The sequence below is a fragment of the Microtus oregoni genome, unplaced genomic scaffold (genome assembly GCF_018167655.1).
Source record: "Microtus oregoni isolate MIOR12 unplaced genomic scaffold, Mior012 000077F_ref0000221, whole genome shotgun sequence".
In the NCBI taxonomy this organism is placed as follows: Eukaryota; Metazoa; Chordata; class Mammalia; order Rodentia; family Cricetidae; genus Microtus; species Microtus oregoni.
Window position 1 is genome coordinate 3,755,333 of NW_024544029.1, and position 141,916 is coordinate 3,897,248.

Here is a 141,916-nt window from a genome sequence, read left to right on the forward strand (position 1 = left end):
GATCAACCAGTTTTTAGGTTTTACTCACCACTGCCCTCATGACCAGGGATCTGCCTGCTTTGGAGGAAGCCTCCGGGGGAGTTCCTCGGGTAATGAACCCATCCCAAATTCCAGTCTCAGTGTGAGTCTTCATCATTCCTTGTGCCAGGCTTTAGTGGCTGCCCTTCCACCTCATAGCTACAGCCTGACGCGGCCTGACTCTTCCTCCACCCGCTTCAGCGAGCGACTCACCCAAGTGAATCAGCACCATAGGCCTGAGGCTGCAGTCCTGCTGAGGTAAACACAGGATTTACCTGGCCTCTGTTTCCCACACGCCAACACTCCCCACTCCCGAGGAGAGGGGAAGCAGAGATTCAAATAGGTCCTATGACTGGGGCCTCACCCTGCTCTTCCTGGGCTGTTACAGTGGTAACATCATTCCCTTCCTTCTAATGCCCTTTTAGCTTTTGTCAGAATAACCATGGCTTCTGCCTGACATCTTCTCACTCATCGTCCTGGGCTCTGAAAGAAACTCTAGGCCAGTGGTTCTCAACCTGTGGGTTGTGACCCTTTTGGGGAGGGGGGTCGAATGACCCTTTCATAGGGGTCACCTAAAGAGCATCAGAAAACTGATATTTACATTAGGATTCACAACAGTAGCAAAATTGCAGTTTTGAAGAAACAATAAAAATAATTTTATGATGGGGTCACCACAACATGAGAACTGTATTAAAGGGTCATAGCATTAAGAAGGTTGAGACCCACTGCTCCAGGCTCTCAGGTAAGCAGAGAAATGGGGGCTAACTGTGAAGGGAGACTTCAAGTAATTCTATTCCAGCCCTAAGACCCTGTTCTAGGGGCAGAAGGTCACCCCAGACCTGGGGATCAGATTTCTAGGGCCGAGATACTCCTGTGATGTGGGATTTCCCTCTGTATGCTATGAATATGTTTTATTACCATTGGTTAATAAAGAGGCTGTTTCAACCTATAGCAGGGCAGAATATAGTCAGACTGGGAGAGAGAGAGAGAGAGAGAGAGAGAGAGAGAGACAGTAGGTAGAATTAGAGAGAGACACCATGTAGCTGCTGAAGGAGAAAGACGCAAGAATAGAAACACCCTGTATGCCACAGCCTCGTGACGATACACAGGTTAATAGAAATGGGTTAATTTAAGATGTAAGAGTTAGTTAATAAGAAGTCTGAGCTAATAAGTCAAACAGTGATGTAATTAATAGTTTCTGTGTGATTATTTGGGTCTGGGCGGTTGGGAAATGAAGGAACAGTCTCCTTCAACACCTTGAACATGGAGCCTCAAAACCTCAGTGGTTGGGGCCCTCCTTGCAGCCAGCTACCTGCAGCTCACCTTCTAGATCAGTTCTTTCTAAAGTTTTCTAGTCCATAGACCTGACCTCAGGATAAAAATGGGAATGCAGAATTTGGAAGGTAGAGACAGGAAGATCTCTGTGATTTTGAGACCAGCCTGGTCTACAGAGGGAGTTTCAGGACAGCCAGGGCTACACAGAGAAACTCTGCCTCAAACAAACAAACTAATAAAAACAGAAGAAGAGAGAGAAATTCAGGTCTTCTCCCCTGTGTCAGACACAGCCTTGGGCTGCCATTACCAAGGGCTTCAGTTTTGAACACCTTGGGGATGGGGAAGACAGGGTGATGAGGTAAGATCTGGGCAGAAGAATCTAAGAAAACTCACAGGCTAATTTTAGGTCTCCAGGTTTTAGTGGACCTGCATAGCTGAATACGAGGGTTCAAGGCTGGGGAAGGTTGCCCCCTAGAGCCAGGATGGAATAATTCTGTATGGACAGCTAGCTTTTCTTTCCCTTAATTATTGCCAAGTTCCTCCTTCCTGGGCCCCTGGGAAACAGGAGGACTAGTCATATGACCTGCTCTAGACCAGTGGTTCGTAACCTTCCTAATGGGACAACACCTTAATATAATACAGTTCCTCATGCTATGGTGACCTCCAACCATAAAACTATTTTTGTTGCTACTTCATAACTATAATTTTGCTACTGTTATGAATCGTAATATAAATATCTGTGTTTTCTGATGTTCTTGGGTGACCCCTGTGAAAAGGTTATTTGATGTCCCCCTACAAAGGGATCATGACCCATAGGTTGAGAACTGCCACTCTAGACTGAGGGGCTTCCTGGGTTGTAATGGCTTTTACTTGAAAAGCAGAAATAGTCAGCCATCATGATGGCTTACAGATTAAAGATATTTGCTGCCATGCCTCCTGATGGCCAAAGTTCAATTCCTGGAACCCACACAATGAAAAGAGAGAACTCAGTTTGTTCTCTGATTTCGGTGCACGTGTCTAATCTCCCCCACCCCCACACACACGCACGCGCACACACACACACACACACACACACACACACACGCACATGGTTAGTCTGGATAGAAAGAACTTAATAGACCAGCAAGTGTTATGGGAATGTCCTGTTTTCGAGAGGGGTCTGAAAGAGCCTTTCTGAAGAAGAAACATCTGAGCTGAGACTTGTACACATTAATCCCAAAGATGGGAAAAGAAAGACCACTAACAACATGATGGCCAATTAACTAAAGGAAGCTTTTTTATTATTCATGTACAAAGACTGCTTCCCCCTAAGGCAGGGTTGGAGAGGTCAGTATTGGATGTGAGGAAGACAAGGTTCTTATAGTTCAGGGATAAGGGGTTTCTGTTGTTGGGGGGAGCTGCTTGTTTGTCCCAGTCAGTTAACTCCAAAATAATCACATAGAAACTGTATTAATTAAATCACTGCTTGGCCCATTAGCTCTAGCTTCTTATTGGCTAACTCTTACATCTCAATTTAACCCATTTCTATTAATCTGTATATTACCACAAGGTCGTGGTTTACCAGTAAAGTTTCAGGACGTCTGTCTCCGGCAGCGGATCCATGGTGTCCCTGACTCCACCCCTCTTTCTCCCAGCATTCAGTTCAGTCCTCCCCACAGACCTAAGTTCTGCCCTATCAACAGGCCAAGGCAGTTTCTTTATTCATTAATGGTAATCACAGCACACAGAGAGGACTCCCACATCAGGTTTCAAATGGGTGGTTTGGCTGGCAAAATAGGAGGGGGTTACAAGAGCAGAACACAAGCATAGCAAGTGAGTCATAATGATCTCCTGAAACAAAGACATGGCCACAGGTGAGTATAACAAGGTAGTCATGATAACAGGAAGTCATAGCAAAGACATGGCTACAAGGTGAGTATAACAAGGTAGTCATGATAACAGGAAGTCATAGCAAGATAGTCATAGGTGGATACATAATGTAAGCAAAGACATATTTGCAAGATGGTTATAAACAATTTTTTGAAACAAAGACATGGTTGTTATTCCTGAAAAAGGCAGTATAGAGCCATTCGTAGTTAAGGTTACAGGTGGGGCATAGCCCAGGCCTTGAGAAACAGATTTAATGATAAACAGGAGTGAACATAATTTTCTTTTACTATAAAATGGCTTTTAAGCCTAAAATTGAGGCAGGCTGGCTCTTCAGAATGACGGCAGAACAACCTTAAAAGCAGTCAAAGAGCTTTCTGGATACACTGAGCAAAGGCTCAGGGCTGGGAACAAACGCAATGCTTTAAAGAAACCTCAGTGAGCAAATGAGGCTGGTAGGAGTTGACACAGTGTTAATCAGTTTATTTATGAGCTATGGGAAGCTATGCAAGGATTGAAGCTGGGAGGACTGTCCTGTGCTGTGGGGTAGAAGTGGAGTTAAAGGGAAATGACCAAATGGGGTCAGCTAAGAGGTTCTGGTGGGTGGTCATGAGAGTGGCTGGGATGCGGACGGAGAACAAGGTGGATTCAACTGGATTTGCTAAGGTGTTACACGAGAGGGGGAGGGGAAAGGGAGACTCAAGGTGCAGAACCTCAGTAAACAAAGATGAGCCCTCAGAGAGCATCTAAGGTTCTTCTGCGAGGAACTAAGGAGCCAAGAGGAAGAGGCCCTCAGAAGACCGTTAACTCGGTAGTCTGGAAGATAGCTCAGTGGGTGTAGCCTTAGCTCTGTGGAGAATGAAACATGTCTGGTATGTGCCTTGGGGGTGGGTAAGGAAGGAATTTCTTAGGAGGCAGGGATGTCTGAAAAAGGGAGTTGCCAACATTGGTGGGAAAGTTCAAAAGTGACTTTAGAGCCTCGGATCAAAACAAGTGTTCTTTAGTTGACTGAAGTGTAACGATGATAAAGCCGGAGGTAAAGGCAACCGCCCAATCTTAGAGGGTGTCACTCAGTAAAGATGCACCCCAGCCATTGTTAGGGTCCAGTGAAGACCTGGGGAGGCAAAGGAGCTGCATCTGCCCAATTCGTTTACTCCTGCCCGGCAGAGTGAGCCTTTCAACACCCCGCTTTCACACAGCCTCTGGGCTCATCACAACAGAAGGAGGGATTCGGGGCGTAAAGGAGACTTTTATGATTCTTGCCTAGAAAAGACATGTGCTGTTTCTGCCTGAAGTCCATTGCTCAAAAATCTGTGGCGTTCATTGATTCAACTCAGTTGCACATAGCAGGTCAGGGTAGAAGGGCCTTGGTGGACCTGGAAATATAAACATGCCTTTGCCAGAGATAGCTGCAATGATTACTTTTAAAATTTAAATGTATATTTAAATATATATTTAATTTAATTAATATATAATATTTAATAAATATATTAATGTATTTTAATATATTTCGTTTAATTTAATATATTTAGAAATATTTGAAATATATACATAGATAGATAGGTAGATAGATAGATAGATAGATAGATAGATAGATAGATATAGATAGACAGATATTTAAGACAGTATCCTAGTTATCTTGGAACCTGTTATACAGGCCAGGCTGGCCTGGAACTCATAGAGAGCTGCCTGCCTCTACCTCTGCCTGCTGAGTTCTGGTATTAAAAAGTAGGTGATGTGTCCTGAAGAGGCATATGGATATTGGTGGTCTCTGCTTTAGACAAGGATAATGACTGTCTTATAGGGGACCAGGGGACCGTCCTAGTTAGGATTGGCATCTGCTCTCTGAATGACACAGAAAGGAAGCTGATGTGGGAAACGTGTCTGCCTGTGTGTGTGTGCGTGAGAGAGAGAGAGAGAGAGAGAGAGAGAGAGAGACCGACCCACCAATGTGCTCTGAGGCTCCACTGGCCTCCTTGTTTTCCTACTTCATGGTCTCTCTCCAGAGCAGATCTCAATTATCCTACACTTTACTACTTGTCTTAGGGTTACTCTTGCTAGGACGAAACACCAGGACCCAAAGCAAGTTGTGGAGGAAAGGTTTATTTGGCTTACAATTACACATCACTGTTCATTACCGAAGAAAAATCAGGACAGGAACTAAAAACAGTACAGGAATCTGGAGGCAGGAGCTGATGTAGAGACCATGGAGGGGTGCTGCTTACTGGCTTGCTCATCAGGGCTTGCTCAGCTTGCTCTCTTACAGAACCCAGGACCATCAGCCCAGGGATGGCTGCGCGCACCATGGGCTGGACCCTCCCCATCAATCACTAATTGAGAAATTGCCTTGGATCCGGGTCTTATGGAGACATTTTCTCAGTTGTGTTTCCCTTCTTTCAGATGGCTCTAGTTTGTGTCAAGTTAGCATAAAACTAGACAACACACCACTAGAAATAGCCGTGCAAGTGCTTCTCCTCTACAAGAAGCCTTCTGTAATCTAGACACGATAGTCTAATTTAGCTCCTCACGGCACAGCTCACGTCATGTGACCCTTTTTAAGTAGTGACAACAGACAGTCTCTGTGGCAGCATTAGTGACTTGCTACATTACTGTGTTGAGCTCCTGACTGAATGCTTAGCAGGGGTCATCGTTCCCTCTAGAAGCATGGAGCCACAGGAGTCCTGAGCATTACAAGCTGCGCTATCTAAAGTTGTGACCCCTTAGCCATATGCAGCTATTTTAATTAGACATAAGTAAGAAAAACTCAGCCGCGTATCACCCACTCGAAGGCAACATGTGACCAGGGCCCCAGTGCACAGCGCAGATAGAGACTGGCTTTCTTTGTGGCCGAAAGTTATTTTGGGTAGCTTTGAGTTATCGGAAGGACCTGGCTTGGAGACTGTGAAACTAAACCTCTGACTCTACCTGAGTCTCCAGCCTTTTAACAGCCCCTTGCTTACTCCACATTTCTCTACACACGTACATTTCAGCCTAGCCTTGTCTCCTTTGAAGAGCCCGGGGCCCGGACTCTGTTACATAACCATCTCGTTATTTTCTTGCACAACCCCACACAAGCTCCTCTCCAGTCCGATACTCACGGTACATTTGCCATCCTCACTCCTGCCTACCATGCGAAAGAGTTAACACCTGATCATTTAGGTTAAAATGACTTTAAATATTTCTAGACTCGGTTCCTTTTTTCCCTTCTTCTCTGCCCAAACCAGCTCTTGCCAGGGCAGCTTTTGGCTGCTACTAATTACTCTTTCTGGCTTTTACTGAGAACCCATGGTGTGCCAGGAAGTTAGCCAAGCACCGACTGCTCCTCAGAACTCTTTGAAGTGGGTATGGAGGCTGTCTGTCTCCATTTCATAGCCACAGCAAGCATTGTACCGAAGTGGGAAGGACACGTCCCACTGATCTTTTTGCTTCTAGGCTTTCTTTCCCAGGCAGTCCCTTTTCACAGTACTACCGGGCTGTATCACTCCAGGCCATGGGAAAGGAGGTAGATGCTGCAAGGCCCTGCATACTCAGACTCGAAGCTCAAAATCCACCCTCAAATCCAAGAGTCCAGCTACAAAAAGCTGCTGTTGTTTTCAGAACATTCTCTTGTGCATTTTCCCTAGGGCTGTCTTCACACAGACTGCTTCTGATTCCTAGGATGTTGTCCATCCCAGCCAGCCCTGTGGATATCTATGGTGGTGCCCTGGACCTCTAGGCGCTGTTCCTCTGAGTGACTAGCACTTCATCTTCACCCGCCTTCTACAAGAGGACTGAAATGAACTCGTGCATCAAAATCACTCCTTGTTAAAAATATACACCGAGCCAGGAATGATGGATCACTCTAGCACTTTGGAGGCCAGGCTGGATGTTTTGACTTTGAAGACAGCCTAGGCTACAAAGCAGTGTCAAACCGACTTGGCTATATAGTGAGACCTTGCCCCAAAGTTCGAAAGGCACCTAAACCAATCAATCAAAACGAACAAACAATTCAGCATTCAGATCTGAGTAAGCAAGAGCGGCGCTGGAATTAGTTTGGATATTTTTTAAAGATGCACCCCCCCCCAGATTATTTAGAATTAAGGCAAATGCGGTTTACACCACTTGCTTGGCTTTACACCACAGTCCTACTTAGGCTGCTTGTGTGTAATGCTTCGGTCTTTACCGCTCACCTCCGTCCTTCAGCATCATCTGTTCGACAGATGTTCATTAAGGGAGTTTGGGGATGTCTGACACGCCGCTTGGTGTTGATGCCAAGGAAACTGGCACCGCCGCTGTTCATGGAGTTGAGATTCTAGACGGGCGAATCAGGCAGAAACAGCAGCCCTTGAGACATATCTGAGCCCCTGTGAGCGGCGAGTACCTTACAGGAGCTTTGCTGAAGTGAGGATGTTAAGGATCTTGAGATGGAGAGATTAGTTTGGATTACTGTAGTCCTTGCGGGAGAAAGGGAGATGGCAGTCTGGAGTCTTAGCATGCCTGCACCGCCCAGAAACTGGAATAGCAGACAAACAGCTGCTCCCTGCAGCCTCCCTGGGGAGGCTGCCCTGGAGTCCCCTTGCTTTCTGTCCAGTGACACTACTCTGTGGACCCTTGACCTCTGGCTTATAATACATTTGTGCTGCTTTAGAAATTTGTAGTAATGATTGCAGTAGGTGAACGGAAATAAGCGCGCGGAATTCTAGTTACTGACGTTGTGGAGTGTGGGGGTGTGGTTGGCCCCGCCAGAGAATTCTGGGTCCTGGGGTGCAGAACCTGGCTTCGGTTTTGACGTTCCCTGTGAGCCGTTCACACTTAGGAAGCTGGGCTAGTCGGAACAGTGAAATTCTGCCACGGATTCTCTGCAGAGACCGGGACAAGCATTCAAGGGATTTTGGGGTGGGGAGGCGGGTTGTGGATATGAAACGGAAGGAGACGAGTGTGTGGCGCATCTTGTGTGATGTGAATAACTATTGGGGGAAGGAATTCACTGGGTAGAAAGAAATTTTTGGTTTTGTTTTTCAAGACAGGGTTTCTTTGTATAGCCCTGGCTGTACTATAATTCATTCTATAGATCAGGCTGGCCTCCAACTCACAGAAATCCACCTGCCTCTGCCTCTTGAGTGCTGGGATTAAAGGCGTGCGCTAACCACCACCCAGTTCATGGAAAGAATTAATATTAGTTGTATATTGTATTATTTTAGGTTTTTCTATGTTTTATTTTACTTAATTAGTGTGGGGGGAGCCAGAGAAGCAAACCAACTCTGTTCAGGTTTTTTTTTTTCTATCTCCTTATCTTGGTCACTTCCCAAGTGCCAGGATTATATGTGTGGGCCATCATACCTAATTTATGCTTTTTTCTTGTTTTTTTTTGTTGTTGTTGTTTTTGTTTTTGTTTTGTGACAGTATCTCATTGTCTAGCTTTGGTTGCGCTCAAACTCACAGTGATCTGCCCGCCTCTGCCCTGCCTCTGCCCCTGCCAGTTTAGAGGCATTTGCCACTACACCTAGCTAGATTTTGTGGTTGTAACTAGAAATTTTAATCGTAAATTTTATATGCTGACGAGTTTCCCATTCAAAATTTAATCCCGGAACTCAGGAGGCAGAGGCAAGAGGGTCTCTATGAGATCCAAGCCAGCCTGCTGGTCTACATAGCAAACTCAAAGACAGCCAAGGCTACATAGAGAGATTATACGTCAGAAAATTCAAAGATATTTTAAAATTTAAAAAATAACCATTGCAGTTACCTGGGGGTAAAGACTGATTTCCAGGCATGCTGCCAAGGACCCGCTAGGTAGATGGAGTCTGGGGAATGAGCCCAGGACCCTGCCCTTCCACTAGGGGTCGCCCGCCTTTGCAAAGCCTCAGTGGCCGTCGCGAGCGGCCTCCGGCCGAGGAGGGCGCTGTGCCGACGGCACCGGGGAGGGGGGGTGGGGAGGAGGACGGGCTGGGGGCGGAGCGCGGGACGCCGGCTGCTGAAGCTCGGGCTCGGGCTGGGGCTGGGGCTTGGGCTCCAGCTCGGGCCCTGCACCTGTGACTCGGCGGCGGCGCTGGTCCTCCGCTGCCGCGCTTGCTGCCCCATGGCCCCGTCCCGGCTGAAGCTCGGCCTCCGCGCCGCCTACTCCGGCATCAGCTCGGTGGCCGGCTTCTCCATCTTCTTCGTCTGGACGGTGGTCTACCGACAGCCCGGGACTGCGGCAATGGGGGGTCTCGCAGGTATCCTGGGGGGCGCGGGGCGGGCGGGGATGGGGTGGGGTGGAGCTGTCAGCTGCTGCGCACGGCGGCTGGGGCGGCGCTGTCCCCGGGGCGGGAGCGTTGTTTACCCCGAAGAGGCCACTGGCAGCGCAGGCCCGGGTTCCTGGGCATTGCTCGGGCCTCTGGGACCTGATGCCTTCTGAACGTGGCGCGACCTAGGGTGCCGACTGCCGGACTCCGTCGTTTGCACAGTTGTCGCGTACCGGCACCCTGTCGATCTACCCTCTGCCCAGGGGACACACAGCGTCCTCAGCGCGCCCACTCCCTGGCCACCCTCGCTCCTGCAACAAACACACTGCTTCTGCGGGATTCCCGCGCCTCTTATAACAAGTGGGGGTTCGTGGGGAAGCCCATCAGCCAGCCTCAGAGGTCCTCAGCGGAGGCCAGGACTGTGCTGTGGGACCTAGTGTTACTGGACGTTTCCTTTGCATCCGCGTCCATCTGCCGAGGTTCCTCAATGGGAATTTACCAATCCCCCAAGGAGGGGACCGGAGGCATCAGTGAAGAAGGCCCAGTGTTAGCAGTGCTCTGTACCTGACGTGCAGTTTTGGTCATGTCTTTAAACTACTGTGCCATAGAACTGGTGTGAAGGCCAAGTATATTACCTGTGCTTATTAACATAATTTAATAAACTATGCTGCGCTAAGCAGTCTACTCCCCTATTTCACTTAATCCTTATATTAGTCCTCTGAAGTAGGCATCATTGTGCCCGTTTTACGGTTAGAGAAATAGAGGCTTAAGGTAAATAATTTATCCCGGGTTACAACAGTCACACGATGGGCTCCAAGATGGCCTAGCTTTGAAAGCCTGTCCATCTGAGTTCAGAACTTTGAACTCGGAGACTTGAATCCCTGAGAGTTGTAAAAATTCAGCCTCGCTTGCTAAAGACATTAAAATTCCTGCTAACAAAGTTAATCCACCAGGTGGTGGTGGAGCACACCTTTAATCCCAGCACTCACCCAGGAGGCAGAGGCAGGTGGATCTCTGTGTGTTCGAGGTCAGCCTGGTCTACAGAATGAATTTCAGGACTGACTCCATAGCTACTGAGAAACGCTGTCTTAAAAAAAAAAAAAAAGAAAAGAAAAAAAATTAAGCCAAAATTAAGCCAATTGTATAATAGCCACATGAAACAATAGTATGGGTAAGGATAACATTTTAATTTAATACACAATGATCTTATTCCATGGCTAAAATCCTTGGCAAAAAGATCCATAAATGTAATAACTAAAAATAACTAATTCACACCAGGTGTGCTGGTACTCCTCTTTAATCCCGGCATTTGGGAGGCAAAGGCAGGTGGATCTCTGAGTTCAAGGACAACCTGGTCTACAGAGTGAGTCCCAGGACAGCCAGTGCCACACAGAGAAACCCTGTCTCAGAAAAACAAAACCAAAAACCAAAAACCAAACAAACAAAACAACAACAACAAAAACCAAACCAAAAAAAAAAAAAAAAACCCACACATTTCCCCTGTATGCACTGAGTGCCATCCTGAGGTAAGGGAACCGTGGGTGTTTCTGCTTTATCAGAGTGTATGCATGGCTCCTAAGCTGAAGCCATGCCAAGCAAGGCACTGGGGTCACCAAGAAGGTTCAGTGTGATGCCCAGGCCTGCCACCTGTGACCTTCCGGGGACAGCCAACACTGCTGGCTGATTTGTGTACAGGGCCTTTCTCTGGGCTGCCCTCCTCCACACTTCCTATTGGCTCTCTTGCTCCTGGGTTTAGAAGGCACTGCCAGGACCCAGACCCGAGGCTGGATGCTGAGACTTGAGATAAGGTCTTTGGTTGCCGGGAGGAGGGAGGACATTCCTGGGATCAGCTGGCTAAGGAAGAGTCTGCCCTGTGGAAGTAGGGGTGGTCTCTCCCTAGCTGTGTGAGGCACAGCAATGCCTGCTGGACTTCGGCTTCCTCTTCTAGGCGTTGGAGGAGATGCCACTTCTCCCCTAGGTCTGCAGGGCCGCGTGCTGCTGTCCACTCTCGCAGGCTTTGTGTCTAGCTGTTTATTAAAGGGCAGGGGAAGGTTCCAGCCCCCACTCCAGGCCACCACCGGGGCCTCCCTCCCTCCCGTTTTCTCTCTTTAATGGCCTTTTCTCACCTTGATGGCCTTGCTTGACCTGAAGCAGGCTATCTGTGGAGCTGCCTTGAGAGACAGGCACTTGGCATCAGCTAGCTGGAGCAGAGGCTTATCTTCCTGCTAGTCTGGCCTCTGGCAACCACCATCATGGAAGAGCCAAAACTGCTTGGTGGTAGTGGCTGGTGGGCGAAGAGTTGTCAGGCCAAGGCCATACTCTTTCCCCACCCAGCGTGGGTTGTAACGAAGGGGTCCACGGCCGACCATACTTCTTCCTCTTTTGGGGTGAAGTGTCAGCCGGCTTCTGACTTGCAAGCACTCCACTACTGACTCAGCATTTTGCAGCCCAGAAATTGCTGAGTCACAGAGGTCCATCCCAGTGGGTTTTGTACAAATTGGTCAATTGTGGCTGTTGGGCATGCTGACTTCTGGGACAGGGTATGTATGAGCGTTTGGGGGGGGGGGGACACCCTTATCCTGGCAGGAATCTGAGAGGAAGTGACTTTGCAAAAGGCAATGACCTAAAAAAGGGTGGATTCACCAGAGAGACCTCATGAACCCCCTTACTCTGCACTGGGAGCCCTAGCTAACATGCCTGTTCAATGTCTGGAAAACAGGGTATTCGTACCCCACATCCAAACAGCGCCATGTTCTTTGCAATTGAATTTGACGGAGAGGAGCTCTGGTGTCCTGGGTCTTCTGTGTCCTCTGGGCTGGGCAACAGGACTAGAGTGTGTCCTCAGAGCCACATACCAGTGTCTGTTTTTATTCCACAGGCGTCCTTGTGTGCCGCCAAGCCTCTCATCCAGCCCAGCATCTGGAGGTGCTTTCCCTAACCAGGCCTATGAACCCAGAGGCTAGGCAGGCCTAGCCCTGGAGTGGCAGAGTGGAGCCAGGATGAGCCTGTGCTTGCTCCTGCAGCCGGGTGGGGCTGGGGACTGGTCCATGCTGCTCCAAGTTTTATAGTCCAGGCATCCTGGAGCCCTTGAGTATCCTAGGAAAGGGAACAGAGCAAGACAGGGTAGAGTTGCTTCCCTGGAGTATAGGAAGGGCGGGGGGGGGGGGGGGGCTCTTCATGGGTAATCACTTGCAGAGGAAGCATCTCTCCCAGGAGGTCAGGGTGGGAAGTGGCCTCCCTCCTGAGTGTGTTTCACTGGCATGAGTCCTGGAGCTACCACCTGGGACACTTCGAGCCACTCGCTTCCCTCTCTTCTCGTTCCCAAGCTTGTGAGCAGATGTGGGGGCGAGCGTTTGGGGGAACCCCTGGGTCACGCTGGTGGTCTGAGATGACGTCTATACACTTCCTAGTTTAGCGTTTTCTAACCAGACATTGCTGAGTCACAGGAATTGCTTTGACCTTCTTTTTCTACTTTAAGCTGACTTCTAGAATCTTCAAGTGGGAAAGGATTGTAGAACTCAGTTATTGCATCTCCTTTCGTGAGAAGAGGAGGGAGGACAAGCCACTGGAAGGATCTGGTCTGTCCCCTAAATACTCAGTGACAAAGGCTTCATCTCTTGGGGCCCTTTAAGGGTGGAGCTCACTGTGGTAGAGCAAACACTGTGCTCAGTGCCCTGGGCTTTAATCCTCAGTGCCCCTATAGAGAATCCAACCAACTCCCTGCAGGTGAAAACTTCAGAAGGAGTGGGAAGACTGGTGTGGAGGTTGCTGGGATAAAATCCGGACCACAAAAGGCAGAGCAGAGATTAGTATTCTGGCTTCCTCTGGCCCGCTGCAGCTTCCTGCCAAGCAGAGATAGGAGCATGTTTGTTTCTATCCACCCAGAGCCCAGGAGTTATGGGAACCCATCCCAAGGAGGAAGACTGAAGGCCAGATCGGGCTGAACTGAAAGAATGGGAGTGAAGGGGATGGGTGTCAGTTTGTTGGGGTTGGGGGAGGGGTAAGCAGGGTGAGATAGATTAGTGGGCTCATGCTCACACAGGGAGGAGTCCAGGTTTCCCTGCTTAGCCAGGCTGCAGGACCACAGGGCTCAACCATTTTTACATTTGGTAGCATAACAGTGCCTGGCCCGAAGTCTCCTGGTTTGTACTCTCCAGGTTTAGTTTTTGCCCTGATTGTGATAATTAAGATGGTCACCATAGCCCCATGATAGCCAGATTCCTCTGCTTGCTGCCCCAAGCCTATGTCTCATAACTTTAAAAAGTATAAAGCATTTTAGGCATGCCAAGAGGAGGAACAATTTAACAAACACTTGCTCTCATTACCCAGCCTAAGAAATGAATGTGTGGTGGCTCTCAAAGAGTCAGAGTCCCTTTGCCTCCCTCTGTCCCTGCGACCTCCTTCCCAGTCAGATGGCTGCCCCCAGAGGTCACAGCACTTGTGCTATAATGCAGCTGATGATTTGAAAGGGCTCCCACTTTCTGGATGCTGGCAGCCTGAGGGGCCTGCCTGCACCCCATGGCTATACTGAGAGCTTACAGCTGGCCATTTCTCTTCTCTTTCATCCCTTGCCTGGCTTCACGGCCCTGCTCTGCGTCCTTGCCAGCGGAATTGGTATTTGTTTCATTCTTTTTCCGTACCAGCAGGCACTGCCTGGTACTGAGGGTTGTATTGTGTTCTATTGTATTGACTGAGAGTATCATAGGAGAGTTGCCCACCAAACCCAGAAGGGTCTGGGATGATAGCCTGCCCTTTGCCTCAGCCTGGAGGGATGGCATCAGGCCTAGCCCAAAGCAAGTAGGGCACGTGGGTGCTGGGTGGCCTTGGGGGCCTCATGACAAGGCTTTCTTTTTCTGTAAGGCCAGTGTAGAGTTGCAAAGAACCCTGATGCCCAAGAGTTAAGCTGCAGGCTCCAGGACCCAGAGGATCAGACAGACGAGGAGTGCAGGATGGGGCATGCTTCTCCGTGTCTTTGCCTTTGGATAGGCATCAGGAAGTCTCATTTCAGGAGCCTTAAATGTAAAGTTCTCAGAGTGAACGCCAAGTAAACTCGTTTGGGTAGATTCTACCTATAGACATGCACCATATGAGAAACTAAAACTGAGAACCTTTTAAGCATTTTATTAATTTATTTTGGTTTATATGAATATGTAAATTACTCATGTGTTTAACCTTTTGTTTCTTTATTTGGGTTTTTTAAGACCCCTGTGTAGCCCTGGTTTCTGTGTAGCCCTCCCTGACTGTCCTGAAACTCATTCTGTAGACCAGGCTGGCCTGGAACTCAGATATTCGTATGCCTCTGCCTCCCAAGTGCTGGGATTAAAGGCGTGTACCACCACTACCCAGCTAATATAATATTTCCAAGTTGAATGTGGTGGCACTTGGGAGGCTGAGGCAGAAGGATCACAAATTCAAGGCTAGCCTGGGCTATATAGGACTTTGTCTCAGCCTTATGGTGGCGCATACCTTTGATCCCAGCACTCAGGAGACAGACGCAGGTGGATCTCTGAGTTCGAGGTCAACCTGGTCTACATAGTACCTGGACAGCCACGGCTATACAAAGAAACCCTGTCTCAAAAAACCAAAAGGAAAAGAAAAAAGGACCTTGTCCCCCTCAGAAGAAGTAGAAGAGGAGAAGGGGGAAATGAGGCAAAGAAGGGGTTGACAAAAGTGAAAATGACAAAGAGCAGCATGGTTTTGTTTTCCACGAACCTCTTTAATGCCTGGCTTTCTGGAAGGCAGCTTAAGTCCTGTGCTTCCTTGTTCAAGTGGTAACATCACATCCCATAGACATCACATCATTGCCATAAGGACCAGTCTTCTCTGCATCACGGTCCGATAGATCTGGCCTGATGGACATAAGGGTCCTAGTATCAGTGCCACCGGGCTAGAGGCCAAGCAGGAGGGAGCTGCAATCTGACAGGCAGGTGGCTGGGTCCCGCTGACCGAGTCTGTCCCCGCAGGTGTCCTGGCTCTGTGGGTCTTGGTGACTCATGTGATGTACCTGCAGGATTACTGGAGGACCTGGCTCAAAGGGCTGCGCGGCTTCTTCTTCGTGGGTGTCCTCTTCTCGGCCGTCTCCATCTCTGCCCTCTGTACCTTCCTGACATTGGCCATCACCCAGCACCAGAGTGAGGACGGTCCAGGGAAAGGAGGAAGGGAGAGGGCTTGGGGGTAGGGAGCAACCTGGGAATATACCCTGCCTGGGACTCCTGTCCAGTTTCTACAAGTGTGATTCCGAATGGCTACAGGGACTAAATGGGTCACCTGTCCAGCTTTCTTACTGTTAAAGTGGGGAGAATGAGAGCCCCCACCTCCTCAGGGGCAGGAGGATTCCAGACTGGTATGAAGTATTTGACAAGGCTGGCTCACATGAACACCTCCCACCCCAGAATTGCTGGGGTCCTTTAGTCTCTGCCTAGCTCCAGGAGGGCAGCACCCCCTGGTGGCTCTAGTAAGAAGTAGCCAGAGGCCATCCCTGTTTGATGCAGGTTGGCAGTGGCCTGTGTGTCACAAAAGGGGAGTGGATGTCACGGACCTGCTGGCCAACTCTGACCTGCTCTCATGCCTCAGCTTTCTGACTACACATGCAGGAATGCTCTAAGCATGCTCCACACACCAGTCTTCAATAGCACTGGTTCAAGGCCCAGAGGCTATAGGGATGTAGAGTGGAAAGGAAGGGGGGAGGGGGTCTAGTCTTGGCTGCTGGAGGTGCTTTGGGTTGATCTCTCAAGTTATCATTGGTTCCTCTCCCCTGCAGGTCTCAAAGACCCAACCAGCTACTACCTCTCCTGCGTCTGGAGCTTCATCTCCTTCAAGTGGGCCTTCCTGCTCAGCCTCTACGCCCACCGCTACCGGGCTGACTTCGCTGATATCAGCATTCTCAGTGATTTCTGACCCAGGGAATGAGGTCACTCCAGCCTGGGGGCCCTCAGGACCTGTACTCGGCTTCTGAGTCAGCATAGGAGCCTGCCCCTGACCCTGGGGACTCCAGAACTGTGGCAGGGCATATATGGCTGGGGCCAGTTCAGTTGCCCAGCAACTGTTGGAGGGGCACTGCCAACCTGCCTGTCAGCCTTTCCAAATGGATCTATTTTCTTAGTACTCTGAGGAATCTTTGTAAGTAGGGCCATGATAATGAACTCCAGGTGTCAAGGGGTAGGGTCTGAACACATGACTAGTGGCAGGGTTAGGCACAGGCGTCCTTCCTGCCCCAGACTTCATGAAAGCCATGGGGCTGGGGGAAAGCATTTGGAAAGGTTTGATCAAATAAGGACTCTCTAATAGAGATCTCCAAATCCCATCCCAACACCTCCATCCTGTTGTCCTCAAGGGTCAGGTATCTGAACTCACCAGTCCCTGGGGAAGTGACAATTGGCTTTTTCCCCCAAGCTGCAAAGCTGAACAGAGTCCAGTGTCTCTCCTCCTACCTTCCCATCCAGAGTTTGTTTCCCATGAGGGTGCTAGAGCCAGCCAACCATTCCCATGTGTCACACATGCGCACATGACCACAGATTACCAGAGCCGGACTCCTCGGATGCGGCTAGAGCTGAGGACCACAGGAAACATACCCCCTGCACCTAGAAGGGCTTCGGGAGAGGGGGCAAGCTGGTGGGAGCCAGAGGGCTCTCCTTCTGTACTCCTGAGTCTCCAACCTTGCTCTTCACCTGCCCCTCACTGCACAAGACACACCCAGCCATGAGGACCTTCTCCCCGTTGATCTTTATCTCTCTGCTGAATGGACACAGGCCAAGGCCTTACCTAAGCAGAGAGGCAGGGCCGGGGCTGCTACATATATCCTTTATGTTAGGTTGCCATTTTGCACGTCCACTCTTCCACCAGGGTCCTGCCCCTTGCTCTCTGACTGACCTGTGTCACTGTCACGGTAGCAGAAATACAGCAGCCGTATTGTCAGCCTCAGGGTGTTTCTTTGTGGGGGGCTCTTGAGAGGGGATTGTAAGAGTGGGCAAGGAGTGGGCTCTACCTATCTGATTATTTAAGATAGGCTCTGGGCTAGCGGGCCGCCTGCCCTCTTGGCATGAGACCACTAACTCAGACCTCCTTTCCTCTCCCAGCCCTGCCCTATGTGACTAGGATGCCCACAGTCCCAGCATCCCCCACAATCCCATCTCCACCCCTTAGCCCAGAGAAAGGGATTTTTTTTTTCTCCTAAGCCCAGACTGCTCCAGGCTCCAAGGTATATGGTGACCAGGCTGGGGAGACTTGCTGGCACCCCCTCTGCTTATGCTGGGCACACTTTTCCTGGCCTGTTGCATTGCCCATTCTTTTTACCTTACAGTAATGCCCACAATATCATGGTACTTTAAAGCAGGAAGGAGCCAGAAACTATGTCCCCATCTAGAACCTTTCACTGAAGGATACAGGAGGCAGCAGCGACTCAACTGAGTCCCAGCTAGGACTCAAGCCCAGGTGTGTTTGCATCAAGATCTTTTGGGGTGTCTTGGCAAATTGAGTCTGAGAACTTGTCCCTGTATCCCACAGGGCCCAGTGTGTAGGGCTCAGTCCAGGGTCATCGCCCTTTTCACCTGGGTTGGTAAGCTGTATCTGGAGTAGGCCCTTCCTGCATGCGGCAGCCATGGAAGGGCAAGGGACCGGAGGGCCTGAGTTCAGCCCACACTTGCCCCCTTTCTTAGCCCGTCGCAGGGTGCCGGGTGCACACCCCCTGCACTGATAATCTCTCACTAACATCCAAGAGGCGTACTCACAAGGACTTTAAAGCAAATAAAACATTTATTGTTCAGTTTTTTTTCCATTTTTTTCTTTTTTACAAAAACATGCATACATACACAAGGTATGGCAGGTCTTGGGGAAGACACACACGCACACACTCTTACACGCACGCACGCACGCATACACACAAACACTTTCTTGGCCCCAGGCCTGACCTCAAAAGTCTTGAAGACTTCTGGGGTGGCCTCCCCTCCCCCATGTCTGTCTATTCTCCCACCTTATCTCCCCTCAGCCAAGCTAGTCCTATGTGGGGCAGCAGTCATAGTCGAGGTGGGGGAACCCCAGAAACAGAAGGCAGGCTCATTCTGGGGGCAGTGACCAGGCATCCCTGGGCTTGTGTTGTGCTTCTAAGGGGAGATGAAGGTTTGGCACCATTGGGTCAGGAAGCACAGGACTCAGCACCTGTCTGCTGCACCAAGGCACTGAGATGGTCCACATAGGGTGGCCTCTGGCAGGGCAGTGACCAGATGGGAGGCTTGCTGGTGACTGCTCACAGAGAGAGCAGCTCAGAGTGGCTCTCAGAGCCCGGGGCTGCCGAAAGACAACTGAGGAAGCTCTCCTGTCCTCAGGAATAGGGGACCCCTTGGCTCCTACTACCCTAGCCCTTCAGAACCTGGGAAGGGCCACCCTGGCTGAGGCCAAGTTCACATTTCTGTATGGAGCCTGGGGTGGTGTGCAAAATCTGGGGCCTTCGAAGTTAAAAATAGTGGCAGTTACGGGTCCACCTGAACCAGTCCTCCGCTGTGCAGTCCTGAGGGCTGGAGGCCACAGCTAGGGGACTGGGCCCATTCTGGAAGAGCCCAGCTGGGCCCTAGTGCCCAGCCTGCCTCTTCCCAGGATCCTTCCTGGTCCCCATCCCAGACCCAGTGGCCTTCTCAGTTCCCTGGGGTAGCTGTCAGGGTAGCTATGCTCTGGACCTGACTACCTGCCCAGAGGATCTCTGCAGACCCAGGAACAGGGCTGACAACAGAGGTGAGGAGACGCCTGAAGGGCAGGTGATCTGCTCTGAAGCCCTAGAGATTCATAGGTTCTTCCTCTTCCACCAGCTGCTGCGAGGGCCTGGGAGGGGGACAAGGGCAGGGTGTTGGAAAGCCAGTTGGGAGGATCCAAGGGGATTTGAAGGCATGGGCCTAGGATTGGGGGGTCTGGGAGTACCTGTCTTCAGCCAGGATGCCCACAGAGAGGGATGCCAGTGCAGTCACGGCTTCCACTTCTGCATCAGCCCCTGGTACTCTGGGCAGCCAAGAGTCTGGACAGGAGGCCAAGCGTTGCATGCAGCCCCAGTATTTCCCTAGGACGAGAAGCTGGGTCAGAAGGGGAAAGACAAGCTGTTTGAGCTATATCCTAGACTGATCCCATGGCTAGGGACACAGGTCCAGAGCCCAAGAATAGTGGTCATGTCATCAGCTTGAGGTGAGTGCCCCTTCCTGCCCTTACCTCCCAACTTACCCCTTCCCTACCACCCTGGGTAACAGCAGATTCAACGTGGCTATAAGGACATCTTCACAGATAACCAAGCCCCTCTCCCATCCTTGGCTAATATTCCACCCTAGAGGGCTAGCGAGATAGATCAGCAGTTAAGAGCACTAGTTGCTCTTCCAGAGGACCTGGCCTTGATTCTCAGCATACAATAATCTGAAACTTGGGTTCCAGGGATTCTGATGCCTTCTTCTGACCTATAAGAGCATTGTATGCTCTCATACGCATTGCATAGCCATACATGCAGACAAAATACCCATACACATAAAAAATAATTAAGAACTAAACCAGACATCTTTAATCCTAGCACTCAGAACGCTGAGGCAGTTGGATCACTGAGTTCAAGGCCAGCCTAGTCTACATAATGAGTTCCGGGAGAGCCAGGGGTTCCATAGACCCTGTCTCAAAAAATCAAAAATAAAGACCACTCCATAGATGTGTGGATTCTAAAAGCACCAGGAGGGTCCACTCGACCCTACATCAGGTTTATGACAAGATTTGCTCACATATACCTGTGCCTAGTCTTCCTAGAGCAACAGGGTCCTCCTCATGTGACCTCCATAGTGCTCAGCCTACCCCTAGGAGGCCAGGCATGGTAGTAAATTATTGTAATTCCAGCAGACAGAGGCTGAGGTAGGAGGGTCACATACACGTTGGAAGGTAGCCTGGGCTACTTAGTGAGACCCTGTAAAACTTAATGACCCAAGAGCTGGGTTATTTAGCAGTAGAGTGAGAGCCTAGCACATGCAAGATCCTGGGTTCAATCACCAGTACTGCAGGGGGCTGGGATTAGCGGGAGGTAAGACAATCGCGGTACAGAGCCAGGGCAAGCATCTCCGCACCTGCTCTGCACAGCCAGCTCTGGTCCACGGAACACTTACCATCCTGCTGTTCTGAGACAGGGATGGACATGGGCCAGCTCAGTGCAGAACCTGGCCCATGAGAGGTTCCACAGGCAGCTTCCCCAACCAAGCCCCGGATATGGGGAAATCTACTTTATTCATCTTTGTATACCAATGGAGATCCGGGGCCTTCACAGAAAGTGCTCAACCTAGTTGAAGTTGAATCTTTAACATGTTTTCCAAATGTGAGCTCTTCAATATGGTTATATTCTGAGACCCAGGTCGGCCCTCCCCACAGCTCTCCAGTCACTGGGACTAGTACCGAGGAGCCTAAGCCAAGCCTTTATAGCAAACAAGGCCTGAGTGTTGTTGTCAGCCTGGCCTCTGGCCCAAGATTATAGCCAGAGATGGAAGGCCAGTCCCAACCATAAGGAAGCCACTGTTGTGTCCATGCTGGGTCCAAACTGGAGGGCTAAGAGGTCACCCCAGGCTAAGAGGTCACTCACTCATGGGGATATGGCCACCATTACTCCTGGCGTGGTTCCTGGGAATCCTATTTGAGATCGTCAGTATGTCTCTGGCCTGGCAGGAACTGGGTCTCTGAGACTTTGCCAGTGGGATGGTGTACCCTGGAGGCATTCCCAGGTTTGGACCCAGCAAGTATCCCAGGTCAAAACTCACTGTGCACCCTGATCACAGCTTCCAGAGAGCGGAGGGCATTGAGGTTGGGCTTCTGTTTCCAGCCTTCTTCTGAAAGGGGATCCACCTACAGAAACATTCCATCAGGGACCCCAAGCTCAGCCTGCGTGAACAGGCATGAGCTGCTGGCCCTAAACCTAATCCCACCCCTTCCCCTCTTATCTACCTACTCTTCGCTCTAAACTGTGAGAGCCAGGGGCACCTGTCCCAGGGAAGAATAGAGATAGCTGTGGGCCGAGCTTACCTTGTTGCCCAGAAGAGCAGCCACACAGGCCTCAGAGGCGTCACAGATGGCTGTGAGGTCATGACCACCCTCTAAGGCCAACACCACTGCACCTCCTGCCAAGTTCATCAGCTGCTGTGTCATGTACCCAAAACCTACATGGTTGAGGTGGGAGAAACTGTAGAGGGCGAGAAGAGAGGGAGCCCCATTCCCTACGCTGTCGTTTCCCTGCTTGCTTCCTCCTTCGTAGACAGTGTCTTAAAGATGCAAACCCCACCTGTATGCTTCACTCCAACCTCTGAAAAGTCAAGAGTCTTCTATACAAGGCCCCTCAACTAGCAGGTAGCAGGGCTGAGACTCGAATCCCAACATCACCTCCAGTCCGAGTCTCTCATTGGGCCACCAGCTCTTTGTTCCCAGGCCCCGTGGCATAGTGGACGGCACTGACATTCTGTTCTGAGAATGCTGCTCTTCAAACTTCCTCTGAAGCAGCTGATGGCCCAGCCTGGAAGCCTGGCTTCTACAACTGGCCTTCCATCTGGCAGACCTAAGTCTCCAGGGGCCTGGTCCTGGGAAATAGGCTGTGCTGTGCTAGGCTAGGAGAACCCAGGGAATTCCAGGGCCTGCAGCCCTGCTCCTGACCTTACACGTGGCCCTGGACTGTGGCCGCTGCTTCCTACCTTTTTATTCTGGCAGGTGCATTCCTGTCCCCACACAGCCTGCTCTTACTCCCCACACTCCCCCATAGCTAGGGCCCCCTTACATTTGGCAGAAACATGGTAGCCACCCAGCGGGGCTGGGTGACCCTCGGCAGCATCAAATCCAGCAGACACCAGGACCAGGTCTGGAGCAAACTCTCGGGCAATGGGCATCACCACGATCCTGAAGTTGCAAGGAGAGGCATTAACCACCTGGGGTCCAGCACAGCCCATCCTTGCTTCTCCCGCCAACTTCACTGAGGGCACCTATCCTAATGGGATGCCCTGATCTCCTTCACCCTGGCTGTGGCTCTGGTCGAGCAGCCTCAGAACTCAGCCATACAGAGACTTTAACGAGCAAGGGGCAGAATGGAGACAAAGATCCTATCATGGGATGAGAGAAGTGCGTGTGTGCACGCTTGGTGTGTGGTTTGCACAGCCAGCTGCATTTGTGCTTGCTCTGGTCACTAAGCCTCAGGGACTCTGGCTAAAGTTGAGCACACTATGTTTAGAGGTGACCTGGGCAATTTGCCCCCTAAGAGTGCACCAGGGTGATCAGACCTGAAGTCCTGGGCTGCCAAGGATCCTTCATCTTCTTCCCCCTGCTTGCCCCTAATGCCCCAACCCAAGGCTGGTGTCCATTTAGGCATTTAGCTTGGCACAGACACCAGGGAGTCCCACTCAGGGTGCCTGAAGAATTAATTCTCATGGGAGAACCTCCAGAAAAGGACTTCCAGGTTTAATGTAGAGTTCCATTTTCCCTAGAAACAGACATAGGGGCCTGGAATGAAGGAGACAAGGTCTTCTTACAAGAGTCCAAAGATCTTTTTTTTTAATATTTATTTATTTATTATGTATACAATATTCTGTCTGTGTGTATGCCCAAAGGTCAGAAGAGGGCACCAGACCCCATTACAGATGGTTGTGAGCCACCATGTGGTTGTTGGGAATTGAACTCAGGACCTCTGGAAGAGCAGGCAGTGCTCTTAACCTCTGAGCCATCTCTCCAGATGTGTGGCTCTGACTTTCTCATTCTTTTTTTTTTTTTTAAATATTTATTTATTTATTATGTATACAATATTCTGTCTGTGTGTATGTCTGCAGGCCAGAAGAGGGCACCAGACCTCATTACAGATGGTTGTGAGCCACCATGTGGTTGCTGGGAATTGAACTCAGGACTTTTGGAAGAGCAGGCAATGCTCTTAACCACTGAGCCATCTCTCCAGCCCCCTGACTTTCTCATTCTTGTGTGTGTCCTATTTCCTTATTGGAGCTGGCTTACACTGGCTCGTAACCAAATATGAACAGATTGACAACTGGTCGCTTCTAACCTAGGGCTGTGGGAAAGGGAGGGGAGACAGTCTTGCAGGACTGACTTCCTCTAGACCCCAGAGGGCTTACCTGAAGGCAGCGAGGTACTCAGGATCCCCCATGGGTGGATCCAAGCCCCCAGCCCAAGCCACGTTGACATTGAAGCCTTCACCATTGCCAGTCCCCACCTGGAAAACAAGCCGCAAGGAAGACGTGAGAAGAACAGAGTCCCAAGCTCATCCAGGTTCTTCAGTTCCACACAGGGGAGCTGAGGCTCAGAAAGGATAAGCCACTGCTCAGAACCACACAAGAGAGGGGCAGAAAGGGTCCAGGAGGAAAATCAGTACGTGCCGGAAGATGCTGAGCCAGCACAGTTACCTCATCCACAGCCCCACTGCCTGGGAAGAAGTTGCCGTCATCATGGCGGTGCAGGGAAATGTACAACACACTGGGGTCCTGGTAGAACGTTTGCTGTGTGCCGTTGCCATGGTGAACATCCTGCACAACACAGCAGATGGCCGGTTAGGGTAGTCCACAAGCAGAAGGACTTCAAGGTTGGTGACCATTCTGAGTCCTGGGACACTAGGCTGGTGGGGTCAGGAAACTACAGTTTCTAGGCTCATATGACTGAGTTGCCCCAAGTAATCTACTGTTTGGCAGTGATCTCCATCTCCACGTGGAAAGACTTCCCGTCTTGAGATAGGATCTCAATATACAGACCAGGCTGGCCTTGAGCTCACAGAGACCCACCTGCCTCAGCCTCCTGAATGCTGGGATTACTGTGCCATCATACCCGGCAAAAACTCTATATATAGCTTGTGTGTGTGTGTGTGTGTGTGTGTGTGTGTGTGTGTGAGAGAGAGAGAGAGAGAGAGAGAGAGAGAGAGAGAGGCAGAAATCATCTCTGTGGACATAAATGCTTCTCACTATGCCTTGTGAGTGTGTGTGTGTGTATGTGTGTGTGTGTGTGAAAGTGGGGGAGAAGAGGGAGAAATCATCTCTGTGAACATCAACTCTTCCCACTGTGCCTTGCACAAAGTCATGAGGCATAGCATGTGGCCAGCGATCAAGTTTAAAGGGACCCAGGCCTCTAGGAAGTGCTGGACTCTGCCTCGACTCACAAGACTACACACAGGTTCCCACTGTGCGAAATCCCCCCACTGTTCTCAATGTCTGCTTAGAAACTCTCCTTTCACACCTGTCCACACAGCTGAGACATGGTAGTTAGAGACACACGCCGAGAGCTAACTAGCCTGGGATCCAATCTTGGTCTCACATCTCCTGAGGTGAGTGACTATTAAAGGCAGTGATCTCTGTATGTACTTTCCTCATCTGTGAAATGGGCTACAGTCAGGACCAGCTAGAAAACAGTCAGCTTCTAGATATGACTGATGATATGTTGATGCCATCAGATATGGCTGCTATGGTTACAGTGTGGAGGGGAAATGGCTCACTCTGCCGAAAAGAAGCCAACAACAAATTCAGACATGCAGCCCCATCTCTAATGTAAGGTTCAGGGTTCTGCCGGCAGGCGTGGGTCCGGTGACACCAGGAACCAGGACCTACCCAGTCAACAATGAGGATCTTGCTGGCCTTGCCTTGTTGCTGAAGCTGTCTGCAGGCGATGGCCACGGAGTTGAAGAAGCAAAAGCCCCTGGAGGAAGGAGAGACGGTCCTGCCAGCCCATAACCACCCTTCTTGGCCTAAAGGGAGGCTCTGGAGGCTGCCCCCACCTCACACCACACAGGCCCGCCTCCCCAACGCCTTACATGGCTGTGGAATGATCAGCGTGGTGTCCTGGGGGCCGCACCACAGCAAAACCGTTCTGAAAGGGCAAAGACACTTATCACTCCAACAGCCATCCCTAGCCTACATCTGCCTGAGCCCATTCCCATCCTGGCCTCTTTCTCGAAGGAGGGAAAGGTGTGAGTGCCAGCATGTCGCACCAAAGTGTCCAGACACTTCATATACAAGGCAGGCCTCCCTCTCACAGCGACTCTAGATCATAAACGTCATCACCCCCAATTTACAGATGAGAAATCAAACGACAGTGAATTGATCCAAGTTACATGGCTGCGAACGGTAGTGACGGGAGCCCTTATGACGCCAAGGGCACACTGATCGCCTGGGGCTATGAGCGCTCAGACACTGGAGCTGTGTGCTTCAGGCAGATCACCCTGAGGCACTCTCTGAGAGCAGTGAGCATAACCCCAACCTAATATGCAGGATCCCATCACTAAAATGAGTCAACAGGGCTGTGGTACTCAAGAGTGGCCATGATGCACCCACAGCTATAACACAGGTCTTAAGTGACCTCGGATGGTTAGGACTGTCTGAGACACCAAGGTGCTAGTGCCCGGTGGCTTGATTACCTGTGACATGAACTTAGGGGTCAAGCCTTACCTTGGTTTCAGCCCCGATTTCCCTTTCAAAACCTTGTAATAGTATCCACAAGGAGTGAGAGGTCTGAGGCTGGGATCCAGAAGCCCCACCCCACCATCACCTGGGCATCTCCTCTGGAGTTTAGCAGCCTTTAATCTAAATGTCCTACCTTCAGCTCTCCGGAAGCCACTCTGAAGGCGAGGTCAGTGACGCTGCCTGCGGCCCAGCGGGCTGCATTGGAGGAGTGCAGCTCGTTCCAGATGGTGTCAGTATCTACCTGTGGGGGCCAGGGTCGGGGACTGCATCATCCTATGCTTTCCACAGGAGATAGGGCCCCGTGAGGCAGTGCCCACCCCATGGCCAGGACCCCAGGGGCAGGGAGCTGGGCAGACAAAGCTGCCTCCCCAGTGCCCCACCGCCCAAAGGCAAGGCCTCCTGTGTCCCCAGTCCCAGCAGGACTTCTTCCCAGCACCAACTCGTGTGTGGCCAGCACTCTGCCTCCCCAGTCAGGGGAGGGGGCATGGCGTTACCTGGGCGGGATTGGGGTATGGGCCGGGAGGGGTTTTAAGCCCCAGCTGACTCTGCTCAGGCCCTGCGGGATGGTCGGAGCTGGAAGGGCCGTCTGCACCACTGTCTTCCACTCAGGGCCCCTAGCCCAGGCTGGGAGGCCCCCCAAACCCAGTCCCTGGGCCTCAAGGCTAGGGAGGGGCCGGGGGCCATGATGGGGAGATGGGAAGGGCGAGGCGGACCGAGAGAGGCGAAGAAGGCAGAAAGAGTCGCAAGAGGCTGGAGAGAGAGAGAAAGAAAGGACAGAGAGGGAGAGGAGGGAAGGGAGAAGAGAAGCAACAACAGTTGGAAAAACCAGAAAGTGGCAAGAAATGGGGAGTTGTGAACAGGGCACTGACTGTCTCCCCAACAGCCCCCCTGGCAGTTCCCACTGCCCTCCTTGCTCAGCCTCCACCTCATTTCCACACACCTTGCCTGGCACCATGACAGGGACATTCTGAGGCAGGGAGGCCATGCCAGAGGAAGCAGAAAGACCTCCGACAGGTGAAGGAGAGACGAGCAAAGCTGGGGGCTGGAAGACTGTGTCTTGGGCAGGGATGTTCTAAACCTCTAAGTACATGGGAGGCACCCCACAGCCCCACACTAGGCAGTCCAAAATCTGGAGGTCAAGTAGGGGTACACCTGAGAGAGACCCACTCCTGGGCAGGCAGAGCTGCCAACTCCTGGGACATAATCTCAAGCCCCAATGTGAGCCTGTCTTGAGCCTCACTCAACACCTACCAAATACCTTCTAACTGTGAGGCGCTGGGCTCCACACTCGTGGGACACTAACGGGACTGGGATCTCTCTCTCTCTCTCTCTCTCTCTCTCTCTCTCTCAATCTCTCTATCACATGGAACTCCCAGCCAGCAGAACATACTGGGAAAGGCCCCGACCTACCCAGTCTGACAGAACCACAAGTCCCAGGTGGCAGAGGGGTGGGAGAGGGCCAAGAGAACTGAATGGAAGGCTGAAACCCCTTGGCAATGCCCACTTGAGATCTCTGGGCATACTTACCCCAACCCCGCCACAGGGTAGCATCACGAACATCCGCTGTGCCAGGAGGCCTGTGGGGAGAGGGTCCGGGTCACGTGAGTGAGGAGCACAGAGGCCTTAAAAGTAAATATGGAGGGAAAAGCAATACAGGGAGATACGGAGATGGGCAGCGGGTGGGGTGCGGTGGGCAGATGACACACGGACAACAGCAGGGCAGCACACTGGCCCGGGGGTAGCTAGGCAGCTGGGCACAGCTGCGGCACGAGTGCAGAGGTGGGTGATGTGGGTAAGCGCGGGATGATTCAGGGCTGACATCACCTGCCTCCCTCTCCTACCTGTCAGCTTCCCATTATCCAGTTTGAGGCGGCTGAGGGGGTTGGTGCCATAGAGGAGGACGTGCCTTTCAGAATGGACTGATTGCAGCTCCTCTAGGGAGGCCTTTCGACCCCGGAGACACTGAGGGAGGGTCCACAGAGCTCGTGTGGTTTGCTCACCCCACCCTTCCACCATCCCCAGACCGCCCACTCCCTCATCCCTTGCTGACCTTTCGCCCCTTCCCGTGCACAACCCCACCGCCTCACCTCACACTGGCTGCGGAGACCCCGCTCCTGCAGCCGGGACCAGATGCTCTGGATGCGGCCTGCATGCTCAGGGTGCTTGCTGTTGTCTCCACAGGAGCATTGGTGTTTCAGCATCACTGAGTCATAGACCAGCCCTGCAAGAAACAGCGGTCAGGGCCGGCAGTCGGGGAGGGGCGGTCCACCACGGCTACAGATGGAGATGAGCCCATACCCACAGAGCCAGGCATGTACACATCCCTTGCTGCCACACGTGTGCATTCCCTGCCCAGCCCTCATGTGGAGAGCCAGCCCTGTTTCCCTATGCACACATCTAAATGCCTCAGGCAGCCTGATGTACACACCAGGGCACTACTAGCCCGACCTTGTTCTGTATGATCCCTGCCTGCCTTCTTGGTACTCTTACTCCTTCCTCACAAGGCTCAACATATCTCCTGTGCACTTGAGAGTTCATGCCCTAAACCAGAGACTTAACACAGGACATCTCCCTCTCGGTGTCCCAACACAGAGAGGAAAAGCAATTCCAAGGAAACCTCAAGACTGGGAGAGGGGTACCCACAATGCTACTGGCCACGTGGCCAGTCTCCCAACTGCATATGGAAAACACTCAGAGAACTGGTTTACCTTGTAAGCAATATGCAAACAGCATGAAAACTATTTACATAGCATCTACCTTGTACGAGGTATTAAAAGCAAAACGGAAGTGATTTAAATATGTGGAAAGATATGCACAGGTTAAACGCAAATGCCATTTTACATGGCGAGCTTGAGCATCTATGGTTCTGGTACCTTTACAAGGTGGGCTGGGGTCCTAGAATCGCCTCTCTGAGGGACTAAGAAACTGTATTTCAGCCTACACCAAGGGAAGTCTCCAGAAACAGACCCTGTCCATGCACACTGCTGTGGGACGGTCAGAGTCTGCACATCTCAGGATACCAGAGACTTTCAAAATGCTCACACCATTTGACCCAGGAATGCTACTCCTTAAGAATGACCCTCAAGAGATAATCCCAGACAGAAGACATAAGAAAATTAAAGGTCAGGTGTGGTAGCACACACGTTTAATCCCAGCACTCAGGAGGCAGAGGCAGGTGTATCTGGTGAGTTCTGGGCCACACAGAACTTCATAGTAAGAGTCTATCTCAAAAACTAACAAGCAAAGCAAATTAAAACTACAGCCAGGTGGTGGTGGCACACGCCTTTGATCACAGCACTCAGGAGGCAGAGAAAGGTGGATCTCTATGAGATCAAGACTAGCCTGGTCTGGACAGCCAGGGCAACACAGAGAAACCCTGCCTCAAAAAGAAAACAGAAAACAAACAACAACAAAAAATCAACCAAAAAAAAAGAAAGAAAGAAAGAAAAGAAAAAAGGAAAAAAGAAAAAAAAAACAAAAAAAATTAAAAAGAAAGAATTAAAACAAAAAAAATTGAAATGAAAACTGAACTGGGCACGGTGATTCACACCTGCAATTCTAGTGTTTGAATACCTGGCACCATTAGCAAAAAATAAAAAGGACTCAGTCAAACAGGATGCAAAATAATAGCTGGCATACCTGTGACATTAGACAGGTACAGGCTAACTTAAACCTATAATGAAATACACAGAGCTTAGGGCAACAAGACTCTTGGTGATTTTTTTTATTCCTATATTTCCTTGAATTTCTCAAAATGTTTGAAATAGTTTTGAGCTTTTTTTTACAAGTACAGCAATGGTAAGTGACGTTTCGGCTTTTGTTTTAAAAGGTCATGGTAGAAGGAGACCAAATTCCTTCCTGGCCCGACTGCTGCTTCTGTCGCTTAACCATAGCTAGTTACTGTCAACTTAGGTTTCCTGAGTCGTGATGTCCTCACCTGCCTCATGGGCACCAGGGAGCTCAAACAAGATTAAGGCGTGCTCTATGGTCTCTGGAACTGTCCTGAATACTGGCTACAGACATGGACACACACCCCAGCCTCTTCCTCCTGCCTCCCCAAGAGTCCCCTTTCGGTCTTACCTGTGGCAGGTGTCTCTGAGCTGTTGAGGACTTGGGTCTGACAGGTGGGCTCTGGGCTCAGTAGGGAAACAGGAGCTGCTGGGGAAGACTGGGTTCTGGACAAGGGCCGGTGTCCGACCTGGGCCAGAGGTAGCAACACAGAGTCGCCGGAGCTTCCCTGGGAGAGCTGCCCAGTTAGATGCTGCTGCTCCCAGAGCGGCACCTGAAAGAGACATGGCCACAGTCTCCAGTTTCTCAGATTTGACCACCCAAGGACTAAGGACTCTCCAGATAGATCCCCCTTTCTAGAAAAATTCCAGATATGCACTCTGGCCTTTCAACTCTCCTGCTCCCTGAAGACCAGCACACAGACTGATGCCCTGATTTCACAAGAGCTCCTTGGCTGAGTCTATGCTGACCGAGATCACCTCTCCTGGACTGTGCTAACCACAAAAAGACCTTCCTGGGACACTAAATGCATGTGAACTGTCACTACCAAGTGCTGCTGGTAGAATCCCATTTCCCAAATTCATAAAGTCTTAAGCCCCTGTCTTTGGAGGTAAGGTCTTTGCAGGGGGAATCAAGTCATCACTGAAGAGGCTTGCCGTCCCTCTAAGGAGGAAATCTGAGCAGAGGCCTACAGACAAGCCTTCCTCTACAGCTCAGAGCACACATTCCCACCCCACCCAACACACACACACACACACACACACACACACACACACACACACAAACACCTTGATTTCACCGTCAGCCCTCAGAGCTTCAAGGTGATCAGTATCTGCCTTTCAAAAAACCTGTGTGTAGTTCCTGCTGCCGTGGTCTTGGCAAATGAACACTGCCTTGACCCCCCCATGCTATTAATCTAAAGCCCAGAGGACTACTGTTGTCCGCTTTTTGCCCCAGCTACCTTTGGATAAAAGACACTTAGTTGTAGGGAGAAGTGTGAAGTGGGAGTACGTGTGGTTCTGTGAAAGGCCAAGAAGCAGACAAAAGAAGAGGGTCTACTTGAGAAAGCAGGCTACTGGTGTGTATGTGCACATGAACACACACATGCACACACACGCACCCCTGCACACGCACGCACCCATGTGGGCATCTGCACCTTGGTGTGGGTCTTATGCTATCCCCCTTCCTTCCCCATTATGTCAAGCCTTCTGACTGAGCTTTGCAGAGCCCTTGGGCCCAGCCATACCTGCTGGCGCTGCTGCAGAGAAACGGGGCCTCTGCCCTCGGGAGGCCCGTGGCCTGACTCCCTAGGTTCCAGGCGATCATTCACCACAGGTCCCACTCCCCCACCATCTGTCTCTAGGTCCTCAGCTGAGGGTATCTGCCGCAGTCGGGGCTTCTCGCTTGGCTTGGCGGGCCTCTGGGGAGGGGAGATGGCTGGCTGAGAAGTGGGATAGAGAGGAGGGTGGGTGGCAGGGCATGGATTGGGTGAGGTCACATTCATCTTGCTAGGTGTTCAGCAGCCACCTCTCTTGTCTGCCAGGCCTTTCCTCTTCCTAAGCGCCCTTCTTCCAACCCACAGGGGCTCACTCAGGCATGCCCTTAGCACTTCCCCTACCCAGTTTTTCTCACCTTGATCAGCTGGACATGAGGTTTGAGCCGATCCTGTCGGGATTGCAGGGGGCCCAGCAGAGGGGAGGCAGTGGCGCTGGGGGGCAGGGGTTCTGAGCGGGTCCGGTTAAGTGGCCGGTGGAGGCCTGAGCCGGAGAGCCGCTCGGTGGTCAGTAAGGGCTGGGCAAATTGGAAGGGCAAGGGCCCAAGCCCAGGCACTGGAAAGAATAGATGTATGTAAGGAAGGGATTCTGACAGGGGCATAGAGTGGAGGTAGGGTTTGTCAAGAAGATACAGACAATAAGGGATTAGAAGGTGGGTCTTACCCATTCTGGGAGAAGTAGCAAGACTCACCAGTCCACAGTGGGGCGTGGGAGACTGAGGGATCCAGGAGGAGAATGGGCTGTAGGCGAGAGGGTAAGGTCCCTCCAGCCTCGGGCTCCAGACCATGGTGCAGGAAGAGGGGAGCGTGGGGGTTCCCCAGGACAGGACCCCGAGGGCCCAAAGTCGAATGGGTCCTGCGGTCACCATCAGCCTGAAAGAAAGGAAAGAAGTCAGAGTTGGACAGGATTCTGGGAAAGGAAGGTAAAGGAGAGGCAACAGGACACAGGCAGGAAAGAGGCTGGAGAAGCGCAGAGTGGGGGCAGGTTGCCCCAGCCACTCACCCTGGCAGGGGCAGGCAGCCCCAGTGTGATTGCGGGCAGCAAGGACATTGTCGGCAAAGCGAACGGGGCCAGAGAAGTCTCCTGCAGCCGCAGCCGCTGGCCCAAGAGCGCCTGCCATGGGGAGCAGGGTGACGGGTCACCAGTCCTGGAACTCTAACCCTGGTCTGCCTGTCCCCAGAACACCCAAGAGGCCCTGCTAGGGACTCCCCAGACCCTGAAGCCTCAGGCCAGGCCACATGCTGGAAAAAGGCCAAGACTCAGAACTGCCCCCCAGGAAAGCCCAGTCCCAGTAAAGCCTTACCTCTGAGCCCAGGGCAGGGTTGGGGGCATGCTCGCTGTCATTGGGGGAGCTGCACCCTGAGGCAGGTGTGCTGCTACTACCGGGGGAGGAGTCTGAGGAAAAATAAAGAAATAGCCAGGGTCAGGATTCCTGGCCACAGTTCCTCCCTTCTGGGATGTGTTTCTGCTTTCTTCCTGGAGGAACAGAAAGTCGCCAGACCGCCACCAGCCTGAGGCATCTCTGGGCAGTTGCTTTTGTGCAGCTCCCAATTCCCCTGCAAACGCCAACTTAGCAGAGCCAACAAGGTTAGGACTTAGCCTCAACTCGCCCTCTCCCGGGCAGGTGTGTGGGATACACCCTGGACAACTCTTAGCAGGCCCACATGGCAACTTCCATCTGGGTGGAGCACCACGGGTAAGGAGGGCAACTCCACGGCCCTGCCCGATTGGATCCTACCTCCAAGGGTCTCAGCAGGCCGCCTCCGAAGGCTGGGCGGGGCACTCTCCTTTCTGAGCAGGGGATTCTTGCGCCGCTCCAGGGACTTCTTGGGCTTATAGCGCAGCTTCAGGTTGGGCTCAGACACTGCAGAGGAACCAGCATCACTCCATCGCTATGCTAGTTACCCTGCTCCTCTCCACTCTTCTTTCTCTTAAAGGTCCTCACTACATAGACCAGGCTGGCCTTAAACTCACAGAGCTCTGCCTGCCTCTGCCTCTTGACTGCAGGGACTAATGGCATGCACTACCGATAGGCCTGCCTTTTCTGTGCCCTTTAACTTCCCTCCTGGCCACCTCTATGGGTTAAAGAGAAAAAAGGTAAAGCCAGAAGGGGAAAACAACGTAGTGTGCTAACTGCCCCAGCCCTCCCTCAGCCCCATACTCCTGACCTAAATCTAAGGCCCTTCACCTACTCTGATCCCCGCAAAGGTCTGCCTTGCTCACCTGTTTTACGCAGGGGAAAGTGTTCCGGGGCTTCAGTGGGTAGGCTGGGAACTGCAGGCAGGAAGCTGCTAAGCACAGAGCGGGCAGCACCCTCTGTGTCCAAGGGCTCAAGAGTTCTGTGGGGTGAGCATCAAGGCTACTTCAGAAGCCCGGGATGCCCAAAGGCCCTGAAATCTGACTGTGCATAGACGCCTTCCTGAGCACAGCTGCCAGCAGGGCAACCACCAACAAAACAGAGTTCGGCAGTGTGGAGCCAGCATGCCAGGAGTCATCTCCAGGTGGCAGTAGTGGGTCACCCATGCTAATGTAGTTGGTCTGCTCCTGGGATAAAACCCAGGCCTTGGAGCTTAGGGCCCCCTGGAGACTCAGTGCCTCCTGTGGTAGGAACCTTTTCTAGGAACCAGGGCTTCCAGGGCCTCAGGTGAGACACAGGGAGAAAACTGAAGAGGAGGGAGGACAGGTCCTCATTGAGGGGGATTTGGGGGGATCATGTTAGAGGTGGAGTAAGAAGCAGGTGGTAGGTGTTAGGGAGGAAGGGGCTATAAGCATGTGTGCCAGGTAACTCACAGGTGAGTATGTAGGGCAGAGGGGGCACAGAAAGGACCCGAGGGATGGTGAGCCGCTACCTGTAGGGAATACTGGGGCTGCTGGGATGGACTGTTCTCTCAAGGGCTGCCTGCTGTTTTTTCAGGATCACCTCAGCCAGCTTCTGCTTGACCACACTGCTGGCTACAGCACCTGCAGAGGCAGAGACACAAGAAGGCTGGCAATGGGGAGACAGGAAGCCTCTCGGGTTCATTCTCTGCCCGCTGTCCAGGTCACACTTCCAGCGCACCACGTCTCAGGGGCTCCTCAGGCAAGAGAGGTAGGCCGGAGCCTCCAGCCCTCATGTGAAGCCTCTAGACACTTCTGCCCACACTTCTGTTCACAGGCAGAGCAGAAGGCATCCTAGAAAATGGTGACCCTTCCACACACCCCTTCCAGGCCCATGGGGGACCCTGAACAGCAACCAGAGAACAGGGGAGACAGACCCCACTCACTTCGCTTGCTCTTGTCTTTATTGCGAATTTGCCGAAGTTCTTGTTCCTGCTGTCCCCCCTGCAGCTCTGGCACTGGTGCGTCCATGGAGAGCTGTGGACAGAGCAGAGCCGGCAGCTCAGGGAAGGCGGAGTAAAGGACAGAGCTAAGGTCCGGGGAGGCTGGGGTGTGTCTAGGGAGTTCTGTCTTTACCCTCATGGGCTCCGCTGAGCGCTGTGGCTGTTGCAGGCCTGCCAGGAAGAGATGGCGGTGCAGACGCTGGGGGTGCTGCAGGGCCAGTAGCGCAGGCTCTGGTACAGGCTCCACTGTGGGCCGCTGGCCCACGCGCAGATCCATGGGCTGGGACTGGCAGCCTGGTGTGTCTGGCTGGAGGGCAGGGCAGCCTGGGGACACACAGCAGTGTCAGGTGGATGGTTAGTCTGCGGGAACACGGTCACAGACGACTGAACCCTCGGGGGCAGATTCGACATTGGTAAAATCACCCTTAGGGGAAAGCCTGTCAGTGAGGTACAGGTGGGACCTGGATGCCAATCTACCTATGAGGAAAGAGGTTTACAAACTACAGACATGCTCCCTTTCGATTGCGGATGGCTAGCACTGAGCCATAAGACTGCAAGCATGGTGTCGTCCCCCTAGAACACTTTTCCACTGGCTTGGGGCTAAAGCTATAGTGTTTTCTGAGATGGCGATGCAGTTCTAGGCTCTATACTCTGCTTCCTTTGTCTTTCTAGGAATGAGGCCAGGTCTGCTCAGGATAGGAGAGACCAGGCAGGTAACCAGGCCCACTCACTCGGTCTCTTAAACCCTCAGCTGCCCCTCTCTCATCCCCATGCTCTCTCTGTACCACTCCTGTCCTTGGGATCCAGACATTATGCCTGGAGCTCACAAGCAGCCCTGGCTGGTTCCCTCCGCTCACTAGGCCCATGAGCTGTGGTGCGGACTCCTGCCTCCCATTGGAGCCAGCTGTGGGCCTGGCAAGGCCAGCAGGCTCAGCTGCTGCTTCTCCAGTGTCCTCTGCACCCACGCCAGGAGCACCTTGCCAAGACCGTGGGTGCAGGAGCTATTTATAGCTCACCAGCAGACCAGGGACTGTGCCAGCATAGCCAGCTGGCCCGGCTGGGCTAAGCAGCCAGGGGTGCTGAGATGCTGGGAGGTGGGGCTGCTGCAGGAGAGGGGGTCCCAGGGAAGGGAAGGATGAGAGCACAAGAGAGGGGGAATCTTCTTCAGGCATCCCCTCCCAGAGCAGCCACAGCTACCCTCAGGGGCTGGCACTGGTGAGGAATGGGAAGATCCCCAGTGAAACACCAACGGGAGAGTCAGGAAATGTAGTCTGTGGTCTGATGCAGCCAGAGGCATCACAACCTTAACATCTGTGGTGCATGCATGCAACAAAACCCACTCAGCTCTCAGGCCATCTGCCTTGGATGCTAGTTATTGCTAGCCTTTATCCCAGATGAGCCAAGTGGGGTCCCGGTGTGAGGGGTACATCAAGGGGCAGAGAGAGGCTGGAGTCCAGTCCTCTGAAGGCCAATGCTACATTTCCCCACCAACGCTCAGGAAATTCACCTCCCTCTGGAAGGGGCTCCCACTGGGCAAGGGAAGAAAGAACTCGTGGGGACATTGTCACTAAGAGGTTTCAGTCCAGCACTGTGAGGTGGACATGAAGAGTTGAGCTAGGCCTACTGTGGTCCTCCAATTACTTAGCAATTTGAGAGAGTGACTGCGCATTCAGATGCCACCCACAGTAAACAAACACCAGGATTTGGTGCCCTCACTCCTGTTCACATGGCTACCCAAGAAATCATTCTGGTTGAGTATGGGCCTCCATTGGCAACTATTCCCGACCCATGAGAGGCCTGTCTCCTCAAGTTCTAATGTACGGGCTTCCTGAGGCCACTCCCTTGGAGTAGGAATCAGGAGCGCCCGAGGCGGGACACTATACCTGAGGCTTGTGGCTTTAGCCACAGCAAATTTGGAGCAGCCACCTAAGAGCCACCGCCATCTTCACTCAGTATTACTTCCGCCAGTGCAAAAGGATGCCAGGACAGAGGCTGGACTCTGGTCAGAGCTTTGGGAATGCCTGTCGGGGTGCCTTAGCATTGTGGGGGAGATGCTCCATCGGGTAGCTCCGAGACAGGGAAAGTTCTCTGGGAAGCCTCCTTCAGGCATTTCCCAGTGAACACCCATCTCAACTTGGTCTCCTCCAAGTTTGTGAACAAAGCCACCAAGTAAGACAGTGACTCCCCACTCCACCCCATAACAGACCCAGAACTTCTTATCCCCCGTCTTTGGCTCGCAATGTCTCCTGTCGGTGCTGTCTCTACATCTCGCTTTCCCAAACCAACGGCTCAAAGCCCAGCCGGACCTAGGTCAGCACACAGCACCCCTTCCTCCTGGACTCCAGGTTGGCTGCTCATAGCATTGTAAGCTGTCCAAGGGCAAGCCTGGGTTAAGCTCCAGAGGTTGGCTTTGGTTTGCCACTGCTCACCATCCTGGGACTTAGGATAGTGTAACCAGGCATAAGGTAGAAAATAAACACAGACTCGCAGGGAGATCTTGGTATTTCTCCTCAGTGGCTTAGGACGGTGGTTCACATCTGTGCAGTTCGTTAACGATTCGGAGCGAGAGGGTAAGTTCATGAGTCAGTGGTCTCAATTAGCACAGGACATGTGTTACTACCTATCCCCCCTTTCTGTCTTGTCTCCTTTTCTGTGTCCTGTCTTCCCAAGCTTTGGGACAGCTGAACTAAGAGCCTCTGGTCCCTTCCAGTTCTCCCTGCTATGTGCTACGTGGTGGAATCCCTACCTACATCATTGCCCGTGGCAAGTCAGGGAAAGGACAGCTTCAGACCTCCATTCGAGACCTAGGTAGCAACAGGAAGTTCACTGCAACCCAGGCTTCCAGGAAGAGCGAGTGACAGCAGAGGCGGTCCAGGCCAGTAGGGAGGACCCAGAGAAAGTCATCTAACCAATAAGAGACCTCACTGTTTCCTGAAGGGCCCATGAGAGGACAGAATAACTTGAAAACAGGAACACAACTCTTTTAACCTGGATCCAAAGATGCCTCTCCTGTCCTTATTCTTCTGGAGGCCCAACTTTGTCCCTTCCTTAGGACCCCCATCTTCCAACTCTCCGGCCCAGCAACATCCCCACTTCTTCACACCCTTGGCGTCTCACCTTTCCCAGGTAGTTTTTATTCCTCATCCTCATCTCCCACCCAGCTCTCTCAGGCCTGACTTTTACCTGTGCCAAGGTGAGTGGGGCAGCGGGTACCCAGGCTTACCTGGGACCCGTCTGTAGAAAGGAGAGAGCTGAAGGTGTATTGGCAGGGGGAGAGGGGCAAGGGAAGAGGGCTACCACCCCTGGAGAGGGCAAGCTCCCTGCTGCTCCAGGCTGGCCAAGTGGGATCTCCAGCTTCTGCAGCCAGCTACCAAGTGCCTTAGCTAGCTACTCCACTGCCTGGGCACAGTGCACAACAAGAACTCAAGGAAGCCCCAGTTCACCCAACAATGCCCTCAGCCCTCCCTAATGTGGTCAGATACCATCTTCCCTGGGCAGCCAAAGCACATTCCCAACAGCCTGAGAGGGAAAAAGCAGGTTCGGGGGTGCAGGACCAGACGTGGGAGCATGTGGCTGGGGAGGGCAAGAGCGAGCTGGGGAGAGCAGGCCTTGAGAAGCAGAAAGTAAATGTCAGGAACAGGAAGAGTCTTCAAAGCGGGAAAAGACTGAGCTGTGACTGCAGGAAAGGGAGAGCTGGTAGGAGCTGTGAAGTAGGGGAGATAGGCACCCCAAGGACCCCAGTGTAGGGCCCCTTCATCTAGCTGCCCCATTCTTGATTGTCCAAGTAAAAGTCCCATTAAGCCTTTCTGAGATAACCTGGGTTAGAAATCTTTTCTTTGGAAATGGTGATCTCTCCCAGGCTCCCACAAAACTACAATAGGAACTTGGGTTGGTTGATACAGAAAAGACCCAGACAGGCTAGGAGGGGGAGGCAGACATGAGTTCTCACAACAACCTGTCTGCAGTGCCATCCCAGCTCGGGGCCAAGGAACTGAAGGCCCTCCCAGAAGGGTCAAGGAAACCGAAGGCTTTCTCTAGGCAGTATTTAGTGGCTACACTCCTCAGACCAGACCTAGCGCACAAGGTTGCTTCCTGGAGGGAGATGGGTGCTGCTTTCTGGACCCGTGCTCAGTGGGCAGCTCCAGGCATAAGGGACTCAAACCAATGGCCCATCATACCTTACCATCCATGCCTTGGTACACAGTTCTGTGAGGACATGCTGCCCCCACCCATTAATTCAGTCACCTCCGGAGGTCTGTCTGAGCCCCCATGTCGGGGCAGGACTGGCCCTATCTGCTCTCCTCACTTCTCATGCACTCCCAGTGTCCCCACATCTTGGCACAGCATTGATAATGGGATCAGTGGTGGTGTTTATCAGCCATCCTCACCTGCAGTAACACCTCCTAAGGCACAGGAGGCCCTGTTGGTCCCGATGAATCACACAGTGATCCTCTCCAGACTCCCTGCCTAAAACAGAAATATTTCTCAAGTTTTGTAATCCCCAAGAAAGAACTACCCCAGAAGCTGCCTCCTCTTTCTAGGGCTAATCTTCATTCTGAACGTCTCAGGACCCCCTTCTTCTGGGGGCTCTGGTCCTGAGAGGTTTCTGCACTGACTCTTAGTGTGTTCCCTGTATAACAGTTAACCTTGGTGGTCAACCTGACATATGGGAAGAGACACCTCAGCAGAAGAATTACCACCATCAGACTGGCCTGGTCTGCTCTATGAGGCTTTTTTTTTAAATTGCTAACTGACAGAGGAAAGCAGAGACACCCAGGCAGGTGGTCCTGGGTTGTATGAGGAAGGTAGCTGAGAGAGGCAGAGAGAGCAAGCCGGGAAGCAGCACTCCTCCACGGTTTCCGCTTCCACATTCCTGCTTGAACTCCTTCCCTGACTTCCCTCAATGACAGATGTACTATGATGTGGAACCATAATCCAAACAAACCCTTTCCTTCTCCAAGTTGCTTTTGGTCATGGTGTTTACCACATTGCTGAAACCAGATTTTCTTCTTTTTTCCTTTCTTTTTTTTGTTTTTTGTTTTTTTTTTGTTTTTTTTTTTTTTGTTTTGTTTTGTTTTGTTTTGGACAGGGTTTCTTTGTGTAGCTTTGGAGCCTGGAGCCTGTGCTGGATCTCACTCTGTAGACCAAGCTGGCTTCAAACTCACAGAGATCTGCCGATCTGCCTGCTCCTGCCTCCCGGGTGCTGGGATTAAAGGTGTGCACCACCACCATCCAGCTCAGAAACCAGATTTGGACACACTGTCAGGTCCAGAGGTCCCCTGTATCCTGGGAATTAACTTGCACTTCCCCTAGGTCCTTGCCTTCACACTTGCGAGCAGTGAGACCTTCCGTGCCTCACACCCCTGGTAACCATAGGTCTAGACACCAGGCACTCTGTGGAAAGGAGAAGAACTAATAACCTTGGGCCTTGTGGCTTGTGACAACGACTGCAGGAATAGTTTGTGGCGGTGACCTATAACATAAGCTCTATTCACAAGAGCCACATGGATGTGTGTGCATGCATGCGGGCAAGGAGGCTGAATCCAAAAGCACTTTCTAGAAAAAAAAAAAAACCTATCTATTCCCCAACTCTCTGCTAAGAGCCATGGAGTTCAAAACACCTGGGATAGTTCTCTAAGTGAAGACGGATGGCATCTCATGGTGCCATGAAGAGGCCTGAGCTGAGACGAGAAAGGGGATATACTGCACCCCAATTCTTGCCTGAATTTGGGAACCCCCTGTCAGTGACCTCGCTACCTTTCTCAGAGGATGGCTATAGGGTCAAACCACAAGGAAAAACAAGGAGAAAATTGATCCGAGGGACCAAGAACACTGTCCAGGGCTGGACCCTTCACCCTTCACGAGGCTCTTGGTTGGGAGCTCCTGAGGAGCCAGTCATCCCCCCCACCCACCTCCACCACCACTTCCACCTTTTTGGGAAGCAATTGTAATCAGACTTAAGGAGTTCACTCAGTGTGGGGAACTTGGACTAAAAAGTTTCCTTCCTGATCCAGAGCATCTAATCTCACCCAGAACCAAGAGCCTCAGCTACCCTGCTCCTATGGGCACATCACAACCCTGAGCAATTTCCAGACTAGGCCTGAGCACTGTGAGGTTCCACCCTGGGCCCCTGAGACAAGCTGGGTTTCTGGGCCTTACATCACTACCTCAGGCCCCAGTTTTGACCTCCTCTGTCCTACAAGGTGACAAGAATCCTGAGCCCAGGTTACTCTCAGCTCCTGGTCCCCTGTTATTGGCTAGAAAGGAAGCTACAGGAAGACTAGGCCTTAGCTGCAAGGGGAAAGCAGAGAGAGGCAGCAGGCCAAGGTCCTGGGTTCCAGGCTGAGCCCCCTATACTCCAGGTTGCAGCCTCAGAGTCTCTGGCCATGACACAGGAAGAACAAAACTTGACTACTTGTAAGGACTGGCAGAGGAGGGAAGAGGACCTCAAGAGAGTACAAAATAGTAAGAAGGCCCATGGTGTCAGGCCTCTAAGGCCAGTGAGAACCACGGGAAGACAGCTCTTCTTCCAGGCATCTGGCTGAACCTAGGAACGCTCAGGCCGATGCTGTCGTGGCAGAGGGAGGTGACAGGGCACTAGATCACCAGCAGAGGCCCAGATATACCAGTTTGAGAAGTGACTCCAAGCAGGTGCTGACACCCTCAAGAGGCCACCAAGCTGGGAGCTCAGGAGGCATAGCTTCTGAGTGCCCCGTTTCCTGCTTTCAAACAGTGAGCAGGGTAAACAAGAGGACCTGAGCTGACTCCCCAGCATCCACGTGAAAAGCTGGGTATCAGGGCTGGAGAGATGGATCCATGGATAAGAACACTGGCTGCTCTTTCAGAGGACCTGGGTTGAATTCTCAGCACCCACATACTGGCTTACAACTGTCTGTAACTGTTTCAGGGGATTAGACTCCTTCTTCTGGCCTCTGAAGGCACTGTACACATATGGTACATACATGCCAAACATTCACACGTGTAAAATATAAACATTTAAAAAGCCAGCTGGGCACAGTGGCATGCATTTACAGTTCAGCAGTAGGGAGGCAGAGACAAGAGGATCCCTGGGACTCACTGGCCAGCCAGCCTGGCCTAACCAGCCCCAAGTCCTACTAAGAGACTGTCTCAAAATGACAACCAAGTTGGCTCTTGCCTCTACGCACATGTCCACCCCTCACACATGAAAACACTCACATACCTGCACATGTATATGTATATACCATCATGTGTACACACACGAATACATACACACCTGCAGACAGGGTTTCTCTGTATAGCCTTGGCTATCCTAGAATTCATGCTATAGACCAAGCTGACCTTGAACTCGCAGAGATCCCTCTGACTCTGCTTCCTGAGTGCTGGAATTAAAGGAATGCACTACCACTAACAAGCATACACACAATTTTTAAAAAAAAAATGTATTACTACTCTATAATCTAAAATATAATCTAAAAAGATTTTAAAATGTATACTAGTTACAGTTAGTAAAAAATTCAAACAGCCTAAAAATGTGTGACAGAATATAAATTTTTCATTCACCTCAGACTCCCTAAAAATTCCCCTGAATCAGACCTTTTTAAAACAGTTTCTTGTATCCACCCCCTCATCCTTTCAAAACTTTATAGTCTTGGCTCTGATCTGCTTCTTGCTCAGATTTATTCACAGCCTAGGGGACAGACAGTGGGCTCTTAAATGAAGCCTATGAGGCGAGTGAGGGTCCCTAGCATTAAGGACCTTGGCTAGGAGGTCAGGTGGGGAGAGCCAGCTACATGACAACATCTGGTAGAGTTTCACCTGCTCCATCTGCGATCAAAAGGAAGGCCAGCTGTGGTCAGTCTTACACCATCACAGCTGCCCATTATTCCCGTCTGCTCCGAACCTGTAAGAGCCCCCATCGTGGCACTAATAAATAGGTATCTGAACCCAGTGCACCCTTCCTCTTCAACCACAGGCATTTACCTTGTACACATCCTCGGCTCCATTCCTTTTCCCTAACCATCCCAACAACAGAGGCTTCCCTTTCCCTCCCATCGAAACTGTTGTGAGGGAGCACTAGCTGCTCCAATTGCCTTTCATCTGCTAACTGACCCAGAGCTCATGCGAAGCCCCACGAGGTTACTGCTTTTATCTCTAGTGTAAAGATGTGTAGACTAAGACCCAGCAGCATTAAATATCCTGAGGTTAGGGACTGGAGAAATGGCTCAGGGGTTAAGAGCACTTACTGCTCTCGCAGAGAACCAAGGTTTGGTTCCCGGCACCCACACGGCAGCTCACCACTGTCTGTAACACCAGTTCCAGGGGATCCCATGCCTCTTCTGACCTCCACGGGTTCCTGTACTCACACTGTGCACATACATACACTCAGGCACATTTTGTGTGTGAAAAACACCTGAGGTCACATAGCGTGATGACTCTAGAATCCTGCACTCAACACACGCCTCTCAGCTGGCCAGCGCAGGGCAAACATAAGACAAAGAAAGCTCTTCATCTCCAGGATGTGCCAGAGGCAATTCCAGCCCTGGGCAGGCCAGAGGCTGTCTCATTGACCTGTGGGTACCCATGAAGACAGTCCCAAAGAGTCACCTGCAGGAACTGAACTTGGCAGAAGCAATAACAGGACTGTTAGCCACAGGTTTGGGGGCTCAGGGGGAACCCTATCCCATCACATCTCTTCTCTAGAACCATGATTCTCAACCCTCCTAATGCTGCGATCCTCCTCATGTTGTGGTGACCCCCAACCATAAAATAATTTTCATTATTACTTCACAATTGTGATGTTGTTACTGTTGCGAATCATAATGCAGATATCTGTGTCTTCCAATGGTCTTAGGTGACCCCTGTGAAAGGGTCATCCAGACCCCCAGGGGTCGTGACCCATAGGTTGAGAACCACTGCTCTAGAGGCTCCTAAGCCCTCCTATAGCTTCTTACGAGAGGCCCCAAACAAACCGCACAGATCCTTTTGAGGACATAGGCTCAGAGGGGCAGCTTGGGATGGGTGCCTACCCAGATGGAGGTCTGGGGTTAGCTGCAAGGGGGCAGGGAGATGGCGATGGCTGGCATGGCAGCTGGACACCCAGAGATTAGAGGGGCTTGAAATGCAGGGTTCGGGCTGCCTCTGCCCCCGCAGTGCACAGCCCCTTCCCCTCCATCTCTGGGTGGCTGGGGCTCTAGGGCAGTTATTTTTAGCTCTTGACACCTGGGTATTTTGCAGCCACAGGATGTCCGGTTTGGAGTCCCTTTCTGGGAATCCCACATGAGGCTGTTGTAAACAGCCCCACACAGTGGTAGCCTGAGCCAGGAGCCAGTCGCCACCCCCCCCCCCCCCACCGCCAGCCCCGTTTGAAAATAATCAAACAGGAAGTAGATGTAACCATGTCATTGGCAGCTCAAGCATCCCAGGAGTAGCAGTGCCCACCCCCCCCCCCCCCCAGCTCTCGGTCATCTACCCAGCTCTTCATCCCACCTCTAGTGGCCTCTCTCACAAATCCTGAGGCAGCGGTCCAGGGTCATTTCTGTGAAGGCATGGCTCTCTTTAGAGCCTTGCTGCTCCCTGCTAATGAAGAGGGAGATCCTGCAGTCTCTGCCACCTCCCAGGGCCCCCTGGACCACTCCTTAGCCTTTCTGAACTCCCTCTGTGGAGCAAGAACACACACCTCCGCAGGTGGCGATCCAGCCTTGCCACCACTCCCTATTTTCAGGGCCTGTCTTGCAGCCTGGCCTGCTCTCAAATGACTTGTCCACCTAGGGAATTCCTGAGCAGACAGGTTGCCCAGTCCACACTGCCCTGCCATTTCTAGGCACTGAAAGCCCTCAGGCATGTAAGTTCTTCGTTCACCCATAACTCCCTTGATCCAGTAGCTCTAATCTTATTGGCAGTTCACCATAACGTCTACTCACTACTTATTTTGTTCTATTTAAGCAGGCAACCTGAGGCCCTGTCTGTGGGGCTCCAAGTTTAGGATTTGTCAACCTCTGCCTTGCCCTCCCCCCGCACCCCCACCCTGTGCCCACTTCACCCAGCAGCCAGTCCCAGCCAACCTTTCTCAACTGCTTGCCCCAACAGGAAGCACAGTCACCACCCCAGTGCTGCCTCTGGGGGCGGTGACTTTTCCCCCTTGAGAGTTGCTGTTGGGTTGGGTCTATCTGTGCACCCCACTCCTGTTTGCTCCTAAGTCCTGCTTTTCCTTGCTGTTCTTTCTTAGAACCCCCACCGGCGCCATCCAAAGGTCTCCCTGCCTCATCTGAGAGGGCAGGGGAAAGGTCCAAGCTATTTGATATATTATTCTAACCATTAATATTAATCATTTTAGCCACTGATTTTTTTTTTTTTTTTTTTGGTTTTTCAAGACAGGGTTTCTCTGTGGTTTTTGGAGCCTGTCCTGGAACTAGCTCTTGTAGACCAGGCTGGTCTCGAACTCACAAAGATCCGCCTGCCTCTGCCTCCCAAGTGCTGGGATTAAAGGCGTGTGCCACCACCGCCCGGCTTAGCCACTGATATTAATAATGGTCAGCAGGCATATATTAATGCTGACAATGCATTCCCTACCACAGCCTTATAAAGTCGGTGCTATTACAAAAGAAACTGAGGCTTCAAGAGGTGAAGAAACATGCAAAGGGCAGTGTGGCTTAGCCATAGAGAGCTTGTCTACCAGGGGAGAGGCCCCGGACCTATCTCCAACACCACAAAAGACAGGAGAGAAAGGAGAGAGAGCAAAAGAGAGGGGAAGGGGAGAAGTGGGGGAAGGAAGAGGGGAGAAAAGAAACTCGCCTGCGCTTGCAAAACCTAAGCTCATGATCAGCACACGGGCATGGACACCTCCTAATAGGTGGTGAAGGGAGGCCACCAAGGGACACACAGGACAGTAGAGCGGCTCTTAGCATTGGCATGCTTCCACAAAGCATGAGATGCTTTATCCAAAACATACCAAATAACAAACACCATCTCTGCCAAGTCCCTCCTGCGCCTTGTCTCTAGGAGGCTCATCTTCACTTCCTTGTTCATCTGCTATTTCCCCAGTTCCTTGAATGTGCATTTTACCATTGTATTGGCTTCCTGGAAGCGGCCTCCAGCGGGGTATAACTGAACAAGCAGACCTCTCAGGGTGCCCTGGAGGATCACATGCCGTGAGTGCACTCTGGAAACTGTCAAGTCCTGTAGAAAATTCCAGTTGCATAACCAGAGCAAGTCACCCTAAGACTGGTACTCAGAAGAAATTCTTTTGGAAGGCTACAGCCTCTTCCGCAATCCCAAGCCTCTGCCCTGGGGAGACCTCGGCAGGTGAAAGGGTGGAGGCACCCACTAGTGCAGAGAGGAGCACCCTCACACAGGACAGCCAGATTAACCCCAGCTTTGGGCAAGGTGGAGGACACTGGTCACAGACCCTGTCCTCCCACTGGCCGGGGGTGGGCTCTTAGTACAAACCAAGCAAATGGGAGGCATCTGGAGTCTGTGAATAGCATCAAGCTATGAATGCTGGCACTCACTGAGATGCCACATTAATATTAATGACTGTAAATACCCCAGACATCCCCAAATCCAGTCATGTTGTAGTAGTCTCCTTTTGCCTGTTATTTTTAGAAAATGGCAGAAATCTATCAGGCAGATTCTCCTGGTGATTCCCATTCCCTTCTGTGGCCAGGACTGCCCTTGACACTTATCAAAGATCTTTCCGGACCACAAATCCAGCTAGGGTGCTTACACAGCCTTCACGGAGTTCAACAGCCAGGTGTATGGTCCTGAGCACCTGGTGTGAACAAAGTCACTTCAAGGGCAACTTCTAGCTAAATGGGGACTGGATGACATGGGGATAGCTCACAGGGAGGTAGAGATGGCTGACGGAAAAATCCAGCATGCACGGTGCCATGTCGTGTTAGAAAAAAAAAAGACAGCCTTAAGGGGCACACGAGAAAGAGAGAAGGCATGTGCTGAGGGCCCAGGGCCACCTCATGTAGAGCTTACACCATGTGCTACTGTCCTTAAACGCCGCCGTTCTGTATTGTGTTTCTGCAGAAGTACCTTTGTGGTAACAATGCATGCATACACACATACAAGAGCACACCCTGGAAGCAAAGTCTACACATGACCCAGGGCCCCCTGAGAACTAGGCTACTGGGTTTTCAAGAATACCACATATTCTCGGGCCCCATATCCTCAGGGAATCCACGGGATCTACACGCTCTGGGCATCTGCCTCTTGTGAATCACGCCGAGGGCCTAGCCCAGGCTAGGCAAAGTCAGGCCTTGCTTTGCGAATGCCTGTTGGCTGAATAAAGATATTTCCTGAAAGCAATGCCTCATGTCTCCTTCAGGCCCAGCGCGCTGGGAATACTGCTGATGTCACTGACCTGCCCACCCCTCCTCTGCTTCACCCTCCTCCTAAGGGCTGCCAGGGAGGAGCTAAAGGAAAGGTCACCAACAGCAGATGTTTGCAAGGTACTCACAGAGGAGGTGATTAAAGGGCCTATCTGCCCGGCATGGCAGGGCCAGTCCCTTAGACAAGCCAGCTGGCTATGAAGCCTGGGGTCCCCTCTCACCCTGCTTCTCTGAGAAGGGAGTGAAGAGAGAAGCAGGGGTCCACCCTATGACTGTTGGCTATAGACGCCTGCTGTTTCAGGCCCACAAGGGTGGGGGAATCTAGAGCAGGGAATTTGGCCTGGTTTTTCATGTGAATTGGGGCCGGGCCCCCGCTCTGTCATGTCTCCAACATTCTCTATTTCTGACCTTCAAAACTATGAACAATAACAATAATAAGGATGAGTATTCAGCGTGCACTGGTTTCCTACCAGACATGGCATAAGTCACGTACACTATCTCCTTTAATCTCTATAGCAACTCTGTGAGACTGAAAACATAATTATCTTCACATAGCAATAAAGAAACTGAGTCTCAGAGAAGGAGGTGCCCAAGCTTAGCCTGTTGCCGGAGAGTCAGCCCAGACCAGCCGTTCTTTCCTCTTGTCCCTACTGGAAGCACCTCTTGCTGGGTTTTGCCACTGACATAGGGCGATAGGAACTGACATCTGGGGGATGCTTTACACTCGGGGAGTTTACACCCCAGGTGAGGACGACAGACAGGAGGAAACCGACTTCGTCACACCAGCCCTCACAGTTACCCCATTAGCACTCAAACCCAGATCTTGGGCCTTAATTTTTCTCCATTTCATACAACCCTCTGGCCCAGAGCCTTATCTCCTCTGAGCTCTGGGCTCCCTGCGTGCAACCCTGTGCTGAGCGCCGGGTGAGGGTGCTCAGTCTGCTGCCTCACCAGCTCTGAGCGGTGACTCACTTCGGGACCCAGGGGAAGCACAGCCCGGTTTGCCGCGCCTCCAGTTCCCCGCCTCCACATTTGCTAACCGAAACCCGACTGCTGCTATTTTTAACTCTCCAGCTCCCCCTTGCCTGGGGCTCCCCCCTTTACCCCCACCCCCTTGCCCCAACCCGGTGGCATCAGTCTGTCATTCTGAGAGCACTTCTACAACCTGAAGGCCCCGGAGGGCGCAGCGGATGCCCCGGACGTGCAGGTTTGTGGGGCAAGCAAAACAAGTCGGTTACAGCCCAGTCTCCGAATTCCCCCACCCCGACTCTTTCCGAACCTGTACCTCCCAGCCTGCCCTACTCCTCCCTACCATCCATCCAGAGGGCTGCAGAAGGGGAACCGGACTTCTGGGTTGAGGGCTACTGTAGGAAAAAGGATGGGATCCAGCTCCGCAGGGAGTAGAGCTGAAGGCAAGAGCAATGGGAGTTCCCTGGTTAGTCCCGGCTTTTGAAGCCGAGGATTTCGGACCGCCAGAGTTTCCCATCTCAGTGTGGCAATGTAAGGACAAGGAAAGTGGCCTGGGGATAGGGTAGGGACACTGAGTCCGATCTGCCTCCTCCACTCCCCCACCCCCAACAGGAGCCTGCTGCCGGGGCAGGCAAAGGCTGGGAGGCAAGGGCCAAGGAACGAAGACACTTGAGGCGCCTGAAGAGAGGACTAAGCCAAAGGGGGAGGGAAGCAGACCTCTTCTCTTTCTTCTAGGCTCCTCCAATCCCTCGGGGCTGCACTTTCTTGTGCCAGCTGCCAGTGGGAAGCTCTGGGTCTCTCAGGGAAAACCCTCTACTGAGGAGACAGAAGAGATCTGAAGGCTACCAGTCGACAGCAGGAAGGTGAAAGCAAACCTCCTGAGAGAGGGGTGCAGGGGCAGGCCTGCAGGTGGACCCAAGAGGGTACTTCCTTCTGGCGGAAGTAGAGCAGGTGGCGTGAACTAGACCCCTCTGCCCCTCTGGTCCGAAGAGTCATCCAGCTTAGGGTGCAGATGTGAGGGCACAGTTGAACCCCTAAGCTCAGGTCTTCCTACACACTCTTCTGGACTGAGTGTTGCTGGGCAGCTTTTTCCTGAGTGTCTCCTAAGAGTCTTCCCCGCACATGCCCCCCTCCCCTTATTTCTAGTTCTGTTATCTCCCAGGACCCAGGTTGCCTCTGAGCATTGACCAGCCACCCCTCCTTGGTGACCCTGAACTAGATAAATAAATCCCAGTGGCCACAGAGGCAGCCAGATACACCCCGAGGGGAGGGACCTGGCACAGTGGTTCCCCAGGTTGGGAAGGTAGGAAGAGAAGGAGGTGGGAGGAAAGTGAAGCAGGAGGATCAGGAATGGACGGTGCTTGGGAGCTCCTGACAGTCTGCCAGGTTTCTTAACCTTAACCTGAGCCCTATTTGGCTACTCCTGCTTCTCTGCCCCTCTGTCAACCTGTGGGGGGCTGCATGAAGAAAGAGTCTGTTAGTCCGGTTCCAACCCTCAGTGAGAGCTCAGGCCAGATGCCTCGCCTGGCTCCAGGGAGCTTCCATGTATGGTTTAGCAGACGGTGGACTCACTTCTAGTCTGGAAAAAAAGGTGTCAATGTCCGCTCAGGGCTCCCAAGGCCACCTTGTCTGAGGAAGTCCCACCTTGTTTGTTATCACTTCACCCAGTTAATTTCCTTCACAGGACTTATCGGCCCAAGCTTTTTAGCTCTCCAGTGGAGTGGTGGTGCCCTGAGGTCAGACGTGCTCACCTTTGTGCACACTCACTGCACATCTGTGTCCAGTGCATGGCCCAGAGCTCCGCTAGTCTGTGACAAATGGATGCACTGTTGAGTGACCGGCTTGGCAAATGAGCGTCCCTGGCTGTCAGTGTGATTCTTGAGGGTTTCAAGGTAACAAGAACAAGGCCAGAAAGGCTGGAACCCCAAAAGAAAAGTCAGTGCCCCTCTGAGGCAGCATCGACACCAGACGGCACTACCTGGTTCCCTTCACCATGCCAGGCATGAGTGTACACTCAGGTACCCACATTAAACCATGGACCAGTCTTAGGAGGCTTGCACTGTGTCCGAGTTCTTCCTCTAAATATCCCCGTGACCTCAGACATGCCACACACCTGCACGTCTGTCTCCTCCACAGAAATAAATGAAGAGAGCACAGCTTGGCACCTGAATCACCCAGCACATAAACAGAAATGCAGGTTCCTCACCCCACTCCTGCAGACTCTGACAGATGGTGGGAATGGGCCAGAGGATGTTCCTAACATATTCATCATATGATCCCGACGCACCTGGTCCAGTAACCAGCATGTAATGACTGACCATGGATGGACGGGAGACCAGACATGGTGGCACATGCCTTTAATCCCAGCACTCAGGAAGCAGAGGCAGGCAGATCTCTGTGAGTTCGAGGCGAGCCTGGTTTACAGATCTAGTTCCTCCAGGAATGCCAGGGTTACAGAGAACAACCCTGACTGGAAGGAAGGAAGGAAGGAAGGAAGGAAGGAAGGAAGGAAAGGAGGGAGGGAGGGAAGGAGGAAGGAAGGAAAGAAGGGAAGAAAGAAGGAAGGAAAAGACACAGAGAGAAAAGAGAAAAACCATGGACAGTGCTTTATAGGCTAACATCTGGACACCTGTGGAAAAGCAGCTCCTACATAGGTCTGCATCCCCTAAAACCTGCCCATATGCTCCATATACCCCACACAGTGCCATAACTCACAAAGGTGCACAAGACACAGAAGACACACATCTGTGCCACATGTGTGCATACCCCCAAACAGCCAGCGGAGCCAGAACATGGATCACAGATTGCTACAGAACCACCACATCGACATCCACAGCCCTTGGGCAAACACAGACACCCACCACACACCCAGTGCATACACACATATCACATGGAGACTCACACTAAACAGATGCTATCCTGAATTTATTTTGCCTCTGGGAACAAGTCCAGAACCAAAGGAGCTATGCTCTGCTGATGAAAACATCCCCCCTGCCTCTGCCACCCCCACCCCTTGCCCCAGGCAGCTTGCTGTCCACCACCCCTTGAATGACTGGACATGAGCATGGAGAGAAAGAGCCCCATGAGAGGAGGCAGCTGCTGAAGTCAGTGTTTTCAAACCGCTTGGAGCCCTCCCCAAGTCCACCCTACTTCTCTTTCCTTGCCTGCCGAGAGATACTGTGGGACCTCTACTCAGCCCCTCAGTCAGTGCTTGGTCAGGCCCCTTGTCTGGATTCCCAGGCTCTGGTCCTACAAAGCCAAAAGGATTAGGGAGTAGCTAGACCAGGGGACTCCCAGTACGTGGGCCACTAAGGAAAAGGGCTGTCTGGAGCGCCTTCCTGAAGCCCTAAGGCCCAAGGCCCTCATGGAATGTTACCACAGAAACAGGGAAAATATTATAAGGAACACAATACCCGGCAGGGTCACCTGCTGACCATGCTTCCTGCTGGGCTGCCCACCCCCATCTCATGGCACTCAGAGCCTTCTCCAGCCTCAGTCTGGGCCTCCTAGCCAGACCTTTCCTTCCTGCTGCCCCTGGATGAGGGAAACAGCCTCAAGCAAAAACTCTGCCGTCCTGTGCTTCCAAACAACATCAGGGATGGCTCAGTGGGCCCCCTACTCCTAGTCCCTACTCCCCCAACACAGGAAATCAAGGCTTCCTGCCCCAGAGGAAGTGCCCCATCTAGTGAACAAATCCAACATATACAAATTTGCAGTCCTGGAGCTGGTGCCTCCAGGGGACATGCCCTGGAGGCTTGCAATACCCCATACTCCTCTGGAGGCTCCAGACCTCATCTGACTAAGGAAGAGCTTGGGCAAGAATAGTCACTGGCAGGGGCAGAAGGTCTGGTTTGTGCCATTCCTTGGCTGGGTGACCCTGGGTCTTGCTCATCTTTCTCTCAGACCTCTGCCAGCTTCAAACTACTGGTTCTCAAAGAAAGGCCACAGGGAAGGAGGCAGAAGGGATGATGGGTTTCAAAGGGTTCGTCTCCCCAGTCCTGGGATGTATGCCTATAAAAGGTTCCTCATTCTCAGTCCCATTGGAACCAAGCCACCAGTCACTATAGGTGACAACCATTATTCCTGAGGCAAGGACATAATACTCCCCACCTGTCCCCCTATTCCCTAAAGGACACTGGTCATTTGGGGTTTGTCCCTCTGGTTCTGAGCTCTGGAAAGGGGACTCAGGATTCTTTCCACCCCCATGATGTGAGTTGTGGGGGACAGTGAGCTTAAGTGGGGTGACCAGCTTAGGTGCAAAACCTTCTTCAGCTCAAAACCTCAGTTTATCCTGATATGTAGACAGTGCCCATCCAAGCCTGAATGAGCGACAGAGGATGCAGGTACACAGTTCCCAACCTTTCCAAAGCACAGCTCTGAGCTCCTAGCTTGGGAGGGACATCAGAGAACTAAAGGCAGGGAGACAAGCCCCAGTGGGTCCAAGACTTGGCCCAATCTCACTTATCTGGATACCACACAGTGGAAGAGCTCTGAGCCTCAGTTTCCCTCAGAAGTGAGCATAAAGAAAATGAGTTACAGAGGGGAGCGGGCAGGGGGACGAGAGAGCAAGGGGTATGAGTGAAGGCATGATTTGCAGCAGTTGAAGAAGCTGGGAAGGTGTGAGAGGGTTGCCATAGACGGGGGCATGGATGGCATCCTACTGGGGTCCTCTTGGGAAGAAATGGGTCACTTAAATACAAGTTAGAGGGTAGGAGCCAACCAGAGTTATAGTCTCCGATGGTTGGGCAAGGAATTTGAGCAAAGTCCCATAAGTCTACGTAAAAGTCTGGGGGACTAGCTCCTGATTCCAGATGTTGAGCTCCCATCAGGGCCACGGAGGGCCAATGTCCTATTATCACCCTAAAAATTGGCAGGCAGAGCTGGGCCTCAAGCAGATGCTGAGCTGGGATGTGGGAAGGGATAGTTAGCAGCAAGCCAGCCAATTCCAGATGCAGGAGGCTTTTGGGAATGTTGGACAGCCAGCAAGAACAGTTAAGGGCCACAGTGGCCAGCCCCGGGTCGATCCTAAACTGGCAGCCATTGGGAAGGAAGTGGGACACAGTAGGTGACCTGCAGGACCCAGGTTTTCTTCCAACTTACTGGCTGAGAAATTGTGGCAGTGGAAAGACAGCTCAATTTGCCCAAGTTCTCATACTTCTGGGCACTAACAGACCTGGGGGGGGGGACACACATTCAACTTCCCACCTCCCTACGGCTCAGTACACAGCCTGTAGCCCCCACTTTCCCACACCTTAAGGGCACTGTCCTCACAGCTCAGTTGGGCACAGGTGTCTCTTCACTCCAATGGGTGATCAAGGATAAGGGTTGATGCTCAGAGAAATCTCCCAGCCCAATACCCCTTCGGGGGTCATTTTCTCTGGTCACTGGATCTGAGGAGAGCCCTGACCGGCTATGCGAGATGGGAGCGATGATGTCCAGCCTCACAAACACGGCCCAAGTTCAGTGGGTCCTACCATTTGCCCTCCCTCTTCCAAACCTTCCGCCACGGAGCACCGCCTCCTGTCCGGGCCTCGGCGGCCGTCAGTGCCTCCCGGATCCCCGGGAGGAGGGTGACGGGACGCCCGGCCCATGCACAGGCGGCCCCAGGCCTCCCACTGCCTCCCTAAGGCCTGTCGCTGCCCCGAAGCAGGCGGATGTGGGCACCCCGCAGGAGGCCGGAGTTCTGTGGCCCCGGAACCAGCTCGGGGCTCCCGAGCGGGCCAGAGCCCCACCGAGCGGACGCGGTGGAGCGCGCACGGAGGACCCGGGCAACCGGACCAGCCGGAGACCCAGCGGCAGCCGCTGCCGGAGCTAGAGCGGGCGGTGCAGGGTGCCGCGCGCAGGGCGGGGCGGGCGGGGCGGGGGCGGCCGCCCGGTACTCACCCGCGCCGGGGCTGTGCATCCAGGGGCCGGGGCCCTCAGAGCCGGGGGCTCATGGCGGGCGGGGGGCCGGGGCGCCGGCCTCACATCCCCCCGGTCGCCGGAGGCTGCAGAGCGACTGTGAGACGGCGAGAGGAAGGGAGGGGGCCGGGAGGGGGAGGGCCCTGGCAGCCAGGCCGGCCGGGTAGGATGACAATGGAAGGAAATGCTTTATCTGAGTCTGAGAGCGGGCCAAGGGGGAGGGGAGGGAGGGGGCCGGCGCTCGCGGCCCTGGGACACACCACCCCGGCAGGCTTTGCTCAGCGGCACACAGGCTGGCTGCAGACACCGATCGCGGCGGGGCGCGGCACACCGCCCCGGGAGGCAGCGCCGAACCCGGAACGCGGGACGCTGCCGGACCCGCGCGCGGCCGCCGAGCCTCAGCCACCGCGCGGCGCTGCGCCCAGCGCACAATTCCCGGAAACCCAGATACCTGAGTGCACGCACCCGTGCATACACAGCGTACACGAGCGTGCATCCATGTTTACACAGGCCAGGGTGATTTACACTTCGGGGAAGGACTCCTGTGCACACATCTACACAATAAGAAGTCCTCGAGAAGAGAGCTACACATAGAAGAACAGGACACGCTTAGAGTCCCAAGCAAGGAATCCCAGACGACCCCCCCCCCCCCCCGCCGCCCCGCACCGCCTCATTCCACCCCCTCACACACAAGCAGGACTCGCCTCAGGAAAGCTTCAGGATCTGATTTGAATCATTGCCCAGTCCAACCCCAGTGGCACCCCCCCCCCATGCCTGCTGAGGGGAGCAAAAGGGTCCAGCCTGTTCCTATTAAAAGAAAAAAAGGGGGTGGGTGGTGCAGTTTTTGAAAGTTTTCTTTTTTCGAAGACATTTCTCAAGGGATTTCCTTCCATCCACTCCTCTTCCTCTCTTCCATTCCTCTTCCTCCACAATAACCTCCCTTGCTCCCCCCCCCCCCAGTCCCTATGAGTCAAACTTCAGCAATGTGCCCAGTGTCCCCCAGCGCATTACAGTGGATCACAGAAATGTTCCAGTCTGTGAGTCGGAATGCAGACGCCTCCAGCCCTCCCTCAGCTAATAAACTCGGCTGAGGACTGACTTTGCAGCCCTCCCTGCATCTCCCCCAATCTCTTAGACGAAGACAATGATGGAGGTCAGATTCAAGGGTCAGGGGCTGAGGACCTTCCCCCTGGGTTGCCTGCCTTGACCTATCAGTTCATTGCCTCCAGCAATCTGTTGGGTCAGAACACTGGGGCGGTAGAGGTCATCCACCAGGAACACTGGGCTCCTCTTCCTCTGAGGTACCCAGCCTTTGACAAGCAGCTTCCTTCTGATCACATCCTACTCACCGAGTCCTAGGAACTTGCAGAATCTTTAGAAACAGAGACAGCGCTAGAGCTGTTTTGTCATGGAAGACAGAATCATGAGTGGTCTAGAGGGTCTTCTTTCACCACGCTGCTGCTAAACACCCTCAGTGACAGGTCAGGTCTCACTACCTGTCGCTCCCTTGATTTCAGCCACTGACTTTAGCCGCTCTGTACCTGTTAATGTGTATCACAAATGCTTTCTCTAGCATTGATGGCCTCTTGCGTGGTACCACATGCATCCCTGCCTGGTGCTTCCCACTATTTTCCTCCCCAGCAGTTACTATTAGTACTGCTTCAGCCAGTCCTGGTTGCTGGCTGTTCCCCATCATGTCCTCCGACTTACCCACTTCCTAGCCTTGGCCTAAGACGCTCTCTACAGAGCAAATGCCCTCAGCACCCTTTCTCCTGTGCTGAGAATCCCGACGAGAAACGTTTCGTGGTTCCCATAGCCAGAAAGATTTTGCTATTCCTTGAAGGACCCCAACACTGTAGGTTTTTCTCTACACACTGACCTTCATCCATCTAGTCTGCTAGTCGTGACCTCATCTTCCTTACAAGCACTCAGGCTTGAAAGCACTACCTGGGCCATGGGTGCATTTCTCATAGCGCTTTGCACAGAATTCAAACTCAGTATGTGCTTTGTTGAATTATGACAGATATTCACGGACTTCAAGGATCCTTCTCCCGCTGGACCTCTCGAATACACCCTTCAGTTCATTACCCATATGGGCTCTGAAAGACATTCTTGCCCTTCTATGGAGCCCTCTTTCCAAAGCAGATCTCCCTCCTTCCAAATCCTGCCTTGAGGCCTGTGGCCCTTCAGAAAAGCCACGGGTGGTCACAGCAGACCACCAGTCTCTTTGTTGTACCCGTACATTACCCCATGTGCCTGTCTTCCTTTCCTGTAGCTGTGGCAACGCTGAATTTGAGCTCTAGTTTGATGATTTCTACAGATGCAGCATTCGTGTATTTGTTTGTGAATCTGCCTTTTCTTTTTTTAAAATATTTATTTATTATGTATACAATATTTAATCTGTGTGTGTTTGCAGACCAGAAGAGGACAGCAGACCTCGTTACAGATGGTTGTGAGCCACCATGTGGTTGCCGGGAATTGAACTCATGACCTTTGGAAGAGCAGGCAATGCTCTTAACCACTGAGCCATCTCTCCAGCCCCTGCCTTTTCTTTTTAATCTAACCACCACTCATTTCTGGGTGATTGGAATAAAGATGTGTGGCTGCCTGGCAATGCACACACCAGGACTCGCTGCCTTCTTCCTGTAGGCAAAGAAGAAAACAACGTGTACAGCATGTGTCTGGGATGCTGAACTGAGCCCCTCCCTCTGCTGCCAGATTTGCCTGCGGCGCCAACAGCCCCTGCCCCACATGGATTCCCAAGCCAGTTTCTAAGTTCCAGGTTCCCTACTGGCGTTTGTTAGCCTCCAGGATCCCTAGAAATATAAGGCAGAAGAATGCAGGCTACCTCCTTCTTGCTGTGCTGGGTGGTTCCCATGGGAGGTTTCTAAAGAACTTGAGTCTAGACTTCTCACAACCTGCTCAGTTGGACACCTGGTATAAGAGACTGGCCCCATAGGATCTGCCCTGGGTTCTCCCAAGCTCCCCTAGGTCTCTGGACAGCATAAAGCCTGCAGGTGCCCATTTCTGCTTTCCCGTGATTTAGGGCCTACACGTCCTCTTCTTTATCCCTTCCTTTTCTTCTAGCCTTGGTGAACTATCTTTTACCAAGTGTTTACCAAATATCAGCCCTATTCTAGCCTTTGGACAAATATCAGATCCCTGATTTTTTTAAGGTTTATTTTATCTTGCCGGGCGGTGGTGGCGCACGCCTTTAATCCCAGCACTCGGGAGGCAGAGGCAGGCGGATCTCTGTGAGTTCGAGACCAGCCTGGTCTACAAGAGCTAGTTCCAAGACAGGCTCCAAAACCACAGAGAAACCCTGTCTCGAAAAACCAAAAAGAAAAAAAAAAAGGTTTATTTTATCTTATGTGTATGAGTATTTTGGTGTCCACAGAGGCCAGTAGAGGTTGTCACCTCTCCTGGAGCCATGTGACTTTTCCAGATAACTGGAGTTAACCTACCAATGGTTGTAAACTGCCACGTGGGTACTGGGAACTGAACCAAGGTCCTCTGCAAGAACAGCAAGTGCTCTTAACTACTAAGCCATCTCTCTAGCCTCTAGATCTCTGATTCTTAATAATCTTTGTTATACTCATGAAGGGAGTATGGGCCATAAACCTCAAGAAACCTGACTGAATTTTCTCAACAAGTTCCGGGCCATTTGCCCTTTTAACAAATGCTGCTGGGAGCTTGCTTAAGACAAGGGTTCAAATATGCAGAAAGGCTACGAGTCTAAGTGTCAGGGCCCACACTATGGACCACACTGGTCCCAGCCGTCTACACGTGCTGACTGCAGCTGCGTGTCTTCCCCCAGACTGCACTGACTTTCACATGTCTCATAAAGTCAACCAGAGCATGCTCTTTCCCCCAAACTCCCATGAGATCTCAGGGGACAGCACTGTGTGGAATTGGGATTGAGCCTAGGATCAAATGCCAACTATTTTTGGGCTTTCAGATTAGCAGAGGAGGTTAAGCCCTCAACTCCAAATAAAGGGTTTCCTGAAACTAAAAATAAGAAACAGAAAGAACAGGAAGAGCAATTAAGAAAGACATTTGTGCCAACCTCAGGCCTCCACACGCACCTGCACATGTGTATACCGGCACCTGCATACATATGCACCCGAACACCAAGCACACGTACACACACGTGCCCAAAACAAAATACAAAGAATTAGGGGCCGGCTCACAGCTACCAGGCCCAGGGGCTCAGACGCCTTCCTTTGGCCTCTGAGGGTACTCTACACTTACATACACAGAAATAAAAATAAATCTCAAAGGGAAGGAGCAAAGGAGAGGGAAGGAAAGTGATTTAGGCTTTGTGGAGAACCTTCTGTGTTTCCTGTACTCTTCAGGACCATTTCTCTTGCATCTCATTATCACACCATTGTTTAGCGAGCAAACTGAGTTCAGAGAAAGGAAACGATTTTCCTAAATCTATAGAACCAACAAGTGGCTTATCCTAGTGTACCCAATTTGGAGCTGATGTAGTTTCTCCAGCAGAGGAGCTATGCCAGGGTCTTATACTCTGGTCTAGGTTTCTGCTGATCTCTGTATACCGCTCCAGATGATCAGTTCCCGGCCTCACCGGACTCAGCCACAGGGACTCATCTCTGACCTCCTTCTTTCACTGTCACATTGCACAGGCAGGATCAGCAGGTGTCTGAGTGTTCTGGGTAAAATTGGGAGGTGTGGCTTTGGGGTGCAAGCACACAGGCAGATCCCACTCTAGGAGTTCAAGAAGTCTAAAACAAGAAATGTTACGTGTTTCTAGACTGGAGTTGAGTGGATGAATTAGGAAGACATGACAGTCATGGCTACCAGTCCAGATAGCCCAGGCTGGGAGAGCTGATGGTGGTGGGGAACAGGCAGGTTGAGAACTACCCAAGTCTCTTCCCTCATCCCCTTCACCTCCCTCCAGAGTCAACAAAGGTGATGTGGTTTCTCTTGTGGTCTGTTGCCCTAGACACCTGCAGTTCTGACTATACATGTGTGTCTGTGTGCCAGCAGTGTGGTGGGGAGACACAGGGAGAAAGTACTGGGACAGGATGGGGAGGGGCAGGAAGCCAGGGACAGAGTCTCTTCAACCCAAGATGAAGGTGAAATGAATACAAATGTTGGCAGAGGTCACCCCTTTGATTACCCCAACAAAGAGCATAAGGAAACTTTATTCCCAGCATCCGGGAGAGAGAGGCAGGTGGACCTCTGTGAGTTCAAGGCCAGTCTGGTCTAAAAATCGAGTTCCAGGACAGACAGGGCTATACAAAGAAATCATGTCTCAAAAAACCAAATAAAGAAATAAAATTAAAAACAGAAAGAGCCCTGGAAGAGAAGCATTGTAGATATTAGGACCATCGGCTGAGAGCAGGGAAACAAATTTTAGGTGAGTTCAGTCATGAAATTCTTAGATGCTGCCTAGGTCTCAGTTTTCTGCTCTGTAAAACAGAAAAATCTTGGCTACCTACTTCATACAGATTGTCGGAAATCACATGAATAAAAGGTTCACACCACCATCTTGCAATTTTTGTCTTGGGTGGCTTGAACAGTACCACCGTAAGATTTAGAGTCTTTGTCACCGTAGACACCATAGTGTATGAGCGACTATAATTGTTTACTGTAGTTCCTGGATAAATCACACACACACACACACACACACACACACACACACACACACTGGAATGTAGAGATAACATTAAAAATAAAAATAAACCATTCCATTATATTGATTACAACATGTTGCGGAAACCAAACGAACCCAGCGTACTTGAAAGCCTCTTACTTTCAACTATTTGAAATATCTCTTGGTCTGCATGATCTTGGGTCAATCATGGCCTCTTTGGCCTCAGTTTCCTCCTGTACCACACGAATGGGTTGCTTCGGATCATCGCTCCTTTTCTCTGAGTCTAAGGTTCTTTTCCAATTCTGTTCTTCCAAGTGTAAATGAGTACGTGGCAGAGAGGAAAGGCTTGGGGAGATCAGAGTTAAAAGCAGCCTGGAAAAAAAGAAACCAGTCCCGAGCTGAGTTGGGTTATGATGGAGGCCAGAAGTGTGAATCAGTGCAGGAGAGCGGGCGGGGTGGAGGGTGGGAGATGTTAGGGGGGTGACATTCCAGGTAGGAAGAATGGCATGTGCAAGGGCGAGGCTAGGAGGCTGAGGGGTGGCAAACAGATTAGTAAGGCTCAAGAATGAGGTTGGCAAGAGCAGGAGGGAGCCTGGGGAGGAAGTCGGGAAGGGGCAGTCCCCAAGTTGAACAGCTAAGCTGGGAAAGTGGAGGAGGAAGGTGGGTGGGGGAAGAGGCTCTCTCAGCCCAGAAATTGGTGCCAAAGCTCATCTAGCCAAACTCCAGTCACCCCTGCCAAGAGGACCCACCCACCAGGGAAGGCCCTTCCCACCCCTCCCTTCTCTGCTCTTGCAGCCCCACCTCCAACCCTGAGGTGAGCCAGGACCCCTGAGGCCAGGGCCGCCTTCACCAAGAAGCAGATGGGGCACCACCCCATCCTCAAGGCAATAATGCAGCAATAAAATACTAATCGTGTGTAAGAATAATGACAGAATAAATTATCTCCTACCCACCCTCTGATAAAGTCGGTCCCAGAGCAGCAAAACCTCATAGTGTGACTCTTGTGTTTATTAGGATCTGCTTCTCTGAGTTACAGGAGATTTATAAGGTCATCTAACCTACAAAGTCCCCTGATTGGACAGGACCTTAAAGCTGTGAAATACTCCTAGGCCTCCCTGTATGATCTGAAACTTTCAGGTCACTGTAAGTATGGCTCAGTTTGGGGCTCCCTGAACTAATCCATGACACTTCGTGCAGATGAAGAAACTGAGGTTCAGGGGAAGAGAGCTTGCCAGTAGTGACCTGCATGCGCGGTCAACTAGTGATGGGGCAGGCCGAGGAATCCTGCTTCTGTCTTCTAGGTCAGTACTCCTTCTGCCGGCCAGCGGCCCAACCCCAGCGCCGGTGCCAGCAGCGATTACGGTCAGAGAGGCAGTCACTGGACCATACTCTAATCATGAGAAGAAATTTATCTGAGTTGCAAAATGCCTTTCTGCGTCCAGTTTGCAATTACTCGCTCCAGTGGCCCCTACAGGGACACTGTGGTCCACCCACTGGCCTGCTTGACATTGGCCTTGTCATATCTCCCAGCGTGACCCCCTGTTGCTAGTGGATGCGTTGGCTGGAGAAGGGGCCCATCCTCTACAGATCTCTTCTTTGGGGGCCATGGATTTCAAGGCTCAGAAAGTTAGCAGAGAGGAAAGAAAATCCTGGCCCAGGCTCCATATTCTTTCCCCCCCTAGGAGTGTCTTCTAAAATGAATTTGAGTTGTGTTCGTGTACGTCAGGGGAGTGAAGACAGCAAAGAGAGCATGAAGTTAAAGTCATGGGTAAGTGGGTTGATGATGACCAAGCTAGGATGGAAATAAGGGTGTCTGTGCGAAGTTCTTATGATACCTCACCCAAGTAGACACCTCCTGTCTCTCCTCTCACAGTAGCACCCAGTGTGGCACACCCCTCCAGGCTCTTCCACGCAGAGGCAGGATGACTGCCATCCACCATGGAGGAAGCCATCCTCACCAGAGGAGAGTGCAGTACTGACTAGGAAGAATGCCCAACAAGGGACACCAACAACATGGGCGACTTATAGAGACCCCAGAGTTCCCTGTTGGAAAGGGCTCTACCAGGTTATTATGCCATTATGGGCTGGATCAGGGAGGGGTTTCTGTTTCCACCAAGCCCCTGGGCCTGGTTATTGGAGGGAGGCTTTAATAACTAAGCTAGCAGTCGCTGCCCTGCTAAATCTTTCTCTCCTGCTGGGCCTAGGGGGTCAGGGTAAGAGGGCTGGGAAGGCTGGGTATAGACAACACCTCTTCCCTTCAGGGGCCTGTAGTCAGGACTCTAGAGTCACCCCCCAACCCGAGTGTTTGAAGACATAGAGGGCTAGAAAGACCTGGAGGTGTTGCCCTGTGGCTAAGAGTAAAAGATCTGGAGTCCTGGGCTAGAGCTGATCTCTTCCCTAGTATGTAAGGCATATTGTTTAACTGGAGGAGGCTTAGCTCCCTCTCTGCAGTCCAGGGCCAGTGGTGCTGCCATATTAGGGCTGCTGGGAGGCTGCGAGATCAGGACATGCAGTGCTCACTCAGCACAGTGCCTGACGCAGGCCCTGCTCTGCTAGGGCTGGAGCATGGAACAGAAGAGAGCCTCTTGTCCCCTCATCTCCCTCAGCTGTGTTTCCCTGCAGACCCAGTCTCCAACGGGTACTGACCTAAGTTTTGCAAGTGAATCCAGTTGGGTATGTAGGGTCTGCTCCCCACACCCTCCTGGGGGACACAAGGTAGCCCAGCAAGGCTAGGGGAATAGAAAAAAAATGGTACAGCACTTTTCACCTCCCTGAGATACACAGGGCTTTTCTTGGCCTTGGGGGGAGCCTGGTCCAGACTCAGGGGACACCGCATGAACTACAGAAGGGGCCTGGCCTTTTCTCCAAAATGTGGCACTGCACATCTGCAGTGATCTTCCCATCTGGCTGCATCCCTGGGGCGAAGGCCACAGCTGCTGACATTTGAGGGAGGAGAGGGCCAGTTCCTCAGTGGGGCCTGGGGGGGGGGCTATAAATAACCAGCTAAGAGGGCCAAGGGAACCAGGTTGACCTTTGGGGGGCAGGACCTACAGGCCATGTCCCCCTCCCCCTTGGGTCCAGAGCCAGAGTTTTAGCAAAACAGGAAGAGGCAGTGGCAGTTGCTGGGAAAGTAGGAGTGGCTCCCCTTCCCCCCACTTGCCTGGAGCCTTAGGATCCCAGCCAGGACCTGAGAAAGGTGGAGTCAGCTAGGCTGGAGGGAGGGAGGGGCCTAGTCTCTGCCCTCCTGTGGCTCAGCTGGGCACAGGCAAACGGAGAGCTGCGCCTATGAACTTCCCTGCCTCCTCCTCCTCCCTTTCTATTCCTTATCAGAGGATGAGAAGGTTAGGCGTGGAGCACACAATGTGCTTAAGAAGCAAGTAGTGTTTTTGGAGGCTGAAGGTCAAGGTGAGACCACCTCCATCTCTCATCCTCAAGCAGCCTGTAGGTAGGCTGAGACTAGACAACACGAGACAGGAGGAAAGATGCCGCCTGCCTTCTGGAGAGGAGGCTAGAGGAGAGCCAGGACCTGGCCCAAGAGGAGTGGGAGAGAACTGACCTGTGAGCTGTGAGGACCTTAGAGCTGTGCACAGGACAGACTCCCGTGCCAACTCAGAAGCAAGTCAGGCTTGGAGGAATTCTCCAGCAAATACGGTGCTCTGCCTGGAGGAGGCTGGCCACGGAGCGCCTACAGACATCTATCTACAGGTGCTTCAGCCCCTAGTTCCAGGGAGCCTGATATCCATATCCACTGGGTCATCACTAGCTCCTCAGCCTACAGCCTGGGTGTTGTGGAATATTTAACCACATAAAGATGTGTTACGTTTGTTTATGTTGCAGAATGTTACTTAAACTGGGTGAAGGTGTGTTACATTTGTTTATGCGGCATGTGTTTAGTTATGAAAAGATATCTTGCTATTTCACCTTGCCTGCCTAAGGCACTTGATTGGTCTAATAAAAAGCTTAATGGCCAACAACTAGGCAGGAGAGGGATAGGCAGGGCTGTTGGGCAGAGAAAATAATAGAGAAGATGAACTAGACGAGGGAGAAAGAGAAGATGCCCAGGACCAGCTAGCTAGACAGACATGGAAGAGGAAGGAAAAAGTAGGTCATACAGAAAGAAAAGACAGATAAACAGGTTAATTTAAGTTAGAAGAGTTAACCAGAAAGAAGCCTAAGCTAGGCCGAGCATTCAAAACTAAGAAGTCTCCATGTCATGATTTGGGAGTTGGTTGGTGGCCCAAAAGAAAAAGCCTGCTATACCGTGTTTTCCTGCTGGACAGTCTAGACCAGAACTGTCCAGTAGACGCAGAGTAAGGGCAGCACTTTCAACCTTACATATTCTGGTTGCCATAACCGACAACTTCAGAAAATAGATGATTAAATAGTATATTAATATCTTGAAAATATTTCATATATAATCAAAATATAAAATTATTGTCTTTCTTTTTCATATCACTTCCTTGGAATCCAAGGTGTATGTTCCACTTACAGCATATTTCAGTTCTGCCTGGCTGCTATGGCTGGGGCTATGTCTGCTATGGCTGGGGCTCTGGTGGGGACCGCAACAGGTTTATGATTTTGATCTTAAGCCCTTTGTCTCTTCTTAGTAAGAACCCAGGAGGAAGCCAGCAAGGTCAGCGTCATGGGGTGGGTTTACTTTAGGGGAATGGCTGCTCATCTGGAGTTCAAGCATGTCTTCTCTCTAGACCTGAAATCAGTTCTAATACACATGTAAGCCAGGAAACTGAGTCAGTCAGCAGTGGGGATTCCCATTCCCTTCCTAGGCCTCTTCCTGGGCTGACGGTAGGTAGGATCTTACTTCCTCTTTAAGAACACCAGCCTGGGGTTGGAGAGAAGACTCATTGGTTAAGAACTCTTGCAGCTTTTCCAGAGGACCCTCGCTTGGCTCCCAGCACCCACAGGGCAGCTAACAAACACCTATAAAACTCCAGTTCCAGGGCATGTAACATCCTCAACACCCCCCCCCCCCCGGTTGTTTCTCAAGACAGGGATTCTGTGTAGCCCTGGCTGTCCTGGATTTCATTGTGGAGACCAGGCTGGCCTCGAACTCACAGAGATATGCCTGCTTCTGCCTCCTGAGTGCTGGGACCAAAGGCGTGTGCCTCCACTGCCCAGCCGAATGTCCTCATCATAACCTCACAGGTGCCAGGCACACATATGTTGCACTTACACAGGCAAGCTAATACAAACAAAACAAATCTTTAAAGAACAATACTATCCTCTCCTTCCTCTTTATCTTTTCCAAACAATCTAAAACCAAGGGCACTCAGGTGGAGTTAGAAACTTTGGGAATGGGGAGATACATTTGCAGAGAAATCAAGCCAGGTACAGGTACTAGGAAGACAACCAGAAGACATGGAGAGGACAGTTGTTCTGGAACTCAGAAGAGGAGGGGAGACTAAACCAACGGTCAAAGAATGGAAGCAGGAGGAGGTTGAGAGGAGTGGGCAGAAACTGAAAGAGAGCAAGTAGTACTGGGTCAGCATCTTGGGGGGGAATGCAAAGGAGAGATTCTCAGGTCAGTATCTGAGGGGGGTGTATAGGAGAGATTCGCAGGTCAGCATGGGGGGTGCACAGGAGAGATTCTCAGGTCAGCATGGGGGTGCACAGGAGAGATTCTCAGGTCAGCATGGGGGGTGCACAGGAGAGAGTCTCAGGTCAGCATGGGGGATGCACAGGAGAGATTCTCAGGTCAGCATGGGGGATGCACAGGAGAGATTCGCAGGTCAGCATGGGGGGTGCACAGGAGAGATTCACAGGTCAGCATCTGGGGGGATGCACAGGGGAGATTCGCAGGTCAACATGGGGGGGGGGTGAACAGGAGAGATTCGCAGGTCAGCATCTGGGGGTGTGTCCACAGGAGAGATCCGCAGGTCAGTATCTGAGGGGGGTGCATAGGAGAGATTTGCAGGTCAGCATCTGGGGGTGTGTGCACAGGAGAGATTCACAGGTCAGCATCGGGGGGGGGGTGCACAGGGTACATTTGCAGGTCGGTATTGGAGGGGGTGCATAGGAGAGATTCTCAGGTCAGCATGGGGGGTGCACAGGAGAGATTCTCAGGTCAGCATGGGGGGTGCACAGGAGAGATTCTCAGGTCAGCATGGGAGATGCATAGGAGAGATTTGCAGGTCAGTATCTGGGGAGGGGGGAGGATGCACAGGAGAGATCACAGCTCAGCTGACATCTCTTAAAGCCTTTCCCACAGAGAGAGCACACAAACTGACAGGCAGCCCCAAAGCATCAGTAGAGTGAAGTTCAAAGCACAGAAAAAGACTCTCCAGGGAAAGAGGAAACACAAAGTTAGGGGAATGCTCAGCCTGAAGGCTCTCTCTCACACACACAGAAAAAAAAAATGTCAATCAAACAAAGAGAAGACAGGTGCCATTTCAAACAGCAGCGAGAATGGTGACAAGTGCATGCTGCTGGTGGTGGCAGACCGCTTTTGAAGTCAGCTTGGCAGTAGAAGGTGAGAGCTATGAATGTTTTCCCCCACTGCTGTTACCCCACCCAGTGTACTCTGAAGCAAACAGCTATGGTCAGAAGTCAGGCATGGAGGTAAAATATGTGTATAATGATGTTCACCATCAAGCCACTCGTAATACGGAAAATTAGACATAATTTGAATACCTACAATTGGAAAATGATGAGGTAGAGTATGGTCTTTCCACTTAGTAGAAAACGATCAAGCAGTTAAAAAGATGTTTATGAATGCAATACAGCATCATGGGAGAAGACAGTTCGAGGCCAACCTGGTCTACAGAGCGAGTTCCAGGACAGACTCCAAAGCTACAGAGAAACCCTGTCTTAACAAAACAACAACAACAAAAAGAGGTTATGAAATCATCCATCCAGAAAGTCTATTTCTTCAGCTCAGTTCTCATGTCCTAGCATATGGATATGAGCTTCACTGTTCCTTCCTTCCTTCCTTCCTTCCTTCCTTCCTTCCTTCTTTCTTTCATTTTTTGTTTGTTTATTGAGACAGGGTTTCCCTGTGTATAACTCTGGCTCTCCTGAAACTCCTCTGTAAACCAGGCTGCCCTTGAACTCACAGAGATCCACCTGCCTCTGCCTCCCGAGTGCTGGAATTAAATGTGTGCACCACCTCCGCCTGGCTGAACTTCACTCTCTTGGTGGCAGAAAGCCCACAGCAGGGGAATGGCCAGGACTCACCTAGACTCCCTGCCTGGTGCTAGGATGCTCTGATCATAGGCAGGAAATGGAACTTCATTGTCCCTTTTGCCACTGCTGAGGACAAGGCCATGGCCTGAGCTTCGAGGGACAGGGCAGAGGATTCTCTAGAGGAAGTACTGAGGACCGGTGTCTCATGTCTGTAGTCGTGGCCACGGCAAGACAGGGAAGGACTGGGGGACTCACCGAGGAGCTGAGTGGCTAGGAGGGCTACAGTGCTCTGGGGGAAGGGTGGATGGTTGTGGTTGACCACCTGCTGTTTCACATCGCCCTGAAGGTGACAAGAGATGTGTATGAACCATCACCTCACTGTTCCCCACAGGAACTCTACCTGGGCCCCCACCTACAGACGCCATCCGGCCTGAGAAGCCTCGGGTTCCTCCCTGCTCACCCACCTCCTTATGACAGAGAGACGGGGCCTTGAAATAACACATCTTTATTTTCACCATCATTTCCACATCATTTGCCTATGATTCATTTGTTGTTAAGAGGCATTAAAACCTCCAACCCCCAGCTCCCAGGCACCCACTAGTCCCTGTCCCTTTTTCCTGTGTCCCAGCACTCTCCTCCCCATAATGCCTTGCAAACGCCAACACACCTTAGAGAAGCCCCTTTTCTTACAGATATGGCCTCCACTGGGGTTAGGGGGAGGGGGCTGAGGCTACTCCAGGTTGCCTTCACCTACTTCCCTGACCAAAATTCTGGCCTTAACCTTGGTCTCAGGTAGCTCTGATGGGAAGTTTGGGCTCGAGACTAGTCATGAATGCAAATAGCCCTGGGAAAGATAGAAACAAATTGTCTCCCTCATGTAGACAACCCCACCACCACCACCCCCCCGCTCCAGAGACAGTGCTTTTCCAAGAGTCCCCACCCCCTCACTTTATCTGACTGGGTTTCCTTCATACCTTAAGGCTTGGGCTGGGGTCCCTTCCCCATCATTGTTTCCAACCGGCCCAGAGTACATTTCCACCCTCGCTGTGCCGCCTGCACATGCTGAGGACGACAGGGGTTGACTCTCACACTGCCTTTTCCCATTTGGGGCTTTAGTCTCCTGGACCTTCTCTAGGGGCTATCTAGGTGCACCAGAAGGTAGAAGAGCCAGGGGAGGAAGAGGGTGAGGGGTGAGGAGAGGGTGGGAGTAGGTCGGGTGAGGGGAGCTACTGTGGTTGGGTTATCTGATGTGGGAGCCAGGTGTGCAGCTTCAGGGCTACAGGGTGGGGGAAGAGCAGTCTGAGACAGGCGACATTGCAGAAGCAATAGCAGCAGTAGCAGCAAGGCAGAGGAGAGAAGACTGGGGGGAATGAGAGCAAGACGCCCTCCTGTCAGACCCCCTGCCATCCTGGTCCTCGGTCTCCAAGACACTGGGGTGTCCCCTTCCTTCCTGTCTTCTGTTAGCACATTCTCAGTACATGTGGCAGAGGGAGGGGTGGCCATATATGTGTAGCAGTGGGGCCAGGGTCTAACCTTATCCTGAATCAGAGCAGTTGGAGACAGTTGCTGGGCTGTCATCTCGGTTGGGGGTTATGGGTGGAGAGGCCTTTGCAGGAGGAGATAATGACGCTGAGATAATAGTGCCCAGGGCTAGATACCCCTCAGCAAGTTCCCCCGCTGCCAGGTCCTCTAGCCTCTGCTGGGGCTGTCCTGGCTTCACCCTGATTCCGGGACACATGGCGTGGCATTGGTTGAGTATCCACTTAGCCCTTGACAAGAGCGTCCTGGAGAGTGGACCTTGTGAGTGGCAGCTCCTGCCCCCTCCAACCCTGGTTTGGGGAGGAGCTTGTGGGAGGTGGTTGGAAGGAAGACATTACCTGGTAGAGGAGAACATCCCTGGAGGATGAGGCAAGCATCACAATAAAGGCCTACATTTCTCAGGTGTTTGTGACAGATCAGGCGAGATCTTAGAGCTCTTGTTTCACCATCGCAGCGCCTTCCTTCAGAGAACAATGACACTCTTTACAGAAGTCAGGGAACATGTCCTGAGTGCAGGTGGGGCTGGGTCCCATCCTGCCCTGGATGCTGTTTCTGCTGCCTTAGACAAAGCCCTACCAGGCACCATGCCACAATTTTTCCTTACGCCGTCTTTCGATCTTTAGAAAGACTCTGTGTTGCCATTCGTAGGTAAGGAAAATTAGGCTCAGGCAGCCCAAGCCATTTCCCCCAAGGTTACTTGGACACTACCAAGATGATCACCTCTTTTCTTCATCACCATCATCATCATCTAGTTTTTATGAAACAGGGTCTCACTGTAGCCTTGGCTGGCCTAGAGATCCATATGTAGACAGTTTGATCTGGAATTCACAATGATCCCACTGCCTGACAAGTGCTGGGATTTATTTGTGTGGGGGTGCAAGAGGGTTGTGTGTGTGTTTGTGGTGGTGGTTGTGGGGTAACAGGCAAACATGCTACAATGCAGGGTGTGGCAGAGAACAACCTTTGAGAGTCTGTTCTCGCCTTCTTCCATGTAGGTACCGGGGACTGACCTTGTCAGTCATCTTGATGGTCATCTCACAGGCCTAGAAGACCAGCCCTTGAAGCCCCTTCCCTGCTTCACTAATTGTCCTTTCTGCCAAAGACAAGAGGAGGAGGGGGTGAGAAGAGCCCAGAGCTCATCTGCCTAAGTGGTTCTCATGGTCTGGGGCCACATTCAGTCTCCTGTAGGAAGAGCTGTAGAGAACATTTACCAAGTAAACCAGCAAATAACCAAGTGACCAGTGACTGGTGGTTTTCCAGGAAAAAACTGTGTAGGTGTTACCTATCAATCTCCTCTAAGATGAGAACATTCCAGCCTGAAGGCGAGCGAGGGCTTTAAGTAGGGAGGTAAACAACAACAACAGAATAGTTTCAGCAAGTCCCTGAAACCGACCAGCTTCACTATGCCCCACCCTGCCAGAGCAAACAGAACCCAGCTACAAAGAGTACTCTCAGCAAGAAAGGCTGCCAGGAAGAGGCCCAAGCACAGAACTGCTTGCAGGAGATTGAGACCATTTGAGGCACCTGGCAAGGACACTCCTTTGACCTGTTGAGCTTCCTGCAGGATGCACAATGTGCACCAGGTTCCCGGCTTTATGAGCTGTCACCTATACCAGGGTGGGCTTACACATGATGCAGCTGTTCTGGAGTCATTCCTGCTCCTGTAAGTGATCCCTCACCCACACCCCTATAAACTAACTCCAATCAAGTTGGACTTTGGTGGTGCCTATACTTTGGTCTATCATGGTTTCCCTATCTGGGGTGAGTAGATGCGTGCATTGCATCTCCCCAGGAGAAGTTTTGTCTCACATAAGCAAGAGCCACATATCCCATATGCCACCCCTTTGTTCTCTGCTCCAGCACCTCAAGCCCTTCCTGTAAACACAGCAGAAAGCAAGGAGTCCCTGAGGGTGGGGTTTCTATCAGAGAGGAAACGGAGTTGGCTTCCCCCTATCTCTCTCTCTCTCTCTCTCTCTCTCTCTTTATCGTTTCCCCCCATCCCCTTTTAATCACCCAGGGCTGATTCAGAATCCACTCCCTTGTGCCTCCACGGCTCCTGGGTGGGAGAAAGCTCCGCACTGAAGTCAGCTCGACTGGGCAGGACCAGCTTCTCATGCCTGGCCCAGTTGCTGTCAGTTCTCAGACCTCATCAGGACGGGCTTGCCCGGGGTCCACTCTCAGGATCACTGGATCTATCCGGTCATGTGAGAAGGCAGTGGGGGAAATGGTGGTCAGGAGCTGACTGAGGGGACCACTTGCCCTGTCAGCTGCCCAGTTGCCACAGGTGTTCACAGATGGCTGCAAGGATTTTAATAAAACGGGTTTGCGTGAGGGTGGGGTGAGCCTTTGCAGAGTCCCGGGACTGAATACCAGTGGAAAAGGAAGAAGGGAGAACTCTCTCCTCTTCCAAAGCAAAATAAGAACTGTCAAGTTGGTCACTCCCCCTCCGGGTTCTGGAGTACTAAAAAGAGCTCTGCCAGAAGCCTCAGGGCTGCCTGGGATTCCCTCCAGCATCCTTAGATCAGCAGTGAGGACCTCGCAGGCTGTACCTTTCTTTCTAGACCTGCTCCAAGGAGATTTGCAGCTTGGGATTTGATAGTTGATTTTTCCCTTCTTGAGTGTCTTGCATCTCAGATCTGATCTAGTTAGGTATCTGTATAGACTTGGGGTATCATGGTTCAGCCCCCGAGAGCATGAACAAGCTCCCCACATTCCTGTAGAGGATCTAATCTTTCCAAACATTCTCTTTACCTGAGAAGCCACCTCTCCTTACCCACTCTTTCCTCACCAGCTCTGTCTTCAGCACTGAACCGAAGAGTTCCCAACTAATGCACAAAGGCTGGCTTTCAGGAGGGTTGGCCTTGGCTCCATCTCCTTCAACACTGACCTAAGTTTTGGAAGATTCAAGGCCCGGAGAAGTGTCACGAGCTTTAGATGGGGCTAGAGAAATAAATTAGTGGTTAAGAGCACTTGTTGTTGCAGAGGACCCATGTTTCATTTCTAGGACCCACATGGTGGCTTCAGAGTAATTTGTAACTCCAGTCGCAGAGGATCTAATGCCCACATCTGATTTCCCCGGGCACTAGGCAAGCACACGGTACACATGAGTACATGCAGATAAATACATATACACACAAAAAATAAGAAAAAAACAACAGAGAATACTGGATAACAAAAGGAGGAGTCAGAAGATTCAAGCAGCCTAACGTGGGATACATTGTCAGATTGATATGAATATCTGAATGCTGAGTCCTCAGTTGGTACAAAACCCAATCAGGCCAAATAGGAAAGGAGAGAGAAACAATGAGGTTTTATAGCGAGGTAGCTGGTGTATGGGTTTTGAAGCCCCATGGACTTAACCGTTCAGTTTCCCAAGTTCAAGAGAAGGGTTTGCATTTGCATAAGCATTTCCATTTCATTTTTTTTCCAGGGACCCCAGCAAAATGGTTGGTGGGTTGTTTTGAAAAAGTTTCTTGATACAAAGCTCCGGTTGGCCTGGTCCTTGAAATCCTCCTGTCCCTGCCTCTGGAGCACTGGAATTACCAGACCTGTGACACTCTGGCTTCCAGAAGAACTCTTTAAATGTGATGATTATTGTGAAAAACAGATCTGCCCAAGGCTCATGGAAGTGGGTGGCACATTGTGTTATGCTCATCCATCCGCATGCTCAGCTGGCTCTATGGAAGCTTCACTTTGTTCCCGTCTGGTAAACATGCTGGAAATACATGCCATGCTTTCTTCTATGGCCCTGCGAAAGTGTGATTTTGCACAAATGGGGCAACCGGGATGGGAGTATGGATGGTGAGGGGCAGGGATGGGGGTATGGATGGTGAGGGGCAGGGATGGGAGTGCAGGATGGTGAGGGGCAGGGAGGGGAGTGCAGGATGGTGAGGGGCAGGGATGGGGGTATGGATGGTGAGGGGCAGGGATGGGAGTGCAGGATGGTGAGGGGCAGGGATCGGAGTGTGGATGGTGAGGGGCAGGGATGGGAGTATGGATGGTGAGGGGCAGGGATAGGAGTATGGATGGTGAGGGGCAGGGATGATCTGGGGAAGCCATGAAGTCTGAGCTGGAGATTTAAGGAGCACAAGGAACTTGTCTTATTGGGGAACTATGAGGGTAAACACAAGGGGATTCTGTGGGGGGCAGCGTGCCAAAAGCATATTGCAGGGGCCTCGAAGTGTAGTCTGGGGTCTCTGTGAGTCTTGGAGACCCTGCAAAAGCAAATGTTGCAACGCTTTTCATAAGAGCACTACCAAGGCACTATTTACCTTTTTTATTCCTGTTCCCAAATTTTCAGTGCCTCCCTTTTCCCCAAAGTGGCTGCCATGATGATGATACCACACCAGGCTGAACGTAGAACCCGATAAAGAACGAAGCTGGCTTCTGTTAAGGCCAGCATTAAAGAACTTTGAGAAACAGTGTCTTTGCCATTAAAATAGTGCTGCTCAGAAGAAGGCCATCTTAAATAATAATTGCTTAATATTAATGTCTAAGATTCATTTACTATATATTTTTTTAAATTATATACAATATTCTGTATATGTGTGTGTCTGCAGGCCAGAAGAGGGCACCAAACCTCATTACAGATGGTTGTGAGCCTCCATGTGGTTGCTGGGAATTGAACTCATAACCTTTGGAAGAGCAGGCAATGCTCTTAACCACTGAGCCATCTCTCCAGCCCCCTCATTTACTATATTTAAAACTTAATAAATATGTACTTTAAATTTCTCAGTTTTGATTTCTAACATCATTAATATTCCCAGATTTTATTTATTTATTTATTTATAAAACAGCATCTCATGCAGTTCTCCTTGGTCTCAAACTCTCACTGTAGCTTAGGTTGACCTTAAACTCTTGATCCCTTTGCTTCCTTCTTACAAGTGCCCTGATTACAGCTATATACCATCATACCTAGCAGCTAGGTATAATTTACATAAGTAAAAGTTCCCAGGGTTCCTTGTTTTTAAGAGGCAAGGGAGTGCTGAGAACAGCCAAGAGCTTCTGGACTGGAAGGCTCTGAGACGCACATGTGGAGAGCTGGAACCTGTTGGATATAGCAGTGGCTCAAGTTCCAGCATCTGGAGCAGGGACCCAAGGACCCCGGAGAGATAGAGGTGGGGGTTGAACTGCACCCTGGGATATGTGAGCGAGAAAAAATGGTGGAAATAAAGATGACAGATCAAATCTGATTCCTGACCCTTGTGCAGTCTCCTCTAAGCACGTGTCCCTGTTCACCTGGGGTTATGGGTGTAATCCACACTTCATGAAATCAGGAGATAAGGGGTACTGGTTTTGGTTTTGGTTCTCCTTCGTTTATTGGTTTGTGGGGATGAAGTTGTAAAAGAAAGGATATAACTGAAAGAAGTTGGCGGTGGCAGTAACCATAATTTTTTGTATACCAATTTAGATTTCACCCCTCCAGCCCCAACAATCTGGTTTGGTTGGGTCCAATTTGGCTCATTAAATGACTCACTGCCTCCTGGTGGTCAGATGGCCTAATGACACCTTTTTTAGATGCTGATAATCAGGAAACAGAAGCCCCTAGCAAGAGGCTGAAGAAGAGGCTATAGACAGAAGTCTGGGGACAATCAAGCGGCCCAGAAAGAATCAGTGGACAGAGCATGGCAACAGTATCACCTGCTTAGTACACATTTATTTGACCACCCTGCAGCCCAACTATGATGCTGGCAGGCCTTTCTCATTGATGGCTATGTGCCAGATACTATGACGAATTCTTTACACAGGGTGACCTATAGCAACAGTAACCTATCAAGGTGGCTACTGTTACAGCTGCCATTTTATAGAGGAAGAAACCAACGCTCAAAAACATCATGTGACAACCTCAGGACAGGGTGTAATTTCCACCCTTAACTGTTACTCTGTGGCTTTCGCTGCTACTGTCTCCAATGGCCTGTTTGTGGGCCTATACTTAGAAACTTTGGAAAGAACACACAATCGGGCTTGTGGACAACTCCAGGCTTCTCACCCTCAGCACAGATGGGGCTCAGAGGCAGCAAGTACAAGATCTGGACCTTAGGAGACCCCTGTTTGAGGTGTCCAATGTACTGGTGTAGGAGGGAAACACCATCAGGTTACTTCAGCAGCAGGACCCCAGGACCTTGCTGTAGGGTAGTAACTCCCCCTAGTGGTGAGGCTCAAGATGAGCCTCCAGCTGAGATTTCACTGCTGGAAGAGGCTCAAAAAATCATAGGTGGTCGGGACTGAGGAAGGGGAGTAGGGGATAGTGTGGTGTAGGGAGAGTTGAGGAGATGGGAGGGATGGGGGTGGGGGGTGTTTCCTTCCCCAAGAACTGCAAGGAGGACACTGGAATACTTCTAGCTTCTCTTCAAGCTAGAGCAATCCTCTGAAAAAGGTCTGCCTGGTTTAGATAGAACGAGAAGAAATATGCTGTGCTCCTACCAGCCCTTGGCATATATCAAGGTCACATCAAGGTCACCCTTGATTCTGGGGACAGCCGCACCTAATGGCTCTCTAATGTAAAAGTAGAAAACCGGGGGGTGGGGGTGAGGAGACGGGGAGCAGTGGAGGGAGGATGGGAAACCTGCATTTGGGATGTAAAATAAATGAATACATTTGATTAATTTTGAGGAAAAAAAACCCATCTTCCTCAACAGGAGGCCATCCAAAGTCCAGCCTAGCTTCAGGCTCTCCTAGAGCTGCATTAAGACTTTCATTGGGATTATGCTCAGATCATGGAGTTCTCCCAAAACCAACAAGGAGACCGAGTCCTGTATGTAAAAGCAATGAACCTTTATTCTTACACAGGTTTGTAAACTCAGACTCTTCGTGTGTCCATTGTATTGGGGAGATCAGAGAGCCTTGAGTTCGGTTGGGGTTGGGTTTTTATAGTAGCAAAGGTAGGGGTGAGGGATTTCTAAGGTTCAGGATCCCTGATTGACTGACATTTGTCTAGGTGTGTCCTGGTGAAAAGCGATGGGTGTGTGCTGGCAGTGATCCTCTCTACAATGGTTGGAACATTAGGAATTTCCTTTGTATGATCTGGTTCTAGCTGGTGCCTGGATAGTCTCAGTTTTTGGTCTTTCTTGGAGTCAGGTATTGTCTTAGGGTAAACTATTGACACTTGGTCTCTGTTGAGCTTGTCATGGCTGGGTCCTGTAGGGATATTTCTCAGTCCAGCTCCTCTTTCTCATGCTATTTCACACAACCTTTCTCCAGTAAAACTCTGGCCTTCAAACTCCATTTTAGGGTCTGCTTCCTTTGAACCGCCATCACAACACTGGCCAGCATATGATGTGTGTGTACTGCCACTTGGAGCATATGACATGTGTGTACTGCCACTCAGAGCATATGATGTGTGTGTACTGCCACTTGAAGCATATGACATGTGTGTACTGCCACTCAGAGCATATGACGCATGTATATGGCCACTCACTCAGAGCATATGACGTGTGTGTACTGCCACTCAGAGTATATGACATGTGTACACGGCCACTCAGAACACATGACATGTGTGTACAGCCATTCAGAACATATGATGTGTGTTTATGGTGACTCCAAGAAGTTGTCTGCAGCCGTGAGCCCTGCCCCACAACATCCCTTCTCTCATCCTACCAGAAGCATTGAGTTTGAAGTTAGTCCGTGATATATAGTAAGTTCCAGGCCAGCCAGTGCTATACGGTAAGAGTCTATCTCCAAAACAAAAGCACCAGGGCCGACTGCTTGGGGTAGACCACCCTGTGACGATAAAAATGTTCTGACGCATGCTGTCCCTAATGGTAGTTCTGAGGCCACTGAGCACTGGAAACTCTGGGACCTGGCTTGTTCAGTTGCAGAGCTGAATGCTTATTTATTTATTTATTTATTTATTTATTTATTTATTTATTAAGACAGGCTCTCTCTACATGGTCATTGCCATTCTGGAACTCCCTCTGTAGACCAGGCTGGCCTTGAACCCACAGAGCTCTACTTGTTTCTGCCTCTCAAGTGCTGGGATTAAAGGTGTGTACCACCATGCTCCACTGTTGGTTTGATTTTAATGATTTTAAATTTAAGAGGTTCAGGGCTGGAGAGATGGCTCAGAGGTTAAGAGCATTGCCTGCTCTTCCAAAGGTCCTAAGTTCAATTCCCAGCAACCACATGGAGGCTCACAACCATCTGTAATGGGGTCTGGTGCCCTCTTCTGGCCTGCAGGCATACACACAGACAGAATATTGTATACATAATAAATAAATAAATAAATAAGAGGTTCAGCAGGACATGGTGACACATGTCTTTAATCACAGCACTCAGGAGGCAGGGGCAGGTTAATTTCTGAGTTCAAAACCAGCCTGGTCTATAAGGACAGCTAGGGATACACAGAGAAAACCTTTCTTTCTTTCTTTCTTTCTTTCTTTTTTTTTTTATGAGACAGGATTTCTCTGTAGCTTTGGAGCCTGTCCTGGTACTAGCTCTTGTAGACCAGGGTGGCCTTGAACTCACAGAGATCCACCTGCCTCTGCCTCCCAAATGCTGGAATTAATGGTGTGTGCCACCACTGCCCAGCTGAGAAAAACCTATCTTGAAAAACCAGTAAATAAATAAAATAAAATAAAACTAAGTGGTTCAACAGTGAGGTATAGACCAAAAGCTTGGCGTGTAAGAATGCATCACTTTGGTCTGATTTTTGTGTTTCCTGGATTGAGTGCTCATCCAGACCATCTCTGAGAACACTGAGGATCTGTGGAGGTGTCGCTCAGCTTCACACTCCCACAGGTGTTCCCTTCTCTAGGAAAACCCTCCAACCTCTGTCCAGTTCCTCTCTCCGCTTCACTCCACTGGGACATCTTAGCTTGTGGCTTGAGATCTTTTCAGATGTTTCTGTAAATTAAGGTAAATCATGCCCCAGGTCTCTGAACCCACTTTAAAAAAAAATACATGTGTGGGGCTTAGCAGTACCATCTGCAATTCCCAGAGCTGAGTCCTTGGCTGGACATTCTTTTTTTTTTTTAAAGATTTATTTTATTTATTTATTAAGTATACAGTGGTCTGTCTGCATATGTCCCTGCAGGCCAGGAGAGGGCAGCATATTTCATTACAGATGGTTGTGACCACCATGTGGTTGCTGGGAATTGAATTCAGGACCTTTGGAAGTGAAGTCAGTGTTCTTAACCTCTGAGCCATCTCTCCAGCCCTTGGCTGGACATTCTAATTTGCTATGTCTGTCTTCCTCCTCTGGGCCCCTAAGGAGTTGTATTTATGCACAGGGCTACTTGTAACACTCTGAGGCGCTGGCCTAACAGATGTCCCCAGTGCAAGGACTTTCGTTACCAGCAGTCCCTTGGTTTCCCGGTGATGTTCTTTGGCAAGTGCCACACCTGACTGCGGCCAACACATTAGGCCTGATGCTCAGATGCTTCTTGGGGAGCGAGCACTCTGTGACCCAGCACCTCTAGTTTCACCATCTCTGAATGGAAACCTCCCTCATGTCTTCCCTAGGGTGGCAGCAAAACTACCCATCATCTGTCACAGGGCTTAACTCCGTCGGGGGCAGTAGAACATGGCAATTAGTTAAAGGCTCCCAGAGATGGCTGCCCAGGTCTGAACCTTACCTCTCCCTCACCACAATGTAGCTGTGGGGAGCCGACCCCCTTCGCCGTGTGAGGGCAACCATCATGGGTCCTTATGAAGAGCAAACAAGTTCGTTTTCACGAGGCCTTTATTTACAGCGGTGCTTGTCACAGAGGGAGCGCTGCACAAGCGGGAGCTGTCCGGTACCCTCGGCAAAGCTTCTCATGGTTTATTTAACAAGATCTTAGAAAACATTTTTTTTTCTCTATGGGAATCTCTTTGGAGGCTCTTTAGATGGCTAATGTCCACCAGATTTGTCATTTATGTCCACCATCACTGTTGACCCAACTTGGACTCCCCGACTTTCCTCCTCTTAGGCAGCAGGAGGATTCTCCTATCTTGAGAAATCTTGCTGCTTTTCCATTGTGGTGTCTGTCTATTTCCCTTCGTGTCTAGTAATACCTCTCAGAAGTGCGAGCTCTTTCAATGCCTACCTTCGTGTGTTCATAATAAACAAACTAGACATGCTTCTCAACCTTTCTTGGCTGGCTTGGTTTCCTCCTGCTCCTAGGATTCCCTTTGGGTGCTGCCTCAGTGGTGGGTCCTTGGGCTGATTAACTGGCCTGTTCTGGAAGCCTGTGGAGTTTTGTGGAGAGGGCAGGAAGGGAAGAGGACAGAGGGGGAAGTTTTCCCGAGACTGACACATGTTATTGACGAGATTACAGCAGCACACAGGGCTGAAGTGGAGAGTCCAAAAGCCAGGCCTTTGCACGGGTGGGTGGGTGGGTTATTCTCCGGGGGAAGAAGGAAGTCCCAGATGGAGGTTTACTCTAAAATCCAGGGCTTCCTCAAATCCTGGGCCATCTACCAGAGAAGTGGAAACAGGCTCGACATAAAACGGCCCAGGGCCATAGTTCAGAGTTTCTCCAGGCCTGGGGACGTTTCTGAGTATGAGAGCCCCAGTAAACCCTGCTCTTCTCTAATGGCAGGTTCTTGTTATAAAGGCGCTGAAGTCCTTAGCAAGTTTCAGACTTTCCCTCCCAATGAACAGCGAGCTGGATCAGTGTGTTCTGCAGCTAAAATCAAAAGTCTCTCTATAGTTTTTTAAGCAGTAACAATAATCATCAGTGTACAATCTTTTCACACACACACACACACACACACACACACACACACACACACACTGCTGATTCAGGCGCTGCCACCTCGGTGTTAGGACACAGTCTAGGTGGGGTCTAATTCTGAAAACAACCCTGATCTAAGAAATTTAAAACGAAACCTTCTGTATGCCATTCTGCAGCATGGGAATGTGGCCCCAGATGCTTTCCACTTGAATTCTGGGACACGCAGGGCAAGGTGGATACTAATGGTTCTTGCAGTGTTAAATCTGTCTTGTCCCAGGGTTTCTGGGGAATACAAAAAATGTAACTATGTTTTTGCTGACCTTAGCACTGTACTGCTGCTTTCAATGGGGCCGTGTTCCCTAAATCAAGCATTCACCTAAGGACCTTCTATGAGTCCCTCTATGAGAACCTCTTCTGTATGGGTTCCACACACCCATGATCAGAAAGGGGTGTACTTGGGGTGAGTGAGAACAGGGTTCCAAGCTCCTGGGCTGGGCTGCTACAGAAGAGTGGAGTTTGAAGATGTGCACCTAGCCCATCGCCTGTCTGTTTCATAGGCCTCCCTTGACTTTGGGTGGTGGGTGGGAATCAGGGAACTGGTCCCATATCTTTGCACTCCACACGTTCTGATCACCCCTCTCTGTCTCCGGAGGTGAGGAGTGATCCTGTCTGGTTTTCTATCTGGATAGCAGGCTTGGAGCTCCACTCAGGGAGCTCTTGGCTTTCCCCCATCTTCTAAGAGGAAGAAAAGGTAGCTCCCCTAGGCAAATGAGGGGAGACACTGCTGCTCCAAGTAGGGGTGACGGGGAAGCTGAGATGACTTCTGGGACATTCTTGGTGAGCTCCCGGGAAGCCAGAGAAAAAGGGTCTTTTCTAGGTAGGTGGTAAGGCACTGGCAGGGTAAGGGGTGAAGACAGGGCTGGGGATCTTCTGAAAGTTGGGGACATTTGGTCCTGACACACGTGTAGGTAAGAGGAGCGGTCCCACTATCTCCAGGCTGAGGGACCCTCGACTTGATGACAAGGACAGAGGGGTCTCATTCATTGTCCTGTGGGAAGAACAGGCTGGCTCTGTGCCTCTTTACTTGGCCTGTGTCCCATCCCCTGGGGCCTATCCTTGGGTGCTTTCTAGGTCAGTGGTTCTGGGATGGGGAAGAAGCCCCCTGGTCTAGAGGTCCTGGCCCTGGAAAATTCCCATGGCGAAACCTCAAACGTGGGAACTCTGGAGCTAGGTGAGTACTCAATGGTTAGTGTGGTAGTGTATTTGGTCATCTTGGCAGTGAACAAGTCCATGAGTATCATGGCAGAGGAAGGAGGCCCCACACTGGGCCCTGGGATGGAATAGCACACAATGGCGGCAGCATGAGATGGGATGCAGGGGATGTAGGTGGGTACCCTTTTTTGGCAGGGGTAGGGGATTTCCCATTAGGCTCTGGGTTGGTGGGGCTGGAGTTGGGGGGAGGTACAGGTACCTGTCCCTGAGACATGGGCACATTTCTCCTGCCTGCCTCCCTTGACACAAGCAGTAGCCCCTTATAATGGGAACATCCCCAGGCAGGGCTCTGCCTTTGGCCTCTGCCCTCTATGCCCGCTTGAGTTTCTTTGTCAAATGAGTAGCAGTCTCTCTTTAACTGAAGTCTCAAGGGACAGGGCCAACCTGTGATCTGCAGGAAAGGGAGACAGGCTGGGCAGGGGAAAGGATGGGCCAGACAAATGTGGGCAATGGCAGAGGAAGGACTGAACTCCAGAAGGGGGCAGGAGTCACTGCTGGACTGCAACCTGCCCAGAGCCTGGGCACGGGGCCCTGGAGGAGCAGCCCCACCCAGGCACCGCTGCAGGCTACCCTGGTCAGGAGATCTCATTGCCAAACACCTCCAGCACAAGGGGTGTGAGCTTCATGCTATTCTCGGGCTGGAAGGAGATGGAGCGATACTGTTTGGAGTGTTCCTCATTGAGGCTTCTCAGGTCAGCCAGCTTCTGGATCATCTTAGCGTAGAGCTGGTGGCTGCCTGGCGGTGGGTGGCGGCAGCGGATATAGGTCTGCAGCGTGTTGGAAAGGCGGTCCTGAATGGCCTCAACCAGCTTGGCGTCTTGGACCCCAGGTCGGTCTGTGTCACAGGGGATGGAGAAAGACACAGGGACACTCAGCTGCATTCCTTGCTTCTCACTTTCACAGCCATCCATCCACACAGATACCCATGGCAGTGTTCACCCCGATGACATCCCACTGTATTTGGGACCAAGTCCTTCCATGGAATCCTCTGGTCCTGCCCCACATCACCTCACTCCTTTTGTCTCTAGGTTCAGTCTTTGGTATTCAGATCTTCCACACTGGCCTCTTCCCTCTGCCTGGAAGTCAGCTCTCCACTCTGCCTGCCTGACTGCTCGTCAGGGAACAGACTCAAAGCCCTACCTGAAGAAGGCCGTCCTGATACCCCTTACCTCCCTGCTCCAGATCTACCTCAGGATCTCTCTTGTAGTATCACATCATTTTCATATTCAAAACTCTCACCATAATGAAAATGAGCAGATACTAGCATTCATTTCCCTGCTAACCTTCTTGAGGGAAAAGTCTATCCTGTTTGCTGCGACACCCTAAGCCTTGCCTAGTGCCTAGCCATAGTAAGTGCTCAGTAAATCATGACTGAGCATGTGAATGAGTGAGTACACACCAGCTGGGCACCAGGAGGGAAACCTATGCCTATTCCCTGGACCTTCAGCCTGGGAAGTATTCCTGGGCACAGGCCACTAGTTTTCCCCTGTGCACACGTGGTCCAGGCTGAGCCGGCACTGTATTCCTTGGACTTTATCACCAATATAACATCTCTAAGACCACAACAACCCCCTTCTTAGTCTTTTCCCACCTTGGGTCACGGCTCACAGCCTCCAAAGTCAACTTAGGCAGAAGCATCCATTGCTCCACAAGGGTTTGTGCCCTGCCTTTGAAGAACCTCGGGTGACAGGAAAGTTCATCCCAGTTCAGACAAGAACAGAACCTGAGGACTGGCAACACCCAAGCCCTATGTGTGGCCTGTGGAACCCTGTTCATCTGGTTCCTTAAAGTCCTCTGAATCACCCTGCCTCCACGGGACAAAGTCACATGTGTTGAAGGACCCCTCCACATGCCATATGGGCTATGCAAACTCAGCAAAGTGAGCGTTTCCTTATTTGCCTTTCTTGTTCCCTTCTCTCTCAGACTGACCCATTGACTCTGAGCGGAGCTTTACCACGTGACCGTCCCCACCATGCCCCAGGTCTCTCCGTGCCTCCCTGCTCGGCTCCATACCTGGGGAGACGATACAAATGGCCATGAGTAGGACATGCTCCTCCTCATGTAAGTTCAGCTTCTTCAGCCCCACCTGGAACTTTATGAGGGGCTCAATCAGCTCCAGGGTGTGCCCAGCTGTGAGAGAGAGAGAGAGAGAGAGAAAGAGAGAGCAGCCAGCGTGAGAGCAGAAGCATCCACCCTGCCCGTCTCCCCCTGCTGTTGCCCGCTCTTCTTCCAGGTGCCTGGTCACAACCCCAAGCATTCAGAGACTATAGAGTCAGAGTCTGGGAACTGGGGAAAATAGAGGAGGAGTGTAACCGCACCTTTGGTGACGTCAGTGATATCATACTTGTAGTCCTGGGTGCCACAGTCCCAAGTCATGTCATCCATGGTGAAAGACTGGTTGGAGCGCAACATGATAACCTCAATGGCGCTTGACTTGAGCAGTACAATCTGGTCGTCAGAGGTGAGATCCCTGTTGGGGAAGGCGGGAAGGGAGAAGTCAGGCAGCCAGTAAAAACCTGCAAGTCACAGGCACCTGTTTAGTGTTTGGACAGGGATCTCCTGGAAGGTAAGAGTGTGTCTGGGAGGCAAGAAGAGACCAAGGCTTTCCCAGTAGCTCAGTGACTGATGGCAGAGGCTACTATGGTCAGGAGGAAGGGACAGCCACAGAAAGCCCCCTGTGTTGTGGTATGTACCACAGGTTTGCAGAAGGCATTGGCAGAGTCACCATCAACACCTCTGCGTTTCCTTCCCAGTTGTCCATCTCTGTAGCAAGCTTAGCCACCTCTGTCTCCAGGATACATGTTGGGCTGTGACTTTATTCTTGCTCTCTCTAGGACTGCTCTGGCTCAGAACACCACTGTTTTTGTTCTTGGTCTGTGTGTCTGTGGTGGCCAGAGGCTGATGTCCAATGTCTTCTGTTGAATGCTGTGTCTGGAGATCGGACTACTTGCAGAACCCAGAACTTGCTGCTTCAGATTGACTGCCTGGCTAGTGAGCCACAGGGAACCACTCTCCTCCCTTCCCTAGCACTGGGGTTACAGATGCATACTGCACATCTGGCTTTCAGTTGCATGTTGAGGATCCGAACTCAGGCCCTTAAGCTTGCACAGCAGCCGGCTGATCTCCTGAGCCGTCTCCTTTGTGGGGTGGTTTGAATGAGAATGGCCCTCATAGGCTCATATATTTGAATGTTTAGTTACTAAAGAGTGGAGTTGTTTGGGACGGATTAGGGGGTTTGACCTTGCTGGAGTAAGTGTGCTCATGTTGGGGGAAGTGTGTCACTGGGGGTGGGTGGGTTTTGAGGTTTAAAGAGCCCAAACCAGGCTCAGTGGTCCTCTCTCTGCCTGCTGCCTGTGGATCAGCATGGAAAAATCTGTTATTGCTTGCTGTAGCACCATGCCTGTCTGCTTTCTGCCATGGTGATCATGGACTAACACTCCGAAACTATAAGCCAGGCCCCAGTTAAAATGCAAGTGTTACGTTGGTCATTGAGTCTCTTCACAGCAATAGAACACTAAGACAAAGGCTCTCTCCATGGTTTGTGCAAGGGCCTCCTACTAGAATCCCAGAGTCTCACATTTCCCATTAGTCTTTCCCATTGCTGCTACAGGGCAATGCCATTCTTGTGCATGAGATCCTCCCTTAGGATCAAGCCCAGACTCCACAGCTTGGCTCGGCTTTCCAGGCCTCTTTCCCATAACAAATGCCACCACCCATCCGTTTTTGCGACACGACACCACTTTGCATTCAATTGTGATGCTCCCCTACACAGCGTGCCTTTGAGGATGCTCAGTTTCAGCTAGGAGCAATTCTTTTTTTTTTTTATTGCATTAATATATCTTGCGTGCATGAGCCACAGTGCATGGGTGGAGGTCAAAAAGGGTGACTTCAGAGAGTGTCTACTCTTCTTCTAGCAAGTGGGTCCCGTGGATGGAACTTGACAGCAAGAGCCTCTGCCTTTTGTATCATCTTGCCAGGTTCAGAAACACCTTCCTTTAAGGTTCCATCACACCTTCTGGTCTCAAAACCAAGTGTGATCTTGCATGGAGTCTGGCCAGATCAGCAGAGTCGGTTCTTTCTCTGTCACCAGTGCATACTGATGGTGCTCACTTTCCCCCTTTCTTCTTGTGCTTGCCTCTTCCTCTGCTTGTTTTGTGTTCTGGACTCCGGGGTTCTCCGTAGCCCAGGCTGGTGTTCTCTCTGCCTCCTGAGAGCTGGAATCACCACTCCCAGCTCTAAGCTTTGTTTATACTTGAGAGCCAACACCATCTCTTAATTGTGCTATTGTTTCCCACAGAATCATCACTGAACCCTGAGTACAAGAGGATCAATAAACATGTTGATGTGACAAGAGGCCAACCATTGCAGGCTTCTGAGTCAAGAACTGGGCTTGTCTGAGCAGCGGCAGAGAAAGGCAGTTGATAGGCCAACTCACTTCTGGCTTTCCCTGCTTTCTTTTCCTGACCGTCGAGACGCCTCTGTAGGAGTCTTCTGTAGACAGGCTAAAATGCTATCTGCAGCACTTTGGTGTGTAAGTGCAGGACACGGACAATAGATGATGGGAAGTGGAAGGCTTCCACGGTTAAGCGGCAGGCCAAGGATCGGGACTGAGAAACTCCAGAGGTAGTCTAGGTGGGAGGGTCCCACTGGAGACTGCGTGGCCAGCTCCGCTCCAGCACACTTGATGAATGGTGGTGACATGGCGGCTGCAGATTTCTCCAAGAGCCAAGCTCACAGCCTCTGGGTCCAGCTGTGAGTTCTACATCAATTGCCTCTTCTTCTATTGAGCTATAACCAATAGGGCACACTTGTGCAATGTCCTAATGGCACACAGAACCGGCAGACTTCTCTATTAGCTGTGAGGACCCCTAACCAGAGCTAATTGAATGCTTTTATTTTAAAATTTTATTTATTATTATTATTATTATTATTATTATTATTATTATTATTATTATATTGTGTGTAGGGGGTGCATGTGTGCTATGATATACTTGTGGAGGTCAGGGAACAATTCTGGAGAATCAGTTTTCTCTCCTCTTCCTCCACCATGGATTCTGGGAAATTTGAACTCAGGACATCAGGCTTAGGCTGACAAGCACTTTCACCTGCTGAGCCATTTCACCAGTCCTGGCTTTTTGCTTTTTAAAGGGAACTACTGTGTCCTTCTTTTGTAAATAGATTAACAATGTGGTGTCTAACTGCTCCTAAGTATAAATAATCAATGCATGTCAAAACAGCAAAAACCAACCAGGTGTAGTGATTCATGTCTATGATAACATTTAGCAGACGGTAGCTGGGGAGATGATTGTGCATTTGAGTCCAGCCTGGGCTACATAGTAATTTCCTGACCTCCCTGAGCTTCTAAGTGAGACCCGGTGTCAGAAACAAACAATCAAATGCTAACACTGCCTCCATCTGAGTTTTAGATCACTATTAAATCTTTGGAAATTACAGAAAAAGTATAAAAAAAATAAAAATTCTTAAAAAAAAACCCAGCTTAGTTCTCAGTAGGCTGCGTCATACTGCACCCCAGCTATATACAAGGCGTTTGGTCACTTCTCACTCCGGGTACTCCCTGTGGCTGTGAGAGGGGTCTGTGCTCTACTCAGCACAGGTGTCTGGAGGTGAGCGGTCATGCCTGCTGCTTTGAGGATTGGTGTTTACTGTGGTCCAGACGTCCACCTACTGTGAGGAAAGCTACAATAGCCCCGCACTCTACCCACAGCGGAGAAATGCGGAGCATTCTGAGATGGTTCCCAGGAAACTGGGAAGGGGGCTTGTTCTGCTAAATCAAGTACCAGCTCAGGGCCTGGCCAAGTGTCACCTCTCCCAGCCTAGTCAGTCACTATTCACATCTATGATCACGTCTAGGCACCCAGAGGTGTGCCTTGCCTTGGAACTAAGCTGCTGTCTCGCAGCCCCTCCCTGCCTGTCTTCCCACGGTGTCTCCAGCAGGTTTCCAGCAGAGTTCTTATCTCTGGGCAGTTGTAGCTTACATGCTTATCTCTTCTATCAGACACTGAGTCCCTGGAGGCCAGAGATGGTGTCCTAATCAACTTCCATCCCTCACGGTTTAGACAAGGAAGCTGCTGGTAGGAAAGATACCTGGTTATGCGGGAGAGGGTGAGAGAAGCCTCTAGGGCCTGTGACTGGAGGGCCCTGGAAATGGAAGAGACAGCAAGGCTGCAGGCAGTTAGCTCATGAAGTTGGGTCTGAGCGGCTGTGGCCTTGTAGCCTCTTCCCAAGTACCGCAGCCTGCCTGCAGTCAGCCTTGGTAGCCATCACTGCTCCCGGCCATTTAGAAGCTGCTCCTGACCCTACCTCCTCCAGGTACTTCTGCAGTGCAGAGAGAGGTTTGTGGGTGAGCTGCAACAGAGGAGGGAGAGGAGGTAGAAGGAGGGAGCAGAGCCAAGGGAGCACCGCTGTGCTGTGCATGCCCAGAAGAGCCCAGGAACTGCCGCCCTGGGCTGGTTCTGTGCCCATGCTGGAGTCTCATCCCAACCCTGGTCCCCTCACCCACACAGACATCTCATCCTGCCTTCCCCACCTGTCTCCCTCACCTTCAGGCAGCAAGATCAAAGCTGCCAGGGACATAACTACTGTTCTCAGGAAAACACAGCCCCTTGGTGTGGAAATCACAGACCCAGAGAGCTACTGGGCTGGCTCCCATCCAGCTATGGCACCCCTTCTGTCTAGTCAGGGTATCCATATTAGCATACTTCCAGAGCTCTGGCAAAGACCTGGCCCATTTTTCTTATAAAACAATCAGCCGCCGGGCAGTGCTGGTGCACGCCTTTAATCCCAACACTCAGGAGGCAGAGGTAGGCAGATCTTTGTGAGTTCAAGGCCAGCCTGATCTACAGGAGCTAGTTCCAAGACAGGCTCTAAAGCTACAGAGAAACCCTGTCTTGAAAAACAAAAATACAAAAAAAAAAAAAAAGAAAGAAAAGAAAACCAAAACCAAAAACCAAAACAAAACAAAATAAACAACAACAACAACAAAACCAAAAAAAAAAAAAAAACAAAAACCAAAAACTACTCTGCTGAGCTGTCTCAGGCCGTGCTGAAGAAAGAAGAACCGACCTGAGGGTGTTCATCATCAATGTAACCCATTTTGCAGCGATACCTGGGTGGTTCTTGTGTCTGCTCATGCGTATCTCACTTTAGCCGTGACTACAGGGCTAGGCTAGTGAATCCTGTGGGGAAATGGACCCCCCAAAGGAAAGGAAGGAGTAGGTCATCTCAGCGTTGGAGAGAGAAATGGAGGAGAGAAAGTAATAATAAGATATGGGGGCGGGGGACAGAAGCTGAGGTACTCAAGAGCGGGGAGTGTTAGGTGGTCTGGATGCATGATGGTTTTCTATGTATTCAATGAGAGTTGCCTCTGCCTCCTCCAAACACCAAGCTTCAGCACATAGAGGGGGCTCAGGGGCAACCTGTTCAACCTTGCCCCTACTAGAGTGAGGAAAAATGAGATTGCTTCTCAGATTCAGGTGGAAGCCAGCTGCTGCCAGGACTTGGGTTCCTTGGGGTGTTTTGTTTTGTCTTGTTTCTAGTTGTTTACACAAAACAAGGCTTTGGAAGGCACGGAGCTACCAAACAGCAGCATGTAGCACGGTAGAAGGAGTTGGAACTTGTACTAAACACAATGTGTTGCCAGTTCCACGGCCAGTCTCTGAGGGTGAAGCGGGCCTCATTCCATACAGGAGACCGGTGTGCCCACCTGGCCCTCTCAGCCACAGCCGAAGGTGCAGCGTGGTGGGGCGGGGAGGGGGTTCTCAACACGGCCTGTCGCCTGTCGTGTTGCTCTTCTACCTGTTAGCCACACCGACTCCGTCAGAGCTGGTGAGAGCTATAGGGCAGCACGCAGGCAGCTGTCTCCTGGCGGAAACCAGCCTGGAGGTGCTGCGTTAGGTCCGTGGATTACCCGTTGAGAGGATGGTGTGGTAATTTCAACAATAACTAATTGCTTTCCTTCACAGGGAAAGGCTGACAAAGCCACGAAAAACCCCTCCTGTTAGCTTCTGTCCAAAGGCGGCCAATGTTAAAGTCACTTGCAGCTCCCAGGACTCAGTACCGGACCCTAGTTCAGCACCTGCAAGCAATCTGGCCTCAGTTATTGCTAGCTCGGGAAGGGATGACAACATTGTTTTGTGCTGACTGACTTCTTCCTATTTCTTGACCATGTTATATACAGGCTATATGGAAATGTACCCAGTGAACTTTGGGAAACAATGAAGAGATTGAATACAGATCTAACCATATTTTAATATATATATATATATATATATATATATATATATATATATACAATACTGTATTGTTTTAAGAATATTTAAGATGTGGTGGCACTCGCCTTTACCCCAGTACTTGGGAGGAAGATGCAGGCGGATCTCTGTGAGTTCGAGGCCAGCCTGGTCTACAAAGGTTAGTTCCAGGATAGCTAGGGCTGTTACACAGAGAAACCCTGTCTCAAAAAACAAAACAAAAAAGAATATTTAATACTGCAGGGATATTCAGATGTAAGCATTATATATGCCTATATATACACATGCCCACACACGTGTGTGTATGTGTGTGCGTATTCAAATGTGTACAGATGTATGAGCCAGCATGTGTGTGGAGGCCAGAGATTGGCAATGGGCAACCTGCTTGATCTCTCATTATTTAATATATTGAGGCAAGGTCTCCCTGAGTCCTAGAGCTGGCTGATGTGACTAGTCTAGGTAGCCAACTTGCCCTGGGGATCCCCTCTCCCTCTAAATGCTGCGACTACTAGTTACGCTAGTCTGGATTTATTTTTATTTTATATGTATGGGTGTTTTGCCTGTGTATGTCTACATAGTATGTGAATGCAGTGGGCCAGAAGAGGGTATTAGATGCCCTGGAGCTGGAGTTACAGACAACTGTGGGCTACCATGTAGATACTGGGAATAGACTTGGTTCCTATGGACCAACAGGCTTTTAACTGCTGAGCCAGCTCTCCGGTCCTGGCCTGGCTCTCTTTCTTTCTTTTTTTTTTTTTTTTTTTTTTGGTTTTTCGAGACGGGGTTTCTCTGTAGCTTTGGAACCTGTCCTGGCACTAGCTCTGTAGACCAGGCTGGTCTCGAACTCACAGAGATCCGCCTGCCTCTGCCTCCTGAGTGCTGGGATTAAAGGCGTGCACCACCACCGCCCGGCTCTGGCCTGGCTTTCTTATGTGAGCACTAAGGATCTGAACTCTGCTCTTCATGCTTGTGCAAGTGCTCTTAACCCCTGAGCTATCTCCCCAATTCCACGTGTAATTATTATTAAAATAAATTTGACATGAGTGAGCAAAACCTGTATGAAGGAGTCTATAGGGCAGGACGCTTACTCTAGTAGAACTTTCTGTCTCCATCCTATTTGGTCATGTATGCCAGTGAACCTGTCCCCAGTTTTCTAGGATTCCTGGATTATTTCACAAGTCTGGAAGTCCTGACATTGTCCTCGCAGTCACTTCATCCTGGCCTCGGAACTGGATGTGCAGGAACTTTCTAGGCTGAATCTAAAGGGTTTATGTGAGGACTAGTTTCGAGCCAGCAGGGCTCTAGTGGGAGCCAGCGGTATGGAACTAGAGCTCCTTGGTCTGCTTCTGACACCCTAACAGGACCCTAGCTGGTCACGAAAGCTGGGTGGGAAGTCATTTCATCATCCAGAAAGTGAGCGGTGGAGTTGCTCTCAGAACCATCTCTCCACGCAATGCTGGGAAGCTAGATGTGCTAAAGGGCTGTCCTGCCCTGGTCCTGAGGTCCTGCGGGGGGGGGGGGGGGCAGGCGCTCTGGGATGGGGGAAGCAGTAGAAGATTGCCGAGTAACATCTAGTTCCACCCAGAATTCTGACAGTCTCCCACACATTGCAAGAACTTCTTACTTGAATCCGGGGATCATCTTGGCAAAGCCGATGACCTTTTGGATGCTGTAGCTGACCAGGTCCGCCAGGTGGGGCAGCATGGAGAGCTGCGAGAGATCCAGGCTCACAGAGGGATCATCAGAGTCCTCTTCATTCAGATCCAGGTTGGAAAAGTTGGATGGTTCCATCATGTCTGGGGAAGATGATGAAAAAGAGGGAGTTACTTAGGGACACCCCGGCAAGGCATTTCTGTGAGGACCCCATTGCGTGACCCTATCGTGACTGCCTTTCCCAGGGTTGCTCTCCCTCCCTAGGCTCTCTCTGGGTCTCTCCCCATCTCTTATTTCAGCTTTTTGAGACAGTAAATCCAAGAAGTCAGAAACACTCGATGGGGGGAGGTCCTTCTTAGCTATAATTTTGCAAAGCATGAAGTCTTCCTAAGAACTCAATTAAAACTGTAGGGCAAAAGCTCATTTCTTCAACCCACGGGGCAAAAAGCTCATTTCTGTTATGATCAAAGAATTACAAGGTAGAGAATATTTACATTTTCCAACTATATGTTGGAGACAAACAAAGTCAATGCTGGTATTTGTAAAGTCTGAAGCATTGAGGACGCTCTTATGCAGTGATGGGTGCAGCAGGACAGGTAAGGTTGTTCAGGGACTCTAAACTATCTGAAACTAGGAGCAAAAAGCCTTCAGTTGCCGAGTGTGGCCATGTGTACCTGTAATACCAGCTCTCAAGAGGTGGAGACAAGAGAAGTGAGACATGGTCTCACTATGTAGCTCTGGCTGGCCTGGAATTCACCACCTGCCTCTACCTCTAGCACCTGAGTAGAGCGATTAAGGGTGTCTCCCCAGCCCCGCAGAGAGACAGACAGACAGACAGACACACACACACACACACACACACACACACACACACACACACACACAGATAGTTTATCATTATGTATGTAGTGATCCCACTTGCATGCATTCATTATAAGAAAAAAATTGGAATAAGTATAAATATTTTTTTTTTTGGAAAAGTTTAAAATCACCAGCACCCAAGAGGCAGAGGCAAGTGATTTTTCTCTGAGTTCCAGACCAGCCTGGTCTACATAGCAAGCTCCAAGACAGCTAATGTTACATAGTAAGACCCTGCTTCAAAGTAAAATTTAAAAAAAAAAAAAAAACTACTTAAAGGACATAAGTGATTATTAAAAGCTGAAGTACTACTACTTGTCCCTAACTGGGACAATGACTATGTTGGTGGAAAGCAGAATGAGTACTTGGGATGGGGGTGGGGAATCCCAATGAGGGGAGGGGAGGGAGCGCCAGTCACAAGTCACACCCAGTGCTTTTCTCTTAAGTCTGACCACCTCTCTCCTTTCACTTCCGGTGGGTAGGCATTGTCCGTGCTGTTATCTCAGAGCATTCGGCACTAGCACCCTGTCTCAGTCTGTGCACGGGGTTGTGGAAGAGTCTGGAGCTCTCATGTCTGAAGGCTAGAGTTACCCAGGAAGTGTGTGCACGTGGTGGGGGGAGTTCCAACCCCACCTTCTTCCAGGCCCTGAGAAAGAACACCAGAACTGGGTAAGAGATAGAGGCAGAGAGGACAGGGCACCATGAGGTAGGGACGGATGGGGCAGGAATGTATATGAGAGCCCAAAGAGAGAAGTACAGCATCCCAGACTCTGAGGAGTTGAAGGCGGCAGGTTGTCCGAGGTCACAGTGCTCGGTTCCCCCAGTGCTCAGGCTAGGGCCCTTCCCGCCTCATACCTCATCTTCCTACATCAGTTCCACCTTTCAAAGAGTCCAGGACTAAAACATTGGGTAGTGACCTCCAGGTCATTCCAGGGAGGAAGTCAAGGATAGAGCTTGGCTCAGAGGCTGAGCTTGGACCCAGATTTGTACAGCCAGAACCCCAGCTTGGCTCTTCCCAGCATGCATCTTGCACAAGACAGCCCTCTTTCTGTGAAAGAAGGGCTGTGTCCCACTCACAGTATGCAAATGGAAGATTTCTGTCCCTTCCCCCTATAGCCTAAGAGCCACGAGGTGGATGCTTTCCCCCAGTTTGCTTGGTGGAAGGGCTTCTTACCTAGTGAGGTGGTGTACAGATCGGAGCTGGAGGAAGAGGAGGACACCCCGGAGAAGCTGAATGTGGGCCTTTCAGGATAGCTCTCCTCACTCCCATCCGCACGAATCGGAGGCTGGAAGGCAAAGATGAAGTCTCAGAGATCCCTATTTGGGGGTCACTTTCCTGCCTCTGAGAGCAACAGCTTTAGGGAAGGTCTGCAAGGGGAAAGGTTCATGGGGGCAGCACGATCTCCATCCTTTCCCAGCTCCCTGACCCCCCAATTCCTGCTCTCCACGCCTAGGCTATATCTGATTCTCCACTACCCCAGCTCAAGCCCTGGACCAGCAGACGAACCCGGAAATCCTTGAAGTAAGCATAGGTGGGGTCATAGGTCTTGTGGTGGGCTTCCAGCAGGATGGCTATGATGCGTTGCTGTTCCTCCGATAACTTCGGCCTCAGACTGTCCTTCAAGGCTTCTTCCTCTTTCCTCTTCATGATCATCTCCCGTTTACGCTGCACCTCCTCGTCTGTTAGGATGACTGTGGGGGCGAGAAAAGGAACCCAAGGGATGGCCCAAAATTCCTCCCGGAACCCTTCCTCCACAGCTAAAGGGCTGGCACGGGATGGGCTAGTCCGTGGGACCCAGCCATCATGTTAGCTCCAATGCCGTGATGTGGTGGAAACTGGATTTTCTACGGTGAAAAGGCAGATGTGTGTGGAAGGAGTGGAGGTTTGTCTGGCAACGGGAAGTCCATATTCTCAAGGACAAGATGTGGGACCTTGGGAAAACAGCAGGCTTTCTGGCTTCATAAAAAAAGAGCAGTTTGAAGCCTATGGTCTCGAGAGCACCACCCGCTCCAAGCTCCCTGCTTTGAGAACCGGATGTGACTGGCACAGTTACACACTAGTCCTTGCTCATGCCTCACGCTCCACGGCTGTGTGGGCCTTTCCTTTCCTTCTGCGTGGAAGCTAGGGAAGCTGAGAAGAACCCCTTGAAGAGGCCAGTTCCACACTCTCATTTCCTGACGTGGAACTCAGCCGCCCGCTTCACTCTAAACAACGCGAGAGTCTCTGTTCTTTTGCCCCTCTGCGTAACAACCTCTCAGCCTTTGAACCTGGTTATGCTCGGGACTTCTGCTCAAGGAATGTTTTGAGATCTCTTGGAGATCTCTGAAGACTGGAGCCTGATGGCCGGGGCCTGGGGCGCTCCTTCCAGTTGGCAGTAGATGGCTGGTCATGGGGGAGACTTTGTCACCTGCAGGCTGGTACAGGGGCATCTGCAGTGACCCCTGCCACCCTGAGTTGGGGCAGCCGCCTGCAAGGACAGCTTGGGAGCAGGGTTGCCTGGCACAACAGCCAGGCAAACAGACTGCCTGGCCAGGGCTTGCAGAGCCCTGATGGTAGGAGTGGGCACTAGGGCCTCAGCCTGTACCTACTTGTTCTATGCTCAAGCTGCCAGGGCTGCCAGGGCATCTGCCCACAGAAGTGTGGAGTTTCACAAGAGCTGGGGAAGGAACCAGAACCAGAGAGTAAATGGGTTCTGGGCTTTAAGAGAGGTCCATTGACCTGAGCCTGTCTTAAAGGGAAGGGATGAGAGAAGTCAGTGGGGGTGAGGAAGTACCAAAGGGAGGCAAGAATGGAGAATCAGAGCCACAGGCATAGCAGGAAAGGGAAATCTTAGAGAAAGATGGTGCCTTCTTCCCACAACCAAGGTGCACAGCCCAAAGAACAGTGTTGGAAGGAAGCCACGCCCAGGTGGTGACTCATAGGCCCAAAGAGCTGCCAAGCCTCCTCTCACCCTCTCACGGAGGTTGTCTTTCTGCTCAGCCCCTAGGAGGTCAGGCGGGGTGGGGGACAAAGGAGCTAGGAGCATCCCAAGGAAAGGAAGGGCCAAGGAAAGGCCTGTGGAGCCATGGCCAGGTGCCCCGTCTCTCCTGCCCATGTGAAGGGTGGGCAGAGTGAGAGATGGGAGCTCAGGAGGCAGGGCTCTTCCTGTCCCACTGTGGGCGTCCACCGGCATGTTGATCAGCCTGGCAGATTTTGGTAGCCCTCCCAGGATTCCGTGGTGTTATTCTCCTGCTTAGGAGCTTCTGCATCTTTCCTGCTTGCCAGGACCAAATCAAAGGCAAGGCCTTTCATGATCTGGCTCAACTCTTTCCAACCTCATTCCTCAGCATCCTTGGACACGGTTTCTGTTCTAGGCACGTCAGCGATGCCGAGCCGTAAACACAACCTGCTTACACTTGTGCTGGATGTCCGTCCCTGCGTCTTCTCTACCTGACACCTACACACAGTCTCGTCTTCCCTCAGTGGCTAGCTTCTGATGTCTTTTCCATGAAGCCTTTCTTGATTGCCCTGATCTGCTCTGAGCTCTTGTTCTCATTCTTCATGCATAATTCGTGTTTTCCACACGCATTGAGTCTCCCACTCTTTGAGGCTCATAGCTGACACAGGTTTTAATAACTGTTGACTGAGAAACTTGAGAGATTTAAGGACTCTTTTCCTAGCACACAGGATACCCAAGGATAGGGGCTATGGCTTACAATTCTGTGTTCCCTCACAGAGGTCAGTTGGGGGATTCCTGCCACGGTGTGTGACACCAGCTATCAAGAACATCAGCACAGAGTGTGTCTTCTCTGCAAGTCATTTTCATGGGCACTGAGAGGCCTGCACTGGGCTGTCTGTAGTCTACTGTCAGGAATAGCTCTCAAAGCACACAGGTGAGTAACCCACCGATGCCGACCTCTTTGATTTAAATAATTGTGATTGAAATGCTTCTAAGATAGACTGATCTGTCAGGGACCACCCAAACAACACAAGCTTTTCTCAGATGATGCCTTCAGACTCTGCAAGCTCAGGGGAAACTCCAGAACTGTATGCTTTGGGGTCTTTGTGTGATTTGGCACAGCTTCTGTCAATACCTCTGCCAAGTTATGTGTTGTCTGTGGTTTTGGTGCTTGTCTCTAGAGGCATGGCTTTCTTGCTCTTTGAAATAAATTTATTTATTTATTTATTTTAGGAGTGTTGTGCCTGCATTGTGTACCATATGAATGCCTGGTGTGTGCAAAGGCCAGAAGAGAGCATCGGATCCCCTGGGACTGGAGCTACGCATATTTCTGGTGCTGGGAATCAAACCCAGATCTTCTGGAAGAGCATACAGTGCTCTTACCCCTAAGCCATGGCTCCAGCCCTACCTGCCGTTTGTTTGGTCCTTCCTTCCTTCCTTCCTTCCTTTCTTTTTTTTTCTTTTTTTGACAGGGTCTCACTATGTATCTCTGGATGTTCCAGTACTTGCTATGTAGACCAGGCTGGTTTCAAACTCAGAGATCCATTTGCTTCTACCTCCCAAGTGCTGGGTAAGTACCACCACATCCAGCCTTAAAATTACTTTTGAACTTTTGGGATCTACAATTTTTGGTGATCAAGTTTGGCATCATAAGAAGATAAGATTAATGGGTGACTTAATTGGTTTTTAAATGTATGAAGCATTATTATAAGTATGTTTTGGGCCTGGCAGTGGTGGCACACGCCTTTAATTCCAGCACTTGGGAAGCAGAGGTAGGAGGATCTCTGTGAGTTTGAGGCCAGCCTGGTCAACAAAGCAGGTTCTAAGGCATTCAGAGCTTTTACATAGAGAAACCTGTCTCAAAAAACCAAAAATAAAGAGGTCCTTTTGCACATTGGCTCACTAAAACAATCTTTTAATGTAAATATCATCATTGTTTCCATTTTGTAGAGGAGGAAACTGAGGCCCAGAGAGGTTGTGTAGCTTGCTCAGGGTAACACAGCTAACAACAGTAGAGCCAGCATTCAGACTTGAGCAGTCTGGTTCTGGGATGAATGGTCATGCCCACAAGTCCATCTGTCTCTGATTGTATTGAGCTGTAACTGATCAGTGGGACGCTGTCTCTTAGACATGGAGTCTGGACATAAACTGTCCCAAGTAAAGCTAGAGTGTGAACAACTAAATGAACAAAATTCATTAGTGATTTACTTGAAAAAGACAAAGAAGATTCAGAATTAACTTCAGAGACAAGCAGCATAGTTCAGTAGGAAAAGTCACAGTCGGTAGAGTGCTTACTTGCCAAGCTTACAACTTGAGCTTAATCTTGGGGCCCGCCGTGTGGAAGGAGAGCTGTCCTCTGACCTCCACATGTGGGCTATGACACACGCCCCAGCCTAAATAAATAAATAATTTGAAGTTCAGCGTCAACCTTTACCACTTCCCTTCCCAACTGCTTGCGTTGAACAGCAGCCATGGCCTCTCTGCTCAGGACTGGTGAAATCAGTCTTGCTGGTCGCTGTCCAGAGCTTCCAGGAAGCAACACTAACTAGGGACAACCATTCACATATTCACATACACTGTTGTGATTTGTGAAATAATTAGCTCAAAGGGCTTACTAACCTCTTAGGAATTTTAAAAATAATTTTCTTGGTGAATCGATACTTAGATGCTACTACTACAGGTCAGAGGACATGGTTATGAGATGCAGCCAGCGGTCTGGTAACTGGGGTCTGGGGAACTCTGCAATGGATGAGATTGAACGTCAGTAGTTGGCTTTGGTAGCCTGTACAGTCCCAGAGTCACTTTCTCCACTTCCTTGCAAATCCCTTGTGGGGAAACATGAAGTAGTTTGGTGTAAGTTATTTGCATGTAAAATATGTTTCCTGTCCAACAAAGCCTAGACTTGAGTTGGAAAGCCAAGATCTGCAAACATGAACAGTTTTCAAATGTGAAGGTGTCACTAGTGACCTCAGAACACCAAGGGAGAGGATGTAACTCTTCCCCTCAAATGAATGACTCAGACAATATCAGATTTAGGCTAAGCTTACTGGTCTCTATAGATTGATGAAGATCTAGAAGAAGTATGTGGAGAGCTGATATTCACTTAACACGTTTACTGAGCACCGCCTATGGCCCAGGTGCCGTGCAAATGCAAGGAAACTGGGGAGGAAAGATTTATCACTATGGAAACGTTGACGTTATCACACAGGGTGGTTCTGTGCAGGACAGATGTAATGCAATGTAAGAACTCAACTCTGTAGTCAAGACCTTGAAGCAGAGCGTTGAGGCCAGCCTGGGCTTGCAAAGCAAGACCCTACATCAAAAACAACAAGAATAAGAAACAAACTTCAAATATGAACCGCCTAGGACTTGAGGACAGTGGAAAGGACTCTTTAGAGGGACAAAGCTCTCATCAGTCTATTTATTCCTTCGGGCTTCAGGCAGAGCGTGGGGATGGAATAAGCACTGACTCACTGGGAGTACCTATGGCGTTTCCCTCTATGGAGCCCGTAGTCCAGACCTAGGACAGAATAAGTCTGAGACATAACAGGTTCATTCTCTTTGACTTTTTTAGCTGCTAAAAAAAGTAATATTCATATGCTTAGGGGTCGTTGTGAGAATTTAGGAAGAAAACACAGATTCTCTGTGCAGAATTTGGCACCAGGAGGTTGTCAACAGACACTGGTTCCTGCCTTTGTCACCTTTCCATAAGCCTCCCCTCCCCAGCTTTCCTATGAAGGCCAGCTCCCTGCTCCGACTAGAAGGAAGACTGAGTAGTTCCTAGTCTTTTCCTAGTAGTCTGAAAATAGTGAGATACTTGATTGTCTCTGAGAGGTGAGGCGAGGCCACTGGGGACAAAAGCCACTGCAGGGGTCAGCTCTGGAGGATTCTAAGGCAGGAACTTAAGCCTGGACGTGCAAAGCTGGGTGACCCAAGACAGGAATTGCATCTCTTGGGACCAAGTTTCCCTCCAGAGCAGTGAGAGGTGGTGGCTGCTCCCCCTTCCCATTTCTCAGCTCTGCACAGTTTCCCGCTGGGAGAAGCAGGATGAGAGCAAGACAAGGCTTGTGAGACTCCACAGAGGACCAAGATGAGACCCAAAGCTGCTCTGGAGGAGACCAGCTCCTGGATGGATAGATATTGCACCATCGTGTGATATCATGTGTGGGGGCGATCTTAATTCAGCACCTCATTGAGGGCTGGTGCGCTCCGTGTGGGGCTCCTGTGGGTTCTAGAATGGGATCTGAGCTGAGTTGTAGCCCCAGATCACCAACCATCTTGCTTTTGGATTTCAACCCCGATGTTTTGTCCTTTCTAGGTCTGAGAGGGTCTCTAAGTGTAAGCAATTGTGTCTTATTGAATCCCAGCAATGGAACTCACAGCCGTTCTTGGATGGCAGAAACCTTAGGACCCTAAGGAACCTTAACAAAGAGGCTTCATGTTCCACAGAGGCAGGGCACTCCTGTGTGCTCACAGAACAGGCCCCATTAAGAATGTCTGAGAACACCTCGCCAGCCTTGGGCCTCCGCGTCTCACTCTCCAGTACAAACACAGGAGGCAGGGTGGGGCGGCGACTAGGTTGCACCATGGCATGCCCAGACCTGTACATTCCTGTGGTGTGAGCAGCAACCAAGTCTGGAAACTTCTTCCAGGGCTGCCCGTGTTGGCCGGGAGCTGGGATCAGGATCGAGGAGCCTTGGTGAAGGCCCTAGAAGGAGGCCAAGGTGACTCTCTGCCTCTGCTTTGACCACCAGTGTATTTTATGTCCCTCGTGAAAGACCCTTGCTTCCCGAGACCTCCTGTTCTAGAATGTGTGTCCATTCCTGACTTGTCTTCCTGGTTCCTCTCCTTTGCCCCTTTCCTCACATTCCCATAGCCCAGGCTTCCCAGGGTGACTGCAGGCCCTCAGCTTGGCAAGACAAGGGCTCTGTTCTAGAGCCAGGGTTTGGGCTCTGGGTGTAAATGCTGGCGGCACTGTGTGAAGGGAGCGGGTGGGGGGGGGTTTCTGTGAGGACCCAGTGCCCACGCTCCAGCCCAGGAGGCCCAGATGAGCCCTTCCCAGCATCTGCTGAGTTATATGGGTTCCTTCTTTAAGCACACCCCCTTGATATACTCCAAACTGCAGCCTCAACAGCGATGCTTCACTCACACCCTCGTCCCTGGCTCAGGATCTGGAAGAAGCAGACCTCGGTGGAGGAACCTGCATGACAGTGACCACAGCCATTGTGTGACGGCAGCTTAGCCCACCTGTCCCCGGTTACTCACATTCCTTCATCATGCCAATGTCCACACAACGTTTGAGCCGGCAGGCCTGGCAGTGGCGGCGGTTGTCCTTGGTGATTCGGCAGTCTCCATTGAAGGGACAGGTGAACAGGGCCTTCCTCTTCATGCTCCGCCTGCCGAAAGAGCACAACTCTGCACTGAGTCACTGGCCTGGCTCCTTCGCCCTGCCTGAGAACAGCCTTCAGGGGCTGTCACTATGAAGACCTGGCCACAAGGCCCTCAGATGCCAGTTTTCTATTCCCTTGGGCCACTCTCAGTGACCCTGAGCCCTGCCCTGAGCTAGGTATACCAACCAAAGGCTCGCAGTTCACATTCACTGAAACATGGGGGTTGAGACAATGACACTCTTCAGACAACCAGACTGACTCGGCCCAAGGATGGGGAAAAGACACCAGAGTGAGCTCTGCAGCCACCACAAACAGTCACAGACCGTTGGTGTGACTACCTCACTTAATAGATGGGGTCACCGAGGTTAAGAACCGTTTGGTAAGAAATTGAGGCTTCAGATCTGAGAGTCATAGGGAACCAAGGCTCAGCTTCCAGCTCCTTGGATGGCTTTCAATCCTAGAACTCAAAGTGTTCAATAAAGCTGAGCCCTCAACTAAATAGACCCAGACAGTTGGCCTTTGAGCATAGCTCAGTACCAGATGGGTCCAGGATGAAGGGCCATCTGTTGCCTCTGGACTTTGGCTCTGGTACCCTCCACTGATGACACCTCATACCCAAGGGGACAACAGCAGACCTAGGGCTGTAATGACAGTAGGCAGTGCCAGGCTGTTAGGGGCAGTGTGGCCCTAAGGTTAGGCCATCCTATCTGTCCTGTAAATCCTCAGGAAGAGATTGATTGGGTGGTGGACCAATCAATGTCCACCTCTGTGGAGACAAAGAGCTTTCAACTGCAGGGACAGTCTTTTCTTAGAGGACAGAAAATACAAAAGCAGTTTGGGAGCCAGCAGGGTTACCCAGGAATGATGAGATCATCATTGCCACAGTGGTCTATTCTAGGCTGTGAGCCATGTGTCCCTCGCTTTCTCCTTCCTCTCTTTCCCGTCATGGTTCTTGAGGCTTCACCTGTTACCACAACTGACCACAGCTCTCTAAACCTACTCGAAGACCGGATACTTCTAATTCAGAGCAAATTCTCATTTCCTTTTTGTTCACAACCAGGCATTTTGTCCCAGGTGGGGACGCTTCCTTTTCCACCCACTGTCTTGTCTAGCTTAGGAGTCCTTGCTGTGAATCCACCATCTATCTGTACCTTGGGTACCCAAAAGGTCTCCTACATGCGCCCTTCACTGTGACACGGTATAGCCTCAGCCAGTCTCTGGCAGGGCAGAGAGCTTCCCAGACACCAGGTAGAGTAGCCAGAGCCCTTCAGAGGCTTGCTTGTACTCCCTCAGGCTCTAGAGTCTTGCCGATGACCTGTGACTGAGGGACTGTCTTAGTTTCTTTCCTGTCACTGTGAGGGGATACTGTCAGCAGCACGAAAGCAACGCCAGAAAGAAAGGGTTTATTTCAGCTTGCAGTTCCAGCTTACGGTTCATCAGAACAGGGAGTTACAGCGGCAGGAGCTGAAAGAACAGGTCACACCGCCTCGATCCCTGAGTGTCGACACAGTTTACAAAATGCAAGAAGTGGCCTATAAATGTGTAAGGCTTTTAAATTATAGTTATTATTTTAAAGTATGATACCCAGCTCTTCCTGAGTTTCTCTAAATACGGAACTGGGGGGAAAGGAATGATGTCTGAGAAGACAAAATTTGGACTTTATGCTCTAGGAGTGGCAGAAAACTCACTAGCTGGTCACTGGCTGGCTCATTCTCAGAACCAGAACCGATGTGGAGCTGGATGTTTGCTGGACCACAGCCTGTGTTAGCTGGGGGGCCAATTTATTCTCTGTCCTGTTGCCTTCTAAGGGTACCTCCACATGTGACTGTCATCTAGTGTCTGCCCACAAGGAGTCGGGGCAGCCAGCCCGCCAGCCCTGGCCACGTGCTTTGTCCTGAAGACCCACACCCTCCCCTGCCTTCCTCCCAAAGCTAATTGCCTAGGCACTAGTTTGGTTTTGAGAAACAAGAGCCTTCCCGTTCCACGGGAGCCCAGTGTCTCTCTCTGCTGCTTCTGAGTCTGAACCCTGTCATTCTCTGCTGGCTGGCAATTATACCCTAGTTCAGGAAGGGGAACGGGGTGGTGCAACTCGGCTAAATAAAGAGGCAGTTTCTAGAAAGCCAGGGGTTATAGAGGACATTGGGCAGTTCTCATGCCAGAGACCAATTCATCAAAACATGGAAAAACAAGGAGTTCACAAAAGCTTCAAGTGCCAGGGGCTAGGGCCTCAGGCTGGCACGTGGGTGGCTTCTGCCAGCAACATGGTGTCAAGTGCCTTCTGAGTTTCATCTGTGACCGAGTCTTAGAGAACTCAGTGCCTGCGCAGGACACAGGGGCTGCATGGAGTCCTAGACGGGAGAGATCCGTGAGAGATCCGTGTGAGATCCTTGAGAGATCCGTGTGAGATCCATGAGAGATCCGTGTGAGATCCGTGTGAGATCCGTGAGAGATCCGTGTGAGATCCGTGTGAGATCCGTGTGAGATCCGTGTGAGCTCCGTGTGAGCTCCGTGTGAGATCCATGTGAGCTCCGTGTGAGCTCCGTGTGAGATCCGTGTGAGCTCCGTGTGAGATCCATGTGAGCTCCGTGTGAGCTCCGTGTGAGATCCGTGTGAGCTCCGTGTGAGATCCATGTGAGCTCCGTGTGAGCTCCGTGTGAGATCCGTGTGAGCTCCGTGTGAGCTCCGTGTGAGATCCGTGTGAGATCCGTGTGAGATCAGGGACTCATTATCTAGACTGATTGTTTTGATTACTCCAGAGTATGGTGTGTGTGTGCATGCGCATGTGTGTATATGTATGTGCATGTGTGTGTGTGTTTGTGTGTGTGTTTGTGAAAGAGAGAGAGATTGCATTGTGTACCTTAAATATAGACCAGCTCTCCTTGTCAAATAGAGCCCAGTAAACTGGAGCAAAGGTGGCATGTTAATCTCACTGACATGGACGTTCTCAGAACTCTGAGGAAGGTTAACAATGGTCAAGACTGCAGTGCTGCTTTCTGGACCCTTAAATGCCTGCACTATGCATCTATCCTGTGGGTAGGTCGGGAGTGTGAAAACCAAGCCTGATGTCCATGACAGAGGGTAGGTTCATTATGTCAGTACTGCCACACCCAGAAAGTAAGGGGGCAGTCAGAAAGGGGAATGGGCTCTTACAGATAAAGATACAGAATCAACATGGTAGTTTCATCCATCCACATGTGCACTCATGTGCATGCACATACACCAACATGTGAACACACACATATGGACACAGAATTTCATACACCAACATGTGAACACACACATATGGACACAGACTTTCATACACCAACATGTGAACACACACATATGGACACAGACTTTCACAAACCAACATGTGAACACACACATATGGACATAGACTTTCATACACCAACATGTGAACACACACATATGGACACAGACTTTCATACACGCACACAGAAGCGAGAAGAAGGAGCTAGTGACATTAATTTCTGCCAGGAAGAAATGGGGCCTGAAAAAGTGGGTTGAACAGGAGACTTTGTTTGTTTTGTTTATATATTCTTTTGAACTCTTTACTTTTTGGGTTATTTTTGTTATAGTTCTTTGAGGTTTTATTTTGTTGATTTTTTTGAGCCAGGGTCTCATGTCGCCTTAATCTCACTTTGTAGCTGAGGTGTGCCTTGAACTCCTGATCTTCCTGCCTCCATCTCCCGAGTGCTAAGGTGACAAGGGTGGGCCACCCCATTCAGAGATCTGGTTTTTTAGAAAATCAGATTTGTTATAATTTTAGAAGTATTTATCTAAAACAACTATCTAAAACCAAAAATTATGCACAGTCTTTGGCTAGGTTGGTCTATTTGGGTTCAAATATTAACACATATAACCTTGGTCAAGTTAGTTAACCTCCTATGCCTCAGTTTCCACATCTCAGAAGTAGAAGCAACAGGTGGAGTCATTGTTAGGATTAACTAAAGAAAGGGAAAGAGAACATAAGCAGAAGAAGGGAAAGAGAGAAGCTGCTAGGGAGGGACCACCAAAGGAGAGGGGAGGCTGTCAATTTCACCTGTTTCCAGGAGACCCTGATGTCCTGGAAGCTGGTATCAGGCCTCACACCCACTCTCCAAGTGCCCAGCATAGGGCTAAGCACACAGCAGAGGCCAAAGCAGAGGTCAAAGTAGAGCCATAGCCATGACAGTCACCACAGAGCAGTTCCAGGGTCTTTGATGTCTGGAAGGTTCCCCCAGGGTCTGTTGGCCCAGCATTCCTTTTCCATCTGATGTTTAGTTCTTTCTATCCTGCGACCCCCTCCTTTTTCCCCAGAGACCCGGCTAACACATATTCACACATATCCAAGTCAACACAGTAAAGACAGAGAGGAAGCAGTTCTCTATCTTCAGAAGTGAGGCATTACAAGGGAGCAACATGAGCTTTATCACCAAGAGTCGCTCCTGCCAGCATTTCTTGTTTATCTCCAATACCCTTAGTACTTTTGAGGAATACATAATATCTTTATTCTACAAGTGGTTCCAGAAAGCACAGTGAAGTCCAATAGCTTGCTTACTGTCCTGTAGTTAATAAGTATGGCAGGGTAATATAATTAAGATCTATTGGATTCCAACATTTCTGGTGTTCTTACATTCAAAGCTCTTCATCATGAATCTATCACCTTTCATTTCAAAATAAAGCAGCAAAGACATGCCTTCCCAGCACCCAGGAATAGAAGCAGAGGCCTTCTGAAGGTCTCTTCTGGGGTGAAAAAGGTTGGCCGTCCCTAGCTGGATGTGTTGGAAGTATGGAGTAACACCTGGTCACACAATCCTGCTGAGAGCGAATTCATGCAGATAGCTCAGATCAGAGCACCAATTCTTAAAGACATACAAACCGCGACCAAAAGGAAATGGAAGCATCTTTTTATATCTTCGCAGCTGTCTTTCTTGACAGTCCTACTGTCCTTCCCTTCCATGTTCTGGCCTATTCTCTCTAGCACATGACTCTTGGGCCATCTATCAACAATCACACTGATGTTCTTCCTTCCACACCCTATGGCATGGCTAGGGACAGCTGCCCTGGACGAAGCTTTCTTCAGCAACACTGACTATCGAGTAAGCCATCTCCTTGTGTCCATAGAAGACCCATGAGTTCTTTCCACCCATATTTTCTATTCTTTGGCTTCCTTTAAGTACGTGGTGTTTGGATCCGCTGGACATTTCCCCATTTCTCTGCTTCACTCACAGCGAATTCTTAGAAGAACTATAAACGTCAGACGCGAACTTCCTGAAAGCAGAACATTTCTCTTGTTCCTGGACTCTCACTAGCCTGCTTTTCACTCCTGTACACTCGAAGACCCATAATTAACAAGGCCACTGAGGACCTTGGGGCTAGCAAGTGAAAACACAGTTCTCCATGTTGTTTTTTTCTGTCTTGGAACTGACAGCACTTGGCTTTACAGTGTGTTTATTTGATTACAGAATCAGGGTTCAATCTAGGGCCTCAGACAAGGCATGCAAGCTCTCTACCACTGAGCTACACCCTCCAGTCCACAAGGCTTTAGGTAACAGGTATTAATATGGTTGGAGAAGGCAAAAAAGAGATAAACAACGAACTGTTTCTCAATCTAGTTTCCAGAACCTCTGTTAGATTTCCTTGTCAACCTTGATCTCTTCATCAGTGGGCCCCTGGGTCATTCTTCTCTGTCTTTACACCTTTCTTTTTAGATCAGACCTTAGACAGAGCCATTCATGATAAAAAAAAAAATCCATCCACATCCATCTATATGTCATCCATGTTATGTATGTCCTATAAAGTATCTATATGTTTTCTCCTTCTGGCCCTTCTTACTAGGGCTCTGCTTGTTGATACATGGGCAAGTGGATTTGGACATTCACAAACTTAGCTTTGCAGGTCTTTAATCTACACCGTATATCATCTTTGGTGTTCATGTGCTTCAGAAGGGCAGGAAGCACATAGAACATGGAACAGACTACAGGAGGACCTGGCCAGCACTGGACTCTAACTCCTGACTCCAGAGCAACTAACCCATTTCAAACATCAAAATCACCCTTGGACTTGAGTCTTGGCCCCCCTGGGCTCCTCAAAACTACTATCTCTGCAGTTAGAAGCTAAACCACTAGTGGCTGAAGAGGACAACCAGTTCCGAGGCTTAGGGGGCATCCTGTGAGCCAAGACCAGGGCAAAGATCTTCCTTGTAACTGCCATGATGGGGCAGGGGAAGCTTCTGAAGAGCTGCAACTTGGTCACATCATCTCTGTAGATCCAGTGAGACAGTGTCTGAGGAGGGGACAGTACTAGTCGCTGCTTAGCATGTAAACAGATGTGTGACTATCGACTGCTCAAGCAGCATCTGAACTGGATTGTACTGGAAAAATCCCAAAGGAAATTTAGGTGAGTCAAAGAATGCAAAGAAGGTGGTGGGAGACCAAGGGGAGGAAAAGGGATGTAGATGCAGACAAAGATTCTTGTTACTGCAGGACTCGTGATTTATCTCTGATCTCACCGTGAACACTGGAGTCCTGAATGCTACACTGTCTTCTGGGGGAATTCCAGGGTCAGGTTCCTGTGAACCTCGAATTACAGCATTTTTCATCACTTTGACTCATGTATGCTTGTTCTTTAAAGTCTTCTTGTTTAAAATATCGTGTTGGTGCATTAGCATTGAGCCACCAACAATTGGCATTGCTCGTAGCGGGAACTGCGCTATTGCACACATTTAGCCTCTCCAGAAGGCACACCATGGCTTCTTGAATTTAACAGCACACAACATTCAGTACTAAACTTAAGAACCATTTTAAGTAACAAAACCACCTATAACTATAACCCCCCAAACCCCTCAACAACAGACAACCTAGAAGAAAGTCAGCAGACTGCTAAAGGAACACTGCCCACCATGGCTGGAGGTGCAGCTTGGTGGTAGAGCGCTTGCCTAGCATGCCCTCCAAGTCGAAGATTCGGCACCACAGAGGGGCAGCAAAGACACAAAGACACTGTTGAGAGTGACAGCTGGAAACAGAGGCAGCATGGGGTCCTTGCTTAGTCTTTTCTCAGCGTGTGCATCAGGATGACTCGGCTTGGCACAGCTCCGCATCATCCACAGAGGACAACCAAGGTAAACTTTAGCAGCTGGGGACAACTTTAAATACGGGACTTACACACAATGCGTTTCAACTCTATGAATATGAATTCATTTACAGATCAAGCATAAGCCAAGGAAAACCACAGTTGGTGTCTCTGGGAGCATCGACCACAAACACATCAGATTCGGATTCCGCAAGTGAGAAACCGACCTTCACTATCTCATGATCAATCAAGCAGCCATCTAAGGGCCCATTTTGCACAGCTGGGTCCCAGGGGGAAAGACAGATAGGGAGAGCAAGGTGATTTGTGGTATGGGCTCCATCACTGAACGAAACAGTTTCGAGAGTTGATGGAACATTGTGGTTACAGATGACCTTTAGTGAGAATACCAACTTTAGCATCTCCTGGCTTTACGTTCATTCAAATTTAGTGAGTGGGTGAGCAAAAGAAAACGCACCAGGAGGGGTATTGGAGATGGCTACGGAAACTTCTACTAGGGCAGAATTCCACCAAGGGCATCAGCATTGGCCTGTGTGGCCAAAAAGTAATATGTCACACTGTACTCCATGCCTTCCAAATCTCTCTTTTGATACGTTGTCTCGTTAAATCTCAGATTAACACTGCACAGCATTGGGGTGAGATCTAGCTGACACTCAGGGATGCTCAGGATGAAGTGAGGCTGCAGAGTAAATTGAGGCCATGGACAACACTTCAGACCACGGACTTCTGAGCAGTTTTATGACAGGGATGGGCCCCTTGTGCACCAAGACTCTCTTTATCTTTCTGCCTTGGCAGAAGAGTCCAGGCGGCACTTGGCACAAAGGATTTGAGATCTGGAAGGCCCATTCTCCGGCAGTATAGACCTCATGTAGCCATGGGGACTGATGGATGGGACTACAAGACTATAGCCAGGGACATTGTTGGTCTGGTTCATCAGGGAGCAGTTTGGTAATACACCAAGAGGGCAGCCTGTGCCAGGCCAAATAGGCAATTAGCACCAACAGAAACCCTAACGTCCAGAGATCAAAATTGCTCCAGGTCATGACAGAAAAGGGTCAGTGAGCCAGGGGCCTCTGAGATTGAGAAGTGTCCCACACCAGGGACCTCCCTACAGGTTCACTTATTCCCTAGGCCAGGTGAGCTTGCCACTTCCCACCACTTCGGACTGCCAAGATGACCATATCGCCTGGTTCTGAACTCGATTTGCGGTTGTATTTCTGTTCTTCCGTCTACCACCTCCAGCCACTTGTTACCTCCAGGCTACTCTCTTTCCAATATATGTCAAATGCTTATTTTTCAAACTTCCTGCTTCCCAGATCCTCTCTTCTCATGTACCCCTTTCTAATCCTCCATCTCTGATTTGGATACGATCATCCTTGGACCCTCTCAGTGGTTCCCCTGCTGTCTGTGCCTGCAATCTTAGACTCACTGAAGAGAACTGGAGGAGACACTGGCCCTGAGTGACCTAACAGGATTGGTGCAACCCCCTGACAATGACTGGCCGGCTCCTGCTGATTCACCCGGGGAAAGCAGGCTATGGGTGAAGAACCAAGCACAGGATCAGGTTTGGTAACCCATTGAGGTGTTCAATCTCTTTTGTTCCATGTAAGCTTTTAGATCGGATGAAGAGGCAAGCAGAAAGACATGCTTCCCCAAAGATATGCCTAACTTTTAAATGAGGAAGCTGCAATCCCTAGCGAGGAGGAGGTTCCTACTCAAGGGCAGACATGACACTCAGTTCAGCAGGTCAAGAGCTAGTGAAAAGAAAAATCCACCTCAGGAAAGCAGTTTCTGAGGGTCAGAGGACACAGGTGGAGTTGAGAGGGTGCAGGGAGGAAAAAAAACCTCATCAAGCCCCTATTGCTTGCAGGAATTGGGAGAGCTGCAATGTTCCACAGAAAGCATAGGGGTCTTCTTGAGGGAAAGGCTTGTTACTCTCTTTCCTGTCCTTCTGGAGAGGAGACTCACCTGAAGAAGCCTTTGCAGCCTTCACAGGTCATGGCATTGAAGTGGAAGCCCGTGGCTCGGTCTCCGCATACTCCACAGATCCGAGGTACATTCCGGTCAAAGTCACCTGGGTCAGGTAGAGAAGTGCTGGCTGCCATCGCCTCCATCCCTGTAGGAACAGCAGGCAGGTCACAGCCAGGGTGAGAGTCAGTGCCAGATAGGGTTGGCACCTGTAGCATAGCCACCGGCCTAGGAGAGCCCTTCCTGGAGACAGAACATAGAGGAAATTTCTTAGAGCCCTCGCTACATGACTGTCTTCACCAAGACAACACGAACAAGGCTTAGGTTCACACTACATTCAGATCCTACACCTTCCAGCTCCTTTGCAGGAGGCAGTGGGCCTCTCTGTACCTCACTTCCTCTTTAGAAGAGATGGTCTATTTTTGGGGGTGATCTGAAAAAATGTGTGCACACATTCCCAGCACAGGCTCCAGTCCAGCTGACTTAAACAGGTCAGTGCTACTGTCCAAGAAGAAAATGGGGGACACAATGGCATGTAAACCCATGCTCTTGCTACTCTAGAGCCTGGCCCTTGCAGCCATGTCTTCAGCGGTACCATTTCTATTTCTGTCCCTGACGCACTTTGTGTGATTTTGGATGTCCTTCTGAGTAAAGTGAGTCACAGGCAATCAGCTGATTTTGTTTTTGGAGATGGTTTTCATAAGTAGGCATTGTCATCTGGCCATGGATTTCACACCCGAGGAAAAGGGAGAGACAGGGAACGAAGTGTGGTGGCACTGGTACGCCTTTCTCCAGAAATGGCTGACCTTTCACTTCCATGAGGTAAATTCAGCCATGGGCTTTGCTTGCTGCCTCTAACTGTTGTCAGGCCCAGAGTTTACTCCAGGACACCTCAAGTCTCCCTAAAATGTTCTTGGACTCAATCTCCTCGTTCTTGTGAACCCTGCCAGAGCCTTTGCATGTCTGAGTGGCCTCTTTGACCCAAGACAAGTGGGTCGCCTGGGTCAGGAGGAAAACAGCAGAGAGACAGAGATGAGGGGCGTGCACCTGCTTCTGCCTCAGACTCAGGTACAGTGAGTGAGAGAGCTAGGTCTGGGCACATGGAACCTCAAAGCCCATTAATGAATTTTGGGGTGTGGGTTTCCAGATGGTTTCTCTGAGTAGCCTTGTCTACCCTGGAACTTGGTCCAGGCTGGCCTCGAACTCAGATTCATCTGCCTCTGCCTCTTCCTCTGCCTCTCAAGGACTGGGGTTAAAGGTGTGCACCACCACCACCCAGAACTTTAGTTGGATTTTTACTGTATCCCCACACCAGCCCCTCCAACGCTAACCTTAACAGTGTGGATGTGAAACTGCTCACAAGGGAAGCCTAGGGAAGCCCCAGCCTTGAGGAACTCTCACAGTCACTACTGGCAAATGGATGACACAAATACTTTATCTTTTTAAATAGCTCATAAAGAGCTTCATGACAGAGGAAGAATGGGGCGCAGGTAAGCAAGGGCATGACATTGTCAGCCCCCAAAGACAAGGATGTGTCCACTACACAGATGGCTTCTCTTTGGCGCTCTATTCCAGGGAACTTTAATATAATAATGGTGGCATAACTGGTCTTCTTCCATTTGCAGGTAGTTTTAGACTTGTGAATTATGACACACACATATATAAATATAACATAATACACAATTTGATGAAAAAAACTTCTGAAGAGACAAAGCTGTTGGGGGACAGGAATGTACAGGATAATGTAGGAGCACTGCTGTTTCTTTGAGTGGCAGGTATATATCTCATTTCTATTAAAATGTTTTATGTGCACTTCTATATATATATATATGTGTGTGTGTGTGTGTGTGTGTGTTTAAGGATTTTTGTTCATTTTTTGTTTTGTTTTTAATGTTTTTGTACTGGTTTTTGTTATTTTGTTTTTGCTTCCTTTTCAAGACAGGGTTTCTCTGTGTAGCTTTGACTATCCTGGAACTCATTCTGTAGAGCAAGGTGGCCTCAAACTCATAGGAATCCATATGCTTCTGTCTCCCAGGTGCTGGGATTAAAGGTGTGTGCCACTATCTCCTGGCCCTTTTTCTAAGTTTTTAAAATTACATTTACTCACTTATTTTGTGTCTCTGCATGGAGGTTATGTTTGGCGCACGTGCACCATGATATTACTTGTGGAGGCCAATGGACAACTTGGGGGGTTGTCCTCTCTTCCCCCATGTGGGTTCCAGATACTGTATCTGATCACCAGGCTTGGCAGCTAGTGTCTTTACGTGCTAAGCCATCCCAACAGCTCCCGAAATACTTTTTAATCTCAAAACAATCAAAAATAAAGGGAAAGGAGTCCATATCTGGTAACACTATCTCTACACAGATGGGTCCAACCTCTTGCCCACACACCACGTGTGGCCAAAGATAGTTATAAATGTAGCTTAAAACAAAAGTGTAAACTTACTTAAAATACAAAGTGTGGGTGTAGATGTCTAATTTTTTTATTTTTGTTTTGTTTTGATTTTTTTTGGTTTGTTTCCTAATTGTGTGGCTCTCAATCATGAACTTTGCAGCTGGTAGTGTCATGTTGCAATGTCCAAAGGCTGAACACGCCTATGGGATGGATCCTAAGTCCAAGGTGACTCCTATGAGTTTCTAGAACATAGCCCGCATCCAAGATGTGGGCATGGATCCCAGGGCCCAGTATCATGACAGGGTATTAGGAGAAGCTGTTTAGGATGCATCTGGCTTCACCCCAGGTCCTCAGAGACGCTGCTGCTCTGAGTCATCAGGTTGCTACAGAGCTGGGGTCAGTAAGGCTCCTAGCATCTTGTGGGTCTGCTGGGAAAAGAGAATTCTACTGAGAGATGGGGAAGAATACTAGTCAGTTCAGTCCAGCAAGATGAGCCCAGCATCACATGACCTCACTGAAGAGGCTGTGATGCAAGTCAGTTTGAGCCGTGGAGCCACAGCCCAAAATAGTGCAGGTGAGACACTGCCTTCATGTCAGGGGTCTCCTGGCATGGGGCTGGGGGCCATTGCACCAGGCTGGACAGGAAGGCTAGATCTGGCTGCAAGAGACGCAGAGAGAATAGTATCCTCGCAGGAGAGCAGAGAGCATGCCCAGCTCCACTTGGGGTTTTTAGGTGCCACTAAAAAGCCAGCCAGCAGTAGGATCCAGATGGAGAGAGGAGGCTCAGGATTCAAGGGCCTGGAAACAAAGAGTTCCAGGAGGCACTGACAGAGAACAAGGTGGGCAGAAGGAAGAAAGAGAAGGCAGGACACACGTCTGGGGAAGAGCAAGCTCGCTGGAGTACCTCACTGACCAGCACTAACTCCCGCCCTACCCCACGCAGCAGAGTCTCAGTCACAGATTTTGCAATTGTGAGCCTCACATGTGCAAAGGCAGGGCAGCATTTGGACCCTTCCTCTGCTGTTTTGCAATGGCCCCTGCTTGCCTCTCAAACCCAGAGAGCAGCTTGTGGAGTCTGAGGACACACCCACCTGAAGGAGCAGGGGTGAGCAGGGTCCAAGAATGCTCTCCTGGGAAGTCTTGCAGGTATGTCCGACCAGCAGAACTCTGAAGTGAACAAGGAGAGACATTTATCTAGAGAGTCTTCGATCTCCTAGCCAATCCTTTAGGGAGCCCAATATGTCATATAAGACTTGCCAGGGGAATTAGGTCCTGAGACAAAACCAGGAAAGAAGTGACTTTGGGGGCCTGAGGGCTGTTGCTGGCGCGGAGGAGGAGGGAACTGGGCAGCAGTCAGAATGGCTGTCTCTCAAGGCAGAGGGCCAGCATCCTCAACAGTGAGAAGTGAAGGTCACAGCTAGAACAGGGTAGGCGCAGACAGCTTCCTCCTGCAAGGCCCCTCTTGCTTGTGTCCCTTTGTCTGAGGGAGCCCTGGTTCTCTGCTGACCTCCCTCCAGATTTGGGGCATATTCTGGGAAGTGGAACACAAGGCAGCGAAAAATGTGGTTCAGAGCTGTAGGGGACTGCAGCCTGGGGCCCTGGCCTCTCAGGTGCCATCATGGGCAGGCGTCTGTGATCTGTCTATGGAGAGTAAGAGTAGGTATAAGGTGCTGAGGGGGTTAAATACAGCAACACACAGCTCTCAAACCAGATGTTTCCTGCCACGTTTAGCTCTTTTCTAGACATGCAAAACCTGAGTAGGTCCGACCCAGGGGCTAGATTCTGGGTCTTAGTGGTATGACTGGTTACCAAGGTGGGGCTGATAAAATTTCACTCTTCCTACATCTGTCCACACGACAGATAGGCAGATAAACAGACAGACACACATACACATGCATGTGTCCTCCCTGATACCAATAGGAGGTAAATGTGGACATACATAGATGTGAGAGTATGGGAATCTGAAAAAAGCCAATAAGGCAAACCCCAAGGGGAGAGGGTCCAGCCACCCCCCCCCCCCCCCCATTATTGATGCTCTCCAGAGAGCTCTGTTCCATTGTGGCCTGACTAGGTAGGAAAGGGAACCGCTAAGGAGCCTTTAAGACCTGAGCCCGACACTAGAGTTGCCAACCCCCAAGCCCTTTGCCACCAGGTCCTAGGAATAACAGAGGAAAGGCAGTGAGTGTGGAGCTAGGCTCGCTCACTGCAGGCTGTGAGTGGCGGGAGCCAGGCCTGCTTGCCCCCAGGCAGGCACTCCCTCTGTTCCCACGGCTCATGGCCTGCTGGCCACACTGCCCAGCAATATATGGATTTGCTAGGCTTCCTCCCTGCTTCTTAGGAAGGCTGGGATGAGAATGCGGGTAAGAAGGGGCCATTGCTTTCCTGTCTTCAGGGGTCATCCAGGTAGCCCATCGCCCTTGAAAAGTCTGGAGACTATCTAACATTTCCTAAGCCTGCTAAGTGATACACACTTAATTTCATTTAAACCTCACAGTGGTCTGGGAGGCAGGGAGCACCCCCAATTTACAGATACCAAAACCAAAGTTCGGAGCTTCCCGAGTGACTTGCCAGGCGGTGGGTGGCACCCAAGCGAGGGCAAATGAGGGCAAGCTGCTTCCGGTGCCCAGGTTGCCTTCTGCAGACTCCGCCCATCCCCAGTGACGTCATCAGAGCAGACATCTATTGCTCTGTACTGGGCTGCGCTCCAGGACCCTCATAGTGCTCACTCACTTAAGTCTCGCCACACCCTCATTAGTCAGGCATTGTCGTTATTCCCGCTTAGGGATGGGAAAACTGAGGGACGCTGATTGTGTTTGGAGCTTAAGCGGAGTCTCCATTCACCCTGCCACACTCCCTGGGAGAAATCTCTCTGTCATTTCCCCAACCATAAGCATGTCTACTAAGCCAGAAGGTGATGCAGAAAATAACAGCAACAAACAAACAAACAAAACCCAGGGTCATAAAGGAATGATGCTGATGCCAAAGCCCTCATCTGGGCCACTCTGTCCAGCACACAGACCTTTGTCACCCGTTCAACCACAGAGTGGTCCTTTCCGGAGAAATTAGGCTCAAGTCAGCTGCCGTGTCCAAGTGCAAGTTGGTAGGAAACTGGGTCAAAGACATGGACTTAAAATGGGGAGCAGCAGAAAAACTGCTTCATGTCTCCACACACCCACCAGCAATTGTGTTCTGAGCACAGAGAATGTCCTACCGCTTCTGCTGGGGCTGTCCCCAGAGCAACCTACTCCTGACTCTGACCTAGCCCTGACCTTGTCTTAGCAAGAAATGAGATCACGCAGTTCCTGCTGACACCAGTGTCACAATCATTGTTCCCCTCCACCCCCACCTGCCCAGTTCCCATATTCCAGCAGCAAAGACCCTGAGCTCAGACTAAGTCCAAGACACAGCGCACACCCCTAGGTGCAATCGGTGTCTGCTCTGATGACGTCACTGAGGATAGGAGGAGTCTCAGAACCCCTAGATCCTCCTAGGGTTCTGAGAGCGACTGAGCTGAGAGGGTGCGGATGGATGGCCTGGAGCTGGGAAGAGACTAGCCACGGCTGTCTTCACCAGTTCTGAGAAAGTCTCATCCTCATGAGGATGTCACTGAAATTGATCCCTGACCTCATAGATAAGCCCCAACATACGTGCGTTAGATGATACACAGGAAGAACATAATGCCCTGTGAACTAGGATCCCCAAACACCCCTAAATGTTGGATGAGTACTCAGGAGAGGTGCCTTCAGCCAGTGTGGGAACCACAGTGATCAAACTACACAGTGATCAAACTTGGCTTTTTAGTGATTGACACTGGCTGAAAACCCCTGCTCTTTTCTAGAAGAAAATGAGAAACCAAGGCACTCCCCCACGGGGAAGAGAATTCTTCCTAACACACACCCACATAGAACCTCACATCGAGCTCTTCTGGGGTGAGTAGGCCTATGTGATTGCCAAAGCTCTGCATGCCGACTTGTGTGCACATGCCCACTTCTTGCTGTTTCTTTTATGTTTACCATCTTCCAGTGCCCAGGATGAGCTCTGCATGACCCTTCTGACTTCTCCCTTGTTGTCTTGTGTCAGTTGGGCTGGCCACAGCGACACCCGTCCTTCCGTCAGCACCGTTCCGTTCTATACCCACTTTCTTGTCCAGAGCAGCCTCGGTGGCGGCGTTATCTCCCAGAAGAAGCTGGGGCAGGAGGGGGCGGTGTGCAGAGTGAGCATGAGGGAGGGGACAAGGTAAGCTGCATAAGCAGACTGCATCTAAATTTCCCCTGGCCTCACTGTCCGCCCTGTGCAGCTCAGTGTTGAAAGGTGACCTATCACGACCTGACCCAACCGCCTTCGTTCCTGTCTAGAATATTCTGATCAGTTTTCCTGATAGAGAGCCATTGCTCATGGCAATCCACTCTCTTTGGATGAATCCCTGCTTGGAAAGTTCTTTATGCAAAGAAGCCATGTAACTTCCGATTGCCCTGCTGGGCCAGATCCTTTCAGAGGAGCCCAGTAAGCCATTCCCTCGGGGTCTTTTTTGGGGAGGGTTTGGAGAGTTTGCCACATGGGATCATTGTGCAATTTAAAGAGATTTTTTTTCTGCCACCAGTCAGCAAATTGTCTTAAAATACCCAAGAGATGCCCTATCATACAACAAAAGTATATGCTCAACTATGTTCATAGCAGCATTGTTTGTAATAGCCAGAACCTGGAAACAACCTAGATGCCCTTCAACAGAAGAATGGATGAAGAAAGTATGGAATATATACATATTAGAGTACTACTCAGCAGTAAAAAACAATGACTTCTTGAATTTTGCATGCAAATGGATGGAAATAGAAAACACTATCCTGAGTGAGGTAAGCCAGACCCAAAAAGAGGAACGTGGAATGTACTCACACATATTTGGTTTCTAGCCATAAATAAAGGACATTGAGCCTATAATTCGTGAACCCAAAGAAAGATATAGAGTCATCCTCCTGGAGATTAACTTTCATCGGGCGATGAAGGCAGACAGAGACAGAGATCCAAATTGGAACACTGGACTGAAATCCCAAGGTCCAAATCAGGAGCAGAAGGAGAGAGAGCACGGAGCAAGGAACTCAGGACCGCGAGGGGTGCACCCAAACACTGAGACAATGGGGATGTTCTATCAGGAATTCAACAAGGTCAGCTGGACTGGGTCTGAAAAAGCCTGGGATAAAACCGGGCTCGCTGAACATAGTGGACAATGAGGACTGCTGAGAAGTCAAGAACAAGGACACTGGGTTTTGATCCTACTGCATGTACTAGCTTTGTAGGAGCCTAGGCAGTTTGGATGCTCACCTTACTAGACCTGGAAGGAGGTGGGAGGTCCTTGGACTTCCTACAAGGCAGGGAACCCAGACTGCTCTTTGGGCTGATGAGGGAGGGGACTTGATGGGGGGAGGGGAGGGATATGGGAGGCGGTAAAGGGGAGGAGGCAGAAATCTGAAAGAAAGAAAGAAAGAAAGAAAAAATAAAAAGACCTACAATGTTATGGTGTGAATGGGGCAGGAGGGGTGGAGAAAGGAAGGAAACTCGAGGTGCATTTAATTTCGAATTGGTCCCAGGTATGCTCCTGATTTGTCTTCCCAAGGGAGGAAAGGACTGGTGGAACCCTAATGTGGCTGCCTGTGCTCCAGCCAGGACTGTCTGCTGCCCCTGTGCCCGGCACTACAGCTCTGTGCCCAGTCATTATATTTACCAAACATATTTAGCCACTCGCTGAATAATAATAAATTCTGTGACTGATGGCCCTGGCAGTTGACAGGAAGGAGGTTACGCTTTGGGGTGGTCCTTAATCAGCCATTTGGGAAATACACATCTCTGAGAACCTGTAAAAGTCATAGACTGGTACCCCATAGCATCAGGGGTAGAGAGTCATGCCATAGAAACTGGGCTACAAATTCCCATTTTTTTCAAGAATCTCTTGGCTGATGGTCCTATCATCTTTGGGTGTCTTAACGCTGGACAAAATTCAGAGTTCGGAGCCTCAGGCAATGGGAAGGACACGTGGCTGGCTCAGATGGATCCCCACTTCTTATCAGCAACAATAATTCCTGCAAGCTGCTTTTTTTCCAGTGGAAACGCTGGCCTCAGCTTTGTCAACAAGATTTCTGGGCTGATTACTGCTCTCCAGGTAACAGGCAGGAGGCCCCATCGTTGCTGGAAAGCGTGGGCTGCCATGGTGGCTGGCACAGCACACAGGGAACCAGCCCTGTCATAAGACACAAAGCCATTCTCTCTGGCTCAACAGCCGAGGAAACCGAGACTCTCAGGAAAGTAACTTATCTGAGGCTACCTAGCAAGAAAGTGTGCTTCCTCTCCACCACCCTTGCCAAGTCCTCAGAAATCTAATTGCCAGCCTGAGCATCCAGAGGAGACTGTGCAGTAGTGAGAAATGAGCCCTAAGATGGGTTCATCTTTGAAGGCGGTTGTGGGGTGGCTACTGTAAAAGCCCTGATAGGATGCTATGATGATTGAAAGTCAATCCCTCTTCCACAGCAAATACAGAGAAACAGAAGGGTGGATGAGGTCTACTCTCTTGCTACATGTCCACTTCTTGGATTTAGCCTTCATAGCCAACAAGCAAGGAGTCAATGTGACTAGAAGGCATTTAGATGGATGTCGGGTTCATCTGGCCTGATCTTTTGATACTCTAGCTGGGCTTCCCTAGGATATTAAGATGGGGCATTGCTTAGGGGTGTCAGGTATATATAAAAGTTGGTAGGACAAGGATTATTTGCCCAGTGACTTGGAGACCAAGAAATAAAAATTGGGGTAACCCCAAAAATATAGGGAAATTGAGACTTCTGTGAAGATCCAACCCCAATATTGCTGATAGCTAAATGGAGCTTTGTTTTTTGAAAAGTCCCAGTAGACACAATGTGCTTCTTCTTGTAAGACACCCCCAAGTGTAGCTTTGGGTGCCCTCCACACCTCTCTCCGGGTAGAATCATCTGGTGCTGGTACACTTGCAGGAGTTCTAGAGGCTGGTTCACTGGAGCTCAGAGAATGCTAGGAGGCCTACCTCTCCCTGCCCTAGCTGACCCTGGTTAGGTTTCTTTCCCTTCTTTTCCTCCTGAGACCGATGGTCATCTCAGTCACTCAGATCCTACCTGCATCAGGGGACAGGTCAACACTCCATATCCTGTGATCTCTAAGACATTGGTGGTCGTGGTGGTCCTTGGCATAGCTCTCTTGTTTGCATCCGGCCTCTAAACCCAGCTGGATGGCCACCCAATCACTGTCCCTGGTTCTGCATCCACAAATAGTGACATGGATTGAACGTTGGGGCTGCTGTGATGACAAAAGAGACCGCTAAGAAGCCATCATCACAGAACTGTGTGTGTTAGATCAGCCAGAAGAGTGAGAAGAGCCGCAGGTTCTAGGCTGGGGAGGGCAGGAAGTCTATGTTCCATCTTAAACTCTCCATGCCAGATATCATTCAGGGTGTCATGCATCTGCAGGGCTGAGAATATAACTAGCTAGTCTATCCATTCACACAGCTTGCAAAACACTGGCTGCTTGGAGTGGAAGAAAATGAATCATCCTACTCTCTCCATGTAAGCAGAGAAACTGGCCTACACATCTAGACTCCCTCCATAAGGAAGATAAAGCCTGTAGCTTCCCAGTTTTCACTACTTACTAACCCTTGATCTATCATCTAACATGGGTCCCCCTTTGTGCCTGTGCCCTAACCATAGAGGGACTGAAATCACTGCAATCTCCTCGTTGCCTCCTCTCTATTATCAGGACACAGACAGCCCACTACCGTGTATAGGAGCACAGGAGAAGGCAGGTGTCAGAGGTTGGAGCTGGGAGGTGGCAGTGAGAGGCACCCTGAGACCCTGGCTACCTCTGCTCCTGGGACATCCTGTAAGAGGACTTGATCCAGGCTGTGGTGGAACCTTCACTGGCTTTTCCATTCATTCTGGGGATCAATGAAGGGCTCTGGCTTCTCTGAGATAAGCAGGTTTGGCAAGGTCCAGTTCTATGAGTAACCAATTTACCGTAAGGTGTCTTCTGTATCTCCTGGGTCCTTAGTGAGGAGAGATGGCCCCGTGTGTTCATGGAGCTCCTAAAGGCCTAGGCCAAGTGGGGGAATCTCAGTTTAGAGGGTACCAACAGTTACCCCAGTGTGAGAGTCTCAGTCTTAGAGGGTACCAACAGTTACCCCAGTGGGAGAGTCTCAGTCTTAGAGGGTACCAACCAATAGTTACCCCAGTGGGAGAGTCTCTGTCTTAGAGGGTACCAACAATCACCCAAGTTGGAGAATCTCAGTCTTAGAGGGTACCACAGTTATCCCAAGTAAGACTGGCTGCTCCCCAGCTTTTGATTAGCGTGATTTCTCCCTAGAAGCCTTCGCCATACCTTTGATTTGCTCAGGCGTTTGTCATCCCTCTGTGCAGATCTGTGCAGATCCCTCTGGGGGACCCATCAGAGGGCAAGCAGGCAATAGCATTTTCTTTCGGTCTCACAGCGGTGGGCATTGGTGTTGGTTTCTGCTACCTAATGTTTGTACCGAGGACAGAATCTCGATCCTTGAGCATGCGAGGCAAGCACTCTACCACTGAGCCATCACCCCAGCTGCTACCTGAGCTTCGGTGGTGGCCTCTGCCTTGCCCTAAGCACCAACTCCAAGGCGAAGCTGGAACTAGAAGCTGGAGGCATATGGTGAGCGAGATGTAGCTCTGGCCTTCTTGAAGCTTACAGTACACAGGAGATGACAAACAGGATCCCTTGATTCTGTGTGACACGTGTTAGGATGCAGGCAAGCACAAGAAAGGACAAAAACATGTAGGGGAGCTCCTGTTTGCATCCTCATGGGATGTGGTGTAGACCCTGAGTCATAGGGGAATTCTCATAGAGCTGTTAGTCACTGGGCTACAAGAGTGAGGCAGAGGAGAGAGGGTTCTAGAACATTTCAGCCCAGTTTAAGTGACCAACACACACACGTACACACACACACACACACACACACACACACACACATACACACACCTCAAAGCTTTCACTGGAGAAGATGATGAACAAATGATTTAACCAGGGCGGAAGGAAGCTGATGAACAAGGCAGCTCTCATGTCAGCGGTCAATCCTCCTCCTATTCATCAAGTTTCCTAGGGTGGTGAGATATGGTTGCTGGGCTCAGGAAGAGCAGATACCACCCAGTTTCCAGATCTCCAAATCTTCCTTTGCCAGGCCATTCTGGGAACCCTGGCCCTCCTGGGAACAAGTCATTTCCTGGTTGCCAGGAGTCACTTTAAGGAAGGAGACTGGGTGCAAAAATACGGGGCTCACAAACAGCTTACATCGTGGATGGGGTGGAGAGCACTGTCTTTGAAGAGGCATATGCCAAAAACACATCGAGGCCAGATGTCCACATTCACTAGTGCCCATATGTGAGCCTCACCTAACCTGAAATCTCTAATGGACAGTAATGCTTGAATTCAATGTATCAGGCCAACACTGTTGGAGGGTTCTTCCCCAGGACCGCAGAGGTGTAGGGAAGGTCGGCCTATCCAAGCCATTGCCCACATTGCCCAGCTTGTGCCCACCGGCGATCATTCTCCTTTGTTTTCTTTAAGTACCCTGGGCAGAGGGAAATGGAGCAGATTTAAATCCTAGCACAGCTTTTGATAAAGGCCACCTCAGGACAAAGGAGTTAATCTGTGGGTCTCTAGAGGGATGGATTCTCTCTCCTGGTAGACAGCAACTGTGGCCCACAAGCAGGGACCTAAACAGAAGGTGGCCCATGACCATCTTCCTCCCGGATTCCTAGACCCCCCTGTACTACACAGAACTCCTCTTTGTCTTCCAGCTTGCCAGCAAAGGCAGATATCCCGGCGAAGGGGTTGAAGAGGCAGTTCAAAGCTTGACTCTATAAAGACTTTCAGGAAGAGCCTTCTGTGTTTATGACCCTCCCGATGCCTGTTGTCCCGTGGAGCCAGGCTTTGCAGAGAGGTGGGGGACCGTGATCAATGGCGCTCACTCATTACTGGCTTTCCTACCCGGGCTGGCTTTACTGAATCAGCTGGAGCCGCTGCCAGCTGAGCAGGCAGTGTGTAGCTCTCTAGGTGAGGCCAGTGGCCATGGTCCTTCCTGCCGCGGTACTTCCTGGGAGTAGAGGTGGTGACCCCTCCACCCACTGTTTCCCCTTCTGTCCCAGGACTCCTCCTGACCTGAAAAACATCTCTGTAGCCAGTTCTTCGGGAGCTCTGGATTGAAGTTTAACAGAGACAAAAATAATTCTCTTGAGTGAGCTATTTTCTGCTTCACTTTTGGAATAATAGCTCATGGTGACAGGCAGTGGGGGTGGAAACTGGCCACGGGCCACCATTCTCTTAGGTCCTTCCACCTGCCCACAGCCTACCCCCCCCAAGTCAGTCACTGCTGTCTGTCACCACCTGCTGCCACTTGCGGACTCCTTGCTGCCACCCGTGGACTCGGGTTGGGAAGTGAAGGTCAGCCCTTGGGGGAGCCAGGGGTGGGAAGTCTTCATGCATAGCTCTCTTTGAATGGGAAGAGGAAAAACAAGGCCCCTTCATTGAGCCTCAAGTTAAACTATAAACATCTCACAAGACTGTTGAATCAGCTGAGATGAAACATTTCCAAATGTGTTATAAAAATTGTCCCACTCCATAGAAGCGTTAGCTGTTACGTTATTATGATTCTCCCGGTTATTGAAGAGGGAGAGAAGGAGTAAATTCAGGAAGAAGGCAGAAGCTAAGAAAGGCATATTTAAGGATTTGAGGCATGTAATAGGCTCTCTGCTGGCACGTCGAAGCACCAAGTCCAGCCTGGCAGGACCGAGGGTAGAGCAGGGGTTGGAATGTAGCTCAGTGGTAGATCACCGAGGCCCAGGTTCAATTCCCAGCACTGCACACAGGCACAGAGGTCGTTTGTAGTATATGCTGTTGTTCCTAATTTCTGACTGGCTTTCTTGTCTGCAGGTTAGAGAATAAAGACGTTAAGCGGGGAAGAAAACACAGACACGCGGAGGTCCCACGTGGGTGCACTTTTAATGGGGGAGGGGTAACAGCGGGCAGGTAAAGGTGTGTGGACACACCAGGAGAGGCGTGGGGGGGGGAGGAAAAGGGGGTCGGGGTCATAGCGACCCTCGTTTTTTAACGAGGAATGCAAAGGCTTCTGGGAAATGTGTCCGTGGTCCAGAGGAATGCTGGGAGCTGTAGTTCCTCAAAGGAACAACATATGCTGAGCACCGGCTTTTTAACAAAGCTCCACTGTTTTCATGGTATTGTTTTGTTTTGCCTAGCGATCCTTTTTCTAACTGTTAGCTCCTTGTGGTTTTGTTTGCTTGTTTTGTTTGGTTGAGACAGTGTCTTATGTAGCCCCTCCTGGCCTCAAAGTCTCTACATAACCAAGGAAGATCTTGAACTTCTGATCCTCCTGATTTTGTTTCCCAAGTGTTGGGATTGCAGGTACAAATCACCAAGCCCAGTTTATGCCATGCTGGGGAGTCAAACCCAGGGCTTTGAGGCCACTAGGCAAGTGCTCTGCCAACTGAACCACACCCCCTAGCCTTAGTGGCTTCTTTCTTATCTTCTTTTCATGACTTTCCCTCTCACGCTCATGGGAGAATCACTGACTGGAGAGACAATGTTTGGGAGGTTGAAAGAAAGGGAGGGGGAAACTGGAGGAAAGGAGGGACCTCAGGGGTCAGCTGAACACTTTCTGGATCACTCACCACAGTGAGTTCTGTGGAAGGGCCAAGTAAAAACTGTTCTAGTGGGAGGCTTTCCCGTCTCCTATGCAGTACTCACCCACTAAAATGAAGTAGCGGAGGATTCCTTAGAGAGCTGAGAGCCTCAGAAGGCCACGCGTTCTGTTGCCTACCCCATCTCCAACAGAGAGTACACACCTTTGTTTGTTTTTGTTTTTTGAGACAGGGTTTCTTTGTGTAGCCTTGGCTATCCTAGAACTCGCTCTGTAGACCAGGCTGACCTCAAACTCAAAGAGATCCGCCTGCAGTCACTGCCACCCGACAAGAGTACAAGTCTTAAAAATTCATTATCAGGGCTGGTGAGATGACTCAGTGGTTAAGAGCACTAACTGCTCTTCCAGAGGACCCAGGTTCAATTCCCAGCACCCACATGATGGCTAACGACTGTCTATAGCTCCAGTTCCAAAGGATCTGACACTGTCACACCAATGTATATAGAATAAAGTTAAATAAATTAAAAAAATTCATTATCAGTATTGAACAACAGAGCGATTTAATCTGATATAAAGTGTTCATCATGCCTAAGGACCCGGTTTGGATTCTCAGCACCCATGTAAAAGCCAGCATAGTAAATTGTATCCATAATTTCAGCACTGGAGAGGAGACATGAGGATCCCTGGGGCTTTCTGGTCTGGCCAAATTGATGAGCTCCACGTTCAGTAAGAGATAATGTCTCATCAGAACAGGTGTAGGGAGCAGGGCCACGCTGGAGTACACCCTTAATCCTGGTCTGGTCTACAGAGAGAGTTCCAGCATATAATGTCTCATCAGAACAGGTGTAGGGAGCAGGGCCAAGCTGGAGTACACCCTTAATCCTGGTCTGGTCTACAGAGAGAGTTCCAGCATAGCCAGGAATATACAGAGAAACCCTGTCTCAAAAAAAACCAAAACAAACAAACAACAAAAAAAAAAACCCAAGCAAACAAAAGGCATAGAAACAACAGAGAAAGACACCCGAGACTGACTTCTGGCTGGTAGGTGCTTACACAGCCCCATGCCTCTCACACACAACCCCATCCCTCACACACAAACCCATCCCTCCATCACACACACACACACACACACACACACACACACACACCCATCCCTCACACACACAAACCTATCCCTCACACACACAAACCCATCCCTCACACACAGTCCCATCCCTCACACACATAAACCCATCCCTCACACACAAACCCATCCCTCACACACAAACCCATCCCTCCATCCCTCCATCCCTCACACACTGCCCCATCCCTCACACGCACTGTAGAGAAAAAGAGAGGAGAGGCAGGAAGAGAGAGGGGGAGGGGTAGTACCACATAGAAACAAAAACAAAAACCACCCAGAATGCATGTCTAGCATATCTAGCTTGCTTGCTATAAAAACATAATTGGATCATGAGGCCACACAGGGCTGTAGCACCATCAGCATTCTTGCTGGCTTGAAGTGAGCCCCATCTTTATATCAGCCTGACGTCCTCTGGTCCATCTCATTCCATCCCTCCAGCTGTACTCTGGCTTTGGCCCCTGCACCAGACCACTGTGACAGAAGAGCCCTGTGGTCAGAAGACACAGCTGGAAGGGGAGCTCTGGAGCCAGCCTGCACAGCTGGAAAAGGAGCTCTGGGGCCAGCCTGCACAGCTGGAAGGGGAGCTATGGAGCCAGCCTGCACAGCTGGAAGGGGAGCTCTGGAGCCAGCCTGCACAGCTGGAAGGGGAGCTCTGGGGCCAGCCTGCACAGCTGGAAGGGGAGCTATGGAGCCAGCCTGCACAGCTGACCTGGCCGGCTCAGGCTCTGGTTCTTTCCTTGTCCTTGCTGTGCTCGTGATTGCCTACACTCTCTCAGCTTCTGTTCCCTTATCTGTGAAAGGAGAAAAATAAGAGTACACACCTCCTCAGCCTGTGGGACAATTCGTGCCAACCGCTGAGTTCCATGTCTGGCACACGCCACCTGCTCAATCAGTTTTGGTGCAGGTGACTGTGCCCGAATGGTGTAATCACTGGGGAAAATTCACCCAAACTTCAGTCTGGCTTTTAAAGATAATTTAACCTTGTAAACACTGTTCCTCAGCATTTCTTTTTACTTCAGCCTGCTCAATCTATCCACATACAAAGGAATTTCTATATAATAAGAGACTTCTGAAGGACTCTGTGATGTGTTTGGACTCCGTTGTCGAGCTGGGACTTTTTGATGGCGGGATTCTGTTCTCAGGGCTCAGATGGAGCGGGGACAGTGGGCGACTGAACACATAGTCATGGCAACTGTCGGGTCCAAGATCTCCACCCCAAGCCGGCCCTCAACTCTTCAGGCATTTGGTATTCAAAGGGATCCTGCTACAGATTTGACTGTTTCTCCTCCCAGGGTCAGAAAATCCTAGGTCCTCCTTGGGAGATCCCTGATTTAAGACAATTTTTTTTTTTTTTTTTTTTTTTTTGGTTTTTCGAGACAGGGTTTCTCTGTGGTTTTTGGAGCCTGTAATGGAACTAGCTCTGTAAACCAGGCTGGTCTCGAACTCACAGAGATCCGCCTGCCTCTGCCTCCCGAGTGCTGGGATTAAAGGCGTGCGCCACCACCGCCCGGCTTGAGATCCCTGATTTAAATGCTCTCCCTTCATCTCCAGTTTCTCAGGCTGAACATGGGATCGTAACAAAGGCGTCGGATCTTAAATGGAGTTCACTAGGATGGAATTTTACCTGAGGCAGCCCCTCCTCCACTTCTTAACATCATGGCACCCAAGATGTGCGTGTGCTTGCCAAATAGGCTGGGCAGAGGTAACTTCCCATCCCTGGCACAAGGCCGGAAATTCAGAACCATTTGGAACAAAGAACTCTGCCCTGAAGGTGTTTTCCAGCACCTCCGGGCCAGGTTGGAGCTGCCCTGCTCCCCCTGGCCAGGCCTCACTGGCCATCTCATTTTCAGCCCTCATGAACAAGAAGGGGAGGGGGCACTGAGCTGAAAGGTGACCTCCACTAAAGAGGAGAGAGCCACCATGTGAAGAGGGCTCCTCTCCGTCCTGGAAAGACCATAACTGAGTACTGGTTCTTTCCCGGTGACTTAATGACTTTGAGCAGGAGAACCAACCTCTTAATCCCTTTGAACCTCCATTTCCTCTTCATAAATCAGGGAGAGGCTTAAGTGAGAAAACATATAAGAAACATTTAATAGAGTGCCTGGAACATGGTAAGTCTTAAAACCTTTGGTTAATCTGACTTTCAGCTATTATATAATATGGTAACCCTCCTAAGGGTCAAAGGTTGCTGTAGGGAGAGACACCGGAGGGAGCTGGCAGTGTGGGCAGCATGGGGGAGAAGATAGGCAGGGTTTGGCTATTAAGCCCTGCTTGGACCTGGCAGACAAGGTGAGTGAGGCTTGAGGCAGAGGTACTTGCCTGCCCTTGGAGCTGACAGGCACAGACTGGCTGGGGTAATTATAGCATTGATGGCTAGGGTGGCCCATGCAACTGCCCAGCCAGCCACATTCTTTAGTCGGGTGGGTGGGCAGCTGAGTGTTTATGTGGCTACCAGGGTGCTGAGCAGATAGCAAACCCTTTTCCTGGCATCCCCAGGCGGGCTCCTCTCTGTATCCCATCTCAAGCACGCAGCTGCTCCCTGCTTCCCAGACAAGACAAGTCAAAAAGCTAAAGAGACAAGGTCAGACTGAACAATTGACCAAGTGTCCTAGAAGGATCCTAGAAGCCCTGTAAAAATCTCATCACATCCCAGCTGTGGTTAACTAATGCTCATGGCTCACATATTCCAATCCTTTTTGAAAAATGTACGTCCAAGGAAAATGTGTATTTCTCCCGAACCATTTGACAAAAATGCAACCCAGTAGGTGTTAATTGAGCATCTAAGCATATATGCTCGGGGGAGAGGTGAAGGGTTGTGAAATTATGGCAAGCTTGTAGACTTGCTGGTATTCACTGCTGGTAGGAAGCTAGAAAGATAAAATGACAGCCACACCCAGAGGTTGGGCACAGAGGTCACAATACCAGGGTCCTCCTGTCTACAGTGCCTCAGACTAGCACACCCACCGGCCTGGAACCAGGTCCTTGGGCCCTGACAACACCACGGTAGCTAAAAGGGGCTGCAGAAGCATGTCTAGCATGACTCTATCATTGTAGAGATGAAGTCAGTATTAAGTTAAAAAACATGAGGAAGAATGGAACTTCCATGCACAACCAAAGAGAGAATATTGGACTTTTAAAAAAATTATCAACGCCAAACATGGAATTCTATGTGTATCAGCAATGATGAGCTAGGAAGCAAGCATGCTATCATTTGATAGGAGCCCCAAACTGGAAACAACCCAGGTGACTGACCACAAGAGGGAGGACATACAATGCAATACTCGATCACGCCATTAGCTAATGTGCGTCCGTGTGGAGGAGCCTCAGAAATAGAGCCCCAGCGAAGAGACATGTGGCAGACAGTGATGCAGGCAAACCTCAATGCCATGCAACCCCGCATTGCACACTGCTTCAGAAACACACTGAGATGAGCACTTAGAAAGAAAACAAGGAATGATAAACCCAAATTTCCCTTGCGCTGGGGAGTGAGAGGGGGCCGGGAAGCAGGGCAAGGCCAAGGGTCTGGAGAGAAGGCACAGTGGGTAAAGTGTTTGCCCCCAACGCATGAGGGCTTCAGTTTGATCTCTGAGTGGCAGGGAGTTTGTAATCCCAAACTGGGAGGCAAATTTGCGGACAGGCAAATCCCAAGACTCACTGTCTGCCACTCTAGCCTTATTGATGCACTCCAGCCAGTAAGAGGTGGCCATGTTCCACAAGTTGACACCTGAGGTTGTAGTCTTTTGACTTGCATGCCTGCCCGTGTGCACGTGTGCACAAAGAGAGAGAGAGAGAGAGACAGAGACAGAGAGAGATGAACACCCACACACATGTGCACACAGTAAGATTTTTTTACATTTATTCATTTATGATGTGCGCATGTGTGTGTTCACATGTGCGGGCACCACAGTATGGACGCGGGTGTCGGAGGACAACTTGTAGGAATCATCTCTCCCCTTCTGCCATGTGGCTTCTGAGGATTGAACACATCTTGCCAGTGCTGGCAAAAAGAACCTTTCCCCACTGAGTCTTTCTGTCAGCCAGACACACATATACTCTAAAAAGCTTAATTAATTACTGTAAATGCTCTACTCCTAACGGGTGATTTGCTCCTAACTGTTGCATAACATCTGTAAGCATGGTATATACTCTTGTATGCTATATTATTTCTCAGTTAAAAAAACAAAACAGAAAAACAGCTAAAGAACCTGGATCACACAGAACGCTCCCTCAGAATCGCACCCAGCAATGATCCCGGGCTCCTTGTCTAACACATGGCAGGATCAGAAATCAGTTTACCAAATCTGTGTTCAGCCAGGCACTAGGGTGGCCATTTCTGAGTTCCCACAGAAACTTTCTCAACACCTGGGTTTCTGTGCTATCAATTTGGAAATGGCTTGATAATCTTTCTTTTTGCTGTTAAACTCCTGCTGTCTTAGCTCATGCCCGCCAAATAACTGTGAGCCTTTAAGAGCCTACTTTGTGCCAGGAGCTTGACTCAGCTAATCTCAACAATCATGCATCTACCATCACCTCCAATTTATAGACAGGGAAACAGGAATTTGAAGGGATTAAGGAATCTGCCTAAGGTTTCTAACTAGAAAGTGTCAAATCCAGAAACCCTGACTCTATTTCTTCTGCTCCTCTCAGCTGCTTGCCCAGCCTCAAACCCTCTAGCCACACACTAGAGAACATTGTAGCATGTACTGCCCAGGGGAAGCATGTACAGGAAAGGGTTTAGGTGTTCAGCACAGGGCCTGACTGGGGGCCATCAGAACAGATGAGAGTCTATTTCTCCAGGTAAGAGAGCTGGGGTCAGGAGCCTAAAAGGGACAGTCGGGGCAGGGTCGGGGTAGTTAAAGGAGAAGAACTCAGATGGCCGGCGGGAAGGTGGCCTCTAACCTGCTCACTTGGCACGCCCCGGAGATTTGTGTCAAAATGAAACAAGATTTCTGACTTCATTGCCTTCTAGGCCATCCAAGTCTTGCTGGATTCTGTGCAACTTCTACGCAATGTTACATTTCTGAGGTTCTTTGAAGCCTCTGAAATACAGTGTGTATCTTAGACCACAACAGAGGCGTAGAAGTTTTAAAGGAGCCTTTTGAGACACCACCATCCCCAGAGCAACCTTTGGCCAAAGAGAATTTACTCTCAGGTCAGCTTGTTCAAACTAGTTAGTAAATCTAACCCTACAGCTCACAAACGTGTATTACGGGCCTATAACACGCCAGCCACAGCTCTAAGTGTCTGTGACTGCCCTGGGAACACAGACGTGTAGAGCTCCTGGGGGCTGCTAACGTGGTTTCAGCATCCTACAGACTCGAGTATCAGTCCTGACTCTCCTTCACATGTTGCAACCTCACCAAGCCTCAGTTTCCCCCATTACAGAGTGGGCACAGGAGTCGCTCCTTCTTAACAAGGTAGAGTGGCGGGGCCAGGAGGCTGTGTTTATTAAGAACACAGAATAGCATCTGGTGTCTAGTGCTCAGCCAGCCACTGCTCCTGGAGTTAGGACTCCGGCGCCAGCAGGTGGCACACACTAGACCTGTCACCAGCAAAGGCTGGAGAGCTCCACAGTGCCTGGATTGTCACACCGCACAGAACACCTCAAAGCTTCAGCTTGGCATCAGAAGGCCAGTGAGAGGCGGTAGCTTCCCAGGAACTGGTACTAGGTCCTGCCCAAACTCCACTTTCCCGCTGGTACAGCTGCCCACACCCTGCTAAAGACCAGGACTCTCCCCTGTGCAGAATGAGGACTTTGTGTGGCATCTGGTTCTGGGAACATTGCTTAGTCTATTCTTTGGCACGAGACCTGCAGGGCAGGTTTGAAGAAGCATGGCGCACACTCAGCCTCTCACAATTCCCTCTGCTACTGCCTCTAGCCTCTGCCGTTTGCCCACCAGCCACCCTGTTCTCCCTCAGCCAGGCTGGGGGAGGTCTCACCCCCTACACACGAGCAGGTGGAATTTCCAAAGAGGTCCTACTCGCTCTTTACATTTGCGGTGATGAGAAAGGATGACTTTCTGCTTGCCAGAGTAGACAGTCATCCCACAGTCACGGAGGCTCCTCTCCCCCATGGCTTTCGCCCTAACCACTCAGACACTCAGCCTCTGGGGATCTCCAGAGAGGCTGCCCGGAGTATTTGGACCACAAGGCCCAGGACTAAGCACAGAGGGCAGTTTCTCTTCCACATGTCACTACCACAGGATGCTGTTACTGCCGCCAACGCCTGTCGCTTAGGTTGAGCAAGAAGCGTCTGTCCCCAACCTGGACCATTTCTCCAACAGTCAGAGACAGGATACACAAATGCTAGCATCCAAGGGCATCAGTTCCGTGCCTTGCTCGGCAGCTTCTCCTGGGCTCTTCTATCTTGGTTGTCATTTCCCTAGATCTTGATTCCAAGTGACCTGTGTCCTTTACCTACATGGACAAGGTCTGACTGCCGTTGCCTTCCTGGTTGTGCACTCACTTCAGAGCAGGACTTCTGTGTGGGACATCAGAGTCCCCAGAGGTCTGGGAAACTGGAAGGACAGGGAAGAGTCTAAAGGAAAGGAAAGAGAGGCAGCACAAGGCAGAGTCTTTGTTTCACTAACTTCAAACCCCGCACCCCCCCCCCCCCCCAGTTCCCCTGGGGAAGCTGACGAGTTCACAGGTCTTCGCATCTCTGTCTGGGGTGGGGTGGCATGGGACAATCCAAAGGCAAGGCCAGCCACAAGTGAAAGATGAAAGAATGTCACTTCCGTGGTGGGCTGCATCACAGGACAGTGTGACTAGGAGCAATTCTATCCTTGAGGAAGGGACCGGAATTGGCTGACTAGGCCAGAGGGCAGGCTGGGGTGTAGGGGTTACCTGAGAATTCTGTGGCCTCACCCTCTCACCTCAGCATTAAGTCTCTCCCACCGTCCTGTCCCTGAATCACTCTGTGTGATCTCTCCTTGGTTTGGATGGTGAGATGCTCAGCTCGCCCTGGTTTGGGTTTATGTCTCCACATGGCCATGCACAAAACCCCCCTTTAACTCATGAGCATCCCAGTTTGGACAGTAAATCATACAGTCACTAAGGAAGGTTAAGAACACATCAGAAAGAAGCAGCTAGAAGTGAGGTCCTGGTGGTCTAGAGAAGCTGCTGGGCTGGCTTCAGTCCCGTCAGAGACTTTGGACAGGACAGCAGTGGAGATAGCGCCAGGCTGCTCTTTTGGAGGCTGAAGCCTGGTTTGCTGGGATCTGCTTGCTGGCATCCATTGGCAGCCTGGCACCAGGCCGGGGCACACACGAGGCTCTGAATCAAATCCGGTCATGTCTTTATTCCCTCTACCTGCATCCCGAATGGATTCCCAGCAGTGACAAGCGGAAGCTTGAACCCTCTAATCCACTATCCAGCTACAAATTAGAAGGTACCCCAGGTACCTTGGCCTTGCCATTCTGATAGACAGCAGCAGCCCAGAGACTGGTCTTAGCCAATTCCTAGGATATGGGCTGGAAAACTGAACAACAGAATTATTCTATCTTGGATAACTTCTTGGTCTAGCCCACCAGACCCTAGGCCAACGGTTCTCAACCTATGGGTCATGACACCCACAGGGGTCACATATCGGATATTCTGCATATCAGATATTTGTACTACAAGTCATAACAACATCACAATGATAGTTATGCAGTAGTAATGAAATGATTTCATGGTTGGGGGTCACCACAACATGAGAAACTATATTAAAGGGTCACAACATTAGGAAATTTAAGAACCGCTCCCTAGGCCTTCCTCTATTGGGGGCCCAGGCTTTGGATACCTGCAATCCATGCTGAAGGCAGAGGTCTTTGTGGGCTTCCTAAGTGACTCGGTCCATCAGAGAGATCAGGTCAGAGACAGATGGGGAGGGAGACTGAGAAACCACATTACAGGTAAGTGGAGCATCCCAAAGCACAGGTACATTCAGGGCCTCCAGAATATCCAGTCTTATGATTGTATCTGGAGAAGCATGAGGGGTCAGCTGGGCTGCCTGGCTCTCTTCCTTTCTCTCTTTTCCTAGTCCTTCCTCTGTCTTGATCAGGAACCAAGTCACGGCTGCTCAAGAACAGCCAAACCTAAAGCCATGAGACTGCCAGAACACAGAATGTGGACTCCTACTTTTTGCAGTTTGAGGCAATGTCACAGTGTTGGCCTCCCTGGGTTCTTCTCAAACAAGCTAGAAGATGCTACTGTGTGGGCCCAGGTTACCTATTTCTTCCCAAGGGTCTCTTGTATCCAAAACAAAGCCAGCAGAGACTTTCACTCTTACTACCTGTTCTGGCTGCTTGCTGGTACCAAAAATTATTCCAGAGAGATCCACAGAGTTCTTTCCAGTCTTCAGCTGGAGAAGGAATAGAGACAGTCCCCCAAATGGAAAATACCCTTAGCCCACAGAGTTGGGGATCCTGGGTCCAGACAACCCCTCTTTGCCTCTCAGAAATCCATTCTTACTCCCTAGCCTGGGGAAAACAGTCCTTGTCTTTTCTGTTCGCAAAACCTTCTGATGTCTCCTGTATGCCTGCCTTACTAGGCAAGACGGGTAGCTTACATGGTAGAAAAAGAACCAGTAGCCGGTAAGTCCACAGTATTGGGATGTACCTCCCATTCCAGAGACTAGCCAAAGTCTCTTCACGGCCATCTATAATCATCCCATGGCCATCAAACAACCACTGCTGACACTCCCACACCTCTGATGTCCAGGAATAAGACAGCCTTCCACAGGGCAATAGGGCAGAGCTGAACCCTGTCCAAGGGAACTTCTAGAATGCTCAGAAAATGCCTGCCCAACTGCTTGCCTGGGCTCTGGCCCCTCTGCTGCTCCTGAGCCCAGACAGGAGGCTGACTCACTCACCACAAGGAGGAGCAGGAGGAGGAAGAGGAGTGTGGCCTAGGATCAGAGAACCAAGGTTCCGCCAGCACAAGAAGACAACCTGAGGTAGGTGACAGAGGTAGTGGAAACTGGGGACTTGGAGATCACAGGCAGTTCTCTTTGCTTCTCACTCACCACGAAATTCAAGGTCCCTCACTCTCCAAAGAGAACCTATTTCTTAAAACCCATCCCTCAATTTCCACGTCGGTCTCTGAGTTCCTCGGGACATCTGTGGACAGGCTCTTCTGAAAAAGAAATCCAGTCCACTATGTCTCAAAGCACCGGCGGTTTTAGAAAGTCAAGAAAGGAAAACTCCATTTAAAAGATTTAACTTCGTTCTCACAGGTGATCACACAGGAGCCCTACGTGGGAATAAACAGGCTACACACGCTCCACCCCCACAGACCTTAGCTCCATTGACAGTCAATCACTCCCTTTCTTACTCCTCCACTCCGCGCCAAAGCGCCGGTCCGAGGAAGGAAACAAACGCTTGTTGTCCAGCGCAGAGAACGGTCTTAGCGAAGGACTCCTGCGCTGAGCCGCCCGAGCATCGCGGAGGTGGCTGCCTCCTCGCCAGGTTCGCATGAATTTCAGCTTTCTCAGACCTGGGTGCCCTCTCAGAGTCCCAACCTCATGGCACCACAGTCCGGATCTCAGACACCAACTTTGCTCCCGAGACTTTGACTCTAGTGCTTACGCCCGGGCACTCAGACCTCTGGATCCCAGACGCCCGCCCCCGAGTTTATCCCTTACCCAGGACCCACTTCCCAATGCTCTCCGATCCTCACCTGGTCCGGCGGGTGGACACGCTGCTTGTCGCTCCCGGGCGTTTGGGGTTCGGCAGCCGCCTTTTGACAAGCAGAGACGGCTCAGCACCTGGCCCCGCCCCTATAAGGGACCGCCCCATAAGGCCCCTCCCCGGGCCTTGCCTTAGCCACGCCCGCCTGATCCAGTCCTCTCCTGCCTTAAACCTTCTTGACTTGGAATCAACCACTGCACTGTCGCCTAGGTGACCCTACCGTATGAAAGGGTCCACGACCTGAGGCCACAGCGAGGCGCAGGCTTCTGACCTCCGTGGGGCAGTCTTCCATGATCTCGTGTGTGCAGATCCACATTTCTGCCTGCGGTGATCCGTGTTGTATCCGCCACCCCTGCCGCCGCTGTGGTTCTACCCAGTCGGCTGCAGACGCCTCCGCCAGGTGCGTCACCCGCACCTGAGTTGACCCGGGACCCCGACGCCCGCGGCGCGCTGCGGGGAGCCGTTCTCGGTGCGCCGTTGGGAAATCGCCGGCAAGTTTCTGCTGCAACCGGACTGTACTCAGCCGGACTCTACCAGTTAGGATAAGCACAGGGGGACCGGAGTGGAGGCTGAAATCGCGTCCTCTCTCCTACCTCGTGTTCCGCTTAACCACCGCAAAGGAGCACGTTCCTGGCTAATTGCGATCTCATTCCAGCTGGCTTTGCCTTAGCTTCTGTAGTCTCTGCACCCCCAGACCCTCCCTTGCCAGCGAGACTCTGATGTGAAGGAATAAAACAGGCACAAAGTTCACCCCAAGAACTGAAACTGTGGATGGCTACGAGAACTCACTCTGGAAAAATGTGAATAAAAATTACTTTCTACCATAACACATGCTCCACACTGCACCAGATGCTGGAAGACGATGGGGTCGATAGGGCTTCCTCCTTTGAATGGGAGGATGTTTGAATCAATAAACCTAAGAGTGTTCTAGAATACAAATACCCACAACGTCACCCAACAGTAGTCAGGGAAGGCAAGGTTGAGGAAGTTCGGGAAGGGACAGGGAGGTCAGGAGCCAAGGCTCAGGGAGGATGAGAACTAGTGATTTGCCCATAAAGACCCAGACAGAAGATCAATGAAGGACGAGAGCCCAAACAGTGCGTTAGAGCGGGAGAAATTCAGTCCCTTTCTTCCTGCCGGCTGACCCTAAGAAACCGACAGGGGCTAAACAGAGAGCTTCCCAAAAGTGGAACTCTGAGGACAAGCCGTGAAGGGTCTATCATGGGAACGTTCTGGATAGGCTTTTACATTCTAGAAAATGGGAGATACCCGTTGTTTGAGTTCGGGGATGGACAATCTATGTCAAATAAATGAATGGAAGTGGTCTTTTGAAAGCCCTATCAGTCAGGTGGAAGGGTTTTCTATTCTAAATGAATCACTTTCCAGAGCATTATGGAAAAGCTGACTGTCATGAGAAAAAAAAAAAAAAAAACCTAAGAGGAAATCTCAACACCCAACACCTTAGGGCATTCTGAAGTCCCATGAGCCTCTGGAAGAGGTTAGGAAGATGAAAGCCTACATACTCCATAAGTGATCACCTGTGGCTTTTCTCACAACAGTGAAGCTGGAAGTTAACACATGTGACATATTGTATAAAAAGAATTCTCTGGAGCCGGATGGTGGCGGCGCAAACCTTTAATTCCAGCACTCAGGAGGCAGAGCCTGGTCTACAGAGTGAACTCCAGGACTGCCAGATCTGTTCCACAGAGAAACCCTGTCTCAAAAAACAAAACAAAAATTTCCTGGAATGTTTTATTCGATCTAGAAATCAACCTTTTAAGACAGACTAACAAAACTTGTTGACATCTTATAGCTGGGAAATGGCAGTCACTTGAACACCTACCTAGTCTTCTCTCTGAACAAGCCCATTGCTCATGCGGCCCCACAAAAAAAATTCCATACCCCCATTTCCTTTTCACCCATTGGATCACAGTCTAGAAAAACCAGCCACAAAGAACTCAGAGGTTCTAGATTTGGCAAATTTGCCCAGTTATAGATGTCATTGCTATGTTTAACACACTGTGATTGACCCCATCATCACACCCCTATGTATATCCTCCTCATCCTCCCCCAATTCCTGGACCACCACCTCCCATCTGGCCCTCCAGACTCTGTTCCCTCCCTCATTTCTCTGGTCATCTCATCAAACCTCTGCCACCATCTCCAGGCAACAATGATCCACCATAATGTGTACTACTCTATCCTATGACTTGTTAACTTATAACAAGACATTTTAAGTTTATATTGAACAAGGATTTTTTCCACCCCAGCTTTATTTCCAGAACAATCATTTTATAACAGTGACAAAAGCAAGATTCCTTTCTCCTCTTGTTCTTCTAGAACCTCTTCTCTCCTGGCTCCACATCTCCCTGGGTAGGTCCTCGAATAGAGGTGACTTTCTTATACTCCCTTTTCCAGAAACCTTGAGGCCAGGAAGCAGTGTTTGGTAACTCTACTTCAGAGCGAATAGCTTTAAACTCAGCTAGACTAGCTAGGTGGTGGAGCACACCTTTAATCCCAGCACTCAGGAGGAAGAGGAAGGTGGATTTCTGTGCGTTCAAGGCCAGCCTGGTCTTCAGAGTAAGTCATGGCTGCGTAGAGAAACCCTGTCTTGAAAAACAGAACTTCTCTAGGCTGATGCAGGAGCTACATACCAGAAACTCTGCATGCATAAGGTGTGGATTTCCCTTTTCTTTTCTCCAAAGATAGCATTTCTTGAATTCTCCGCTGTCCCCCTGAAGGGTGGTATTGATCACTTGGTCAGACTGCCTCCGCTCATAGTTTTTCTCTGATCAGTTTTCCCAGGGAATATCTGTGCATCCCCCCCCCCCCCCCCCCCACACACACAAGATGCTACCTTAGAGTTGTTACGCAGCAGCCATTTGTACACTAACAAAAGATTCCTGCCAAGTGCATATTCCGCCAAGGATTCCAGGGCCTGGATGCATTCCATAAGGCCAAGCCTGGTCTCTAGGCATCTCTCCCAGGCCCTGGGTGCCTGTGGGAGGCTTGGGCAAATGTGGCCTGTCCTCAGTCTTTTCTGTATTGTTACTGGCATAGGAAGACTGGCAGCAAACCTCTCGCTCAACAGATGCCTGAAGAAAAATGCCCCGAGCCCCAAGAGCCATGGTGGGTCATGGAGGTCCTAGAGACCAGAGCATCTTCTCACTTGGTTCCTCTTGTAAATGCTTTTAAGAAATTAAGTTCTGGAAGGTTAACCCATCCATCTTTTAGGACAAAAAGGACCTGGGACTACTCTTGTTTGTGTTCAGGTAGAGGAAGCTCCAAGCGATGAAAACAAATCAATTGAAAGAGGCCTTCCAGGACAATGGTTTCCCAGCTCTTGCCTGCTGTCCAGCAAAAATGACTATTCACCACGACCAAGAATACATGCATAAGTTCTCGTGAAACAAGAGATGCCTTGAAATAATAGCTCTCTCTCTCTCTCTCTCTCTCTCTCTCTCTCCTCCTCCTCCTCCTCCTCCTCCTCCTTCTCTTTCTCCTCCTCCTCCTCTTCCTCCTCCCTATCCCAGCTTCTGTGACCTTAAGTCAGGTGTTATCTTATAACTCTCCTGCCTTTTCTAGTTTTTGGTCTGCCAGCCACAGGCAGCCCCAGCATCTTGACTTGCCCAACACAGGACAGCTTTGGGGAGTCATGAGTGAGAGCTGAAGACTTAGCCTGGTCTAGAAAGAGTTGGGTACTGCCAGGTGTCTACTAGAAATCTTCCTGGCTCCACTTCTCTATTCCCAGCAGCCCAGCTCATGTCTCCATCCTTGGGGTTTGGGGTACTTTTTTCTCATCTGCTCCCACATCGTCAGGCCCAAATTGCCATGCACTGGCCCGCACACAGTGTCAGCTGGCATGGTGATGAAGAGCCTGGGGGGCCAGATGGAGAGATGTAGACTTCCACCTACAACTCCAAGCAGAGGCAGCCCAGAGCTCTCCCAACTCGCAGGTATTTACTAGGCTCCTGTCCAAAAATGCAGCAGACAGTGATGACTGCTCTCCAACCCCCATATCCAGCCATTACTACCATTGGAGCAAAGCAGAGGCTCAGACGCCTCTCCCATCCTGTCCTGTCTGAGGGTTTTACACGGATCATGAATAGTCTTGCAGGAGACAACAAGACTCTCATTTACAATCCACTTGGGAATTTGTAGTTTGTTCCTCTAAGGAAGAGAGTCTTGTGGAAGAGCCTAGAGTTGGGGAGGCTGTGTGGTTTAGGATTGAGCCACTTGGAAGCAGGTGACAGTGGAGTTACTGTCATAATGCTGCTGGAAAAGTCAGTAGGGATAGCTGACTGCTTTTCAAATCCTCCCTTTTGAGGAGGAGAGTCTCCAGGGAAGGTGGTTAGGCAACCATCTCTTCCTTCATTCCAGTGAGCAAAAGCCCCAGAACCCAGGTCCTGGGCACGCCTCGCGTTTCTCCAGAACAGGAAGGACATGCCGTCAGCAGCCCAGGAATGCGTTAAACATCTCTCCCCTGGGGCCCCCCGACTCCAGAAAGATGCAGCAGTTGACAGTTCTTCTCTTTCGCCTTTGGCCTTTAGCCTGGGACAAGCACACCACAAATCCTGGCTGCCCCCAGTCTGTAGCATTCACTTTATTGTTCTCGGTCGTCAAAGACATCAGTGTGGTTCACGCTTGGGTTTCTGCTGCCTACCTCCCCTTTCAACCAGACTTCCAATGAACAGGATGGCCATGGTGTCTCGTGCTGTGCGCTGTTGAAATGTCCTACAACCGAGAAGTGATCTCGAGATGCTTTAGTTGTGAAAACCTACTAGCAGAAGAGAAACTGTCATGCCTGAGTGAAAACCAGAAATAAAAAGGAAAGGGCATAACTGGTCCTGGGTTTCAGAAGCAGATGGAAGGAAGGAAGGAAGGAAGGAAGGAAGGAAGGAAGGAAGGAAATGCCTGTTCCTAGGTGTGGTAGAGGAAGAAAGTTTATTGTAGGTGAATGAGAGTGTATAACCAGAGAGACATCTAGGAGACCCCAGAGTGGACACGACTCTGAGCCATGTGAGGGGAAGGGGAAGGGAGAGAGGAACCAGATGCATCAGCCAGGAGGTCCAAAAGGAGAGTAGACGAAGAGCCAAGTAACCAAAATGGTTGGATCATATAGGAAAGGACAGCCCAGCCCCTGGGCTGGAGAATTTGGGGTAGGGGTGGGTATATCAGCCAGGAGGGCCCTATAACAGGGAAGGACTGGGGGATGCAGGGAGAAGCTAGCCACCAGGTCCACTTCGATATGCTAAATATGGCCTCAGCTGCTTGGTGGAAAACTATTACCAATAGCCATAACTCTGGGTAGACTCATCCTCATCTAACAAATACCAGCTCTCAGTTCGAATGGTATACTTCTCAGCTATTACTTCGAATTGGTATGCCTTGAGCCTTTTGTCCTGACTGCCCTGGTATCTGTTCTTTGCGCTCAGATATTTCACAGAACAGATCTAATACTTGGCTCTTGGGGAGAAGAGGTCAGAGATGGTATTGATGTCCCTCTAATGTAATCAACATATTAAAACCTCATTTTTATTGGTGATTTAAAAAACAAAAATTAAAGCCAGGCTTGGTGGTACAAACCTGTATTTCCAGGAACTCAGAGTGTGGAAGCAGAAGCATTGGGAGTTCAAGGCCATATTCAGCTACCTAGAGAGTTTCGGGCCAGCTACACGAACCCCATCTTAAACAAACCAGCAGGCAAAACTCAAAAACAGTTCAAATAAGTAGACAGAATAATGCCTCCCTGTGCCCAGAGGACCACACGGAACATCTATTCTTAGAGGCAATAGCTTTTGAGAAGAAGGAACAGCATCGAGACTCAGAAGCCTCCTGTGCGGTCGTCAGTCATGGTAAATGATGCGCTGTCAAAGCTTGTTCTTCGTGAGCAACCAAGCGGGAACTCACAGGATGAGCCTGCTGTTCATCTTTTGTTTTTTTTTTGTTTGTTTATTTGTTTGTTTGTTTCTGCACTTCTCTGTTCCTCCTCTTACTGCTGTTGTTGGGAGCATCGGCGACGACCCTAGTTTTAAGAAAGGGACTTAGATGCACAGCCTTCAATTCTCTTCGTGTTTGGACAGTCTCTCTCTCTCTCTCTCTCTCTCTCTCTCTCTCTCTCTCTCTCTCTCTCTCTCTGAAAGTTAAGTCTCTACATGTAGGATGATCTTGCTGGAGTCTTAATTTGGGCCATTTTCAGGCAAGTCTGAAATGGTCTTACCTTTGGGAAATACAGGAATTTAGAGCTGTGGTGTCTACAATGCCGAGGGATCTCTGCGACACACTCCTATAAGGTCCTAAGGACTGGGAGAGCCAAGGGGCACAAGTGTGGGTGACACCTCTCTCATTGGCTGAGCGACTTGGGGCAATTGCCAAGGCTTTCTGAGCATCTGATTGCCATCAACAGAATGTGACTAAATCCCAGTCCCTGGGTTGTTGACTGCAGGGTGCTGCAGGTGGGCACGTGGAACATTAACCTAGTGGCTAACTGCAGTCATTAGCAGAACTGCTTAAAATTGTGATGGTCTCTGGAGATTCAGCTATATATTTCCTTAACCTTTGTTTTTAGACAGAATCAAAGCTGGTCTGAAACTATGTAGGCCAGACTGGCCTCAGACTCAAGATCCTCCACCTTAAACTCCCAAGGATTACGTGCTTTCTTGAACAACAATAACAACAAGATAATAATAATTATCATTATTATTGTTGTATTATTTTGAGCCAGGCATTCTTCATGTAGTCCTGGCTGTCATGGAACTCGCTATGTATATGAAGCTGACCTCAAACTCACAGAGATCTGCCTGCCTCTGCCTCCCAAGTGCTTGAATTATTTTTTTAACTTAATTTTACTTATTATGACTGTGTCTGTGGTGGGAGTGGGACTGCAGGCCACAGCTTATATGTAGAGGTCATGGGATAATTTTCAGAATGAGTTCTTTCTTCTACCACACATACATAGGCTCTGGGGATCAAACACTGGTTACCATTTTGTGGGGCAAGACTATTTCCTCCTGAGGCCTCTTGCCAGCCCTTTGATCTTTCTTATCTCATAGATTAAAAATAAAGGGAGGGAGGAAAGAAAGGAAACATAATCTGGAGAAGAAATCGGAGTGCTTGATCTTACATAATTAAAAAAAAATCTGTAGCTGTATCATCAACCCTGCCCCCAATCTCAAAGCCAAGGCTATAGTAAGTACTGGTTAACAAGGCATCATGTTATCAGATACAGGGTTCTAGTTTATTTTTACCTTTTACCTAATATGCTCTAAAGTTAGGCTACCTTAGAGATCTTTGGCTTGAGGCAGTCAGCTGTGATCTAGCAGACCCCAGACAGATGGTTTGCAGCGGCGGGGGGGGGGGGGGGGGGGGGCCGGGCAATGATCGGAAGAATCCTTTACTGATCACCTCCAACAGGTTGCTTCTACCTTGTGACACATGGGGAACGAGCCCAGAGAACCAGCTGGAGAGAACTGTCCTGGGTGCTGCCCGTGTGCGTCTTCGGAGGAGTGCACATTGATCCAGCACACTTTGACTGCCTGATGTTGCTGCAGGAATGACAAGCTCAGAAATAAGAGCTGCTTGTACCAGTGCAGGAGCAAGAACATTTAGGATCATTGAGTAAATCACGAAAGTCATAGTTGCTCTTGCTTTACGCCAACTGTCTAGAAAGATTCGGCACTTTGGAGGAATCCGTCTCTTGGTCTCAAGAAGTAAATGGCATTTTGCAGTCTGCTTCTCACAGATGAAGGGGAGGCTAATCAGAAGATGAAGATGGAATTGGAGAAAACTTTTCTGACCCATGAATGACTGCTGGGCTTGCTTTGTGTAAGCGGTTTATGAGTGCCCACCGGGGCTTTATGAGGCATGTTCTCAGGCTGCCAGGCTCTAGCAGTTAGCATCGAGCCTTAGACTACCTTATCCCCAAGAATGGCCCTCTTCATGCAGTGGGAGAGACCAGGGCTAGTTTGTCAAAGCCTGGACGTATCATAGTGCAGACTGTTAAGCTTTGATTTCCCAGACCCACAAGAAGATATATTGACTCTCTAAACAACAATAGGCAGCAAGCTAACAGGCCCACCAAGTACAAAAGGAGTCCCTAGTGATGTGCTGCATGGGCCCAGGCCATGTGGATCTTAATGGAAGGCAGGATGCTGACATCCATGATGCTGTAGACACGGCAGACCTCTCCATCCCATATCATAGCCCTTAGGGACTTAAGATATTTGGAAGGATGCCTAACAAATTCCCAAAGTACTCTAGAAGCATCTGTTTGGACCTTTAACCCCAGAAAAGAGATCTCAGCAGTTTAGGCCTCTGCGCCTTGTGTGGTTCGTCAAACTGCTGTGTAGGTTCATCTGGAAGCCTGGGTGTGCCCCACTGGGTCAAAGCTAGAACAGGAATACGCCAGGAAGGAGGTGGGAGGTCATGACCAGGACAAGCTATTAGGGGGCTTCTATGGTATAGGTCCTGGCTATTTATTGGCCTGGGTACCAATTATTTGCATGTGTTGCCTTTATGGGAACTCACCTCATTCTTCACTTGAGATCTGTGGTCTTTCCTCTGTGCATGCTATACAGCTCAATAGAAAGCTCATCTGAAGCCGAGTTCCCATGGTGTTCGTGAGAGACCATCTCCGCAGTGTCCTTCATTGCTCTCCTTTTGCAGGTGGGGACTTGATGCTCAAAGTGATTCTGTGCCCAGCCACGGTATGAAGACCTGAGATCCTTCTGATAAATGCAACCGGAAGGTAACTGACAGTAATCTACACTGGGACCAGGAGTTGTTTTTGGGCAAAGCACCCCATGCTTGTGTGCTCTAGGGCCTGGAGCAGTGCCGACAGTCTAGAACCAAAGGGCCTGATGGGACTGAACCAGAGGCGACAGATAGGATCCCAGGAGACCGTGTGGTGGCCTCCTGAGGACCATCAGAGCTGAGGAGGAGCCATTCCATTTTTAGCTTGGCCACCTACATCCTGCAGGGTGAATGACACTTCATTGGGGTTGCTGATCTCAGAAGAGGGGGTGTCCATCTTGTCTGACCACTGAGTGGTAGCTACTACGTTAGGAAAGAATTCGGCCATGAGGGGTTTGCAATCCTC

The 141,916-nt window shown here is 50.4% G+C and overlaps 3 protein-coding genes across 8 annotated transcripts; 1 reads left to right on the forward strand and 2 right to left on the reverse strand.

The window, feature by feature from the left end:
• Positions 1-9,077: 9,077 nt before the first annotated feature.
• On the forward strand, positions 9,078-18,120 carry Slc48a1 (solute carrier family 48 member 1). Its single transcript, XM_041642525.1, has 3 exons — positions 9,078-9,350; positions 15,323-15,490; positions 16,120-18,120. Exons 1-3 carry the CDS (start codon positions 9,215-9,217, stop codon positions 16,254-16,256), a joined length of 441 nt encoding a protein of 146 aa, XP_041498459.1. The 5' UTR covers positions 9,078-9,214; the 3' UTR covers positions 16,257-18,120.
• Positions 18,098-53,944, reverse strand: Hdac7 (histone deacetylase 7). 6 transcript variants are annotated; one of them, XM_041642520.1, is made up of 25 exons: positions 53,552-53,944; positions 34,516-34,706; positions 34,326-34,416; positions 33,912-34,023; positions 33,286-33,401; positions 32,801-32,926; positions 32,366-32,457; positions 32,065-32,175; positions 31,754-31,934; positions 31,421-31,617; positions 31,035-31,208; positions 29,861-30,062; positions 27,868-28,001; positions 27,622-27,742; positions 27,308-27,357; positions 25,914-26,021; positions 25,132-25,187; positions 24,929-25,016; positions 23,741-23,860; positions 23,453-23,550; positions 22,117-22,235; positions 21,375-21,508; positions 21,113-21,197; positions 19,266-19,401; positions 18,098-19,169 (listed from the first exon to the last, which is right to left on the reverse strand). In XM_041642520.1, the coding sequence occupies exons 1-25, from the start codon at positions 53,568-53,570 to the stop codon at positions 19,124-19,126; spliced, it is 2,907 nt and encodes a 968-aa protein (XP_041498454.1). In that variant the 5' UTR covers positions 53,571-53,944; the 3' UTR covers positions 18,098-19,123. The 6 variants fall into 6 exon arrangements, with proteins under 6 accessions (XP_041498454.1, XP_041498453.1, XP_041498456.1 ...); XM_041642519.1 differs by having other exon boundaries at positions 31,035-31,229; XM_041642522.1 differs by lacking the exon at positions 32,065-32,175.
• Positions 53,945-77,529: 23,585 nt separating this feature from the next.
• On the reverse strand, positions 77,530-132,842 carry Vdr (vitamin D receptor). The gene is made up of 11 exons (XM_041642701.1): positions 132,809-132,842; positions 114,350-114,522; positions 111,428-111,503; positions 107,942-108,184; positions 98,778-98,908; positions 92,081-92,265; positions 91,748-91,859; positions 89,687-89,858; positions 82,114-82,265; positions 81,809-81,925; positions 77,530-80,630 (listed from the first exon to the last, which is right to left on the reverse strand). The coding sequence occupies exons 2-11, from the start codon at positions 114,378-114,380 to the stop codon at positions 80,371-80,373; spliced, it is 1,479 nt and encodes a 492-aa protein (XP_041498635.1). The 5' UTR covers positions 114,381-114,522; positions 132,809-132,842; the 3' UTR covers positions 77,530-80,370.
• Between the last annotated feature and the right edge of the window lie 9,074 nt (positions 132,843-141,916).

Excerpts from the sequence above, each read along its gene's own strand:
- Slc48a1 (XM_041642525.1), top strand. The coding sequence starts at position 9,215 with ATGGCCCCGTCCCGGCTGAAGCTCGGCCTCCGCGCCGCCTACTCCGGC. Across the intron at positions 9,351-15,322 it reads GGCAATGGGGGGTCTCGCAG|GTGTCCTGGCTCTGTGGGTC; the intron begins GTATCCTGGGGG and ends CTGTCCCCGCAG. Across the intron at positions 15,491-16,119 it reads GGCCATCACCCAGCACCAGA|GTCTCAAAGACCCAACCAGC; the intron begins GTGAGGACGGTC and ends TCTCCCCTGCAG.
- Vdr (XM_041642701.1), bottom strand. The coding sequence starts at position 114,380 with ATGCAGAGCTCATCCTGGGCACTGGAAGATG. Across the intron at positions 108,185-111,427 it reads GCTCACCCCTGCTCCTTCAG|GAAGGGCTCTCCTAGGCCGG; the intron begins GTGGGTGTGTCC and ends TTCTGTCTCCAG. Across the intron at positions 89,859-91,747 it reads TCTGTACACCACCTCACTAG|ACATGATGGAACCATCCAAC; the intron begins GTAAGAAGCCCT and ends CATCTTCCCCAG.
- Hdac7 (XM_041642519.1), bottom strand. Across the intron at positions 28,002-29,860 it reads CTCAGAGACACCTGCCACAG|GGCTGGTCTATGACTCAGTG; the intron begins GTAAGACCGAAA and ends TGTTTCTTGCAG. Across the intron at positions 19,402-21,112 it reads AGCTGTGATCAGGGTGCACA|GGAAATACTGGGGCTGCATG; the intron begins GTGAGTTTTGAC and ends TTCTCGTCCTAG.